At 42.7% G+C, this 139,128-nt stretch overlaps 16 protein-coding genes and 3 pseudogenes across 17 annotated transcripts; 7 read left to right on the top strand and 12 right to left on the bottom strand.

Moving 5' to 3' along the window:
- Positions 1 to 8,082: 8,082 nt before the first annotated feature.
- On the top strand, positions 8,083 to 11,126 carry LOC102707885 (annotated as a pseudogene).
- Positions 11,127 to 19,114: 7,988 nt separating this feature from the next.
- Positions 19,115 to 20,191, top strand: LOC121055004 (protein P54-like). The gene has a single exon (XM_040526328.1). The coding sequence runs from the start codon at positions 19,115 to 19,117 to the stop codon at positions 20,189 to 20,191; it is 1,077 nt and encodes a 358-aa protein (XP_040382262.1).
- Positions 20,192 to 20,649: 458 nt separating this feature from the next.
- Positions 20,650 to 24,413, bottom strand: LOC102707048 (5-formyltetrahydrofolate cyclo-ligase, mitochondrial). The gene is made up of 7 exons (XM_006658671.3): positions 24,089 to 24,413; positions 23,231 to 23,368; positions 22,992 to 23,153; positions 22,826 to 22,867; positions 22,689 to 22,734; positions 21,790 to 21,860; positions 20,650 to 21,060 (listed from the first exon to the last, which is right to left on the bottom strand). The coding sequence occupies exons 1-7, from the start codon at positions 24,357 to 24,359 to the stop codon at positions 20,927 to 20,929; spliced, it is 864 nt and encodes a 287-aa protein (XP_006658734.2). The 5' UTR covers positions 24,360 to 24,413; the 3' UTR covers positions 20,650 to 20,926.
- An 8,607-nt stretch (positions 24,414 to 33,020) lies between these two features.
- LOC102715596 lies at positions 33,021 to 35,415 on the bottom strand (annotated as a pseudogene). Its single transcript, XR_423672.2, has 2 exons — positions 35,395 to 35,415; positions 33,021 to 35,297 (listed from the first exon to the last, which is right to left on the bottom strand). The product of XR_423672.2 is annotated as a subtilisin-like protease SBT1.8 (transcript).
- A 2,039-nt stretch (positions 35,416 to 37,454) lies between these two features.
- LOC102715319 lies at positions 37,455 to 41,081 on the bottom strand (annotated as a pseudogene).
- Positions 41,082 to 43,648: 2,567 nt separating this feature from the next.
- On the bottom strand, positions 43,649 to 50,302 carry LOC102715037 (major facilitator superfamily domain-containing protein 12-like). Its single transcript, XM_006657819.3, has 14 exons — positions 50,109 to 50,302; positions 48,434 to 48,559; positions 47,960 to 48,159; positions 47,237 to 47,306; positions 46,865 to 47,061; positions 46,698 to 46,773; positions 46,541 to 46,615; positions 46,380 to 46,459; positions 46,141 to 46,267; positions 45,423 to 45,482; positions 45,077 to 45,127; positions 44,846 to 45,004; positions 44,393 to 44,525; positions 43,649 to 44,292 (listed from the first exon to the last, which is right to left on the bottom strand). The coding sequence occupies exons 3-14, from the start codon at positions 48,127 to 48,129 to the stop codon at positions 44,123 to 44,125; spliced, it is 1,368 nt and encodes a 455-aa protein (XP_006657882.1). The 5' UTR covers positions 48,130 to 48,159; positions 48,434 to 48,559; positions 50,109 to 50,302; the 3' UTR covers positions 43,649 to 44,122.
- Positions 50,303 to 55,349: 5,047 nt separating this feature from the next.
- LOC102706771 (succinate--CoA ligase [ADP-forming] subunit alpha, mitochondrial) lies at positions 55,350 to 60,872 on the bottom strand. Its single transcript, XM_006658670.3, has 7 exons — positions 60,520 to 60,872; positions 59,113 to 59,322; positions 58,532 to 58,702; positions 58,332 to 58,455; positions 57,492 to 57,553; positions 57,026 to 57,107; positions 55,350 to 55,752 (listed from the first exon to the last, which is right to left on the bottom strand). Exons 1-7 carry the CDS (start codon positions 60,724 to 60,726, stop codon positions 55,613 to 55,615), a joined length of 996 nt encoding a protein of 331 aa, XP_006658733.2. The 5' UTR covers positions 60,727 to 60,872; the 3' UTR covers positions 55,350 to 55,612.
- Positions 60,873 to 62,656: 1,784 nt separating this feature from the next.
- Positions 62,657 to 64,428, bottom strand: LOC102714753 (chlorophyll a-b binding protein 7, chloroplastic). The gene is made up of 5 exons (XM_006657818.3): positions 64,057 to 64,428; positions 63,920 to 63,957; positions 63,508 to 63,811; positions 63,169 to 63,379; positions 62,657 to 62,903 (listed from the first exon to the last, which is right to left on the bottom strand). The coding sequence occupies exons 1-5, from the start codon at positions 64,284 to 64,286 to the stop codon at positions 62,886 to 62,888; spliced, it is 801 nt and encodes a 266-aa protein (XP_006657881.2). The 5' UTR covers positions 64,287 to 64,428; the 3' UTR covers positions 62,657 to 62,885.
- A 2,165-nt stretch (positions 64,429 to 66,593) lies between these two features.
- LOC102714477 (glutamic acid-rich protein-like) lies at positions 66,594 to 68,711 on the bottom strand. The gene is made up of 2 exons (XM_006657817.3): positions 68,637 to 68,711; positions 66,594 to 68,229 (listed from the first exon to the last, which is right to left on the bottom strand). The coding sequence occupies exon 2, from the start codon at positions 68,025 to 68,027 to the stop codon at positions 67,041 to 67,043; it is 987 nt and encodes a 328-aa protein (XP_006657880.1). The 5' UTR covers positions 68,028 to 68,229; positions 68,637 to 68,711; the 3' UTR covers positions 66,594 to 67,040.
- Positions 68,712 to 68,869: 158 nt separating this feature from the next.
- LOC102714202 (glucan endo-1,3-beta-glucosidase 4-like) lies at positions 68,870 to 78,106 on the bottom strand. The gene is made up of 9 exons (XM_015839214.2): positions 77,606 to 78,106; positions 76,627 to 76,761; positions 75,048 to 76,304; positions 73,551 to 73,578; positions 73,339 to 73,470; positions 71,465 to 71,835; positions 71,164 to 71,237; positions 69,139 to 69,286; positions 68,870 to 68,983 (listed from the first exon to the last, which is right to left on the bottom strand). The coding sequence occupies exons 2-9, from the start codon at positions 76,718 to 76,720 to the stop codon at positions 68,886 to 68,888; spliced, it is 2,202 nt and encodes a 733-aa protein (XP_015694700.2). The 5' UTR covers positions 76,721 to 76,761; positions 77,606 to 78,106; the 3' UTR covers positions 68,870 to 68,885.
- Positions 78,107 to 82,797: 4,691 nt separating this feature from the next.
- Positions 82,798 to 89,989, bottom strand: LOC102706213 (probable homogentisate phytyltransferase 2, chloroplastic). Its single transcript, XM_015839213.2, has 11 exons — positions 89,650 to 89,989; positions 87,998 to 88,119; positions 87,766 to 87,912; positions 87,441 to 87,666; positions 86,667 to 86,740; positions 86,400 to 86,492; positions 85,119 to 85,236; positions 84,323 to 84,385; positions 83,967 to 83,999; positions 83,432 to 83,508; positions 82,798 to 83,354 (listed from the first exon to the last, which is right to left on the bottom strand). The coding sequence occupies exons 1-10, from the start codon at positions 89,842 to 89,844 to the stop codon at positions 83,434 to 83,436; spliced, it is 1,146 nt and encodes a 381-aa protein (XP_015694699.2). The 5' UTR covers positions 89,845 to 89,989; the 3' UTR covers positions 82,798 to 83,354; positions 83,432 to 83,433.
- A 961-nt stretch (positions 89,990 to 90,950) lies between these two features.
- On the bottom strand, positions 90,951 to 93,999 carry LOC102705931. Its single transcript, XM_040525702.1, has 2 exons — positions 93,549 to 93,999; positions 90,951 to 92,734 (listed from the first exon to the last, which is right to left on the bottom strand). Exons 1-2 carry the CDS (start codon positions 93,664 to 93,666, stop codon positions 91,197 to 91,199), a joined length of 1,656 nt encoding a protein of 551 aa, XP_040381636.1. The 5' UTR covers positions 93,667 to 93,999; the 3' UTR covers positions 90,951 to 91,196.
- Positions 94,000 to 95,927: 1,928 nt separating this feature from the next.
- Positions 95,928 to 99,787, bottom strand: LOC102713924 (pheophytinase, chloroplastic). Its single transcript, XM_006657815.3, has 9 exons — positions 99,444 to 99,787; positions 99,208 to 99,300; positions 98,375 to 98,583; positions 97,699 to 97,843; positions 97,550 to 97,622; positions 97,148 to 97,294; positions 96,925 to 97,050; positions 96,384 to 96,566; positions 95,928 to 96,289 (listed from the first exon to the last, which is right to left on the bottom strand). Exons 1-8 carry the CDS (start codon positions 99,713 to 99,715, stop codon positions 96,507 to 96,509), a joined length of 1,125 nt encoding a protein of 374 aa, XP_006657878.3. The 5' UTR covers positions 99,716 to 99,787; the 3' UTR covers positions 95,928 to 96,289; positions 96,384 to 96,506.
- A 2,011-nt stretch (positions 99,788 to 101,798) lies between these two features.
- On the top strand, positions 101,799 to 104,189 carry LOC102705648 (L-type lectin-domain containing receptor kinase SIT2-like). Its single transcript, XM_040526061.1, has 2 exons — positions 101,799 to 101,915; positions 101,984 to 104,189. Exon 2 carries the CDS (start codon positions 102,024 to 102,026, stop codon positions 104,049 to 104,051), a length of 2,028 nt encoding a protein of 675 aa, XP_040381995.1. The 5' UTR covers positions 101,799 to 101,915; positions 101,984 to 102,023; the 3' UTR covers positions 104,052 to 104,189.
- Positions 104,190 to 106,583: 2,394 nt separating this feature from the next.
- LOC107304586 (L-type lectin-domain containing receptor kinase SIT2-like) lies at positions 106,584 to 108,942 on the top strand. Its single transcript, XM_015839407.2, has one exon. The coding sequence runs from the start codon at positions 106,717 to 106,719 to the stop codon at positions 108,658 to 108,660; it is 1,944 nt and encodes a 647-aa protein (XP_015694893.2). The 5' UTR covers positions 106,584 to 106,716; the 3' UTR covers positions 108,661 to 108,942.
- Positions 108,943 to 110,424: 1,482 nt separating this feature from the next.
- Positions 110,425 to 112,686, top strand: LOC102705363 (beta-hexosaminidase 2). Its single transcript, XM_040526131.1, has 2 exons — positions 110,425 to 111,273; positions 111,693 to 112,686. Exons 1-2 carry the CDS (start codon positions 110,451 to 110,453, stop codon positions 112,640 to 112,642), a joined length of 1,773 nt encoding a protein of 590 aa, XP_040382065.1. The 5' UTR covers positions 110,425 to 110,450; the 3' UTR covers positions 112,643 to 112,686.
- Positions 112,687 to 116,899: 4,213 nt separating this feature from the next.
- On the top strand, positions 116,900 to 126,034 carry LOC102705091 (importin-5). The gene is made up of 20 exons (XM_006658664.2): positions 116,900 to 118,277; positions 118,653 to 118,856; positions 119,428 to 119,532; positions 119,633 to 119,698; positions 119,831 to 119,995; positions 120,090 to 120,164; positions 120,236 to 120,387; positions 120,857 to 120,992; positions 121,077 to 121,146; positions 121,225 to 121,352; positions 121,440 to 121,496; positions 122,566 to 122,751; positions 122,998 to 123,090; positions 123,657 to 123,742; positions 123,818 to 123,884; positions 123,984 to 124,050; positions 124,140 to 124,276; positions 125,030 to 125,121; positions 125,195 to 125,261; positions 125,552 to 126,034. Exons 1-20 carry the CDS (start codon positions 117,018 to 117,020, stop codon positions 125,714 to 125,716), a joined length of 3,378 nt encoding a protein of 1,125 aa, XP_006658727.2. The 5' UTR covers positions 116,900 to 117,017; the 3' UTR covers positions 125,717 to 126,034.
- Positions 126,035 to 129,103: 3,069 nt separating this feature from the next.
- Positions 129,104 to 130,482, top strand: LOC102713650 (ethylene-responsive transcription factor ERN1). Its single transcript, XM_015839597.2, has one exon. It carries the CDS (start codon positions 129,173 to 129,175, stop codon positions 130,067 to 130,069), a length of 897 nt encoding a protein of 298 aa, XP_015695083.2. The 5' UTR covers positions 129,104 to 129,172; the 3' UTR covers positions 130,070 to 130,482.
- Positions 130,483 to 134,058: 3,576 nt separating this feature from the next.
- LOC102713379 (tubulin alpha-3 chain) lies at positions 134,059 to 137,329 on the bottom strand. The gene is made up of 5 exons (XM_006657814.1): positions 137,113 to 137,329; positions 136,017 to 136,231; positions 135,731 to 135,930; positions 134,659 to 135,167; positions 134,059 to 134,542 (listed from the first exon to the last, which is right to left on the bottom strand). Exons 1-5 carry the CDS (start codon positions 137,223 to 137,225, stop codon positions 134,227 to 134,229), a joined length of 1,353 nt encoding a protein of 450 aa, XP_006657877.1. The 5' UTR covers positions 137,226 to 137,329; the 3' UTR covers positions 134,059 to 134,226.
- Between the last annotated feature and the right edge of the window lie 1,799 nt (positions 137,330 to 139,128).

Genomic DNA, 139,128 nt, shown 5'->3' with positions numbered 1-139,128 from the left:
GTATGCATATGGTCATAAAATTTTTTAAAGTTGAATATGACTATGATAGATAAAATTATGCAATGTCCGAAACATAAATTTTCTTTTAATTACTTGATTTTCAATATCAAACGTCACCATTCATTAGTACATGTATATTTAATATAAGACTTGAATCAAATTAATGTGCAATTAGACTTATTTTAGAAAAAATAATTTAAATAATATGAAATTAAATGATGTATATAAATATTATGACACTATAGCATTAGCATGGATATATTGCTAGTATGGTGGAAATAAATGAATTTTTGGGGACAGGGGTAGAGCTACATTGAAATACAAAGGGGCACAACTCGTTATTTTTATGCTTTGAACCCAGTTTAGGTTGCCATGTGTGATTAAATTTAAATTGAGGGTGCATATATAATGAAAAGAGATTGAATTCTAATTTAAAAAATTGATGAGCCGAGTTGCTAGGATCCTATTGGGCCATTTTGAATTTAGGGGTGACTATTGGGTCATTTTGGGCTACTATGGTGTCAGGGCTGGGCTGTCTTTGGGCCAGATCCGGAGTAGTCAAAGGGTCAAGAATAAGGGAAGCAGGGCCCTCCTTGCCTCTAGGCTCTAGCTGTGTGAACCATTGGTCTCACCGCCGCAAGCTCCCGTCATCTTCTTCTCTCTCTTTCTCCGTTGCTGCCCGCGGACGCAACTCGATGCTTGGCCACGCCACCATGGCACCATTGTTCATGCCTCGTGTCCACTCGTCGTCGGTCGATGCGCATGCTTGCAGCCTGCTTGCCATTGCTGCTCACAGCCGCGAGTTGCCGCTTGCCACCACTCGTGTCTGATATGTTGGGCCGCGCTGCGCTTGCTCGCCGCTGCTGTACTTCTGACCGTGAGCTGCCACTCAGCTGCGGCCTTAGCGCGCAAGCGCCCCCTTCTCGCGTTGTTTCTCATCACTGCTCCCCGCATGCAACCTCGCTTCGCCCCACCATCTTTCATCACGGTGATGGCGCAGCGCGCGCGGCGCACGAAGCCATGGGTGGAGCTTGAGAGGGGAGAGGAAAAAAGGCAGAAAGTCTCAGCTATTTGGTTCAATTTGGATGTTGTGTGTATTGCCAAAGTTGCAGTCGATATATAACGACTACACCCGGTCCCAATCCATCTCTTATCCATCTCTGGTGAGAAATTTTTGTTCTAAAGCATCTGGCAAAATTTCAAAACTGCGTTATTTTTTAATTATCTAGATTATTAGAAGAAAAAAAAGACCATTTTATTTCTCAAACTATTTGATTAGACCACTTAGCCCTTTACACTATTTCTTTTACCATATGAACTATTAAAAATAGGAGTTCTTTTTTCCATCCTTAAGAAGACAACATGAGGTACCACTGTTTTCTACTACTCCTATAAAAGGGAGTAGTGGTTGTGGAGGGTGATGATGAATCTGCCACCTACCCCACCACCAACTCACTCCTATTTTTTAAAATAAAAAAATTGAGACCTATATATCAAACCACTTTTATTAATTCTATTTTAATAAAATGCTAATGATATTTTTTAATAAGATCCCGTTGCAACACATGGGTAATATGCTAGTCTATATAAAATTTGATACCTTCTAGTATCTAAGGTACTAAGAGATATCAAATTTTACTTAGAAAATATCTAAGGTACTAAGAGTGGTACCTCTTGATACCTTCTCAAGTATGGTACAATTGCTCTTAAAATAGCCCACCTCATTACTTCATAATATTTATCTTTATTGTTATTGTTAACAACAAGTTGTATTTTAAGATGATGCCCTTATCTTTTGGCTTTTGGTTATGCTTATAATCCAAACTTTGAATTTATAACCTTAAATTTAGAGTTGTCTTTGAGGTTTTTTTATTGAAATTTATTTTTCAGTTTTAGCTTTTAGATCGATATGAACATGTATATAAAAATTTTATTCGTAAATTGTTTTTTAAGTAATAGATAAAAATATTTTCAAATTTTTTCATAACTATTTGCTTGAACTTTAAAATATTGACTATGACTAATGTGGAGAGAGAAAAACAAAATAGAAGTAGTTTTAGAGACTGAACCATATTATGAATAGTTCGGGAACGTAAAATGAGAAAAAAAAATAGTTTAGGGGATAAGTGCTCCAATTAAATAGTTCAGATGAGTAAAATATGTTTTTTCTCTTATTAGAATGAAAATATAAACATACTTCACATATTTGTCTAAACAGATCAACTATCATGTCCTTCAATAATTCCGGGTGAATTTCGCATGTGCTATTGAAAGCCTATTATCATATTTGATGTTTGTACAGAGGCTCTGAACAATGCTAATCCGAACTAGGGAAATCTAATATATATAAAGCAATAGAAAAAGTAGGCTCCACGTCGTCTTTCATCGGCTAGAAATTAACACGTTAATCGAAGAAAAAGAGAAAAATACACACCGTTAGATTATGGTGGGTCCAGATTATAACGGTTTAGATTGATACTAAAAATTCTGAGATTAATCGATAGAAAATAGAAGAAAAAAGAAAAAATATATTTTCTAAATCGGACATCTACAATAGAGTAACAAAAAGGAGAAAAAAACTGCCAACCGTGCACGGACGGACGATGAGCTCCTCCTCCTCGCCTCACCCCGCCTGCGTGCGTGCCTGCCTGCCGCCTTGGCTTGGCCCCGGCGAATAATAAAAAAAAAAGGGCAGAAAGAGCTATTATCACAATTCACACTATAAATATAATTTAGAAACATCTAAATTTTTGATTAAAAAGAATCAGATTAGAGATACAATATAGAAATTAAAAATAGAGAAAAATAAAGAAGAGTCCATGTGTAAATACAGTTTTAAAAAAATTCAAATCTTAATTAAAAATTTTAAAATAATTGATGTTGAGGGAAGAGTGCATCTATAAATACAATTTGAAAAGAACAAGATTAGAAATACAATTTAGGAATTAAAATAAATAAAAAAGTCCATATGTAAATACAGTTTAGAAAAATTCAAATCTTGATTAAAAATTTTAAAATAATTGATGTTGAGGTAAGAGCCCATCTATAAATATAATTTGAAAAGATCTAAAATTTTAAAAGAATCAGATTAGAAATACATTTTAGGAATTAAAAATAAAGAAAAAAGTCCATGCGTAAATTTAGTTTAGAAAAATTCAAATCTCGATTAAAAATTTTAAAATAATTGATATTGAGGGAAGATCCATCTATAATACAATTTAGAAAGATATAAAATTTAAGCGAACCAGATTAGAACTATAATTTAGGAATTAAAAAGAGTACATGCGTAAATACAGTCTAAAAAATTCAGATCCTGATTAAAAAAATTAAAATAATTGATATTGAGGGGAAAGTCTATATGTAAATACAATTTAAAAATTCCGGTTAAAAAGAATCGGATTAGAAATATAATTTTAGAATTAAAATAAAGAAAAATAAAAGAGTCTATGCTTAAATAAATCCCAAATTAAAAATTTTAAAATAATTGATATTGAGGAAGAGTCCATCTATAAATACAATTTGAAAAGATGTAAAATTTCTAATCAACAACTAAAAAGTAATTAGAGGCACTATATAGCTACAATTTATAATGATGCTAGCCGTGCAATATGTGCGGGCCACCGTACTAGTTTATGTACATCGGATCTGTGGGTGGTACGCACCCCTTTTCTCGCTAAATTCATTTCCCCATCCCGACGCACTCCATATGTCTTTGCTTGATTTTCATCACGTTACTATGGCAATTTTATCATATTTAAAAATGTACATTTAGTTACCAAAATTTACACAAAGAAATTTTGTACTTTAAAATAATAAATACCTAAAGTTATAAAATTTCACGCTACAATCCCGCTCTCTCCCCCTCTCTCTTGCGCGCGCCAACTTGTTCCCGTCTTTGATGCGGAGATGGAAGTATCGAACAAAAAGCGCCGCCGATCTGCTAGGCAAACGGGTCGCGAGCGAGCTCCCGTGGTAAGTGCAGCTTGTTCCTAAAACCCTAGAGCGATTCCCCTAGGTCGAGAAATTAAGAAACCACGAACACAATGCGGCTGATGAGGAAGATGAGCACGGTCGTCATGGAGGATTGCCACTCTTCTGCCACCTGCCGTACATGCTCGTCCGGCGGCGGCGTCGTGTGAGGTCCGCGTCCGCCTCAACTCCTCCTCTGTCGGGAGGGCTAAGGACGTCGACAGAGGCTGCAAGTGGCCGGTGGTCCTCCGGGACGAGCGGCTGAAGATGCCGCCGTCGACATCAAGCGCCGCCGTGAAGAACACCACGGCCAGGGCGACGACGACGCCTGTCGTGCGAGCGAGAGGAGGCGCGCAGGTGGGCCGCCGAACGGGCGGCGCGCTAAAAGGAAGAGACCCATCATGCCCATGGCGGCGCCGGCCCCGCCGCGGCGGGAGATCAAGAATCGCAGTGACGGCGTCGGGCAAAATTCGCAAGAGAGCGCACGGCGCACCGATGCAGACAGCAGATTGTGCGTCTCGCCATCAACGCCGGCGGCGCGACCGGACCCTTTGACGGCACAAGATCCGCTGAGCACCGCCATCGCGACGGCAAGTCCACTTGTGCTTATGCACATGCGGAGGGAGGAGGCCAGACGTACGGGAGCTGGCCAAGATGGTCAGGACCGTCGAGTTCAACGATCCATAATACATCTCACCCATGGACGAGCTCAAGCCCTAATCATGGCGTGCGTCGTTCTGACAATTTTTGTAGCTCTTCTTAAGGTTCGAGATTAGCATGTATAACCATATCTGTTGACATCATTGGCAGTTTTGTTGTGAGACAAATGGCGAGCAAATGCTCTGATGTTAGAAAGAACGTACATATGGTACCGTTCATCAGATGAACTACGACTGTTCGTTTTTTTGAAAGAAGAGTGCCAACTCAGCTGTAATTGAGCTCAGAATGAACTAGGATTTTATGTGTGCCATAGACGCTCTTGCATGCAGACACCCAGATAGAACAACAGTTTTCTCGAAAACCGGTTTTCGAAACCTTGACTACCATTGCCTCCCTCGCAAATTTCGTTTGTCTATCTCCATCCTCCGTGAACTCGTTCTTATGGCATCACCGTCCATCTGTCTAAACACATCGTCACATACCCTAAACTCGAATCATGCCCGACTAGCTCCAAGAAGAAAGAACTCTGATAGAGCATCATCACAGAAGAAAGAACGTTGTTGGAGCAAGAATCATTGAAAAAGAAAATTAAGATCCAATATAGTAACAAAATTACGCAATTGGTACGTAGTAATTGATAATGAACCTTGCCGTGTGATTACGAGTTTATACGCTAATACAGCGCAAAGGCATGATTATTTGCTCTTGGCCTGGTTCTGATAACTTACCAAAAATACAGAGCACGCTTGGTGGTGTCGCAAGCCTGTCCTCGGTTCGAACCGAGCGGACGCGTTTCCATCCAAAGTTGAAGGCAATCCGACGGACGTCGCAGGTTTGGACCTCCGATCGAACGGACCACATGAACCCATTCAAAACGTGGCAGACGCGCGCGAGACCTCCTCTTCCTCCCGCTCTCTCCCGCGCGAACGACAGCAAGACAGCCAGAGTGCCAGACCGCGACTCCGCCTTGAAGGGCCGCCTCTCTTTTTTAGCCAGCCGCTCTGAGATTTGCAATTCTGCATCCATCCTTCGATTCCACTGCAACTTCTTCCTAAAACCCTAGAGCTAACTTCCCCTAGCTAGGGCTTAGCAAGAAGCCATGAAGGATGCGATGAGCGTGCCTGACGTCACGAAGAAGACGAGCGGGGTCGCCCTGGAGGATCTCCCGGCCTCCTCTGCCACCGGCCGTGCTCCGCCGCCGCCGATCGAGGTACGTTCCCGCGTCGGCCTCAACGCCGCCTCTAAGCCCTCCCTCGCGAGGGAAGATGGCAGCAGCAGGGGAGGCAAGCGTCTGCCGATGCTGCCGCCGCTCCCCACCAAGCGCCGCCGCGAAGTCTACGACGACGACGACGCCGCCTGTCGTGCCAGCAAGAAGAAGCAAGTGGCCGAACCGGCGGCGCGCGGGTCCTCCACCTCCACCATGGTCAGACCGACGCCGCAGACGTCGCGCGCCAATGAGGAGGGTGCCCCTGCGCGCTACGCCGCACCGCGCGCGTTCAGGAACCGCAAGGACGGCGAGCGCCGCCGTTCGCGGGGGAGCGCGCCAGCAGCGAGCAACCTGCGCGTCCCGCCGCCGGCGCCGGCGCCGGCGCGGATGGATGCCTTGTCGGCGCAAGACGCGCTGAGCGCGGTCATCGCGAGCGCGCGCCAATTTCAGGACAAGCAGAGGGACATCGCGCGGCGCAGGGAGGAGGCGCGGCGGGAGCTGGCGGAGATGGTCAGGACCGTGGAGTTCAACGATCCCTACATCTCACCCCTGGATGCGCTCAAGCCCTGATCTGATCGATCACGGTCATGTCCTCAGAAGTTTTGAATCCCTTCATAGGGTTTGAGGATTGAGGTGACTAGCTGTTAATCGAGCATGTGTTATTGTCGTATTAATGTCTGAATCATTGGCAACTTTGCTGTGAGCCAATGGTCCGACATAATTCTTTTCATTGAACCTGTTAGTAATCATGAAGAGTAATACAAGATATAACTATAATATCTATTGTGAACTGAACAATAAAGCTGTTATAGTAAACTAGCAAGGTTGGCCCGCGCAAATGCACGGCTAGATTTAAGGCATTTTATGTTTTACTCTTATCTCTTTTAATCTTTAATCTCTAAAATATGTGATTGCATACTTATCTCAATTGTTGTCTATTTAGGTATAATTCTATTGAATATTTATCTATTTGTATTTTTTCTTTAAACATATATTAATTGTGCCATGGTGTGTAGTAAGCTTGGAAACATAGCTACATGTGAGAGCTTGTTAACTACGACCCTTTAAACTCACTCAACTCTATTAGATCCTGCTCGTTAAAATATGGGATCACCATGATCTAACGACATAGACTTTTTTCTTTTTCTCTAATTAACGTGGTAATTTTACCATCCAGGTGTTCTGTGGTAATGATATATATGGTACTAAATTTCTTTAATATGTAAACATGAAATAAGAGGGATCAATGGGCTATAATATACACAAATGCTTTTGTGAGAGGAAGAAAACAAATGGTAAAAGGTGAAATCTGACAACAATAGCACTTTGAAGAGATCAAATCCGGGGACAATAGCACCGGCCTTGAAGGATTTGTTCTTTTACTATTTTGTTTGCTGGCTGGTCTGACTAAAGTCTTATTGTTTTTGCTTGGTATTTATTAGGGAGAGAAATTTGACCTTATTGTGTCCTATTTCTAATATATTATTGGTATTTATTGTGTTCTATTGGGTTGTTCAAATCCCTGTTTTCTTTATTAGTATGTGGAGCAAACTTGTGTGATCAATCCTGATTACCACATTTAAGCTTAGTGAGATTTGAATCAGTTGGGTCAAAACACTTCGTTCTCGAGCCATCCAGCATACAAGCGCACACAAACTGGCCACAAGGTCCAGTGGCTCACATAACACAAACTCTCGACCCCCCCCCCCACACCCATGGACCCCATTCTTCCTTTCTTTTCTCCGCCCTCTCCCTTTTCATACGCCGGCAGGGAGGCAGCGCCTCGCCACAGCCGGTTGGTGAGCTCCCCCTCCGCGCTCTCCCTTGCAGCGGCACAGGATGGGACCCTCCTCTCATCTTCCCAATCTTCTCCCTGGCGTTTGCTCCCATCTCGTCTCCCCCCGGCTTCGCCCGCCGCCTGTGCTGCTGTCCCGCAAGCGGAGCCGCAGACGTCCTGCATCCTCACCGGTGAGCTACCATCCTTCCATCCACATCCTCGTTCTCATTTCTCTCTATCCACGCACTTTTTTCTCTCCCGGAAACCGCGTCATGAAGCCTAGATAGGTTCTCTTCTCGATCCGGCTTGATTTCACAAAGAACTGGATTTTCTGTTCCCAAAATTTGGGACATTTTGACCCGCCCCCTGCAACTGGGTTTCGCCTTCATGAAGTGTTGTTGCAGAGCCTCGAGCTTGCTCTTCTGACTGCAGCCAGTCCAGGCAGCCGATTATCGCAGGAGCCACATAAATGTCTCTTGCTGCTGCTGGTGTTTCTGCACCTTCCCCGGCGCCGTCATGGGCGTACCAGATCCGCATGGCTGCCTCCTAGGGCCAATTCCTCCACGCCGTCTCCCTCTTCCTGCAAATGCGCAGCTCTGTTGCGCCCGATCGTCTGTTCCAGCCTCCCTCCCCGCTGCACTCAAGTCCTGCGCTGCCCTTGGCCTCGGCGCCCTCGCTGCGTCTCTCCACGCACTGGCCATCCGCTCCGACGCCTTTGCTGACCGCTTTAGTGCCAATGCCCTCCTCAACCTCTATGCCAAGCTCCCACATTTTCATCGCCCTTTTGGGATAGATAGTTCATGAAGCCTAGAATCAGCTTCATTTGAGAGCATGCAGAAAGTGTTTGATGAAATGCTCGTGAGAGATGCAATGTCTTGGAACACTTTGATATTGGGATGTGCAGAGAAGAAGATGCACCAAGAAGCTCTGAGCATAGTTAGGGAGATGTGGAAGGATGGAGTTAAGCCTGACTCGTTTACCCTGTCAAGTGGGCTGCCAATCTTTGTGGAGCACGCTGATATCAAGAGAGGCATGGTGGTCCATGGGTTTGTTGTTAAGAATGGGCTCGACAATGATGCTTTTGTTGAAAGTAGCTTGATCTATATGTATGCTAACTGCATTTGATTGGATTACTCTATGAAGGTGTTCAACAGCTTCTCAGATTGTGATGCAATTCTGTGGAATTCGATGCTTGCAAGTTGTGCACAAAATGGGTCAGTTGACGAAGCTCTTGGAATATTCTGTCAGATGCTGCAAGCTGGAGTGAGGCCTGTTCCAGTGACTTTCTCAAGCCTTTTACCTGCATGTGGCAATTTGGCATTGTCACGTCTTGGGAAGCAGTTGCATGCCTATTTGATCCGTGCCAGATTTAATGATAACATTTTTATATCTAGCTCCCTTATTGACATGTATTGCAAGTGTGGGAATGTTAGCATTGCTCGCTGCGTCTAATGGGATACAACCACCTGACGTTGTATCATGGACTGCAATGATCATGGGTTATGCATTGCATGGTCCAGGAACCGAGGATTTTGTGTTGTTTGAGAGAATGGAGTTGGGAAATGTAAATCCGAATCATATCACTTTTGTAGCAGTTTTGACTGCATGTAGTCATGCTGGATTTGTGGACAGGGGTTGGAAGTGTTTTAACAGTATGTCTGACACTATGGAATTGTTCCTTCACTTGAGCATTGTGCAACACTTGCAGACACCCTTGGTCGTGCAGGAGAGTTAGATGAAGCATATAATTTCATCTTTGAAATGAAAATAAAACCAACTTCAAGCGTCTGGTCCACCTTGTTAAGGGCTTGCAGAGTCGACAAAAACACTATTTTAGCTGAGGAAGTGGCTAAGAGGATTTTTGAGCTTGAACCTAGGAGCATGGGATCTCATGTAATTTTGTCAAACATGTATTCAGCTTCTGGGAGATGGAATGAAGTAGCACACCTGCGGAAATCTATAAGAAACAAAGGTATAAAGAAGGAACCAGCTTGTAGTTGGATTGAAGTGAAGAACAAATTGTACGTGTTTTGTAGCTCATGATAAGTCCCATCCTAGGTATGATAACATTGATGCAATGAAAGTTTACTCAGAAGAGATGATTCGTCAGGGATATGTTCTCAATATGGAGATGTTTTACATGACATTGAAGAAGAGCAAAATAGAGATGTGTTATGTGGTCCTAGTGAGAAACTTGCAATAGTATTTGGTATTATCAGCACACCACCTGGAACAACAATACATGTGATGAAGAATCTCCGAGTTTGTGTTGATTGCCATATGACAACAAAATTTATTTCAAAGATAGTTGCAAGGGAGATTGTTGTGCGTGATGTAAACCGATTCCACCATTTCAAGGATGGGAATTGTTCCTACGGAGATTTTTGGTGATTCAGAAATCAGGATGTCTTCAAAAGATTGAGGGCATGTTTGCTAGTGCTTGGACACCCCTCTCCAGGGCACCTTACAGTCGATATCATGGTGGCATTGGGTCTTCTTCAGTCATCATCTTATGCTACATCTACTACTATGTAAATGTCATGTGAGTTACCCGTACGTTTCTGGCAGCCCCATGCTTGCAACTTGTCCGAACACCAAGCAGAGGCTGCCACCACTTTAAACCTCTGCCATATACAAATATTCTCTCTGCAACTTAGAAATCAGGTAAATCTTTATGCACTTATAAGATGCCTGGTCGATGTACTAGCTGACATGCACCGGAATCTTAGTGGCTCTGTGATCCTTATTCCTCTTGACCTCTCCCAGGAATTCCAAACTCCCCTTGCATTCTTTAAGACTGTCTTATGACAGCACGGATGTTGGCTCTGGTGGGGATACCAGCAGGTGATCTGTGCTCGATACGACTGGTGCTCCCGAGGATGGAAGAGACTCACGACTGGCACTGCAGGGGATGGAATAGTCACTGCCCTGTCTACTTCCCTTCTGTCGTCAGTATCTGTTGTGGAGAGATGTGGCTGTGGGTAAAGCTAGATGATGTCGTCGTTGTACACTTGTCTACAACGCTATCTTTTGCACCGTCTAAATTTGGTAATATTTCAATCCGTCGTATCATCTCCTGTGTGATATTCTAATTTTTCAATTAGATTGCAGCTCTTGTGCCACGCACCACGCTTACATCTGTTGTTGTACCTATGGATTCTCTTCAGCCAGTGAACTATAGAAAGATGCAACTGGCTGAGGCAGTGAGGCAGGCACCACATTTAATGACGATGGCTGCGAGGTCTTCAGCAACCCTGAGGCCGAGTTGCTGAGATCATGGATTTCTTTTTACTGGACACAATAGATGGATTCCTTGAATATCCTTGCCAGAATTTTCACCCTTTTCTGTTTTTAGTTTGTCAGCTTAATACATATTTAGCTCTCAGATTAGATGACAAAGATGCTTATGGCCGCTCTATGCAATACCGAGATTTTCATATAGTAAAGTTTCTTTACATCGTCATTTGTTGAGCTTGATGTATTTCAGTGGATTTAATTGATTTTTTTGGAGGTTTTTACCTGGGTGTCGTTAAAAATAATGATGCAGCCTCTGTGTCACTAAAAAGTTCGAGCCTCCCTCTATGCCATCGTTGAATTTTATCGCGCCCTCCACACCATTCCGTCTGTTTTTTGTGCTAACGATGGGTAACTACGTATTAAAATGATTTAGAATGATTTAGTTGCCTTTAGGGTCGAGTGCCGTGGTCTAAACTCTCAACTGGAGCCCGTCGTAGCAGGTGACCGAGCTGTGACTGATTCTTCTCATCATCGAGCTCTACTGCTCGGGTTGGCGTTCTTCGAATTGAATTCGTTTTGACTGATTCGTTCTGCAATTTAGCTGAATAAAATGGCAGAAAAAAAAAAGAACAAGGCGAATTGAACTAGCTGTGTAGTTCTGGGTCGCGTCGGTTCTTTGACTTCTGCCGAAGTGTGTGCTTGCTTTCATTCATTCTTTGTTTCTTTACTCACCAAGCAATAGACAAAACTGCCCTCATTAATTGCACATTGTGAACACAAACTTAACAGGAAACCATGCATATGTGTGTTCATGCAAACCAGAAAGCAATGTTGCATGCTGCCTCCAGATCGCCCAGCGCACGGAGCAGCCCGGCCAGAACTGCCGCTGCTGGCATGCATCCTTGCTGATGGTGCATGCATACACATCGCCCAGCGCCAGCTAACGCCGGTCTCCCTCCGCCCGCAGCGCCTGTTCGCCCGCGTCCTCCGCCGGAATTGCCCGCGTTGGCCGCTGCCGTGGCCGCCGTCCTCAGCGTTGGAGGCGCCGCCATACCCCGCGTCGTACCCGTCGCCGCCGCCGTTGTATCTCGCCATCTCCGGGCTGGAATGGTTAAAATAGCCTCCAAACCCTAAGGGCAACTAAGTTATTTTGATACGCTGTTACTCACCGTTAGAAAAAAACGAACGGAACAGTGTTAAGAGCATGATAAAGTTCGACGATGGTATAGAGAGAGGCTTAAAACTTTTTAGTGATACAGAGGCCGACACCATCTTTTTTTTAATAACATACATGTAAAAAACTCTTTTTTCTGACTTTGTTCATATGAAATTTCTCTTACTGCTTAACTTGATCCTTCAAATACAGAATGTGCAAAAAAAAAATGAAGCCTACATTCCTTCTGTGTTTCTCCCATCTCAAATTCAAAGGAAAAGGTCAAAGATTTTGTTCATGTTTGACGAAAAGATGTCAAGGTGCTATTCTAGTAACCAGAATAACATTTCTCCCTCTTTTCCCAAGTTTAGCAGGTATCATGACTGATAAAATGTATATATAGTACAAATGAAGCCGAATTGACGCTTGAATGTAAAACAGCATTCCATGTTTCGCGGTACCACAAAATAAATTGATGGGATTCCTCTAGCCTCTACCAGGCTGATAGAGAGCTTTTAATCCTTCTGGGCACCCTGCTAGTTGCAACTTCTTTTGTGCTACTTACGATGCATGCATCGTACTACCATATCTCACTTTCTCTTCAAACTTACAACTGATTTAAATCTTTGTTACAAAACTGTCATAAGAAAAATCATAAAACTGTCATAGACAACTGATTTACAATGCTTATTTTTAAAAAAAATTGAAAAGTGTACGGAAAAAGTCTACCAAAGATCCCTAAACTTGAATACGAGTTTGTTTTTCGTCCCTTAACCGCAATACCAGAAATGTCTACCCCTAAACTCATAGAATTCGTCCGAAAAAGTCTCTCAGCAGTATTGACTCTTCTTTTGATCGGTTTTAGTGACATAGCATCCGATGGATTCCACGTATCAGATTTTTTAATTTTTTTCTCTGTCCTTCTCCCCCTTCCTCACCTCTCCAGAGAGCGCCGGCGGGGGCATGGGCGGGGGAGCCCCGTCGGGTTGGTGAAGATCTCGTCGCCACCCCATGGCACCACCTGCACCATCGTCGCTCCCGGTGGAATATGTGAATCAGAACCTGTTTCATCTCGATCATGAACAGGGAATAGAAGGAAAACTATACTCTTTTGCCGTCACCTAGCCATGAACACGCATTATCAGCTAAGACAATATTTTCTGTGCAAGACACCAATTGGGTTCAAACAAACACATGGCAGGAGTGAACTAACGCACAAGTTTACCAGCACAAAACAGAGTTCAGACATTCCCCTCCAAGCTCAATTCACAATCCATTTTCTTTCTAAACTTCAAACTCGTCCAACTACTGATGTTTTTCAGACAGGTGGTTAATCTGAGTACCAAAAAATACAGAGCCATGGAATACTAATAACTTGGCACCCGTTTTACACGTACGGCGACGCTTCTGCCAGTTTTTCTGTGGAAGCGCACGTCTCCTTCCTTCGCTGTATAAAAGCATAGGAGAGTAGCCATCTCTGCGTCCATCCAGGATTCGATTCGCGCGAGCTTCCTAAACCCTAGAGAAACCCAGAGATCTCCCGCCTCCCTCGAGCTGACCGCCCTGAAGCGAGGAGGGCTCCGGCGTTAGCAAGAAGGAGGAGGCGAGCGAGACGGAGGAGCGCGTGTCTTGCACCAGTACAACCAGACCGGAGGCGGCGGCGTCGTGCAAGAAGGAAGAGACGACCCTGCCTGGCCCCACGCGCGCTGCCCTCCGCGATGACGCCCCGGCCGTGCGATCAAGAACCGCAAGACCGGCGAGAGGAGGCAGCAGAAGGACTCCAAGAACGAGAAGCCAGCTCACGCCTTCCGCGAACACCTGCGGCGGTGAACCGGCGCCGTCGTGCAAGGTACGCATCCGCATCAAATCCGCCAGAGTCGCGGCGGGGCCAGGGGAGGACGCCGGCAGGGTGGCCGAGCGGCGGGCGGGTCTGCGAGAAGGAGCCGCTGCCGATGGAGCCGCTCTCCACCAGCACCACCAAGCGCCGCCGCGAAAGCGAGGAGGGATCCGGCGCTAGCAAGGAGCCGGAGGCGGCGGCGTGCAGGAAGGAAGAGACGACCCTGCCCGGCGCCCACGCTGCCGTCCGCGACGACTCCCCGTGCGATCAAGAATTGCTAGACCGGCGACAGGAGGCAGCAGCAGTAAAAGGACTCCAAAAACGTGCAAGAACGCCGAGGAGGGAAGAGGAGGACAGCGAGGGCGCGCGACAATGCACAAGGATGAGCAGCCCATGCGTCCAGCCCTCACCGACGTCGTCGCCATCGCCGTCGCCGTCGCCATCGCCGTCGCCGCCGCAGCCGCCGGCGGCCGCGCGGCTAGATCCCGATGCGGCGGAGAACTCGCTGCGCGCGGCCATCGACAAGGCCCGACCGGTCATGCGGAGGGACGTCACGCTGCAGAGGCAGAGGTAGGCGGCGCGACGGGAGCGGGCAAAGGTGGTCAGGACCGTCGAGTTCAACGATCCAAACATCTCACCCCAGGACGTGTTCAAGCCCTGATCATGGTGTCCGGGGAAGATTTCTGTAGCTTCTTTTAGGGTTCCATCCGTAGTTGTTACTTGTTAGCCATGTGTTTCTGATACCATTGGCAGTTTTTGTTGTGAGCCAATGCTTGTTCATGATTCTTTTCTTGAACTAGAACTGAGCAAATTGCTCTGCTGTCAGTAGAAGATAAATAAATTCAGATGTACACTGCCTATTCTGAACTGCAAGTGATACAATTCCAAGAAACGAATGCCATTTCTTCTTGTTGGGACTGATTTGTCATCAATCAGAAGTAATCGTCGTCACTGAACTGAGTGTTTTGTCAGCTCAGTTACTACACTATCTACGAACAAATTTTGCATGTACTGAATTCGGTACAATTACCATGAACATGTGGGCTAGAGTTGGGTTTCAGACAAGCCAACTGAGCAGTGAGCTCGCAAAAGCCACTCAATCTGAACGGACAACACAATCTTTTAGATAATGGATATCATTCCAGTCTCTGACACGGACGACGCATATTCAGGTCCATTCTCCATAGACCTCCATGGAATGGATATATATTGAACTTATTGTATGTTTGATCAAAGTTATCACTACAATGTGAACGACGAAATTAGCTCATAGTCAGAACACAGATGCATTGTCTGACAATCACTTGATCGAAAAATTCCCAGCTTTGGTGAAGTACCAGTCATGCAAGAGTTGTTTAGCGGAGAAGTGTTCACTGTCAACGGAAAGCAGAAACCAAGCAGCTCTATTACATTCTCGCCAATGCTGCAGGACTGATTGGAATAATGCCAGAGGATGAGACCAGAGAGAGCATCGATAGGAACATCTGTTGAGTTGACAGGGATGATGTCTTCCTCCATAATTTTTTCAGACAGGTGGTTAATCTGAGTACCAAAAATACATAGATACTATAATAAGACCATGGCCACGTTCGCTACTTATCCTAGATTCTTGTGCAAACGTTTCTCAACTCATCGGTGTATTTTTTACGAAAATTTTCTATTAAAAAATTACTTAAAAATCATATTAGACTATTTTATATTTTTATAATTAATAATTAATTAATTATATACTAATCTAATGCTACGTTTTTCGTGTTAGGTAAGTTAACTTATCACAGTCCATGCTAAACGCGACCCATGTTTAGTTCCCAATTTTTTTTACCAAAAATATCATATCGAATCTTTGTACATTTAAATAGATCATTAAATATAGATGAAATAAAAAACTAATTACATAGTTAATGGGAAAATCGTGAGACGAATTTTTTGAGCCTAATTAGTTCATGATTAGACATAAGTGCTACGGTAGCTCACATGTGCTAATAACAGATTAATTAGGCTCAAAAGATTCGTCTCGTGGTTTTCAGTCAAGCAATAAAATTTGTTTTTTATTCGTGTTCGAGAATTTTTTTCAACGTCTGATCAAACTTTCGATATAACACCTAAAAATTTTTATTTCACCAACTAAACATGACCGGCAACCGTTTTACACGTACAGCTCGAACGCGGCGACGCTTCTGCCAGTATTTCTATGGAAAGCGCCGACTGGAAGCGTTCGTCTCCTTCCTCCGCTCTATAAAAGCAGAGGAGAGTAGCCATCTCTGCCTCCATCTAGGATTCGATTCGCGCGAGCTTCCTATACCCTAGAGAAACCCAGAGATCTCCCGCCTCCCTCGAGCTAACCGCCCTGAAGCGAGGAGCAAGAAGCACCTAGGAAGAGACACGAGCATGGTCGCCGCCGGGGAGACGCCTCCCAACCCTTCCGCAACTACCTGCCGCGCCGAGCCGGCGCCGTCGCGCAAGATACAACTCCGCATCAAACCCGCCAGAGTCGCTGCGCCGGAGCCGGGGGAGGACGCCGGCAGGGTAGCCGAGCGGCGGCGGGTCCGCGAGAAGGAGGAGCTGCAGATGGAGCCGCTCTCCACCAGCACCACCGAGCGCCGCCGCGAAGGCGAGGAGGGCAACGGCGCTAGCAAGGATGAGGAGGCGAGCGAGACGGAGGAGAGCGTGTCTTGCATCAGTACAACCACATCACCGGAGGCGGCGGCGTCGTGCAAGAAGGAAGCTACCCTGCCGGGCGCCCACGCTGCCGTCCGCGACGACGCCCCGTGCGATCAAGAACCGCAAGACCGGCGAGAGGAGGCAGCAGGACTCCAAGAACGTGCAAGAACGAGGAGCCCGCTCACGCCTTCCGCGACCACCTGCGGCGGTGAACCGGCGCCGTCGCGCAAGGTACGCAACCGCATCAAACCCGCCAGAGTCGCGGCGGGGCCAGGGGAGGACGCCGGCAGGGTGGCCGAGCGGCGGCGGGTCTGCGGGAAGGAGCCGCTGCCGATGGAGCCGCTCTCGACCAGCACCACCATGCGCCGCGGCGAAGGCGAGGAGGGCTCCGGCGCTAGCAAAGAGCCGGAGGCGGCGGCGTGCAAGAAGGAAGAGACGACCCTTCCCGGCGCCCACGCTGCCGTCTGCGCTGACGCCCCGTGCGATCAAGAATTGCTAGATCGGCAACAGGAGGCAGAAGCAGTAGAAGTACTCCTAAAACTTGCAAGAATGCCGAGGAGGGAAGAGGAGGACGGCGAGGGTGCGCGACAATGCACAAGGATGAGCAGCCCGTGCGTCCAGCCCTCCCCAACGTCGTCGCCGTCCCCGTCCCCGTCCCCGTCCCCGTCGCCGTCGCCGTCCCCGTCGCCGTCGCCGGCGGCGCAGCAAGATCCCGATGCGGCGGAGAACTCGCTGAGCGCGGCCATCGTCACTCTGCAGAGGGAGAGGGAGGCGGCGCGACGGGAGCTGGCAAAGGTGGTCAGGACCATCGAGTTCAACGACCCGTACATCTCACCCCAGGACGTGCTCAAGCCCTGATCATGGTGTCCTGCAGGGAAGGTTTCTGTAGCTTCTTTTAGGGTTCCATCCGTAGTTGTTAGCCATGTGTTTCTGATACCATTGGCAGTTTTTGTTGTGAGCCAATGCTTGTTCATGATTCTTTTGTTGGACTAGAACTGAGCAAATTGCTCTGCTGTCGGTAGAAGATGAATAAATTCAGATGTACCATGTACGTTGCCTATTCTGAACTGCAGGTGATAAAATTTCAGATGTACCATGCAAATTGCTCTGCTGCCGTTTCTTCTTGTTGAAACTGATTTGCCATCGATCAGAAGTTATCGTCGACACTGAACTGAGTGTTTTGTCGGCTCAGTTACTGCACTATCTACGAACAAATTTTGCATGTACTGAATTCGGTACAGTTACCATGAACATGTGGGCTAGAGTTGGGTTTCAGACAAGCCGACTGAGCAATGGGCTCACAAAAGCCACTCATCTGAACGGACAACGCAATTTTTTAGATAACGGATATCATTCCAGTCTCTAAAACGGACGACACATATTCAGGTCCATACTCCATAGACCTCCATGGAATGGATATATATTGAACTTATTGTATGTTTGATCAAAGTTGTCACTACAATGTGAACGACGAAATTAGCTCACATTCAGAATACAAATGCATTGTCTGACAAAATCACTTGATCGAAAAATTCCCAGCTTTGGTGAAGTACTAGTCATGCAAGAGTTGTTTAGAGCGTGGATTCAAGTCTATCGAGGGGACATCCCCTCATCGGCAATTCATAATAAAAATAACAAATTAAACTGTGAATACTATATACATACTTACAATCATATATTTGTTACTTTTTGCCATGGACTGTAGAAGTTATATTTTAACTTGCATGTTTGTGTTGTGATATATCACATATTAATTTATATTCATAATTTTTTTATATTTTTGATAAATATTTAGATAGCATGCAATAAACGAGATATCGTATTTTCATGAGTTGTTCAGTGGAGATGTGTTCACTGTCAACGGAAAGCAGAAACCAAGCAGCTCCATTACATTCTCGCCAATGCTGCAGGACTGATTGGAATAATGCCAGAGGATGAGACCAGAGAGAGCATCGATAGGTACATCTGTTGAGTTGACAGGGATGATGTCCTCCTCCATAATTTTTTCAGACAGGTGGTTGATCTGAGTACCAAAAATACAGAGCAACTACAATAAGATAACGGTTAATTCTTAAATTTTTTTATCAAAAATATTATTTCGAATCTTTATACACCAAAATAAAACATAAAACATAGATAAAATAGAAGACTAATTTTACAGTTAGGAAAAAAATCGTGAGATAAATCTTTTGAGTCTAATTAGTCCATGATTAGTCATAAGTGCTACAATATATGCTAATGATAAATTAATTAGGCTCAAAAGATTTATCTCACGGTTTCCAGATAAGTTATGAAATTCATTTTTTATTCGTGTCTAAATTTTTTTTTCAACATCTAGTTGAACGTCTAATATGACAATAAAAAATTTTCATTTCGCTAATTATACAGCGCTACGCTTCTGCCAGTATTTTTATGGAAAGCGCCGACTGGAAGAGCCCGTCTCCTTCCTTCCTCCGCTGTATAAAAGCAGAGGAGAGTAGCCATCTCTACCTCCATCTAGGATTCGATTCGCGCGAGCTTCATAAACCCTAGAGAAACCCAGAGATCTCCCGCCTCCCTCGAGCTAACCGCCCTGAAGCGAGGAGCAAGAAGCACCTAGGAAGAGACACGAGCATGGTCGCCGCCGGGGAGACGCCTCCCAACCCTTCCGCAACCACCTGCCGCGCCGAGCCGGCGCCGTCGCGCAAGATACGCCTCCGCATCAAACCCATCAGAGTCGCGGCGCTGGAGCCGGGGGAGGACGCCGGCAGGGTAGCCGAGCGGCGGCGGGTCCGCGAGAAGGGGGAGCTCTCCACCAGCACCACCGAGCGCCGCCGCGAAGGTGAGGAGGGCAACGGCGCTAGCAAGGATGAGGAGGCGAGCGAGACGGAGGAGAGCGTGTCTTGCATCAGTACAACCACATCACCGGAGGCGGCGGCGTCGTGCAAGAAGGAAGAGACGACCCTGCCGGGTGCCCACGCTGCCGTCCGCGACGACGCCCCGTGCGATCAAGAACCGCAAGACCGGCGAGAGGAGGCAGCAGAAGGACTCCAAGAACGTGCAAGAACGAGAAGCTCGCTCACGCCATCAGCAACCACCTGCCTCGCTGAGCCGGCGCCATCGCGCAAGATACGCATCCGCATCAAACCCTTCAGAGTCGCGGCGGGTCCGGGGGAGGACGCCGGCAGGGTGGCCGAGCGGCGGCGGGCCTGCGAGAAGGAGCCGCTCTCCGCCAGCACCACCAAGTGCCGCAGCGAAGGCGAGGAGGGCTCCGGCGCTAGCAAGGAGGAGGAGGCGAGCGAGCCGGAGGCGGCGGCGTGCAAGAAGGAAGAGACGACCGTGGGCCGTGCCCACGCCGCCATAAGCGACGACGACGCGACGGCGACGCCCCACACGATCAAGAAGCGCAAGACCAGCGAGCGGAGCGAAGAGAATGACCGCGAGGGCGCGACACAATGCACAAGGATGAGCAGCCCGTGCGTCCAGCCCTCACCGGCGTCGCCGCCGTCGCCGTCGCCGGCGGCGCGGCCAGATCCCGATGCGGCGGAGAACTCGCTGCGCGCGGCCATCGACAAGGCCCGACCGCTCATGCGGAGGGACGTCACGCGGCAGAGGGAGAGGGAGGCGGCGCGACGGGAGCTGGCAAAGGTGGTCAGGACCGTCGAGTTCAACGATCCTTACATCTCACCCCAGGACGTGTTCAAGCCCTGATCATGGTGTCCTGGTAAGATTTCTGTAGCTTCTTTTAGGGCTCCATCCGTAGCTGTTAGCCATGTGTTTCTGATACCATTGACAGTTTTTGTGGTGAGCCAATGCTTGTTCATTATTCTTTTCTTGAACTAGAACTGAGCAAATTGCTCTGCTGTCAGTAGAAGATGAATAAATTCAGATGTACGTTGCCTATTCTGAACTGCAAGTGATACAATCAGATTTAGTGATTTGCCATCAATCAGAAGTTATCGTCGACACTGAACTGAGTGTTTTGTCATCTCAGTTACTACACTATCTACAAACATTTGGTTTCAAAAAAGAAAAACTATCTACAAACAAATTTTGCATGTACTGAATTCAGTACAGTACCATGAACACGCGGGCTAGAGTTCAGGGTTTCAGACAAGCCAACTGAGCAGTGAGCTCGCAAAAGCCACTCAATTTGAACGGACAACACAATCTTTTAGATAACGGATATCATTCCAGCCTCTTAAGGACGACACATTTTCAGGTCATACTCCATGAATATATATTGAACTTATTGTATGTTTGATCAAAGTTGTCATTACAATATGAACGACGAAGTTAGCTCATATTCAGAATACATATGCATTGTCTGACAAAATCACTTGATCGAAAAATTCCCAGCTTTGGTGAAGTATCTATCAGTCATGCAAGAGTTGTTTAGTGGAGAGGTGTTCACTGTCAATGGAAAGCAGAAACCAAGCAGCTTCATTACATTCTCGCCAATGCTGCAGGACTGATTGGAATAATGCCAGAGGATGAGACCAGAGCATCGATAGGAACATCTGTTGAGTTCACAGGGATGATGTCTTCCTCCATAATTTGCACCGAGTATGAAAGTGCGACTTGAAAAACACGAAACCAGACCATTAGTCTATAATTTAGCAAAGATAATAGTAGACACATCTCATCATTAAATATAACTATGAACTGCAACACCCAGAAGTTTGCTCACGATGATGCATACATATTCCACGGCATGTAGAAGCAAATGAAAATGCAAGTACAAGCTTTGGTTCAGTTACAATTTGAATGTAACTTCCAGCTGACTTGTTAATATACCATGTAGTTAAGGATCTAATCACCACAGTTTAGTTTCTGGAAGGACCCGAATCCCTGATACCCTTCATAATAGAATCCGTGACACCAGTTTAGTTTCTGGAAGGACCAGAATCCCTGATACCCCTCATAATAGAATCTGGCAGTTTGTTATGATATGATCATGAAATTTGGTTCAGTATTGTGGGCTAAACAAGACATCTTTGTAGTAGAGAATACAAAATATCATGTTAACACAATGAACTAACAGAACATATTAGGGACATAACAGTGTTGGCCCCTCTGTTCATGGTGCTGGTGCTACCTCAAAATGTTTCGCTCTGATACTGTTTCATTACGTAAAGGGGTCAATATGGGCACAAGGGCAAAGTAGAGCAACCAAACGTGCGATTTGCATAACTATAATAAACTAAAAAAACATAACTTGCTGCAAAGCCATGTGCTAAGAAATAACAAATGAAACGATTCCAAGTAAATAAAAACAATTGGACTTCTGAAAAATATGCACATCATACCTAGAAGAGGCTGATCCCACCCATTCTCTTCAGCAAGCTCTTGATATTTCATCAGAAATGTGTCATAGTACCTTTAATGAACAAGCATAGAGATATATCATTTAGATCAAGGAAATCTTTTGGCTCAACAATACCAAGCAAACTATCATAAATGAACTCCCGGTAACAGAATGGCATTGCAAATATTTGATGCTCATGTGCTCCTTGGCATTATATGCGTATTATAAGTACTTGATGAATTGTGGGCCATTAAGTAGATAATGTCAAACCAAATGAGGTAGAGTTGTGCAGGACTGGATGCTACACAATCTAAAATGAAAGGAAAGGTTGTAGCCGTGTGAACAGCCTGGGGTTTTCAAACTAACAGTAAATAAAACATTGAAAGTAACTTCCTGTATCCAATTGTCAAGTCGACCAAGATTCCATAAGATCTCATGTTTACACAACATGGTTCTAAATCGACAGGACACACTACAACCATTCAAGTACTCAACAACTAGCTCTTAGATCACTTAGACGGTCTGCAAATGTTATGACAGGTAGTTGATTTGCATATCAAGGAGATTCTACATCTATAAAATAATTTTAGCTTCGATGTTTAACTTCCTTTTTGTATTAATTGTTACTGTTGACACAAGGAATCGGAAGTTAGCAACATCACGATGCTATTCAGAGTACTAGATCCTTGCCTGAGAATAAAAGACAGTTCTTTGATATTGTTAGCAACATCAAGATGCTGTTCAGTTTATAGATGACTACATGGATTAAGTTGTTGGTAGCACCCAAATTTAGCAATTGAATCAATTCATAGATATTGGATAAAAATGACACTAATAGTATTTGGCAACTTCAATACAGGCAGCTCATGAACTGACAGATAGAATATTGTTTAGTCGTACCCTCCACCACGCCCTAATCTTCGGCCAGTTCTATCAAAAGCTTGCCCTGCATAAATATTAAATAACAATCATTATTCAAATGTATGTTGAGAGACAAAGAAAAAGTGTAATAAGAGATAAAGGATTAAAGGGCTTACCAGGCAAGAGAAAAAGATCAACAGGGGAAGAGGCTGATAACACTGTAAGGATAAAAAGAGGATCAGTGTAATGCATGTAAATCACGTTAGCTACCTAATGATGCAATGCCTTAATCACACACAGGAAAAGTTTCATTTCATTGTACCATGGGCATAAACTTCATACCTTCTTCACGAGTATTCCCACTAGCATCCAGGGGTGATGGTTCTAGAATATTCATTGAATTTTTTACTAAATCATCCATGGTAGTAATTTTGAGCATCCGCATATTGCGATTCTTATCTTCTACTCGAGGAACATAAAGGTCCTTTGCATGTCCATCATGTTCTTAAACAAAAAAGCAAGTGTTAGCAGCAGGAGAAAGAGAAAACAAAGGGCATATATGTATACAGGACAGGACTCACCAGAATTTGGAGATAATACTTCTGCCAGCATTTTTGACGTATCAACTTCTCGCAATTGTGGACAGCTTATATAAGCACATAACCGTTTACATTCTTTGAACCAAGAAGATTTCAAAATTGCGTTTTGAATAGCCTGGTCTGGAAAAGTAAGAAAAAATAAATCACATCCAAAAACTTCAACAAATCAGCATAAGCAAAACCCACTTTGTTCCAGCAACAGAAGCACAAGTACCAATGACATGTGCATTACCCTTCACAGGGGAGAAAAAAGCTACAGAAAAAAAAACTTTGTTCTAGTTATAGAAGCAGAGATAGTACGGTACTACATCCGTTTCATATTGTAAGACTTTCTAGCCTCGTCTAAATTTATCAATTGATGAATGTATATAATTTATATATATATCTAGATTCATTAACATTCATATGAATCTAGCCAATGGTAGAAAGTCTTAAATTATGAAACGTAGGGAGTAATATTCATTTCTCTTAGTGTCTTTCTGTGATTCTCTCACGATAGGTAGGTACTTGGATTCAATGCTACTAAAGAGACAATCTTAACGACGCCTATCATAAGGTTGGAATATCCCTAAGACGAACCCTTTGGTGCTAACCACCGATGGGAAATCGAAATGTACCACCAAGATAAATTTTGATCGCTTATTTGGACATAATTTCATCACTCTTTTCTATTGCGCCCTAATGAAATATGCCAACAGTAGCACAGTGAAAGCAGCAGTCCAAGTCAGCAAATCGACGAGCAGTTGGTGGCCAAACGGTTCAGCGATTGAGATCAGGGACAGCAACGGAATCAGCCAACATCCACACAGGTTAGCAGGAAGGGGAAAAGGGCGTCGTCACCTTCGCTGGCGCGCTGCTCGGGGGATAGGGCCCTGAGCGCCCTGCGCACCTCGGACCGCAGCGCGCGCTTCCGGTCGGCGACCGCGGCCTGCTCCGCCGCTGTCGACATGGCGGCGGTGGAGGCGGGCGGTGCCGGCGCGGACGCTCGCAGCCGCGAGGGAGTGAGGAGGAGCGCGAGGTGGTGGTGGCGGCGGCGGTAGGTGGGGGCGGGTGCGGCGCGGGGCAGGTGGAGGAGGCGCACCATCAGCGAGGTCGCGCCATTTTTAATCATCCCCCTCGTGAGTGTCAGTGTGCGCCTCCCTGTCCGCTCCGCCGCCGTGTCCTCTCTCTCGCCGCGCGGCCATCTCTTCCGCTGCCCCTTCGGGTGGAGGCGGAGTGGGCCGGGCCGAAGGCGGCCCACCAGCCCACCGGTGCTTAACGACTTTTATTGGATAAATTCAATGATTTGACATTTTTTTCTTTTTTAATTGTTTAAGTTGATATCCGTGAGTACTCCCTTCATCTTATAATATTATAATATTAGGTATAACTATTTTTCTTCTATGTCTCATAATATAATGCAAGTATATATTAATTATTAAATATTTTTTCTCTAAATTGGATTTATTTTTAAAATCTTAATCATCAAAACGTCCAACCATATTATATGCATGCATGCATATACTTAGTTAGTCTCATAGTTAATCTAAATAAGAAAGTGATTAACTCTTTCTTAATCTTTATGTTAGTGGTGGTTATATCTTATATTAGTATTATGAGATAGAGATAGTATGACATATAAGATCATCTGAGTCAATAACACTGGTCTAGAATGTCAAATAATTTAGCCTCAATCTTAAAAGTGTCAATGAAAATGGATAAGAGTGAAATCTTTTAGGGACGGAGTAATTATTATTTCGTGAATACATTCGCCAAGGGTTCTTTTTATGGAAAATTTAGAACGCAAGCGAAGATTGTTGATCTATCCCAGAACTATCAGATGTTCTAATGGTCTTTTTTAATCTGACCGAAGCATCAAGCTAAGGTAACTAGGTAAGACGAAAAGAATCACCTCAATAGTTCAATTTATCCTTTTTACATATTTCCTTTTACGTGAATTCTGGAAAACAGTCATCCAGAGAAATTAGTCCAGCCCAATCCATAACAAGCTAAGGTAAGATAGTTGTCACCTAGACACCACCTCAGATTGACCTGTTCAAGGCAATCAGCCCAGCCGTTTATTGTCAGCCGCTCATCTAAATTTAATCATTCATATATTCATTTAGATGATCATCTAAAACAGTTTTATCCTTCATATCTCTTTCTACTCTAGCAGATTATCATCTTCTATATTTCTTTAAAGAATGGAGAGAGAACATTCAAATATAAGTTTCTCTCTCCTAATATGGATGACATCTAAATAAAGAGGATATGGATAGATGTTCTGTTGGAGCTTATTTTTTATCCATCATCCTCTATTTTCAAGATAAATGATAGGACAGATGAACTGCTGGGATGCTTTTAGCTTATTATAGCTAAGCAGTGACCAGCAGAAACTTCCATCACTTAGCAGTTAAGCACCAAAGTTAAACCAGAAAAAGGAGTTGGACACCCGTAGGAGACTATTATGTCCAAGGCTGTGTAGATGTTATTTTAAGAACACAGCATATAACCTCTCTCAACTTAGTATGAACTCCTGAAACTTTTACTAATACTAGTGCCATACTGCCATCTGTGTTGTGTAGATGTTATTTTAAGTTATATAGGGGGTGTTTAGTTGGGGAAATGAAAAATTTTGGATGTTACATCAGACGTTTGACCGGTATCGGAATAGATTTTCGGACAAGAATAAAAAAACGAATTTTATGGCTCACCTAAAAACCACGACGAATCTTTTTGAGCCTAAGTAACCGTCACTAGCGCATGCAGTTTACAATAGCACTTATGGCTACGTATGGACTAATTAGGCTCAAAATATTCGTCTCACGATTTTCTTCCATAACTGTATAATTAGTTTTTTGTTTTATCCATATTTAATGCTCTGTTTATATATCCAAAGATTCAATGTGATGTTCTACGGGAAATTTTTGAAAACTAAACGGGGCCATAGCTAACATAATCCACATGCTAGTCTTCTAATGTGTTCCTACTGCTGTCAGTAAATGGCCAGCATACTAGTCTTGGTCAATTTTGGCCATGTGGTTCACATTGCTTAACACAACAGAAAAAAAATGAATTTTTGTAGGTCTAATCATGCTGTCATTTGCTGATGCTGATAGCTAGTTCCCTGTGGCCAGCGACTCAACTTTTTTGCTTTTATTAAGTATAAACAAAATGACTTATTATTGATTAAAAGATAATTTATAATTAATACTTTTATATGTGTTTTTTTAGCAATCTAAAAACAAAAGTTGAAAAATAAACCATAATTTTAAAACACCAAATCAACTTCAAATTTAAATTTTAAAATTTAAATAGTGGCTCATAAGCACAAGCATAAGCTAACTGATGGGGGGCATTACCTCCATTATACATTCTAAAATATTCTAAGTGGTCGTTGGATCTAGAGATTTTTTTTTACGGTCCCTTGTCACATCGGATATTTAGACGTTAATTAGGAATATTAACTATAGACAGATAACAAAACTAATTACATAAATAAATGCTATTTCATTAGACAAATTGTTTAAATCTAATTAATCTATAATTAGCAAATGTTTATTATAGAATCGCATTCGCTAATCATGGACTAATTAGGCTCAATAGATTCGTCTCGCGAAATGTTCCAGAGTATGGAGTGAGTTTTGTTAATAGTCTATATTTAATACTTCTAATTAGTTTGTCCCAAACATTCGACATGACATGACTTAAACAAAGTCAAGGGAAACAAATAGGGTCTAAGCCTCCTTAGATTTTTATGGATAATAATAAAGTGGACGTGCATGTAAAATATATACATTGATTAATAAATAAATCTATTGATTAATAAATAAATCTATATAGTATCAAAACATGTTATAATATAAAACGTAGTGAGTTATATTCTCCTAATGTTATGTAAGAGTTTCCGCATAAAGATGCGTGGTATACCTCCGCAAGCAACATACAATCAAAATAATATCCAACCAAATGCATTCTTCTTTTTCTTGTACTGAGTGTGGTACATGCATCATCATGATAGGATTGAACAGATCAGTTTGCTGTTCACGAAGATTTGGCGAATCCACAGCAGGAATTTCTTAAGCCTGTACTAAAAATTCTGGTTGTAATAAAGATCTTGTTCACATCATGACAAGATCTCCATGTGCCACTCTGTCCATTGATCTTTTCTATAGTTTATGATCGAGTCCATTTCAGATGTGCTATTGGCATCTACATCGACAGAATTTATGAAACTAACTGTCTATAGCCAATCTAATAGTCAATTTATATAATAGTTACATACTAACATACCAAATATATATTACCATGTCACACATGTCGTACACATAATACGTCTTGGAGTCCGTGCTGTAGCTGGCTATAAATCTGTAGTTCACTGCTTTTCTCTCTACTCTTTTATCTTATTAAAAATATTTACAGCCGGCTTATGTACACCCTCCGTCCCAAAATAAACCAATTTCTGTATTTTTAATTGAATTTTTGACTCTTCGTCTTATTTGAAATTTTTTTATGATTAATATTTTTATTTTTATTACATGATAAAACATAAATAGTACTTTGCATGTGGCTATTTTTTTTAATTTTTTAATAATTTTTTCAAATAAAACGGATGGTCAAACGCTCTATAAGCAAAAATCAGTATTCTGTTTTTTTGGGACGGAGTAGTACCTGCTACTGTAACTGGTCAAACGGTGGAGGGGATAAGTATTTATGTTTGGATCTACTGCATGACAGTGATATCAGGGCAGCGATTGCTTCCAAGTGTCTCAGAAAAGAAGACAAGTCAAAGTCTGAACCCAGTCTAAGAAGAGGAGCCACAAAAAGATTCTCCGGTAATGCTCAACCCAGTCAAAAGAGTGGAAAACTTGAGGAATTCTTGACAAGAATTCATATGACAATCCATGAACAACTCCAAAAATGATATTTTGAACTGTAATCGGTATATAGATTGTCTGAAATAACGAGACAAAGGTGAAAACTGAAAAGTCTTTTATCACGTTTTCTAGAAGTGTGAAGAAGGATGAAGGGCCGCTTCCACATAATGGTATTTTGGTCCTGTAAACTTCTCTACAAGATTCTGTAGTGAGTGCATGATATTTTACATCATGTACACTATAATGGTATTTTGGTCATGTAAACTTTTGATTCAGGTCAACAAATATGGAATCATCATCTAGTTCTAATTATGTGAAGCTCTGTTATTTTACATCATGTTTACACACATATTGGACAGTAACATAAGTACATAACCCATGTAGTGACGTCTCCACTCAAAAAAAAATTGTGATCTGAATTATGTAAGTGGTTCACAGCATTAAAAAATTCAACCAAATTAAGCTCTATCTCTACGGATAACTTTTTAGACCAAACAACTTGGGGAATTCAAACTTGCATGCTGACATTTGCCTCATGACATCAGATAAAGCCGGCTTCAATCCATCACGTGGTGATCTTTACGGTCACCAATGATAACCCTTTTCTTCTCGATCGAGCAGAAATGATACCAATCAACTTCCTAAATCATGCCCTCTGCATATGCATGCCCAAGTGCCCAATCACCGTTATGTACTGTAATCCTGTTTCACATTATAAAATATTCTCTATCTATATTTATATTATATATATATATATGTATATATATATATATATATTCATTTATTCATGGATTGATATGACCAAATCATCCTATAATATAGAGCAGATGGAGTAATTGTGAAGGAAAAGTTCTTCTAAATCACTAAATGGTTATTTTGAATTAGTCCGGAAATACCATCTTTAATATGGCAAGACCAACTCAAAGAAAACAGCATAAACATTATACTATTGCCTGAAGATTACGCACATGGTTGTATGATTGTGAAATCCAGCCATCCAACAGCTGTATCTTTCATATCCGTCCTCCTAACCAATGTAGCATTACAATACTTTTTTTGACGGAGTTTTTTTTTTGACGGACATTACAATACTTAGTCTTTGGAATTTGGAGTCAAGTCCAGCATTATTAATCGAGAGGCCCAATTGAGGTCCAGCATTAGTAATAGTCGAGAATTTTTCTGGCAAACCCAACAATCGAAAGCTACTAGGGGAGAAAAAAGGTAGGAAAAAGGGGAACCAAAGCAGAGAAAAAAGGGGTTGAAAAGAGATTCGAGTCATTGTGCACAAGGAGCAACAATTATTCTCTTTATCCTTCGTTAATCCTCACGCAGAATAATCGTGTGATTCGTGTCAGAAAGACCCAGGCGTAGGATACTAGAACGGTGCTGCACTAATTTGTATAAACCTTTTTAAAATGGTATTTAAACCATTTGAGAGGACAAGATCGATCAGACCTAGATGATGCCACTCAAAAAAAACAGTAGATTTTTCTGCCATCTTTTACTTCTATTTTACTGGTTGTTCAGTGCCATTGATGTGAGAAATCGAAAAATATGAGATGAAACAAAAAGTAGTTTCGTCTGACAGATAGATAGGTGCAGCGTTGTTGACCATGGACTGCTGAATTGTCACAAACCAGCAGGCTCTTCTTGCTCCATGCAACGAACTGGGCAGAGAGCGATCGGAATTCACAAATAATGTGAGGCAAAAGAACTAAAGAAGCATCAAAACTAGAGGAATCTAAAAGCCAAATTGGTCCATGAGACAGCTCCTGCTATATTGTCGCGGCACGCACATAAACACGAGCAGAATCCAGTGCCCAGAAAATTATTGTGGTCAGAACCTCGTTGTTCTGGTCTTTTTTACTTGGCACTATTTATGTACTATGTGCTGTCAATAGAGTATACTCCATCCATCGTAGATTCGTAGTGTCGCTTAACCTAGAGCCGTTGACCTGTAGTTTTCTCCAGATGGACCCGAATATGTCCACGATTCAGGCCTGTTTACAAAATCATTTTCCAGAAACATCATATCGAGTATTAAATATTGATAAAAATTAAAACTAATTACACTGAGAAAAATCGTGAGACAAATCTTTTAAGCCCAATTAATATATGATTAGTCATAAGTGTTACAATAACAATACGTGCTAATAACGAATTAATTAGACTCAAAAGATTTATCTCGTGGTTTCTAAACGAAATCTATAATTTATTTTATAATTAAACTATGTTTAATAGTATGTAGCCCAATCATTGCACACACCTCGTCATGGCTGGACGTCACTGGGAATCAGGTGTGAATACGCATCGTCCATCATCACATCATCAGTAGAAACGGCTGCGCCTCCTCCTCATCCCCATCCTCTATATAAAGCCATGTGTGTCTGCAGCTTGCAGAGAAGCACAGGAGAGGATACCACATACTGCATCAGTATGACAGTATCTTCAGAGAGCTGGAAGAACAAAAGTGGCAGGATTTTCAGGGTCTGCAGAGAGGAGGTGTTCTTGTTTGTGGAGGGTTTGGGCCCTGTGATCAGGAGAGATGACACCGACATCGCCGGAATCGGTTGGTGGCCTTGCACTTGCACCATGATGAAATTGGGATGATCCCGTTTGATGCAGGTGTCATCTCCCCTGAACACGGGACTCAACTAGCCCTGAATGGCTGAATGCATAGCATACCTCGATGATTCTTCCTTCGGTTTCGTCACACTCTTTTTTGCTGTGTTTTGCTAAGTCGAAGGAACCACAAGGTAATCCCTGATGTGCTAATATGCAAATGGCTACTTGCCTCCTCGATTGGTCCTCTCTCTCTCTCTCTCTCTCTCTCTCTGATTGATTATGTTCGAGGTCTGGGCGTCTGGCAGAGTCCTGCAGAGACATGTAGTCTTGATTGAGTAAGCATGATGCATTTAAGCATTTTCCCTTTGGCCCAATTTACCCAATCCTAGGTGCTACTGCTTCATGTACATGAAGAAAATCACACTATCTATTTGTTTCGAATAATTTCAGAAACATGAATAGTACGATGTTGTGTTGTGCCTATGGTTTTCCGCTGCAGGCTGCAGGGTACGACTGTGTTCTTTGCTTCATATTTTTTCCCTGTTTTTAATCCACACGTTCTTCAAAAACACTAAACAATGTGTTTTTTTAAAAAAAATATAAATTCATCGTCTCACAATTTTAATACATATTTTTAATTTTATATTAGTTAATTTTATTATCTATGCACTTAATAGGCATCACATAAATTAAAAAAAACTCACAGGAAAGCCGAACTAGAATCGTCAAATCGGCAGGCGACAGCAAGACGCACCGGAACCGGATTGGTCGAGCTCCCTGCTCCTCACGCGACTCACGAGTACGAGTGGCCCCCGAATGATTTGACTGAACAGACACAGTGCCACATGTGAAGCTGTGGGCCTTCGGGCCGGGCCTCTCAGGCCCATCAGCACAGAAGGCCGAGGCCCAACACAACCACGGGAGGAAGGCCCATCATGTTGCTGTCAGTTTTTGCTCGGAACAGCAGCTCAGCCCCTGATCATGTCATATTGTAATTTTGAGTCTGGACTTTGTAGTTAGAGCAAATTTACCATCAAACATCTTTGAGAAGATATTTGAGAAGGTACCGTGAGGTATCACTATTTTCTATGTAAAATTTAATATTCTTGATACCTTAGATATTAAGAGGTACTATCTCCGTTTCATAATGTAAGATGTTTAACTTTTTTGGCCGTAATGTTTGGTTATTCGTCTTATTTAAAAATTTAGTACAAATATAACAAATGACAACTCGTGTTTAATGTTCTTTTGATAATAAAGTAATTCACATGCAAAATAAATGTTATTTTCATAATTTTTTAAATAAGACAAATGTTCAAACATCGTAAGAAAAAAAAGTTAAACATCTTATATTATGAAAATGGAAGAAGTATCAAAATTTATATAGAAAAAACGATATCTGCTGATACCTTCTAAAGAATAGTAAAAGTACTCAAGGAAGTTAGGTCTGAATTCGTGCGGTTCTGTCTGGTTCCTTTGACTTAGCTTTTGTTGTTGTTGTTATCAGATAAAATCACCTCAATTCCTGTGTTTAGCCGGTGGTTCGATCATTATTTTGCTGTTTCATGTTATAATTGTGCGCGTAAAGATAAGAATAATTGTATGTGTTGCCTGTTCTGAAGGAACATAAATACAAGTGTACTACAGAAGTGTACCGCACAGTCCGCACTTTATACTTTTAGTGTTGAGGTTCACTTGGCACGTTATGGTTAAGTAAAAGTTCTGTGGAATAATTTTTTCGTAAATTCAAAATCCATATCACGTTTCTGTAAAGAGTTTTTTTATCATCCTTAAAAAAGTAGCTCAAGGTATCATATATTTTAGTGTAAAAAAGAAGATAGTTTCTACCTTGAGGTACCAAAATTTATACTAAAATTTTTGGTACCTGAGATATTTTTCAAGGATGGTAGAACATGTAGTGCCTAGTAATCTACATGTTATTTTTTTTGTTAATGGAAATGGAAGGGGTTGTTACCCTTCTTTCTCAAAAAAAAAAAAAAGTAAACTACATACCAGTTTCCGCCGCTGCTGGATGCAGTGGAAAATTATAAGCATTAAAACTGCCGTCCCCTATGAACTAGATTGTTCCCAACTTCCCACAGGACAATGGACAATTATTTTAAAAGAATAATGATCAGTTTGGAGGTAAAAGAACAATTTTAAGGGAAAAGAGAGAGATGAACAGGATTTAGCTGCCAAAATTTGCGATTTCCATTGACAACTCTCAGAAGTACAGAACAAAATAATGCATTATTCGTGTTCTTCCATGACAGATCAGCCCATCAAGTCACCAACATTGCATCACTCCCAAGTTTGATTCCACTACTGCTCGCAGCATCGCATCCGTTCAGTTAGTTCCACATGAACACCACAGGGCTCCTTACCTGATGCTTCCGATTCTCCCACGAGATGTGTCCGAAATCCCAGCTCTGAGATTTCGCGTGTCCTCTCTTCACGCTCCTGAACTCCACCGTGTAGCTCTTCTTCTCGTTCTTCTCCTTGAACTCCAGTGTCGCCGGCTTCACGGTCACCTTCACGCCGGCCGGCGCCAACACGGACACGCTGTACGTCTCTGGCTTCTCGTACACCTTTGTCACCGTCCGTGTCAGCGTGCGGACGTGGGTGCTGCCGTTGAAGGCGACGACGAACGACGGGTAGTTGAGGTCGGCTGGGCCGCCGGGAAGCGTCGTCGTGCACCCGGCCGTGTCGGGGACGAACACGCGGAGCTGCTCGACGGTGTAGTTGAGGCTGCAGAGGAAGGCGACGTAGTCCTTCACGCCGGCGTCGTAGACGAGTCCCGGGTCCACGGCGAGCTGCGGGCGGACGTGACCTGCTCCTGCCGCCAGCGGCGTCGCGCTCGTGAAGGTGGCGTTGGCGACGGCTTGTTCGACGCCCTGGTCGGTGATGTCGCGGCATCTGTTATCGAGCGTGGCCGCGGTGGCATCATCGCGGAGCGTATCATGGCCGGCGTCCAGTCTCCGTGCCTCTTCTTGATCAGCGCCGCCACGCCGGCGGCGTGCGGGCACGCCATGGATGTCCCCGACATGATGTTGTAGTTGGATCTCCTCGTGTCCCGGTCATACATTGACACGGGGAAGTCGCTCGGCCATGCTGCAAGAATGTTCAGTCCCGGCGCGAGAACGTCGGGCTTGAGGAGCTCCGGGACGACGGAGTTGGGCCCCCGCGACGAGAAGCCCACCGCCGTCGGTGCCCGGTTCTCGCCGGTGACCGTCTCGCAGGCGAAGCCGAACGACGCCACCGGGTTCGCCATCGACTCCATGTAGTCCCTGAGCTTCTCGGCCTTGGAGTAGCTGAGAGTGAGACCCGGGAGGGTGAAGGCTTTGGATACCACTCCGTCGCCGTGCCATTCGTCACCGTCCACGGCGACTAGGCCTGCTCCACCGGCGTCCTGCAGCAGCATGCCCGCATAGACACCGCCGAGTCGCAGGCACACGACAACCTTGCCCATGACGACGTCGGGCGAGATGGTCTCCTCATCGCAGGTGCGGAGCAACACGAGTGGTGTCATGGCGGTGCGCGTGGCCTTCATGGCGTAGAGGGACTGCCCGATGAGGACCTCCCCGCTGCCGAGCGTGAGGTTCGCCGGGAAAAGCCGGTCCACGGCGCCGGCGCCGACGGTGGTCATCCACGGCGCCACGTTGCACACGGTGTATGGCCGTGGGCCTCTGTTGCCGCTGGCGAGGACGACGAACACGCCCTCGCGCTGGGCGCCAAACGTGGCGATCGCGAGGCTGTCGATGTAGAACGGGACCGGGTAGCAGCCGAGGGAGAGGGAGATAATGTCCACGCCATCTCTCACCGCGGCGTCGATCCCCGCGATAATGGCCGCGTCGCTGAAGCCCATGTGGCCGCCGGCGGCCCCGCCGCACTTGTACATGGCGATCCTTGTCTTAGGCGCCACCCCCCTCGCCGTCCCGCGCGCGAACATGAAGAGGCCGGCGCCGTCAACCTCAGAGCCGGCGGCCGTCGACGCCACGTGCGACGGAGAAGTCCTTGGCGCCGACGAGCTTGTTTTTGCACAGGCTGGAGTCGAGCCCAACGCAGCCGCCCTTCCAGCTACGCCGGACGGGGCCGAGGCCACTGTCGTTGAAGCTCGGGCTCTCCGGCCAGATGCCGGAGTCAATGACGCCGATGATGACGCCGTCGCCGAAGTCCGTGTCGCTCCACAGGCCGTACTCCGGGTCGAGGCCGATGAACCCCGGCGACCTCGTGGTCTGCGGGTAGTACATCCTGCCCTCACGCACGGCGGTCACTCCAGGGACGCGGGACATGCGCCGGGCCTCGTCAGCGGCGAGGCGCACCGCGAAGCCGTGCATGACGGTGTCGTAGGTGTACAGGATGCGGCCGGCTGCGGCGAGGGTTCCGTTGGTGGTGGCGCGAGGAGAGTGCGTAGCCACCATGGAGATGTACCAGTGCTCGAGGGTGACAAAGCGGGACGGCTTGAGGAGGTGGTTGGCGTGGACGATGTAGGTGTTCGACAGCTGCTCGGTGCTGTTCTTGGGCTTCGGAATGAAGGCCGAGTGGGTGAGCTGCGCAAGGAGGAGGAGCAATGCCAAGGACTGCAAGGGTTTGAAGGTCGAAGACGCCATCGTTGATGGGTGTGGAAGCTTTTGGTGAAGGAATGCTTGCGTAGTAATGGCTCTTATATGCAGGCCGAACTATGCAGGGCTTAGATATTTGTTCCGGTCTAATAAAAAGTACTACCTCGAGATATCGGTATCTCATGATATTAAATTATTTCTCATCATTGGATCTAGTTGAGTATGATTGATGTCGTTAGATCAAACGATCAAAAACAATTTAATATAATAAGATATCGGTACCTCGAGATACTTTTTATTGGACTTATCGAGTACCAACAGGTCACACACTTATCCAACATAAAGAGAAACAGTAGGACTGTCACACGCTCCAGGGTGGTGTAAGCTGACACAGTGGCACTTGCAAAGAACTAAGATATGGTAAGAGGTCTTATTATTGAAAGATCATTAATTAGTGTATCCAATTGAGAAGCTGAGACAAACTAATACCTCCTTTGGAAGTTAGAACAAAGGGCTGGCCTCTATCAATTCATTTGAAAGTTTGGCATAATGCACTATTCTAGAGGAATTTTAAAGTAAATTAGCTATGAGGTGACTGTGTTTTTTCCTCATGTCATCCAAGCAACAGCCTTTGCTTTTTTTTTTATTGGAAACTTAGCCCAAATAGAAAACTTAGCATCTTAAATAACCAAATCTAAAATTTGCTCGTATGGAAATTTACTCTAAGAATCTTAGATGCTACTCAAGTCACTGCAACCCTAGACTATATTACTCTTTCTAAATCTCATAGGAATTTAATGAACAAGACATTCTAAATCCCATCTGTGTTCGACAATCCCGTGTTCCCGGAAGGGACATGGTGTGTTGAAGAATTTTTCATTTGTGTATCTATGCAAGAAATGATCCCGTACCATTAGTAGTTTTTTTAATAATACTTACAATTATTAGTGAATTTGTTTCCCATGATTTTTTTCCTCTCCACCGTGAGAGGGTTTTTCACATAAAATCTCTCATATCTATTTTGATCTATTATCCTTAACACCTGTCATTTTTATGAAACCAAACGTAAAAGATCTTTTTCGATGTTATGCATTTGGAAAATGAAATTGTACATAAGACCCCTGAAATTGTTTGTTGTGTCTTCGCACAAACTACACGATGAAATGCAATGCAAAGATCCTCTGGCATTCTCCACGAACGGCACTGAAGCCTACAACGAGTGTCACCAGAGATAGACAGAGGCCTTAACATGGAGCTGCAGGTCATTCTTAATTTAGCTGGCTGAATGGGAGGAAGCAACAGTGAACGCTTTGGACTGTGAAACAAAATCAGTTTGAACTAACACACTTCAGCAGGGAACATGCCAATAGGATGCCAGGCCATGCTTGGCAGAATATAAATTGTAAGCAGCTTTTAGAAAAAAAAGTGATAGTTTTGGTTATATCATGGTGACTAAGGCCATAGGAGGCCCAAAAAAAAAAAATCTGCAATTTTCCATTTCAACCTAGGATAGCTAGAAATAAGCATCTTAATAGCAACTTCTGCTCCATTATTCAGACTGAAATGGCCTCCATTATTCAGAATGAGAGTCTCTCAGTTGACACAATTGGTACACCCTCTTATGATCCATCATCATGTTTATGCTCATATACTTGGGGGTGTATGTATGCTGCAGTGCACTAGCAAGTTGCAACAACTCTGAAACACAACAGCTCGTTTACTCGTACAGACAACTACAGAGCGTGCTTACTACTTAGGCCCTGATCATGACATGCATCCTGAGGTCTTAATACGTGGTTCCTCCTGCTTCCCTTGGCTTACCTTCGTTGTTGCTGCCGTATAAAATCACCTTACTGTGTTTAACCATTGGTTTAATCAGCGATTTTGTTTTCATGTTGTAATTGCGTAGATAGATCGAGATGGTAAGTCTTGTATATGAAGGATCAAACTGTAAGAATTGATTCACTTGGCATGCCATGTATAAGTGAAAGTTCTATAGAAGAACTTTTCTGTGGGTTCTTGTTTGTCAAGTGCACCTAAGTCCAAATTCTTAAACGAAGAACAGGTAGTAAAGTAGAGGCAAAGTGCCTGATGGCCTCTCAACTGATCACAAATGTTTCAGACCAGTGAATAGTGATGAGTTAAGAACATTTTAAGAGAGAGAGAGAGAGAGAGAGGTCAACATTATTCCAACGTTTAGGATTTCCATTCATAATTCTCACAACTACACTTAAAAAAAGAGCAAATTCTTCGTCTTCCCTGAAAAATCAACACATCAAGTCATCAACACTGCATCGCTTCCAAGTATGTGTCTACTGCTTGCAGCATTGCATCTGTCAGTTAATTAGTTCCACATGAACACCACAGGGCTCCTTACCTGATGCTTCCGATTCTCCCACGCGATGTGCCCGAAATCCCAGCTCTGAGATTTCGCGTGTCCTCTCTTCACGCTCCTGAACTCCACCGTGTAGCTCTTCTTCTCGTTCTTCTCCTTGAACTCCAGTGTCGCCGGCTTCACGGTCACCTTCACGCCGGCCGGCGCCGACACGGCCACGCGGTACGTCTCCGGCTTCTCGTACACCTTGGTCACCGTCCGTGTCAGTTTGCGGACGTGGCCGTGGGTGCTGCCGTTGAAGGCGACGACGAACGACGGGTAGTTGAGGTTGGCTGGGCCGCCGGGGAGCGTCGTCGTGCACCCGGTCGTGTCGGGGACGAACACGCGGAGCTGCTCGACGGTGTAGTTGAGGCTGCAGAGGAAGTCGACGTAGTCCTTCACGCCGGCGTCGTAGACGAGCCCCGGGTCCGCGGCGAGCTGCGGGCGGACGTGCCCTGCCCCCGCCGCCAGGGGCGTCGCGCTCGTGAAGGTGGCGTTGGCGACGCGTTGTTGAACGCCCTGGTCGGTGATGTCGCGGCCGCTGTTGTCTAATGTGGCCGCGGTGGTCATCATCCCGGAGCGTATCATGGCCGGCGTCCAGTCTCCGTGCCTCTTCTTGATCAGCGCCGCCACGCCGGCGGCGTGCGGGCACGCCATGGATGTCCCCGACATGATGTTGTAGTTGGATCTCCTCGTGTCCGGGTCAAACACTGACACGGGGACGTCGCTCGGCCATGCAGCAAGAATGTTCAGTCCCGGCGCGAGAACGTCGGGCTTGAGGAGCTCGGGAACGACGGAGTTGGGCCCCCGCGACGAGAAGCCCACAGCCGTCGGTGCCCGGTTCTCGCCGGTGACCGTCTCGCAGGCGAAGCCAAACGACGCCACCGGGTTCGCCTCTGACTCCATGTAGTCCATGAGCTTCTCGGACTTGGAATAGCTGAGAGTGAGAGCCGGGAGGGTGAAGGCTTCGGCTACCACTCCGTCCCCGTGCCATTCGTGACCGTCCACAGCGACTAGCCCAGCTCCACCGGCGTCCTGCAGCAGCCTGGCCACATAGACGCCGCCGAATCGCAGGCACACGACGACTTTGCCCATGACGACGTCGGGCAAGAGGCTCTGCTCGTCGCAGGAGGTGAGGAGCACGAGCGGTGTCATGGTGGTGTGCGTGGCCTTCATGGTGTAGAGGGACTGGCCGATGAGCACCTCCCCGCTGCCGAGCGTGAGGTTTGCCGGGAACAGCCGGTCCACGGCGGCGGCGCCGACGGTGGTCACCCACGGGGCCACGTTGCTGACGGAGTATGGCCCTGGGCCGTCGTTGCCGCCGGCGAGGGCGACGAACACGCCCTCGCGCTCGGCGCCGAGCGTGGCGATGGCGAGGCTGTCGTCGTAGAACGGGACCGGGAAGCCGCCGAGGGAGATGGAGATGATGTCCACGCCGTCTTTCACCGCGGAGTCGATTGCCGCGATAATGGCCGCGTCGCTGCAGCCAATGTGGCCGCCGCACTTGTACATGGCGACCCTCGCCTTGGGCGCTACCCCCCTCGCGGTGCCCCGGGCGAACATGAACAGGCCGGCGTCGTGGACCTCGGAGCCGGCGGCCGTCGACGCCACGTGCGTCCCGTGCCCGAACTCATCCCTCGGAGAGGAGGGGCCGCCAACCTCCGCCGCGGAGAAGTCCTTGGCGCCGACGAGCTTGTTGTTGCACAGGGTGGCGTCTAGCCCCACGCACCCGCCCTTCCAGCTACGCCGAACGGGGCCGAGCCCGCTGTCGTTGAAGCTCGGGCTCTCCGGCCAGATGCCGGAGTCAACGAAGCCGATAATGACGCCGTCGCCGAAGTCCGTGTCGCTCCACAGGCCGTACTCCGGGTCGAGGCCGATGAACCCCGGCGACCTCGTTGTCTGCGGGTAGTACATCCTGCCCTCACGCACGGCGGTCACGCCAGGGACGCGGGACATGCACCGGGCCTCGTCGGCGGCGAGGCGCACCGCGAAGCCGTGCATGACGGTGTCGTAGGTGTACAGGATGCGGCCGGCTGCGGAGGCGACGGTGCCGTTGGTGGCGGCGCGAGGAGAGTGCGTCGCCACCATGGAGATGTACCAGTGCTCGAGGGTGGCGAAGCGGGGCGGCTTGAGGAGGTGGTTGGCATGGACGACGTAGGTGTTCGACAGCTGAGGCCTGTGTTCGATGCGGTTCTTGGGCTTCGGAACGAAGGCCGAGTTGGTGAGCTGCGCGAGGAGGAGAAACAATGCCAATGACTGCAAGGGTTTGGAGGTCGACGACGCCATTGTTGATGGAATGATGGGTGTAAGATCGAGCTTGTGGTGAAGGAATGCGTGCGTAGTAATGGCTTTTATAGAGCCGTGGCTCATTCGATCAGGTCTTCTTGCCTAGTGCCAATCTGTTATATATGGAATACCTAGCAAAGAAAATAAAGAAGAAGAAACAGGAATAAAACAATCACGCGCACTGGCATAAGGCCGGCACATACGATTGTGATTATTATCCGACTCTCTTCGTTGTTAAGCAAATAAGATGATAGAGAGGAGAAAGATACGAGACGAGAGGAAAATAGTTATTCGCATGACAACAGTTTAGAGTCGACTATTTGTATTTATTTAAAAAAAATTTTGTTGCATGTGGTAGATTAAAAGGAAAGAAGAGTAATAAACATATATTTTATAGTATTAATGAAGAAATCATACCTGACTCTACTTTTGTACATACAAGTTAGATTTGCTGATGTGGATGAGAAAAGAGTCAATACTAGGCTCTACCTTTGAATATGCCCTCATACAAGGATATGGACTGATCGGCTAACACTAGTGGGTATGGTGTTTAACTGATTGTTAACATACTCGTGTATTACAACAAATCTGTATAACTGGAAATAGGCTGGAAGTTTATTTTAGGCTTTTGTTTTGTCCTCTCCCATTGTGTGCTTAAGGTGAAAAGTGGGACGAAAGTAGGGAAAGCAGTTTTATAAGATGAGATAAAGGCGATAATTCCCCATACATTTGAAAAAGAAAACTAAGATAAAATAGAGGGGGTAAAGCTTCTACATCCCTCCATTACCTTATTTTTTTGTGATTTTTTAAGATAAAATTAAGGGGTCCGCTGGCTACTGTCCAACTGCTGTTATTCTGAAACCAACTTAAACCTTTTTATTTTTAAACACTCATAAATTCTGAAGTTAAGAACTCATCTATTGAAATTGTATATAATAATATGAACATTTGCACAAACTACCGCTAAAATACAATGCAACAATCATGTGACAATCTATGGAAATAGTACACCTCCATGGGGTACAAGAGATATCATGGGGAGGGATTAGAATTCATTTCCCACCTAGAATAAATGTAGCTTGCAACCCTAACCACCCGTATGCTCTTTGTTGTTATATACATACTACTCTGTCTCGAAATATTTAAACATATTATTAGATATGACATACCATAAATCTTGATACAACCATAGCATTAAATTGTATCACACCCAGTACTACGTTTAAATATTTCGAGACCAGAGATAGAGTAAACTATCATGCTTTCATTGTCGTTAGATATATTACTTGACATGGAGCTACAAGTTATTCTTAGCAGAATGAATTGGAGGAGGAAGCAACAACGCATGCTTGGGTTGTGAAACAACATCCAAAAATGATGTACTTCTTCCACGTGCAAATATTTGATATTGGCTAGTTAAAAAAAATAAAGTAGCCAACTTCAAAAAAAAAAGTTAGGAGGGAGCACGTCATAGACATGGCCAAATGGGGTGGGGGCCCAATGTACAGGCCTTGGCATAAATAAGCAATGATGGGTCTGCATAGCCCGGGTATGATTGGAGATCGGTCGGCGCCTTAGGGCAGCTTCCTGTGATTTAAGAAGGTACATAGAAAAGAGAAAAACATACGAGAGACGTGTAATACATTGGGCTAAGGGTGCTAGGCTAGAATTTATTAGCACTTATGTCTTACTTTGGTACTTGGTGCTTAGATTAAAAAATATTTTAGCTAAAACATGTAAGGTTGAAGGATGGAGATATTTGGAAAAGAATGATTTTTTTATCATAATGGGGCCCACCTTAGTGTAACCTATACAAGATACAACATTGGAACATTATTTACTCAACTAGCATGCTATGACATATCTATTCTTATACCTTTCTAAGAAAATAAATATTAGAGATACCATTATTAGTCTATTGGCCAACACACCATGCCACAATTGTTACGTGCTGGCATGAGCGCGTCAGACCGACCCCACTTGTATTTTTCCATTTTCTCATATTTTTCCTATTTTCCTAAATTCTGCATATGTTTTCTATTTTTCTTATTTTTTTTAAAAAAATTATTTCCATATTTTTTCCTAATTTTCACTTTTTTTTCTTTTTTCTGCCTCCATTTTCGGTTTTTGTGGGCCACACGTGCTAATGGACTTCGCCAGCCCACGCGCCTATTTGGGCCCGTGCCAGCACGACATGGCCTGTAGCCTCCTTGGGCTATGGCCTTGGTACATGGGCCGGGCCGGCCCAGACCAAACCGTGTTGTGGGTCGTGACAGCCCTATCGGCCCATTTGTCTAAGACTATTATGTCCGCCCGACGCTAATGAAAATATCGATGGCCATGCTCTGGCCCAACTCTCTCCGCGTGTATGTGCTAGCCTACAGATTTCAACCCTCCATGCTACTACTCTATGTCTTGCACACGTATATCCTGTTGTTGCTCTTGTACTTATCTATATGTAATGTGTGTATGCATGTTGATATCCATATTAAAATATTTTTTTCTTATAAATTACTTATTCAATATATGATCCGATTCAGGGGTGAAGCTAGAGTCATTTGTCGGGTCAGCTGATCGCGATGACCTCCGATGAAATCTACTGCGACAGCTAATATGATACTAAGAATTGAACAAGATTGGTGTATTCTGACCCCGATGACCTCGATAAACTAAATTTCTAGCTTCACCCCTGATCTGATTGTATCGTTGAATTGCTTGTAACTAAATATTTATAAAAAATCCCATATGATTCTTAGTGTTGCATCAAAATGTTGATTTGGACATTTTGGTATTGTCTTATACTCTTTTATTTTTTTAATATGTTTATGTTTCAACGGTTTTAGGATCCATGCTTCATATGTGAAAGCTAATATTTCAATTTGTCATCCAATTTTGTTTCAATATTTTAATATATTGAAACACCTTTTGATATAGCGGTGAAACATTTTTTTCAACTATCGATGAAACATTGAATATTCATGATTCAATTGTATTTCAAAAATTCAATATCCTAACACACTTTTTTAATATAGTGATGAAACATTCTTTATATTAGCGCCGGAACAAAGTCCGTTTTTTTTTTTGCAACAAAAAAAAGGCTCCCGATCCGTAGGTGGATCCAACAAAATCAGTTGGAACTACCACACTTCAGCAGGGAACATGCCAACAAGAAGCCAAGACATGCCTGGCAGATTGTAATATGTAGGGTTTTTAAAAAAAACTGTAATAATTTTGATATTTCACGGTGGCTTGCCCACAAGAGGCAAAACTTCTACCATATTCCATTTCAGCTAGAAATAGGATCAGAACAACAACTTCTGGTCCATTATTCAGAATGAAACGGCTTCCACCATCCGTCCTTTTGTCTTTTATTAAATCTCGGTGTGCTTCATTTGTATTCAGTTCTAGTCCCAGTTACACATCAATTATGTACATTCCCAGAATTCATGTGCAAACTGACTATGCGTTGGGATGGGATACAATTTGTCTTCAGAACTGCGAGCAATAGCACAAGATGGTAGCTCAAAGTTGTTTCAACTGCTATTTACAACAACGAAAAGATTCATTTGAATAGTATCCACACAGCCCAAGACCATGTTGGATTTAGATTATTGAACTATTTCCACGGATTATCAACTTGATTATAGGGATAAATAAAATACTTTAACAAATAAACTTAATAAATAGCTTAAAACAAGTGACCTTGTAAAAGAAAGTTTTTTTTTAGAAACGTACTATATTTTTCAAAACGTGGGGCAAATAATTTGTTTCAATAATCCGATGATAATGTAAAAAGAACATGGAAGTCTTATTACCGTCTTCCAAAACGAGGGCCAGCCCCCAAGTAAAATGTGACGAAAGTAAAAACTAAAAAAGCCAAGTGGCAGTTGAATTACATTTGGAGTAAATAAATATCAAACTAACATACAAGCTATTCTTGAGCAATGGGGCTCGGCTAATATACAATTGTATGATGATTTTGGATTAACTTACACAGGCTTGTTCTTCTATGCTACTTGATACATACTCAACCATTGCTGAGTACAGTGCACTTTCATCTATAACTTATTCAGAATTTCAGACCATAGTCAAAATGAATTGACAATATCCGAGTGTCTTTCCTTCTGTATCGTATAACTGTACTGCTGTGTTAATAGCTCCAGCCTCCTGCAGTTAATTAATTTGGCTATAGGACATATATACAGTTACAATGGAAGTGCTACTGGCAGAGTTATGCGAGAAGAGGTTCAGCTAATGGTCTTCGCCGAGTGTCAGGGAGGTCCATTGTATAAGCTATTATGGCTGAAAGCAGAGAACAGGCAGCTGGGACTAACCCCAGACCGAGTCTTGTAACTGAATAGCCAGATGCCGACTCTAGGCTCTTCCTGGTACTGGTACTTCCTGCCATGCAAAGTTTTAAACTCTCAGCGCACTGTAAAATTACCATCCCAAAGTCATTCATTACGATGTATCAGTCCGAGATATTAGTAACAGTCATTACCTTGATAGGACTCGAGAATATACAGAGCTAGTCCACATGACACTTTGTCAACAAAACTTAGTGAGCCATACACAAAAGCACAACCATTTAGATCTTCTCCTACTAAAACTCCTTCCATGCTGATACTTGTTACCTATTACCAAGATAAACAATGGGGATGATGTGAAACATGAGAAGAGAGTTCCCAGCTATAACACGATTATGCATGGCATGTGAAATTTTGGACAAATTTAATCACAGATTTACAATATAACACTCTACTTAAATCAAGCAGCTTAAATGCTTCGCAATAAGCTAACCAGATACAGATGACTGCCATACAGATTTACAAGGTTAAGAACTACAAAATGAAAAATACTTCTAAGCCAGATATGTATAGGCCAAACTTTTGCCATAGAAATATTTTAGTATAAACCTATAAAATATAAGCAGAAACTGAAGTTAACAACTTACCGTCATAAGAGCATTGCCAACTCCTATTGTGATTGATAGTGCATACATGAAGTTGTGCATTCTGCTTGGTAGAGCAATAATTCCAACACCAGACAATATCCAAAGGATGGCCCCAACTGAAAAGTATTTTTTTAAACGCCAACTTGACCACCTAGTCTCCTAGAAACAATTAAGAATTATGTTAAGTTGAGTAACAAATTAGATAGTTAAAAACTAAGGACATACTCTTACCTGTAATATGACAGATACTATCAAGCTGCAGACATAGATAATAGCAGGCACCTGAAGTAAGAAAAGAAGCTTGAAATAATTTGTGAAAATTCATATTATGAAATGGATGCAAAATTAACTAAACTGGTCAACCACCTTAGGCTATTCACAGATCCAAATTTGGCACATTACTTAGTTGTATTGTATTCATTTTATTTAATTTGGCATCTATTTTCTGTACAATTGCATGCACATAACATGAGTGCAACCATCCCAATGGCATATTCAACATCGGGCCTAATGTAGAGAGATAAATTAAATATTAAAAACATCATTTCCAAAGCAAAGATAAGAAAGAGAACAGTACCAATGCTTTGGATGATTGGGGCATTTCCAAATCATTTATGACGTAGAAAGCAAGAAGTGCCTGACCAAATACAAAAACGATATACATCCTCTAATTAATTAGTTCAATCAACACATAAACAGGAGTACCATATAGTGAAAACCTAGTGTAAAAAGTAATACTCAATATACACAAATACTGCATTCATAATCAAACAAAATTCTCATTATCTAGTAAACATATTAGAAACAAAGTTATGCTAATGCGTCGTGAGAATGTGCTGCTATAGCATGTCCTAAAATTTGTATGTTCATAGAGAATTTTATAGAAAAAGAATCTAGGAAAAAAATTCAAATACATAAAGTGCATATATAATATCAACCACCATACTTTAAGAATGAATTGATCAAGATTTCATCCCAAAACATCTAGAGCTTATGCTGCATAATAACCTATGCGTGAATTTGGAATTACATGGCAAAAAATTTACTATGTTCCGACATGCCATGGAACACAGTTAACAAGGTAAACTACTTTGGAGCACATTAAATTAATCTCTGCGAGATGCCCTTCATCATACAGAAGAACCATATGCATAAAAAACAAACAAGTAATATACAAGGACATAAAATAAGTATCAGGTGTGGCCGTGGGCCCATGACAATAAGTGGAACTAAAAACACATTGATTTAAAAGAAAATTTCAGTCTCATAAGTAAAAGAGGAAATATTATAGATACCTGTGAAACATTGGTCACCAACCTAGTGAGCATGTACACTAGAGCAACTTGATAGTACAATACTTTCTTGAACCAGTGGGTCCATGAAATCCTCGAAACTCTCTTATTCTGGCAATGTTGATTTAACCTAAAAAATAAAAATAATTCAAATACCGCAAAAATGAGGAATACTAGTGAAGAAAAAACCATCAAAACTATATGGCATTTAAACTATTAACTCTATAAGTGTTTTATCTTACCCTGGCTCTTTTGTTCCAATCAAGAACACAACAACAAAACAAGATCCAAGGGCAATGGACACATATGCTATCCACCGATACTGACAAAGGATTCTCAAAATGTAAGATAAATCCAAAAAACCAGGAAAAAAGTAAAATATTATCTTAAAACAACAGAGTACCTGAACTATCACACTCACAGACTGAAGTAGGCTAAATATCAGCAAAGCAATGCCATACAGGCTAAGATTTGCGATCTAGCACAATCAGAAAAAAAGGATCATCAGATTCATTTTTTCAATACCTGAGTTAGGAGTAATTAGATTGAGATGTTCTAACCATTGTGAAGGCATTACGGCAGCTTATTAATGAAACCCGACTTGTTGGGTTTGATGTCATGCAGTTCACCATCGACCTTAGAAAATACGTAGACAATGTAGACAAGTAAAATGCAGGCATCACAGGAAAACAAAATGAAGATAAGTAATGAAAGAAAGAGGCATTACATATGAGAGACCTGAGTAACTGCCCAGCCAACATTGAAAATAGCAGCAAACGTGCTATATCCAACAGTCTCCATTGTAGATGAAATAGTCCCCGTAAGTTTGCAAGGCAAACAGCTACCAAAAACAGATGAGAAGGAAACTGCTACTAAAATGGATCCTCCTGCATGCCAAAGTTTGAAATGTCCAAAACGATCGATCTGGAACAAAAAAGGGGGGGATAGCATTTAAATTTCTAGTTTGGAATCATACACAACACAGGAAAACTAGTTGTGAACATCTAAAGAGAAAATAAATCATTAGAATATTATGTCACAGACTCAAAGCTTTATAACAATGTTATAGTAAACAATCATTTTTTATCTTAGCTCGTACCAATTCTCCAACAAAGATTGTAGTGAAGCCATCTGCCAATTGACCAGAAAGCATGACAACAGCAGCATCACTGAAAAGGTGAATAAATGGTAAAATGTCCAAAAGAATACTGAAGAAGCACATAATCCTTTCAAACTTTCAATGTTTCTCAATAGGAAATTTATATCAGCATCTCTCAGAACATTTCTCGAGATACGAATAAAAGTACAGTATTCTGATGATCTGATCCAAAAAATTGCACACTGCACTCTACAGCATTTATTTGTATATAAATGAACCAACATTTTCCTAACAAGATACAGAGTTACTAACTTGCCATAGCTGCAATAGTCTCTTGGACATCATTGAAGTTGTATTTTGTTCAGTTTTTTAACAGAGCTATACCAACATTTTTTTTTGAACAGAGAGTTATACCAACAATAATGAACAAAAATCAGTGGAAACAAGATGACCAATTGTACCATGTATTACTTAAATTCATTTGCAGGATATCCCAGTGAAATAACTATTGCAACACACTTAGGACATCCTGACCTTACATATGAACTTATGTTTTTTAACAATTCTTCACTGAGCAGAGTGGATTAAGTGCTCAAAAACAACTAAAAAGAGTGCCCTAATGGCTTTGTATAATATGATTTAGCAATATAAGTAAATAATATGATATAAAAGTTAATAGAACAAATGGACAAAAAATAATACTAACCGCCCGAAGGCACATACCTTGGACTAAGCCCAATATCCGTCAAGAAAAATAGCAAATAGGTAAACCAACACGAAGAAGTGATGTCATTTAGCATATGCCCAGAGCCATAGGAAAGTATTGTAACTCTCCCTAATGGTTCATCCAGTTGTTCTTCAATGGATGACTGATTATCCATTATATTAACCATTTTTTATGTTTGCCAGACTAAAGGAAACACCTACAAAAAAAAAGAATATATGTTGATTTCAGTATGTAAGTAGCGATCTCACTCCTAACTCTGAAGAAACAAAACAATAATGTAATGCCATTTTTCCAAAAGGTAGTTTTGAAAAGTGGACATGCCTGCGGTCCTGCACACTATTCTAGAGGCTTGAAAATGAAATTGCTTAGCTTACAACTAGTATAATAAAACAAATCAACAGACAGCCATTTTTTTCAGAAGCATCAACTGAATTTATATAAGCAGATAATTGTGAGCTTTTACATGATACCTCATGACTGGCAGCATAACAGAAGCTTTTGTAATGCTAAGTGCAAGGCATCAAGCTATGTCAGGTAGATTTGAGTTTTGTTCCTTAACGCATATGAGTGGCTTCAACTAAGACCTCAGTGTTGTTCTGCAGAAAACACATGACATGAACCATCTTAAAAGGACAATTGATATGAGTACCGTACTTGCTAAACTTCCCAGAAAAAAAGGTGAAGTTGGATTGTCTGTAAGTTCTAACACAGATGAGAATCATGACACCAATAAAATGCCAAGCTAAAGTGATGTACATGAAAAAAATAAGGATATAGACTGGTGGTTTCTTTTCTTTGTTGCAAAGTAAAAACATCAAGCAATTTTTTTCCTCGAACGCGTAAATTTTGCGTATCAATATATTAGCAAGAAAGAGTTTAAAACACAGACGCCCTAGACCATACAAGTCATGGGCGGGGGATCCGGAACAGAAACACCTGCTGGGCCCAGCGACCAACTAGCTAGAGAGGGAACTAACGGAAAGGACTAGCTCCTACTAGAAATGAGGGGGGGGGGGGGGGGGCAAATAACCATTCTACGCTACACTCCCAAAAGATCCCCAAAGGAAGCAACGTTGGCTGACGACCAGAGCTGGCCTTCCGAGCGAACGAACTCCAGCACATCTTGGACAGAAGACAGCACCGAGTCGAAGACCCTGTGGTTGCGTTCCTTCCATAGCTGCCAGGAGATGAGGAGGACTAGGGAGTCGAAATTGGCCCTCGAAGGCTTGGGCAAGGACGCTCTCGAGGTGGGCCACCAGTCAAGAAGGTAAATGTTGTAAGGGGGAGAGAGGGACGCCCAGCCCGCTGCTGCCAACGCAAGGCGCCAGACCTGCCTGGCGAACACACAGCCAAGGAGAACGTGGTTCGTTGATTCCTGGTCCTGGGCATACAAGGGGCACATAGTGTGGCTCGGAATGCCGTGCTTAAGTAGTAGGTCGGACGTCCAACAATGCCGCTGGAGAGCGAACCAGAGGAAGAGCAATCACAACGGCAATGGATCAGCCTCTTAAGAAGGCTGGGATGGTACAAAATATGATATAAATCCCCAAAGGCATCACCTAACTGTGGGCCTTCATGTACCATACAGCAGTTTGACTAAAAACTCCAGCTTTGGTGCAAAAGCCACGACGCTGTACAAACATCAACAGTCACCCAAATCAACGACATGTCGTTGACCCTCCCAACTTAAATCATCAGCTAGGAGTCTGACAAGTGTCGGAAAGCTAGAGATAAAAATGAAATGGCCTGCAAAAGAAATATTCGCATTTCCACTAACTTTGCGAGACACCAACTGGATCTCTCCCTTTCCTCTCTGCCTTTCTTCCAAACTGATCCTAATCCAAAGGCATGAGCAACTGGCATTCGAACTGTAACCAAACTAAGTTACAATTACAATTTACCAAAATAGAAAACAAAAATCGAATCTCACGGAGCCCCCATGTCCGCCGGAAGCCCAGAACTAGAACTCCCTCCAAACTCTACACCCCAACTGCACAAAGCCTCGCACTTACACCGATCCATCGACCATCATGTCCCCCTGGTCCATGGCGAGCAACCTCTACGCCGCATCCCCTCCACCGACCACACGCCCAAAGTTCCAATCCAACATCCCCGGAACAATTTAACTGCGGCAACAAAGCTCACCTCGCTGTTGCTGCTGGCCTGCGGCGGCGCGGCGAGGACCGGAAACCCACCGGAGCAAAACAGCTCCCTCCGCAGAGCAGGACGGTGGGAAGGGCAAAGGCGGAAGGCGACGTCCGCTCCCCGTCGCGTGGGCTGCGAGCGAGCGAGCGAGCCGTGCCACAGAAGAAGAGGAAGAAAGAGACGCAAACGCAACGCGACGCAACACGGTGGGAGAGGAGAGGAGAGGAGAGGAACCGAGGGAAATGGAGGAGACTGTGAGGTTGTGTTGCTTTCTCCGTACTGCCTCCGTTATTTTTATTTTATTTGACTCCGTTTTATAATTTATAATTTAAGATGTTTGACTTTTTTTTATTGTCTATCTATTTATATTATTTAAAAAAATTATATAAATATTATTTATTTAATTGTGACTTACTTTATTATTAAAAGACATTTAAGCACAACTTATTATTTTTTATATTTGTACTAAATTTTTTAATACAACTTGAAAAGTCAAATATTTTACATTATGAAACGGATACAGCGGTTATCTTTAGGTCAATTTAATTCATTTAAAAATATATATTTATTAATTATTTATTGTTACTGTATTTATTTGCTAACTTTTAGAATAACTTATAATATTGTATATTTGCATTTTTAATTGATAGTTTTTTATATGAGGTGGGATAGAAAAACTATTGACGACTTAGGCTACGCTCGTCGTAGGATAAGTTATCTGACGCGAAAAAACATAAAAACAGATTAATACATAATTAATTAATTATTAATTATAAAAAATTATAATTAATTAATATGATATTTTACAGTAACTTTTGTATAGAAAATTTTCGTAAAAATATACCATTTAGCAGTTTGAAAAGCGTGTGCGTGGAAAGCTCATATAAGTTATATGGGGTGTCTGAACGGGGCCTTAGTTTTTAACGATAACTTGATTTTTTTTCCTCCGTGGGCGATGGGTTTTTTTCGTGATGTATAAGAAAATGGCATAAAACTCTGCTGCTTTTAATAGTTGAGATAAACTAAACTTTAAATTTTAAAACTTAAATTGAAGCTAATTTTATGGTTTTTTTTCTTCATATTCTTTCAGTGTTAGGTTAGTAAGAACCGTGTGTAAAAATTGTACCATCTTTTTTTTAATTATCAATAGACCGTTTCGTTTATAAACGTAAGAGAGAGAATAGTTAGAGTTTGTTTAGATGGGGCTAAACCTTTTAGCCCCATGTCACATCGGATGTTTAGACACTAATTTGAAGTATTAAACATAAACTAATAAAAAAATTAATTTCATAAATGAGTGCTAATCCGTTAGACGAATTTTTTAAGCCTAATTAATCCATAATTAGAGCATATTTACTGTAGCATTACATAGGCTAATCATGAATTAATTAGGCTCATTAGATTCTTCTCACAAATTAGTCTAAGATTATGCATGTGTTTTATTTATAGACTATATTTACTATTTATAATAAACGTCTAAATATTCGATGGGACAAAAGAACTTAAAAATAAATCTCTTTGTCCCAACACCACCTTAGTACTATTTGATTTCGTCGTGGAGAAAGGTCGACGCGGATATCCTATTTTCCGCCTTTGGTTATTGGTGGGGTTGGGTGGCGTGGCGCGTCAGCTCGTTCAGTTCCTCCGTCCTCTCCGTGGCCGCTGCCACCACCAACACGCGGAACGGCAACGGCGCCTGTCTTTTGCCTTGTAGCCGGAAGAGGTGGCCGCGAGCGTGGGCGTGAGGTGCGCTCGTCAAATCAAAAAATGGTCTATCTAAACGGCTACGGATGGTGGTTCGTATAAATAATTGATGCGGTGGTGAACGGCGATCATGTTCTCTCTTCCTTTTTTTTTTCTTCTTCTTATGAAATAAAGGGTAATTTTAGTATAGCAAATACTCTATTTGACGTCGCTAACTAGTTAACATGGTCTAATTATTTGTCTCATTAAAAACTTATATAATTATTATTTTATTTTATTAAATCTGTTATTTATTGTATTTTAATTATAACTTATGTTATGTATATTTACATGATATTTTTATAAACGAATGATCAAAATTATTATTTATTAAAATAGGGATGGAGTATGAATATAGTGTTTGTGCTTGTTTTTCGTAGGGCTTGCTTTTCAACCACTTCGCTTGTTTATTGGTGTCGTCGGTTTGTCACTGTCCATAAAAACATGACTTTAGTGGTTTGTACAATTACACAACGAACAGTTAGCATCCGTTTCCTGTTGCTGAAGTATTTCGCTTGTTTGAGAAGAAAAAACGCTTGTGTTCGGTGGAATTCACCTACGTTTCCTATGAGGATCACCATGACTAATCCAAAGCTTTTCCAAGGATGCAGCCTTAGTACCAAAAGGTGGCATCGTGTCAAAAGAAATTTATTCAGTGGCTCCTTCACATAAAGGTACTTAGCTTTTTTGGAGGAAGCACTAAACTCTCACACTTTATGCCTTCTCGATCAGACCTTGGGGAGTGACTTTTTCCTAATTTCTATATCTAATTAAATAAATTTATTTAAAATTGTATTCAAAAGATCCTTAAGCAACAATGAATAGGGCTGGATAATGAGCCAGCTCGGCTCGGCTCGGTCTAGCTCGTTAAGATAATAAGCTGGCTCGGCTCGGCTCGTTATCGTAACGAGCTAAAAACCCAGCTCGGCTCGGCTCGGCTCGGCTCGTTATCGTAACGAGCTAAAAACCCAGCTCGCCTCGGCTCGTTATAAAGCTCGAGCTGGCTCGTTAGGCTCGTGAGCCATGTATAAAAAGTTAACCTAAACAATTTTTCAATAGGTTATACAAGCAAATTTTCATTTCAAACATGCAAATCATATGAAATTGTATTTAAATATTAAAGTTTAAACCAACAAATCACATGATGAACTACTGAACACATGCATTCTAGGGTGAAATCAATGAACGCCGGTGAATCTTGTGTCTTTGGTCTAGATCGTTAGGCTCGCGAGCAGTTCACAAGCCAGCTCGAGCTGGCTCGTTATTTCTAACGAGCTAAAATGCTAGCTCGGCTCGTTAGAAAAATAAAACGAGCCGAGTCGAGCCGAGCCGAGTTTGTCACGTTAAACGAGCTAACGAGCCACGAGTTTTCTGTCCATCCCTAACAATTAACGAATGAGTGAATCCGGATTCCGGAATGCTGCATATACACGGGAAATTCGTTAATTAAGGAAGTAGTGTAGGATTTTTTTTTTGCCAGTTAAGTGGTGTAGGATTAAAGATAGCTTACAAAATACCTGTGAGCTGTAAAATACAGTGGGCACGTTCACAACCTGCACGTGGCAGTTTGGCTAATTAGCCCACACAAAACAAGAAAATTTATTAGCATATGATTAGTTGAGTGATAGCTATTGCAAACTTGAAAATGTATTAATTTAGTATTTTAAGAAACCTCAATATAATATAAAAAAATATCGTTTGGCACTTCGAAAAACATGTGTATGAAAAAGTAGAAAAAAATATTAGCCCTAGCCATCAACGGTGAACGTGTCCAATATCATTTGCTACAACTATCATTTCTTCTTTTCACGTCAAGTAGAGTGTTGGTGACAGATTTGTTTATTTTGTTATCGCTTGTTTTTTATTAAAGGTATTTAAAATGTGACTTATTTTTATAGTGTAAATATTAAAATAAGACTAACACTCAAGCGTCATGTCCAAGACTCCAAGGTCGATGACTATTAGCGATATATATATATGCTAAAGCGAGTTATTTGTACTCCTAAATTATAGAAACAGAATCATGAGATTGGCACGGGGGCTAAACACGGATTACTCGGATGTGCTACAGTAGACAAATAAGGAAAAAGAGTGCATGCCTAAAGTCAAACAATCCTATCAAAAGTCAAAAGAGAGAGAGGAGGAGAATGTGGATGGAGATTGCTAGAATAACGACGGACAAATAAACGATGAACATAGTAGATTAATTATAGAAGACATGAAATTTAACGTGAAAAAACCATTTCTAAGGTAGGAGAGAAAAAACCACGGGCGCCAGCCAGCAAAATATATAACGTTGCACGGTGGCTTACAAGAGATATATATAAGGTGAAACCCTAAAATCTATAGAGTCCGTTGATGGACGGTCTCTCATACTAGGGATTTAGATCATAACTTAATAGAGATTTTGTCATTGCACAACATGTTCATTTGTTCGTGGGATTAATATCATCACTGATATATATCGTCTAACTTAGGCTCACGTGTCAATGACACATAATGCATCTACATTATTGTATCAAATGAGATCCTTTACTCACGTGTTAGTGACACATAATGAACTACATTACTGTATCAAATGAAATCCATGCAGCACTGCACATATAGTAGTACTACATGCTAACATGTGGGTCCACGACTATAAGACTTACATGTCAGCCTGTAGTTATGCATGTGATGTTACTCTTATTACATAGATCCCATTCCCCATTTGTGGTCGGTAGGGAGAGGTAGCGGTGAAGTGTGCGCTACGAGCATGCTCGGTCGATGGTGCGTTAAAATGGTCTATCTAAAGATGGGTTGAGTGGTCGATAGTCCGCGAGAAAATGTGTGGATAATCGCGGGAGAAAGGTAGCGTACGTGGCCCTGTAGGCTAGCTTTAATTTGCTATGCCAACGAGTGCTTGTTTCAGTTGGGCACTACTATCTGTTGTCACTGTCTACAAAGAAAATGATTTTTCACACGTACACAGCGACTTGCATTTCTTATTAATATGGTGATCAAATATAAGTTAGATCGAGAGGACAAATTTGGCTGTGTTCGGTGTGGTGACTCGTACTCGGTTTTTTAAAGTTTTGAACTTTGTAGATGGTGTGTTTGGTTGAATTACTGAAGCGGATTTTGAAATGTTTTCTCTCATTGCGTGATGGAATGAGTCGAAGATAAAAACATATTGTTCACGTGAGTACCAATGTGCAAACTCCTACTTCGTGTTATTTGCTCATTGAAAACAAGAGCGATGACTTTGCTCCTGGAAAAACAATAACGCAATTACTCCTGCGTTGGACTGCAATCTGATTATGGAGGGAGACGGTTGAACCAAAATAGATCATAGATAGGGCTAATGGTATAACACAAAATGCCACTTTTCTTTGCAAGAGTGTGTTAAATGAGTCATGGAAAACCCTCTGTCAGCTTCTTTACTGAAGTAATTGAGGTACAATAGTGAAGTAGAAACGTACAGCTAAAAGTGCAGCAAAAATTGAGGTTTTCACAATATAAACTGAAACATCTTAGGTTCTCCACACCGTTTCCAAACAAAGCATCATGTTGATAAGTCGAGAATTTGTCTTATTGAAAAGAGACAAGTGAGCCTCAGGTAGGCCATCTTCACATCAAAGGTAAGGAAGAGGAAAGGGTGGGGTAAAAGGAAGATGATGAGTTCCGCGGCCAGCAATGCGGCTCTAAAAAGGAATTGCTCGCTGTTGCCCACGAGCACCAAAAGGTTTTCCAATATTTTTCTACTGTACCATTTGTTCTCCCTAATCTAACATTCCGCGCTGCTTGAAAATTTCAAACATAGTTGAACCAATCTTCGCTGGTGACTCAACAACAGTAACCCCAGCTTCTCTAAGAGCCTTGATTTTGTCCTGTGCCGTACCCTTGCCCCCTGATACAATTGCTGCCATAAGAGAAGAATGAAAGTAGATTAGTACACGCTACAGCTGAACTTGATTTAAAACAATCAAACAAATGTATATCAATAAACATTAATTATGGAAAAAAACTGTGATTCACAAAAGGAAGTTAAATGTGGCTGACCACTCCATGATACTAGTTTGTGATAGTACAGATGGAAAAGGTGCCAACAGAATCCAAGGCAACTAAAAATCAATTCCAAAACCACTAATTTCCAACTTCAACCAATTACTGTACAGATATACTGGTAGGCAGAATGAAGTATACATTTCTCATATAATAGTGATCGTGAGCCAATAGCCCAATATGACATTCAACCCAGTGAATCTTTCGTAGGAAAACTACCTAATATAAGTAAAAATATATTTTGCATGAAATATGTTACCCATGTTTTTTCTATAAAGAATATTCACCTTAATTTGATTTTATACGTAGCTATCCAAGTAATTTGCAAAAATGTACAATGGGAGTAGGTGGAGTGGTAGATTCACTGCCACCACCACTAACCTTTTTTTAGTATAGATTTGTTCAATATTAGTATGTCTTTACTCATCACTTCATCAGTATTACACCCTCCACCCCATAATATAAAAAATTGCCCCTTCTAGTTTGTCCCAAAATACAAGGGGTTTTGGTGTCGTTGTCCGATAAAACAACTTTAATTCAAATTTCTTCCCATCTTACCCCTCAACTACCCTCTCACCCTCAACGACATCTCATTTAATAGGGGCATCCTAGTCTTTTCTCTTCAATCTCAACCTCTCCTAAGAGCATCCCCAACAACTCATCTAAATTTGGTCATCCATATCTTTATTTGGATGATCATCTAAAACAGTTTCCTACTTTATATCACTTTGTACTCCAGCAGATCATCCATATATGACATCCTCTATATCTCTTTGGAGGATGGAGAGAGAACATTTCAATATAGAGTTTCTCTCTCCTGATATAGATGACATCTAAAAATAAAGGATGTGATAGATGTTCTGTTGGAGCTCTATTTTTACCTTCATCCTCTATTTTTAGGATAGAGGATGAGATAGAAGAGTTGTTGGGATGCTCTAAGAGAGCAAAATCCCTTGTGTTATGGGATGGGGGTAGTACCTAATAATCATGAAAACTAGTCTGGCAACTCCCAAAAGCATTTGTTTCAACTTAAGATTGTATAATTGATTGAATGGAGAAACAATATGCACAAGCCAGAAAAGCATGAGTTGCAATAGGAAAATCAAACAAAAAACTCATTAAGTGGATACCTCCAGCATGACCCATGCGACGACCAGGGGGAGCGGTGAGTCCAGCTATGAATGCAACAACAGGCTTTTGAGTTTTGCTCTCCTGAAATAATTGCATGCTAACTTCCGTAAGTTGATATGTTGTTGCATATCTTAAAAATATATTAAAAATGGAAATTTTAGGAATCATCCAACTAAACACAGTAACACACACGACGGTAGTAGCACTGACATCATTTGTCACGTTAATACTTGTACATGTACAGTCGCAAGTCATTTCATGTCATAACAATAAGTTGAAAACTGAATTTACTGCATTTACCACAAGACCATGGAAAGAGCAAGGAGGGCTAGAGTTTTTATTGAAAGTTGAAACTGAACTGTTGTGCATAATGTTTAAAAGCACCAAAGGTTACTAGGACATGTAGCAAATAAAAGGTAATCCAAATTAGTATTGATAACCAGCACTGATTCATAACAAACTAACCTGGATGAAGGCTGCAGCATCCTCCTCAGCAGTACCTCCAATTTCTCCAATGAGAACAATACCTAAAGGAACAGGGAAACGGTTATCCGTAATATTAAGTCACTCACCTACTAGTGATGAGCCTAGATGATGATATGGCCTGATTGGTAACTCTAGTAGACCCATTGTTAGAACTATGTACCTTCACTAATTAATATGTGGGATTAATGATAAAGAATACTCCATGTGTCCTCAATTAGATTGCTTACAACCAATTTTGCTAAGACCAAGGAGTGGACGATTCAGCAAAACAGTTCCTATTATAACCCTATTTAACTGGCATGCGGCCAATCATGCCCATGAGTAGCTGGAGCATGCATGGTTACCAGTCCGATTGCATGTAGCGGTAAACATGGGAGAAAGTAACGAATTTTGAAGGTGTGCCTTCTTTTGTGGGACAAAACGAAAAAACATGTGTGCACTCTAATTTGGGACAGAGGGAGTATTACAAAGTCAAGATAAAGAAAAATGTAGAAATCAGGGAGCTCCATTCTCTCTATACGATCAATTATGCTAATCCTGATAAATTGAACTAAGTCAGAGCAAACAATCTGTGAAAAGTCATTGATGGTATAAAAAGGGAACCTGAGGGTAGATAAGCTATGATGAAAATCAAGATTTCTTGTTTGTCCAATAAATTAATGTCAAATATAAATGCAAGCAGAATATTGAACTTAAAACTAAACATTGAACGTCAAGATCTAACTGAGATGCTAGGGGTAGAGCAGAACATGGTAAACTAAGGAAAATTTGGCTAACATTGTGCAACCTCACTGCAAGTCAGAGACAGAGAAGGCATACCTTCTGTCTGAGGATCGTCAACAAACTTTTCAAGGCAATCAACAAAATTAGTGCCATTGAAGGGATCACCACCAATGCCAACACATGTTGACTGCCCCAAGCCTACGGCTGTTGTTTGAAATACCTATTAGTGAAGAAAGAAATATGCTTTAGGCAAACATTTCCCTGATTGATAGCCATCCAACAATTGATGAACATACCGCTTCATATGTCAAGGTACCAGATCGAGATACTATCCCAACGCGACCTGGCTTGTGGATGTAACCTGGCATGATTCCAATTTTACATTCACCAGGCTTAATGATACCAGGGCAGTTTGGTCCAATCAAACGAGTTTTTGATTGCTTGTTCAGAGCAGCCTTCACTTTCACCTGAAAGTTACAAAGAAACCTTAAATTGATCGCCTCAATAATTTCCCTTAACAAAGGAAATGGTAAGCAAAAATAGAACTGAGATTAAACAACCAAGATATAGGAAAGAGTAACGCATGACCAACTATGATGCAGCATGGCTGATAACAGTTTTTTTATAAAAAAAAAAAAAGATTGCCAGCTCAAAGGAATATTGAAATGACTGCAATTGAACTAATCTGTGGTCATGTTGAAATTAGTGACAGCTAAATCTCTCATTTATGTGTATAACCACTTGAATAAAATGAAAACAATCACAATGATATTTCTAATGGCCTCACTAATTTTTTTCTAGCTTTTGTGTACAATTATGATGAAGAGAAACCATTTGGGAATTATCATGCACAGAAAGTCAGTGTATTATGAATTACCATGTCATGCTGGGGTATCCCTTCAGTAATGCAGACAACAAGGTCAAGCTCAGCCTCCATCGCTTCCATTATTGCAGCAGCAGCAAATGGTGGTGGAACATATATAACAGATGCATTTGCCTTTGTCTCAGCCTTAGCTTCTGCCACGGAGTTGAACACTGGAAGGCCTAGGTGCTCAGTTCCACCTTTCTTAGGGGTAACCCCACCTACCTGTTTCAGACGTACTTCAATTAAATAGGGTACAAAGGGTACACGACAAGCTAATCAATGAAATTACTTTTGTTTTCAGAAGTCAAAGACTCAAAACTATAGCAGTTTACTAAAAGCATTGCAGAAACAAGTAAAAATAATGATAGGATACATGTCACTTCTTTGTTCAAAGAATTTGTGAAGCAGGAAACTCTTTCGAATTTGCATTATAGAATTTTCAGTGTTAACCTTGTGAGCTGTTAAGAACATATGAAATTATGACATACAACCTGCCAAGCACCACACCAGGTCCATGGAGGCTGTCAGAACGCTCTAGATGGCACAGGATTTTTATGTAATGAGGTCATATGCCGTACATTTCTTTGGCTCAGAATGCTACCTAGTACACACCAAACAAACAACAAGCAAAACATGCATCGATGTATCCATCTGAATTCTTGAAGAATGATAAGATCTGAAAATATTAAATTGTTAATACAAATAATCTACTTTGACCGAATTTTCCAGGACAGCTTATTCAACGTGTGCAGAAAGTACTGCCCAATGTACGTACTAACCAGACCACACCAAGCAAAAACACACCTCGTGGTATCCATATGACATATTCAATGTTCCAAGGGCATATTAAAATGTCTCAAAGGGTTCATGATGGAATCGGTTTCTCATGCCAATACAGTATTTTAGATCAACCAGTGCCAAGATTTCAGAGTGAAGAACGCCACTAGAGCAATCATGCATGATCGCTAGATTTCAGAGTGAAGAACATCACTAGAGGAACCAAATTACTAGACTAAATGAACAACAACATCACTGCTGAAGCATCATCGTCATTCTGATTCATTATTCAGACATGCCAACGAATCATTGCTTTTTAGCCATTTCACATTGACTCGGGCGCCCAACACATATGAGGGAATCTATGGTAGCACATTTCAACTCTAAGTGACCACAGCTGGTGCATGAGGATGACGCAAACACCTCTTCTCTTCCCGACATGAATCCAGCCACAAACATAGCAGTAAACGAAACCCTAAAAAAACTGAGAAATGGGGATCGGTTACCACGCATCTACGAGATCGCACACCACCGTACACCGGCTCTCCTTCAAACCCTAAAATCACGCGCTACAACGAACGAAATGCGGGGGATCTAAAAGAGCACCAGGGCGACCGGTGCCGCGGGGTGAGGGTGGCGTACCATGTTGGTGCCGTACTCGATGGCCTGCTCGGTGTGGAAGGTCCCGTTCTTGCCGGTGATGCCCTGGCAGATCACGCGGGTGCTCTTGTCGACGAACACCGCCGGCGACGGCGCGGCTGCGGCCGCCGCCGCGAAGCCCCGCGCGTGGAGGAGGCGGGAGGCGGCGGATCCCAGCAGCTGGGACGCGCGGCGGGCGGAGGCGGCCATGGTGGGTGGGCGGGCGGGCGGCGGCGCGTGCTCTCTCTCTCCTTTTTTTTTTTTCTCTTCCTTCCTCCCCGATTCGATTTCTTTGGGGTTTTTGGGTGAGTGCTCTTCCTCGGTTTTTGCTTACTTTTCTGGGGTCTCGCGATCCATTCTTGGAAGGGAAGTTGGCTGGTCAAACTTTCCATCTAGACCCCTGAATTTGTCATTATTATCTTGATAGTGAAAAAATAGTGGTTGTGTGTATTGTTGGTGATTTGTTCTTGCAATTTTTTCTCGTTGGAAAATACAGTGTGTATACGAGAGCCATGGAAGTCAATTGTAGAGACCATGCAAGGATGTTTCCTCCCTCCTAAAGACAAAATAATAATGATAATTTGCATTTCTCCCTCCTATTTTCATTTACTTCTCATCATTGTTCCTACACAATGCAAACATATGTAAGTTATGAACCTATGATATTCCAAAGTCTCAATAAAACTAACATATTGTCCATGTGTTGTAAAGAAATTTGTATTAAACAAAATTATCATTAGCCTATTTGCTAATATTAGATAATATAAATAAATTATTTAATTTAAATTATCCTTGGAATGTGTGAACTTAATCTTGCAATGATTCTAAAATTAATATATGCACTTGTTGTTGCAATGTTTTTGAATTAGTGTATAAAATTAGCCTTGGAAGTTCTAAAATTGACGGTCAAATTTGGACACTAGCACTTGTAGTATGTGCTAACATATGATTAATTATGCAAAACTACAATAGTCATTGTTAGCTGGTACTTTGCTGCTATTTTGTTAGAGATTGTTTAGATAATTAAATTACAAATGCTATATAGATTTTAAAAAAAATCAAATGTTTGGTTTATATGACTTCGAGTCATATCATTAACACGGGGATAGTATAGTAATCTATTAGCGACTATATATATTTGTTTGCGGGGAGACTATATATATTTGTTTGTTACATGGAAACCTTTAAGTTATATAATTTGTATTCATAAAAAGTATTTATTCAGTGAGGGTGATTGACATATGAACCCTCTGCTTTAACTCTGTTCTTTTTCCTTTTTAAAAAGGGAATTGATGTTGAGTGGTGGCAAATTCATCACTTATCACTACTTCTTTTCCAGTATATTTGAAAAGTATATTTTCAAATATATTTGACAAGAAAATAGTTAGCTCAAACAAATGTATATTTAACAAGGAAATAGTTAGCTTAAAGCATAAATTTTATTTGTAGTATACTAACAAAAAAAAAAGCTTTAGAACTAATTATACATACAAACACAAAGCAACAATGATATGAATAACATGCAACAAAGAATAACATATAAACATTTCATATCAATACATACTTCTATATACATTTTCACTGTATTGTCAATGTGCTCCGATGACCTAACAAACAAACTGAGCTATGTCAATGGTCTTTATAAGCCATTTGATCAAATTACATGCAACTTGACATGTGATTAAAACATTTCCCTTTTTTCCCTTCAATGGCATCATGGTGGAATTGTGGATACTCCCTCATTTAAAATTTAGAAGTAGGTTTTTCTATTATAGAAATTTTGAAATTCAGCACGACGGCAGCCTTGCCCACAGCGCTAGAGCCTAGAGGCTAGAGCGCAATTGTCTGAATAATCATATCGAACTGGTTGCGAGAGAAACCAGGGTGTTTGTTTCTCACGCTCTTAAATCCTACTAGTACTAATTAAGAATTCCTCCGGATTCAATCTTTTCGAAACCTATCCGAATTTGATCAGAATCCGTCGTGTAAAGAGCTCCTATGATCGGGTCACATTTCAGTTTCTGTTAAGCAGCAACAACCAGCCGAAACACTGTGACTGAATTCTGAACCCGTGCATGATCACATCAACTTTAACATGATACGTTCTAGTGTACTACTGTCTAATAGACTAATACTCTGGTTCAGTGATGAAGAGTACGTCACTTCTAAAAGAGTATCAACTTTTTTTTTTACATCGGTTACAGCATAGTACAAGTACAGAATCAACAGCATACATTGCTCCATCCACAGTTACACCATTCACAGCCTACTCCAATCCCCCCACAAAAAAAAAGTTCAAGTCGCATCGACGAACAATCTTTCTCCATCCCCATGTCAGCCATTGCTAACACTCTCAACACCTGGACTCCTCATTTTGGGGTGAAGGCCTGAAATGCACGCACAAATATCACCAAATTAGTAACTGATGTGATTCTTGATCAAATAGATATTCATTGCATGATCGTTTGACTTTTTTGTAGCATATTTGTAAATAAAAAATAATTTATAAATAAAACTTTCATATACGTATTCTTAGCGATAAAACGGTAAAAATTAACTTTAAATTTAAGTTTAAAAATTTAAATTTTGATTTATAACATAAACAGAAAAAAAAAAGACAAGAGTGCTACGTTGTGGGAGGTGTGTATGGACCTGGAAGATGGTGGCGTGGCCAGGATCGGCGAGGTGGGCGAAGAGGTTGTCGATGGGGCCGGTGCCGGTGTACTCGGCCTGGAACCAAGCTCCCATGACGGCGAGCATGGCGAGGCGGCCGTTCTTGATCTCCTTGGTGCGGAGCTCCTTGATCTTCTCCGGCGAGCCGGTACCCCAGCCAAGCGGGTCGAACCACAGGCCACCAGGGTACCTGGATTACGTTTCCAGCATCACGAACACGTAGTTTAGACATTTTACGCCTTTCAGACAAGCTAGCTCGTGATCAGCTCCACTGGTGAGCATGGCCATGGAGGAACGATGGAGCTTGTGTGTGCGTACCCGACGTCGGTGCCGGTGAGCTTGTTGTTGGGGAAGATGGGATCGGTGTTGACGCAGCCGGGCTTGATGATGTCAGCCCACCGGCGGCCCTCGGCCCAGCCGATGAGGATAAGCTCGATGATGAAGAGGGTGGTGGTGTCGGTGAAGTACTGCTGCTCGCCGGCGGTGTACCACGACGGCGTGTTGAGGATGCCGATCTTGGTAAGGAACTCCGGGATGAAGATGCCCGCCGCGCCCAGCATCGCCCACCGGCAGTGCACCAGCTCTGCCTGCACGTTCCACCGCAAGCTCTCCGGGTCCGATCCTACACCACCACCACAGCGCGTCAGTACCTCGAGAAGCCATGCAGCACGACGGGGAGACTCCGCCGGCAGCGAGGAAGAAGAAGAAGAAGACGCGAACGAGCGCTCACCAAGACCCAAGGGATCGAAGCCGAAGTCGCCGGGGAGGCTGCGCCAAGATCAATGGACATCAAGTTACACACCGTCAGAGGAGTTCATCATGACACAAAGTTTGAGCGCGCGCGTGCGTGTGTGTGGTAGTACCGACCTGCCGTCGAGCCACGGCGGCGGGGTGCTGCCGGGGAACCAGATGGGCCTGTCGGGCGCCGCGGCGCGCACGGCGAACGACGCCGACCGCGCGGACGACGGCTCGGCCTGCCTCAGCAGCAGCCTGCCACCGCCGCTCCTGCCCGCGCCGGCGAGGAACGAGGAGGCCCGGGCGGCGCCGGGGAGGGCCGCCACGGCGGTGGAGGAGGAGGAGGCGGAGACGAGCGCCATGGTTGGCCGCGCGCGCGTGTGGTGTGGTGGTGATCGAGCTGAGCTGAGCCTGAGGAGGAGGAGGGAGACGGGTTTAAGGGATCTGCACGCGCGGGAAGCGCAGCTGGATGGGCGGCTTATCCAGGAGGAGATAGCGGGCGCGGCCGCGGCGCGCCACGCGGCGCCGGGAATCCAATCCCTTGGCTCCAGCCGCGCTGACGTGGCGGGCCGGTGGGGCCCGACAAAAATCAGGGCGAGCCGCCCTATTGGTGGAGTGGTGGACGGCGGGACGGGACTCGCTCGCCGGATGAATGATCACTTGCATGGCATGTCCGCATGTGAGCTTATGTTTGCTCCTCGTAACAAAAACTGAGATATTAATAGGAACTTATTAATTTTATTATAAGGGTCTTTTGAATTTAGATTGATCCATATTTCAATATATATGTTTGCATATATGTCTAAATTTTTCAGCACATATATGAATTTTAAGCAAAGTCAAAAAGTATTATAACGTGGAATGAAGAGAATAATATAAATTTAGAGGTATATAGAAATGATGGTTAACATTAGTTAAATAAAGGTCGCCTTCTTTTACTTTGATTATTCTCAGTTTTTTTCTCGACGTACGTGCATATTTTTCGAACTCCTAGACAATTTATTATTTATAAAAAAATATATAAAAAAGTTTATTATCTTATCGTTCTAATATAGATTTTTAATTATCGATTATACTATTAAATAGTCATTAAAAATCATATAATCTTTCATCTTATTTTATAAAAAAAACACCACCAAAGCATACAAATTCTTCGAAAAGAAGAGTGTGCAGATTCGTAGGTACAAATAGCTACCACGTTTTAGAGCGGAGTGGTGCTATACAATTACAATGGTTAAGGGATGAATGGGTAAGAGTTGGCGATATTCACTACCATTTTCTCTAAAAAATATGAGACATTTGTATTTCTTAATTAAATGATCTTCGATGTATGAAAGGACATATAGTCTAGTGGTTGCAGTGACATGTTCAATTTTAATAGGATATCATATAATGTGTGTACCAGTTATAAAAATATTTTTCAATAAAAATCTATTTATACCACCTTTATACTCTCAAACTAAGCATTTAAAGTTTATTGATGATCAAAGCTTTTTAAGTTTACTCGCAAAAAGCCAGACGTCGTGTGTTTTTGACCGAAATATATGTGTCTAGTCTATGTGAGAGTCGAATGTGTCTTGCTGTCTTGCATACATCTCCAAATTTATGTTCTTGAGGACTTCTATAAAACTTGTATTAAGTATGATTATAACATCTACCAACCAATCCACATTTTCAGAATTACACATAGTTTTTGCTCCAATGTTTCCTTTCAGAGGCACTTTTTCCTTGTGACAGGATGTCTTTTCTACTCATAAATAAATAAATTGATGTCAATGGAAGTATACATATCATGTTTCCTACATTTTAAGTTCTACAGAGACTATTTTGTCCAAATTCTTTTTTCTAAGGCCACTTTATCCCTTGACAGGGTTGCTCTATGTCAGTTGATATACACAACATTAAAAGCTCACCCATAACAGCAAGTTCAATAGTATAACCAACTGTTAGCTCTAATTGTTCTATAGCAAATTAATAGTTAATTCATATAATAGTCATATACTACATAATTAATATTTGGTCCTACCTGTCATACACGCATATGTCTTGGAGTTCATAGTGCAGCTGGCTATAAATCTGTAGCTCACTCCTCCATCTCTTATCTATTTAAAATATACTTATAATTGGTTTATAGCTTGCTATTATACCTGCTCTAAAAGAAAATGTGAAGCCAGTTGCTTTGAAAAGAACACCTGCCCTAGCAAACCCGGTGTAACCGCAAAAGTCGACAGCATCAAAAACCACGACAGATCATCAAAAGAGCAGAAATATGTGATCAAGTACATATACTTGTTGGCATGTTGCATCCTCAATCAAGAGCACCTCTCGAACTTCACAAACTCACGTATATATTTTTTTCGCTAAGAGCAGGTACAATAACAGGCTATAAGCTAGCTATAAATATGTTTTAAAGAGATAAGAGAGAAGAGATGTGGACTACTAATTTGTAGTCAGCTGTAGCACAGGCTCCAAGACAACAGTATATATGATTTGTGAGACCATGTATTGATGTTTTGTAGATAACTATTATATAAATTAGCTATTAGATTGATTACAAATAAATTGAAATCAATAGTTGACTATACTATTGAACTTGCTCTAACGTGCACTCTCAACATTCATCATGCATACACCAAAATGAATGAAAAGGGGGACGTGACTCTCAAAAAGATAGAAAGGGAGCTTGCACCAACGCCATCTCTGACCTGAGAGAGTGTCGGTAGAACTGAGCGGTTCCCTCGTGCTCATACTTCGTGTGACATAAACTTTGCAGAGGATGCATTCAGAGCGCGTGAACTAGCTAATCTAGACTCTGATGTTTCATCTGGTACATCATTTAGTAATATAATTAATTACATTGTTGAGCAAATGCCAGAAAGCATCTCAGATAAACATAGCACATGGATGATAGCCTACTAAAGTTGATCAAGATTATTGTTTTTAGGTATAGATGGTTGGCCTTGCTCTAGAGTTTCTTGGCAGATTCTGCACATCTTGAACTATCCCCCCAAAAAACATGTATTTGCACAAATAACAGTGCATTATTATGAGATGTACTGATTCTACCAGGGAACTCTGGGCCAGATAATGCATCATGCATGTACTCACTTTGTGATTTAGAAAGGCTTGTTCTTCTTGGAGCCATGCTTGGCCTTGACCATCTGGTTCAGGGCCTTCACGCACCGGCGGATCACTCCCATCGACCTCTTGCCCCCGTCAGGCCGCTTTATCACCATGGCCAGCGTCGCGCCGCCGGCAGCCGGAGGTGGTGCAGGGAGCTTACGATCAGCAATGGCTTTCTCGCCGTTCCCGAGCTTGCCGGTGGCCTTGGCTTCTCCGACGAGGAGCTGCTTCTCTTGTATCAGATCCTGGAGGGAGAACCGGGGCACGTCGTCGGCACACGGCGGCGGCGGCGTGATCAGCTTCGTCTTTGCAGTTTTGCATTGCCCCGGGGCCTTCTGCTCCGTGTCTTCGCATTGTTGCTGTGCCTCGAGTGACTTGTGCTCTTCATCATCATCTTCTTCTTCGCGCTGTTCAGCTGTTTTCTGCTCCTCATGTTGGTATTTCCCTGGAGCATTCTCCTCGTCTTTGTGTTTATTTGGCACCTTCTCCTCCTCATCTTGGTATTCCTGCCATGTCTTCTGATCCTCATCAAGATATTGCTTTGGTGTTTTCCTCTCTCTGTCTTGATCCTGGAATGTTTTCTTCTCCAGCTCTTCATCTAGACAATCAGGAAGTTTCTTCTCCGGTTCTTCGTCAAGATAATGGTGAAGTTCCTTCTCCTCCTCTTCATCTAGATAATGGCGAAGTTTCACCTCCTGCTCATCATGGTATCGACCCGGTGTCTCCTGTTCATCACCTTGGCTTTGCAGTGGCGCCTCTAGGATGTTCAGCTCCTGAGCTTCATATAGACATGGTGGCTGAAGCTCTGTATCTTGGCACTGGAACAATGTCTTCAGCTTGGCATCTTGACGCAGCTGCTGTGCCAGGGGCGGCACATGCTGATCCTGATAGCAAGCGATGAGACTTGTTGATCTTCGTGTTCGCCTAGACATGCCAAGATCGAAGCGGCGAGATTTGCTCACATCACACTCGGTGGCCATTGCCAGTGGCTTGAGAGGAGAAAGATCACCAGAAAGAGCAACTTGCTTCTTCTCAGGGGTGGAGTTGTTATAGGCTCCCTGATGTGATTAGTAGATGCACAGTCCGTACTGGGAACAGGTCAGCTGGTAAAATGTCCATTTCAGAGGTAAAGTCTGGTTTGGTCGTTTGGAAGATCAGTTCCTGTCCTAGTAGCTTTAATCCCTACATGAAGTGAAACTGAAGTTAGTATTATTAGACAAATGATCAAAAAATTCTGCCACAAGCCCACAAACATCTAGAATATTTGCTATACAGTGAGTTTTTTACTACATCAAAATTTATATTTGCAAGAGGACAACAATATGTTATATGGATATCGCGGTATAAGGAATACTAGTTAGTAGGGACAGCGTTTTGAAATTAAGAAAATTAATGTGTATTTGAAGTTATTCCCAACTACCTGGACTGAGAGACAGCAATATTTGGTTTCGAGCAAAAGATTTGACTGACACGTCTTCACATACTTTGACTGGAGATGTTAACCTAAATTATTCCTTTGAACGGATCAAACCGACACCTCTAATAGGAGGTAATGCCCAGGACCAATAAATTGCATTTCAGAAACTTACTCATAAGTTGGGCGAACTGATTCTGAAGAAAGATTGGGGGCAGCTTTGATAAGTACAATATCATTGAAGCATATTCTGTCACCTAAAAGCTAACATCATAATAATTCTCTTATATAAAATGCACAGGGTACATCTTATGTCACGGCTCAGCCTAAACAAAGTATTGATCCTTTCCCAACATTGTACATAGCAGGGTACACCAAACATATTCATTTAGTTAGTGATCTTGCTTAGCTGCAGATAGAACTCCTATCTTGCAAACCTCATTGTCCACTCCGCAGCTATTTCGTCATGCTTAGATCTATCGGTCAAGTATAAACGTCCAATGCTTGGCACAAGTGGGCAGTCTGCACAGAAAAAACAATCATAATGTGATGTTTTCAGGTTGAAATGAAGCAACAATTATGTTATATTACAATTAGTTGGAACAGGACTGCATATTTAGTCGTGGAAGATAGTGAAGACACAGAGAGTTCTGATAATACTGTAATTCGGAACATACATGGATCCGGGTTTGTGATGATGGCTTTAATGGCAAGTAGCACCTTCGAAATAGTTAAAGCAGGACTCCAGCCTTCCCTTAAAATGTCCATACTCAAGTTACCATTGGAATCAACATTGCAGTGGTAAATTCTTGTCTTGAAAATTACCTTGCATAGTGATGTAACAGTTATAACCACGAATTGAGGTCGCATAATACTAAAATACAGGAAAAAATTGCAGCAGGAATCTCAATTGTCCCATACTTGTTTATAATTGTGTACATACTGTATTGAAATTGTAGCTCCTTAAGTATTGAAAAACCAACATGTTCAACTGGAAGAGTAAAGTAATTTAATTGAAGCGTGAAATATCAAGCCACAATTGCCAACGTATTGTGTATTTTCTGTGTTATGATTCTGCTATCAATTCTCTATATAAACTTGAGAAAACAAACTATATGAAGTCACATTAGAAGCTTTGATATGATTATCATGTAGGACTGCATTTGTGTTTGCATGATTCCATGTGCTGGTCAAGGTAAAAGGTAGGCCACTCCAGGCTTGGCAGTCCATTAGGTCAGAGCAGTGCTAGCATTGCTCTAGGCTCCAGAACTGGTATGTAGAGAGAATTTCAGATGCTCCATGAAATACTGAAGAGTGGAGATTGAGGTTAGCTGTTCAGATCCCTCATATCTACCTACTACCAAGGCATTATAAGTTGATGGTAATAGCTGGACAGAGACAGTAGCAGTCCTAATAACCACCAAACCATGCTGCAGGTGATCATGTAGATGTAGGGTTGTATGCTCTGGCAGCAGGTGTATAGTGATTAGTCAATGACACCACTGAATGGACTGAAAATCTGCATTTAAAAGGCTTTTCCTTCTTTTACCAGACTCTCTTATATTCTAAGCCAAGATCCACAAAATGAAAATAATGTGTCGACATAGATGAAGGGAGTTCCCAAGACATAGTAGTAAGGCTTCCCATAGACAAAACTTATGTCTGTAAACCTTTTACACAGCAGGATCAATCAAAACAGGATACATCTAGGAAAACAACATTTTAGCAACTCAGCACAGTTATTTTCTTGAACACTAAGCGTAAAACATACTTCAGGTAAGATTTCTTCAAAAATAATCAAGACCATATTGAAAAGAGGTAAAATGGCTTACCATAAAATGAACGCAAGTTGCTTTAATTAACAATACAATAGACTAGCTTTAACATAATCCTATTTGTTATATAGGTTCTTCTAACCATCACACTATTTGCTGCACTTGCTCTTGAACACAGGCAATCCTGTTCCCCCGAACTGTTAATTGAGTATTGAGATATTCCGTTTTAGGATGAACCTAAGTTTGACAATAGTAGACTTCTGAAACAAAATGCCCTACACATTTACTAAACATACCAATGTTCATAACTTTTGTAGTACTCTGTTTACATACCAAAGCAGAACTAGCTATATAAGAATATTAACCGACCAATTACCTATCCTATTTGATCTTCTATTACAGTTCTTCAAGATTTTAGTCATCCCGATATCTCTTAAAAACATTTGTTTCAATGCAAGTCTTTCCTACCTTAATCCCACTACCACGTGGTGAATCCATAGTGGTATATAAATGTCACATTCGTTCTAGATAAGTTTTCCAATAACAGGAATACGAAGCATTAGGTAGAAAAAGTTACTCCCTCCATTTCTTTATATGACGCCATTGACTTTTAAATACATATTTGACCATTTGTCTTATTCAATCCAAATATGCAAAATTACAAGACATAATTAAAGTTACTATAATAATAAATCATATTATAGCAAAATAATTAATAATTATATAATTTTTTGAATAAGACAAATGGTTAAATCGTAGGCCTAAAAGTTAATGACGTCGTATAAAAAAAATGTAGGGAGTACGACTTAAGCTTTTAGGAAATTGGGGAAACTTTGTCCATCATAAGACGTAGATAGTCCGAAACATCATAGCCCCATCTAATCAAAAGCAAGAAAGAAGAGGACATGAAAAATTCTTACTTCTTACCGTGGGAGGTTTAAATGGATACTCAATTGGGAATATAATATCAAGGAAAAATATCCCTCCTTCATACGGGGACCCTGGAAGACAAATACTGCGTGAGAAGTGAGGTGATCATAAGACCAGCTTAAACCAGCTTACTCTACACCTACACACAGAAAATTAATCGGCACAGTAAAAGAGGCGAAATTCGCAGGGAGCCGCAGTGAAAATTCACACGAGCTTTTGCTTTATCGGGCGCCTGCAGCAGCTTGCAGAGGTAGTAAGCTTAAGGGGGGGGGGGGGGGGGGGGGGGGGGGGGCGATACCCTGGGGTCCGATGATGGTGGAGAGCCAGTGGTAGAGGTTGTCGCCCTTAGGCCCGGCGGAGCAGTCGGCGGCGCTGAGATCCATCAGCTCCTTCTGAATCCGCTTCCCCGACGACGACACCGACGTCCCGCCGCTGGAGCCCCATGGGCGCACGCCGCTCCATCCTCTACCTCCACCCCCACCTCCACCGCCGGAGCTTCCGCCTCCACCGGCGCCGGAGGGGAAAGGGGAGCGGGAGTTGGGGAAGGAGGTGGATGAGGAGGACATGGTCCTCGAGGGATCGGTGGCGACGACGACGACGGAGCGTGCCGGAGGAGAGGAGGGAGGAAAGAAGGATGAGTACGTGGGCCGGCTCTTTGCGTTGGTGACGCTTTAATTAAGCCCAGTCTTTACCGGGCCAGTCTTGCCAGAAGTAATGGGCCAAAAGGTGATCATAAGTATGAGGCCCTGTTCGGCTGTGGCCGCAAATAAAATGATTAATTAAAATTAGATACTTCTAAAAAATAATTATCAGGTATAAAAAGTTAAAAAATAAATTCATATGATTTTTAAAACAACTTTTTGATATATTATTTTTAAAAAACACATCGTTTAGTATTATGTGAAGCGGACGCGTGAAAAAGAAGAGAATCTGGGTTATTCGGAGGGGAGAAGAACTTGGCCTAACTAGAACACATGGGAATAATAAAAAAGATACATTGATAAACTATGTGTTTTTTCCTATATGTTTTAACATCTTATTCTTATTTTTTTTCTCGTATTTTGCACACATGCTTCCCGAACTATTAAAATGTGTACTTTTTGCTAAAAAATAAGTTACATATAGAAATTCGCCATCCTATATTTTTAAAGTAGATTTTTAACTTGGTGACAGTTAATTTCATCGTTATACCATTAAATAGCTATTAAAAGTCAGATAATCTTTCATCATTAAAGAACCTAGACATACTCCTGCTGTCCCAAATATAAGCACTTCTGATTTTCTTTTTATGTATTAAAGAGAAATTTAAAATAAGATAGAGGGTGGCTACAATTGGCTAACACGAGCATATAAGCGAAAATAATTAGATGAGATGATTATGATCGGTTAAGGAAAGAGAACGAGGATAAGTTACTTCAATTATGATAGTTTTTAAATGTTCGAAGCTGCTATATTTTTTGAACTATGTGTATACTAACATTGTATTATATTGTTTTTTATTGTGAAAGACGTACACACCACACCACAAACTAAGCACATTGCACCAGTTAAGAGCTAATATTAGTTGTTGGTTAGTTGTTTGGCACTATGCGCCAAGCTTAACTGTTTATTTTTCTTTCCTTAATCAAACAGGCAGAGTTCCTACCATTAATCTTTTCGATAAAGATATAAGGATTCAAACCATAGCCTAACCACAATAGACAGGAGCAACTACGGCCCCATTGGTTGCCTTTTTAATTAAAAAAACCACACTGCATATTTGCGAAAAAAAAGTATGAATAAAAATTCTATACACGTGTTTTTAGTGACCTAAAAGTAAAAAAAACTTTGATAAAAAACTAAAATAAACCCCAAGTTTTTGGTTAAAAATTTAAATTTTGGCTTAGCATTAGAAAAACAAAAAAGTGTAGATTGCCAGCAGCATAAGGTTAAACAGATCAGTATTGAAGCTATACGCGGGACTCGATCATACAAATATGTCAGAAAAGAAGAGTAATACAATAGTACTCCCAGCCTGGCACTCAAAATTGATGTATCTTGCTCATTTCTAGGACAACAAATTTTGGAACATGCATCCCATCTACCACCTCAATACAGCTACACTACCTACTGACAAGATCCACAATAAATTTCGGGCATCTCATCCAAAATGCACCATTGTTTACATGGTTTTACAGGAAAACTAAAATGAGCACCAATGTGCCAATTAAGTGAATCAACAAGCAGGACTGAATCTGCGTAGCAAAATTGTCTTGGCTTACAGGCCCAGAAGCTGCACCACCACTGCTGCCGTTGGAGCCAGTGCTGCAAGAAGAACAAAAGCATTATCAGGACAAAGCAATAAAAAATGTAGAACCATTAAACATCGAAGAGAAAGGACTCACCTTCCTGCAAAAATGCATGAACCATGGCCTGCATATTTTGATCAAAAGAAATTGTATTAGGCTCATGAAACAGGGACAAGAGGCAAGCACTCGGTTCAAACTAACAGTAAATATTCTTGATCTCTTTAAACACACTAAAAAAAGGCAGTGCCTTGTATAATAAAATGGGAGAAACTACAGGATGCTGACCATACATTTAACTATTCGTAAACACGTCTCTTTTATTAGCATTAGATATCTAGTCTAAGAATTCCTACATAATCAGATGTCCAAAATTAAACATGTTCAATGATAATCATGTGTTTGCAGCTCCAAGGTGATGTTCAGTTGCATCCAAGTTATATAAAAGAAAGGGCACCATTACGGTACCTTTTACTAGTAGTGGTAGTAGGTAAACCAAGTCACGAGGAATGGGAAAATCAGTTATTTTGCATTTATGTGTTCCTTTAAATTTTACTTGGATCATAACAATCTGTAATAGATGCCATGCTGCACACCAGGAAGACACCATAGAAATCGTACAGTAATGTGGATTCTGTTCTAACATGCGAGAGGATAGGCACCTATAAGTTTCGTGTATCTTAAGAAAGTCTCCATGTAATCAGTAAAATAATGAGCTAACAATCTGGCCAACCTGACATCATAAGGAGAAATTGGTTGTATACCATACTCCATATAAATATGAAATATGTATGCTGACATTTAAAGTCATTGTAGGATTTAGAATTATAAGGGGACAATTGCTCATTTAACCCTTGTTGAAGGCTACCTGCCGAAATAACCCTCCTTTTTCAGGTTTGCTCTTTTGACCCTGCTATTCATAAATCAAGCTGCTGTCTGACCCTCGTCTGTCTACGCCGTTAAGGTTTTAGTTTAGTAAAATAAAAATAAAAATATAATTATGAAATGACGAAACTACCCCTTAGTAAGTCTCTCAACCTAACCCTCTCTCCATCCCTCTCCACCGAGCAAGGGCAAAACGGTCAATTTATCCCCTAGATCACACTATTAACTACACTTCACGGAACAGAGTCAATCAGTAGCTTCATTTTTGAAAAGCAGGGTCAAAAGAACAAAATTAAAAACGGGAGGGTCATTTCGGTAGTTAACCTTCAAACAAAGGTCAAATGAGAAATTCCCCCAATTATGGGATTATAAAACATAAGTACAGCACTGTTTTCTGCAGCAGAAAACACAGATCTAAGTAGCTATAGTGATTAGTAGTAAGGTGAAAACTCACATCTAGTTGTTTACTTGTTTTAATATAAAAGAAGCTTCCCCCCTCCAGTACTAAGAGCAGAAAGTGAAAGATGTAAACCAATATGCCGATTATGTGAAATGATCTTTTAGTGTTGAGATCAATGATAAATAACAACCACGTGCCAAGCACTAACCACACTCACAGAAAACTAAACCAGGTAACTAACGATTGCACAAAAGCGTTACTACCTAATAATTGTAGAGAAATGGATAGTCAAAGAGAAGAAATCAGCTTACTTGGATCAGTAGATGTTACAATTGCAGTGCTATTGAAATTGCATGTTCCGCCACTTGCTTGTGTTCTATGGTAATAATCATTGAAAGCATAAGAAGCAACAGCTACAATGTCATCTGATTTATAGCACGGTTTCCCAGGTTGAATTGCACTGCAGTTTGCAGAGCCAGGACCACATGCCCAATCCAAACTTTGCTTCAGTGCACTATGAGGAGCACTTGAATTCGCTACACAGAACGTCCCACGCAAAGCTGGTGAATCTATATTAGCTGTGGCCATGTCTTCAAATGTGATGCTGTACACAGTAGTTGCATTTGGAAACATGATACCCCAATTTTTCTCTGAGACAGGTCCTGACCGAAGATCCTCATTGAACAGCTCAAATATGTATGTGCTGACTTGGTTATTGGGCTGACTAGGAGTACCAGAATTATTTAATACATGGCGTATGAGGTTTGTATTGTAGGCCAAAGCATTGTCCACATTAGCAGCCTTCTCATTTTGCCCACCATTCCATGGCCACCCAGAAGCTGTAACCATAACAGGTATCCCACTGAAATTCATTGCTTGCATTGAGCTGTAAGTAGCATCAACCATAGCATCAAACATATTGCTATAGAACAAATTTGTGTTGGGATCTGAAATTTGACTATCAGGGTTGAGTGATCGAAACAGGGCATATTCTAAGGGGAATACGCCTTGCCCTTTGACATAGTCATAATAAGGTTGGGCGTTCAGCATGAAGGAAGATCCTGTATTGTTCAGAAATTGAAGATACTGAGACATTATCGAGCTCCATGTTGAATTGAATGTGGCAGTAGATGGAGGAAATGGTTTTGAGATCATGTCTGTTGAATGAGGACTTGAAATTTTCACCTGGGTATTGAGATTTGCAGCTAAAAGTGCTGATTGAAGGAATTGCAATGCAGGTATAAGAACAAGAGCTGCATTTGGTACTGTAGTAAGAACCTCATTTCCCACAGCAATATATGTAATGTTAGTCGCTGGAATGTAGGCAGCGACATTTTTGTTAATCCAATCAGCAGCTGTAGAACGAGATTGCCCCACACGAAGTAGTTGATCATTTGGAACCCCGACCATCACTTCTATTCCAGTATTTGCAAGAGCAGTTAGCATCTGATGGTCTGAATCAAGCAGACGAACATGTTGAATCTTCTTTTCTTTCAGGATAGACACTATGTCTGATGCTGATGGTGGCTTCGAAATATCAGTACCAACATTGATGCCAACAAATGATCCTGTGAAGATCAATAGCATTATTCCATGAATACATATGGTACTATTATTAAGCATCCATTTTGCAGTCAAAGAACACTAAATTTTCAGAGATACTGTTATTAAGCATCCATTTTGCCGTCAAAAAACTGTAAATTTTCAGAGATAATGTTATTAAGCATCCATTTTGCAGTCAAAAAACAGTAAATATTCAGAGTCCTGGTTAAACTAATCTTCCCCACACCTTGGGAAATCACAGCACAGATCACATAAATATGACAAAGTACCAGCCAAGTTAAAAGCACCTGAGTATAAAGCCATACTCATATTACAATGAGCTATTACCTGAAACATTTCGAACCATGAGTGTTAACAGAATCACCACAGTTTTTAGACTCATTGGCCACATACTACCGTGCTCTAGCATCCAGCTTCTCATGATCCAAGGACACTCACTTTATCAGAAGCTCTTAACTGAAGCTGAAACATCAACATTACAGAGTCATAGACTACACTTTAATATTGAGCTGAGAAAGACATTAATGATGATATATACAAAAACTTCGCATTTGCAGAATACAGCTAAATGTGACATTAAAGTATCAATCTTCATAAATCTTGTTAGATCATCGTATCATAAAGAAACAACTTGGGACACAATGAAGTTCGAAGTACTCCATTCAGATTGTATCCATCCAAGAAATAGGAACCAGAATCTCATCGAAGAACCAAGCAACTCAAGGAATCTGAGGGAAATCTATGTGCTAACCCGAGGTGCCGAGCATTGTCTCAAGAAATACCTAGGTGGTGCACGGGTATGCAGAAAGAAGAGAAATTCAAGCAACAAAATCCAAAGGGGCTAAGCATGAAAGCACATCAACAGCAAACTGAATTACTGATTCAAGCAAGCCATTAAAACAAACAGTTACCTCTCAAAACATCAGGACAGATTCCCAATACTATCGCCGCTAATCATGTTGAATTCATAAAAACTGCATCCCCCTAGAGTTAAAAACTCAAACCGCAATCATGGAATATAAGACTGCAGGAAACGTGCAGGAGCAAGGCAAGAACAGGGAGATGGAGACGCCTAAAAATTTGTTTTCGAGTCATCAAGAAGCAAGCTTTGAAGAACACCTCACCCTCTCCTCGGTTAAAAATCCCATCCCTTTCCAAGAAAAAAACCTCAGTCGGTAAAAGGTCACGAGCGCAGAAGATCACAAGGCTCCAAAAACAAAGCAACAAACGGGGATATCGCAATCGTATCACCAGTACAAGAAAAATAATGAACAAAGCAACCAGAAAACAGAAGAAAATAAGCTACCTGATCTTGTCCCCCAGAGAAGAGACCTTTCTTCCACTTCCTCTTCCCCTTCCCCTTTCCAGATACACACAGCCAATAACGAAGCACGAACTGGATGATTGGAGGCTGGAGATGGACCGCTGGAGCAGTGCACTACAGGCGCATGGAGGCAGTGAGAAATGGGAAGCCCTCTCTCCAACTCACTCACTCACCCACTCACTCACTCACACAGACACGCAGCACACAGAGAATCCGAGGAGGTCGAGGAGTGTGTGCGCATCAGTCTATTGGGGGGAGTCTCGGTTCTTGGTTTGGATTCCTTCTAGGAGTAGCTTCTGTCTCTCGGAGGCTTCACGGTTCACGCTTTGCAATTAAGAGCTCCTAAACCTCGCCAGGGAGTGGTGATGATTACCGATCAAAGTGTGTAGGAGATGGGATTAAAGAAAAGCTGTGGGGGATTGACCGAGAGCGAGCTCGCAGATGAGATCCAATTAAGTTTCTTGGGGACACGGAGGATTAAAGAAAGAGGTGGGAAAGGTGGAGGAGGAATAAAAAGCGGAGCTTTTTCTAGGCTGGCTCGGAGCTGGGGAGCGGGGTGGCCGGTGCACGGTCATTTGTGCGTTGCGTGGGTGATTATTAAGTAAAACAGTTTATTTATAAATAAAAATAATTTATATAATACTAATTTTAGCGATATAAAATTAATTTAAATTTAAAAAAAAAGTGAATGGGTGGGATGACTACCGGCGAGTGTGCTGGAGCGTGCAGCGTTGTGTGTGCAGGCTCCAGAGGAGCAGAGAAGGCCAGCACAGCATTTTCTGTGGGCACACTTCGGCTCACAAATCTCGTTTTACGGCGCATTCATTCCCTTCAAACAATGATTTCAACAGCAAATTTGGTGTGTCCATTCCACAGGACCACCAATCTTCAGCTCAAAAAAGCGAAAGCTCATCTTTTGAAACAAAACAAGGTGAATTCTTGGTTCTTGAAGATAAAAAAAGGGACCCGAAATCCATAGAAAACGAACAGACACCGCTGCTACCACCGTCCCGGCCGCCGCCGCCGCTCCCTACGCTGGTCGGCCGCCCAGTCTATCGCCACGCCGGGCAAGGCATAATGTAGGAGAAGAAGATATACAAAGGTCATAGGATTCACATCACTGCATCAGTTAATATGAACATCATTATGAAATTAATACTTTCCTTTACTTGGCACTTCCCCGAGCACTGCCACTAGTAATACTATAGTAGTAACTGAAAACCGATTCGTTGGTGTACATGTACGAGCAGTATTAAACTGGCCAGATCTTTCCAAACTCTTGTCGTCTACTCCTAATGCATGTGGAGGATGGTACTGAAGTACAAGTAGATACACAACCAAATGTAAATTCCAACGCTGAGAGGCTGTTTGTTTGGTGGCCGAAGTTTGCTGCGTTGTGGTTTAGAGCAAGTTCAATAGTATAGCCAAGTATAGTTCTAATTAATCCTAGTTACTTTAATAGTCAATTCATATAATAGTTATAGTATATGGTCTCACATATTATATACATATTCTGTCTTGGAGTCCATGTGCAGTTAGTTACAAATTTGTAGCACATATCTTTTCTTTCTCTCATCTTATCTCTTTAAAATATGATTATAGCTGGCTTATAACCTGCTATTGCACCTGCTCTTAGGCATGGTACAGTTTTGTTGGATGATGTTTGGTTGAGAACTAAACCATCGCATATTAGCCCACATGTGTACCCTAATTTTCTAGTCAAAGTTTGACCAACAAATTAATGGTTACACTTTATGTGTCTTTGCCATGTTTATAAGGGCATTCACAGTGCAGACTCGGGAGTAGTTTCTATCTGTATTTATTGCTATGTCACGTAACCAATTTGTTGATGTGGTATGTTATTTATTGAGGAGAGAGACAGAAATGAAGAAACTGGTTATAGATCAAGACTTTGTGTCTTCACATAAAATAAGACTGAGAGAGAGACGAGTGGATCATGTGATAACAAGATACAAAAGATGCATTGTGAAAGATAGTTTCTTGACACGATGTCCTAGAGTATAGAAACCACGATAGTTTCTAGCATTGGGAACGCCTTAATAGATTGAGTTGTGGTAAAATATGCTTGAATATAAACATCCCCGGTAAAGCCACGTTCGGTAGGGGGCGTAAGATAACTTATGTGTGACACGGAAAACGTAATAATAAATTAGTACATGATTAATTAATTATTAAAAATATAAAATAGATTAATATTCTTTTTAAAACAACTTTTCTATAGAAAATTCCTACAAAAATTACACCATTTAGCAGTTCGGGAAGCGTATGCGTGGAAACGAGAGAGAGTTAGTCGTACACATGGAAACGAGAGAGACTTAGTTAACTAACTAGAGTGCCAAACGCGCATAAGTTGCAATAATTGTTCATGCGTAGATCTACTAGTCTGAAGCTGCCAGGAATTTGATCCAATCTCAAATCTAATTTTGAAAAATTCTACATTCTCTACTCTCTAGCGCGAGTGACGGTCGTTTTCAGAGTTCACGCTTACGTGTATATGAATTCAAACATTTCTGCCCATGTTTTGCTTTTTTGCCTTTCACCCACTTTTAAGTCGAGAAAAGCGCCGGCGGGACAGCAAGGCATGCAGAAACAAAAGAGTCTTTGCAGTACCAATCGCGCAGAGCTACCGTTGTAAGGCAGCTTTGTTATGATTAATTAACGCTTCAAAATTTATCAGTTTGCAACCCCTTTTGCTCCATCATGGTCTCACTGGATGCCAAGGACGAGAGATTCTGACCTGTAAAACCAACCGGAGGAAATGTTTATACGTGAACTTGAGATTTCTAGACCTATATGGTGCTATACTACCGTTACACAGTGAGTCGGTGACCCTATTAGCAATCTAAAAGTTAAGACTGAGAAATAGAAAATTATTAAAATTAATTACAAATTTAACGATAAATACGCAAATTCTAGCTTATAATCATAATGAGAAGTAAAAAAGATAAGGTGCAAACACTCGACTCAACCCTTCGTGCCAGCGATCCACTCGTTATTTTCTCGCCTACGCGCTCAGATCTACCGGATACCCGCGACGGGGACAGGGCAAGGTTAGGTTAGGTGCAGTGGGTGTGGCGGCGAACGGCAATCGGCCTGGTTTGCTCGGTGCGGCCGGGGCCGGTGACGGCGCCGGGGAACAGGGGCACGGTGAAGACGGGAACCTACCTCCAGCCGAAGCCATCATATAGCAGTGTAGCACCCGAAGCGACAGCAGACAGCGCCGCGTACCGTCGGCAAGTTCAAGAGCGTTATTTTTTTTTTCTTTTTTTTTTTGGGGGTCGAATGGCGATTCTGCAGCCTGGTTGGCGCAGTGTATGGGCCTTTTGTAAGGAAATCGCATCAGCCCAGCAGGTAGCAAAGCTACAATCCAGGCCCATCATGCCGAGTTCAGTTCCGGGTCCAGTGCGGCGGGGGCGGGGATGTGTCGTGCGGTCGTGCCATCATGCAAGTGACATGGACAACCAAATATTTTTATAAAAGGTTTATGTATAGAAGTTTATCTTATTTTTCTAAGATTTTTTTTAAAATTTATATAAGTTAATCATATCATTTACACAGTTAAATAGCTATTAAAATTCATAAATCTTGCATCTTTCATACAAAGATCTAAAAAAAATACATGTCAAGCTAATGCGCGCGATGATGACATCGTGCGCGTGACGATGCCCATCCCAATCACCCCTGAAGCACTTGGCCCAGACTAGGGTTGGCAACGGGGGCAGCGATGGCTGGAACACCCTTAGCCTCAGGCTCGAATTGAAACTCGGGAGAAATCCGGTCCCTACCTCTATCCCCACCCTCGAACGGGACCTCAAAATACCTGAAATGAGGAGTGTGCACTGATCGAGAAAAAAGAAATTGTTACGGTCTCTCGCAGATTGAAGTCGGGCGGAGGCCAACAGCATCGGGCTGAGGCCAGAAGACGCAGGCCGTCAGAGTCGGGCAAAGACAGACCACCAACAACATTGGGCGGTGCGCTGAGGCTGGCGTCGTTGGTAGACCTGCCACCGGTTATTTACCCACCCCATACCCTGAATATACATGTCATTTGGGTAAGTTATGGGTAAAAAATAATTATCCATTGAAATTTTGGGTATAAGGAGGGTATTACTTATTTTACCTATTTTATTATTGGTACTCATTTAGTATGTATAAACTCAGACCTAAATTTTTTAAACTAGTGTGTACCGTATAAAAAATTATCAAATTTGATTGAAATTTGGTGAGATTATTTATTATGTCTAAGAGCAACTTTGTACAAATTTTAATCAATTTCTAAATATAGCACCCACATATGTCTCTTCCTTATCTTTATTGATGGGTTATCCATACCCTTTGGGTAATACCCATTTAATTTATATATGAGTAATTTTCTTAAAAATATATACATGTTTGGATATAGATTGCCTAATACCTCTCCACAGTGACAGGTCTAGTTGTCGGGCTTCGCTGCCAGGCTGCCTCGGGTGAACCGACGAAGAGCAAAGTGGAGGAGGCTGCCTCGGGTGAACCGACGAAGAGCAAAGTGGAGGAGAGGGGGTCGGCATGACGATGCCATCCCAATCAAAATGGACCAAGGCCACCCGGCATGAAAAAACATAGTAATAGATTAGTACATGATTAATTAATTATTAATTATTAAAAAATATAAAATAGATTAATATGATTTTTTAAAACAACTTTCATATAGAAAACTTTTATAAAAAATATATAGTTTAGCAGTTCGAAAAACCTACGTCCGAAAAACGATGAGGCTAAATTAACTTATACCATCTGTCGAACGGCCCAACACATATACAAGGCACATCCAAAGACACTCACCGTCTACATGGTCAACTATGATGATTGTAGCTTTCTCTCGTCAACAAAATATTTTCTTTTCTTTCGCATCCTGCGATATACGGTTACATCATCTAACATGACTACGACCACGACTATTACATGCATGATTGTCTACCTCGACAGGCATCTACAACAAATCATCACTCAAAGTTAGCATATCTAAAACAATATTATTCAAAATACAAAATACATAAAAGTTAAACCAACCATCGGTACTAAGAAATCAATGACTCAAATATCATAGGCATTTTATAAGATGAAAAATTCAAGTAAATGTATAGAGTTATGTGCCACAAGTCATAATAATGTGATTTTCTATAATTTTAACCATAAAAATTTACTCTCTTTCTTATTGTACCAGAAGATATGATTCCATGTTGTCAAGGTGAGTTGTCTCAAGTCATGACCTACCAATCTACCATCAACCTCTCTGGTAGTAGAAAGCAAGGTCACCTTTAGCCCCCAACAGCATAATCCGTTTGTGACAATAGCTTCAATCCAACAAATCTAAGCTCAATCCCTCAAAACTCAGACAGGTCTAGTACATCTCAAAGAAAAGAAGAAAAGACAGGACCTAATAACCTGTTAACTTGCTCTATAAGATAACAGTGTTTATTCAACGGCACGGCATATTCCACTGATGACGACCACTATATAATTCTATGAGGATTCTAGTAGCATCTCTTTAATCACTTTACTTTCATATATATGCACAACAACGCTTATCCTTTACAGCCGGAGGGAGAGCGGGAGATAGCAGAGTCTTCCAATTCTAACTTCGTTCCCTTGGATGACATGTTCGTTTCCCTGTTCATATGAGCTTTTTTTTTGCCGCACTCAACATGGAGAGCTTGTCATATTGCTTGGTCTGACAATTTTATGCAAGAAGATGAATACAATGCAAAAACTTTACAAAACACGGTGCAATGCTAGTATAAATTTTACCTCTATATTAACGGGAAGAAGATATATTCAGCATAGAAGAGATTCCAAATGAACCGGTAGTACTGTGAAATAGCGTCCTGCAAGATAGAGAGAATGGTAAATATCTATGTCAGAGCAAGGTGACACAAGTGCAATTAGAACGCAAAATCGTATTTATACCCTAATATACGTCCTATCAGATATTTACATTAGTTTTCCAAGTGATCATACAATAAGAAGTGGGTTAGCAAAATTTAAAATCTCATCCAAAAACTATGACAGTTAATTCACATGTGCAACATGGCAAGTGGCAAATTGAGAACTCTTTTACTTATGTTGAAAGGTCAGATTTCATCCAAAGAACAAAAAAAATATATTCCAACTGTAAGGTCATGTTAAAGAAAATAGAATAACAAGTACTTGATCAAGTAAAATAACCAGTCAAGGTCGCACATATAAAATCCTTTTACTAGCATTTGCAACTATTAGGTTTCCCTTTTTTCCTAACGAAAGAGGTTCTTTTTTAATAGCTCGGAATAGAAGTTGAAAGTTTCACCTTAGTATATTTTGCTTGCTCCAGAACCCATGTCTGAAATAATGGAACAGAAGAAAGAAGTTAGAAATGAATGTGTAGCAGACATAAAAAAGCAAAACAGGATGCCAGCTGTAAATGTGAATGACGGTGCTGGTTATTAAGTTATTATCCAAAACATAATAGTTTCTATTGAAATTTATGTGAAGCTTTGCTTAGCGATTGTTTTGATGACACTTTAACCCTGCAACAATATGATCTTCCATGTGTATATTTCTATAATTCAATTAAAAAACAATAGTATGTAAATCATCACAACCCATGAAGTAAGTTAACAATGGAGTAAATTAATCATAAAACTTTGACAGCCTAACACATACCTGGAAAATCAAACCAGCGGCTAGGGCAGCATGCACAGGTACCATTACAGTGCGCCTGAAAGCCTGCAAATCGGAACATCATCATTCATACAAAAAGGACCAGCTAATGTGTCTTAGTATTCACTATGCATCAAAATGCCTTGGCGCAAGAGATATCGTTAGGTTAAAAGAATTTACATGCTGCTGTGGTTCAGAAATATAAAATGTTTCAGTTTGGCAATTCTTTATATTGAATAGTTGCAGGATATCATATTTGCAAATCGTTGAAAATACAATTGCTTGAAACATCATCAAAACAAACAAATAATATACAAACCTGCTGTGAAATAGTAAAACAAAATCTGAATTCTGAAGTCATAATGCTTGTATGGAAGTGAAACCCTTAATCTTGCAAAATTTTGGTCAAGATTGGCATGGAAATCAGAAACAAGTAGGAAGGAATCTTGTCAAATTTTGGTACATGCAAAATGTGATCGCTACCGAAATTGGCATAGAACCAAACAGCACTAAATGCTACTATCACCTATCCTAGGTGGAATCACACTAAGGACAAACACCAGTAACAGTACTGTACTGTTATGTTTCTATCATATAACATCAATTTAATTGTCCTTCATGTATATTTCTACCACCTAAACATCATCAGCAGTTGAAATAAGAGAAATAAATTATCAAACAAAATACGCTATAATGATTTCCAGTTAAACGCACAGCATGCATTTTCATGTATAACGGAGTGTTGCTTCTGCATAGCTGGAAGGACAAACAGGCTCCAAGGTTAGAGTAGTAAAGTAACCTGAGGCATGAGAAAAGCTACTGCAATGGCGGCAATATAATTTGCTATCAATAAACCAGAGCCAAGGAAGGCAATGTTTCTGACACCGAGCTTAGTCGCCAAAGTTGATATTTGATATCTACAGGAGAAGAAAAGGTAGAGTGTTTAGTAGTTCACTCATTGATATTTATTAAACGATTATATAGTGTAGCAGAACTGCTTCAAGTTGCTTCTACTCAATCTTAACCAAAGCTCAGTCAAAAACTGAAAGCTTAAATATAGAATACACTCATGCATATAACCTGACAATGTCAGCACCTTTTCTCATCTTTGGGAAATATTTTTATGTCCAATGTTTAATTGATTGCTTCAGATAAGTTCTCCCAAATATGGGCTATCCAGCTTCTCTTGACTCTGGCTAATTGGCATAGCTTGGAGAAGTAAAAGTATGCAATGCAGGTAGATTAGCTGTCCAGTTTTCTTCTCTTTTTTATAACCAGGTGATGTGGTGAAGTTCCTGTCTTTTATTTCAGTTATAGATCAATGCTTATTATCTTGCCAGAGTTAGCAACGTTCTCTCTAGTCTTGTAAGCTAGTTACCACAGCAGTACTCTGATACTGTTTTGTTTTCTACAGATGCCAGTCTTCTAGCCTTGGTCAAGAAACTAGGTGCTGGAATCAATTACTGGCATCTTTCTGGGACCTTTAGTCTAAAGATTGCAATTATCCAAATAGCAATGAATGGCTTGTCACTCTGTGCCTTCATCACCACTGTGCATGCAATATTCCCATGATGTTCAGTTCAGCTTCAAAACACATAAATTAACTCTGATGTTCATGAAAAGATAGCTGGAATTTTACTAGTGACGGTATGCAAAAACTATTTTTCACATGATTACCAGTGGCTATGTTGCCTACAGGTAGCCAGATTTCAAATACTACTAGTAAGCACTTAGCAACTGGCAATTCGTGGGAATCCCAGTAAGAATCTGGTATTAGAAAATCAACCAGTTTTTTACTCCATTTATAGATTATTTAATTTAGATTGAACCTCTGATTCCCATGGTAACCAGCAGGAATCCACTTGTAGATTCAAGTTTCCATGAGGACATGATTTAACATATCATCCATTTTTCACTGATACAAACTGGTACTGACCTAAGGTACCTGACTTCTCCCAAGCACATTTTTCTGTTACTGTCAGACTTACGCACCAAAACAAACGAAAAAATCAACATAATCTTTGATAAGGAAAAAAAAAACTTCCGTAAGTACAGAGCCAGGTGCCAACTAGAAACTCACTTGCGGTCCCCTTCCACATCCGGGAGATCTTTGGTTATAGCAATGACCAAAGCAAATAAAGTCACGAAACATGTAATGAAAGCAACAGGCAAGCTGCAGAAAGAAAGATATCATAAGGCATTAGAGATCATGGTCATCTCTGGATGCCTGTCAGGCAATGTGATTTCACAGAGTCTACCATTTGGATCAATACAAGATATCTACTATCTTAATATAAAGCTAATCAGTATCAATTAAGCTTAAAGAAATTCCCAGTGACTGTTTTACCTCCATTGGAATGTAAGACCTAGTGCTGCTCTAGTAGCGTAGTACACACCAAAGTTGAGAAGAAAACCACGGACCTAATAAATAAATTGAAAGGAATTGTCAAAGAAGGAAGCTATAATGAATGAAATATTCAAAAATAATATGAGTGTAGTAATCAAAATCACAAAACATAAACCCAGAGATTTCTCAGTTTCTGAATTGCACAGCTTATTTGCCAATTATCAGGAAACTGCATAATCATTGTTTATGTGCCTAAAAAAATCATTGTTTATGAGGTATTAAAAGATCTATTCTAGAAAATTAGGATAGCAAGATTGAATGATTGTGCTGCTCGTCACAGTATCACACTGTTTTGCCAGCCATGCATAGCTGGCAAATAAGTTCGAGGCCGGTATAATTTCATGTTCTCTTTATGCTACAGGCTATCTCTTCATCTTCTTATCATCTACTAGTTATGCAGAACTGCAGACATCTCACAAATTTTGTCACTTCCATAAGCTTTGAATCAGATGGGTTCAAATTAGGTATAGGAATGTACCTCACAGATTAGCCATTTCAACTTTGAAGAAGATAGGCTATGTGCTCACATAGACTGAATAAAACGATTTAGGTGTTTCTTTTAAATACGTAATTTAGCCAGTAATAATTTGAGAGCAGATTATGTTAAGAATGATTCTAAAGCATTAAAAATCAGACAAATTCAACACAGTTAATTTTTTTATAGATATACCGATGGTTACTGAAGTGAACAAAGAGAAGGTAGGAGCAAAGTACCGTTGCAATGATAAGAAAAGCAGCAACAGGATATCTCTTCAGTCTGAATGGAGGAACAGAGTATATGGTGCCAAGAAATAGACCAAGGCAATATAGAGAGGTAATGAAAGGTCCAAAGTTAGTCACAACAATTGAAAATCCCGCAGCTGCGAATAATATAACCAATAGCCATGCTGACTGAACTGAGAGATCACCGGCAGCAATGGGTAAATATGGCTTGTTTACCCTGTACAGTAGCATAAAATAAGAAATGGCAGAATACAGTTAGATAAATAGCTTAACATCACAACAATTTTCTTATATGAAGGTATAAAGAGTTACATACTTGTCAATTCTAATGTCGTAGATCTGATTAATCCCAACTATGTAGCCATTGCCACAGATTAATGCCACAAGCCCATAAAACGCTTTGAATACCAACCACCAATTTATCAGATGGGAATTCTCTATCAAAGCTCTAGCAACCAATGCTCTGTATTAACAAGGCAATATTAGCACCAAAAATAGAAAAAAATTATTTGATCATTACCGCTATAAATGCAAAACTAGAACCACACATGGATCCCAAAGCAGTTCCTCGAATAGTATGTGGTCTCAAAAATCTCCAGCAAGAGTCCTTGAGATCTGACAATGTCTTCGATAATGGGGCTGGTCCAGCCGCACCAGCTTGAGAGCACACCTGAACCAGGACGAGGTCAACATTGCAGTAATGAACATAACAAGGCACATACTTTATTTCAATAAACATAGTGATGATGAAAATAAGTAACAACAACGAGTGCATTCACTCATGGTTCTCGTGAATCATTTAAACAGGTCATCACATACATTATACTTGTTGTCAGGCCAAACAGCTGATAGATCATGCCCAATGTATCTAAACCTTTTTACAACCCCGCATCTGGAAACTCTAATTTTCACAGCACTGTTAAAGTACTGACATCACTGTCAAATTTGAAGTGATCAGTAGGTACAACTGTACCAATTACCATGAACATTGGCTCAATTGGTAGGAAAAATCAATTGGCTAAACAAAAGAAATGTCTCAACTCCCTAGTTATCTTAGTGGTTTGGGAGATTTGGAAACATTGCAATGACTGTGTTTTCAGTAATACCAGTCCAAGTGTAGCATCGGTCTTGCAGGTAGTAGGGTTCGAGGGTAACCTCTGGTGGAGCATCTTCCCTTCAAAGATGCTTAGTGGTTTGACAAACCTAGGCAGCTAGTCTGGCAGGCTGGTTTGTAGTTAGGATGAGTGTCTTGCGGTAGGAGAGTTTTATGTCTCCTTCCTTGTATCCTTTTCCCTTTATTTTCTTCCCCTTAACGAAATGAAACACAATTCTCTTGCATTTTCGAGAAAAGAAAAAAAAGAAATATCTTGATCATTTAAACAACATGTTCAAGATTGTTTCTTTATGCCCATAAACGCTGCTTCATGTTGGAATCGGAGCCAGTAGGCACCATATTAACCTCTATCACTAGAGTCTAGATGAAATCCCAACACGTCTATTCATGCCTACAAACTGTGCAGGTTGACTTAAATAATTGAATCCATGTTTGCACTATCTAACTGCCTTAAATCTACAAGCTTATTCACAGTTAAATCTATCATCTGTGTTTATTGCTGCCAGCCAGACCAACTACTTCAGCAAATATGGCACCTATCGCCACAAGCTTTCAGAAAATTTCAAGCAAGAGACAACATATGCTGTACAATGTTGGTTCTAGAACCAGTCAAACCGTATTAGCTTCAAATAATCATCCAAGATGCTGCACAGGATTATTTTTTAATATACTACATTCATAAAAGAAACATGGCATTGTATACTCCAGCTGAAATGAAGTAAGATAAGTGGCATCGCATACTCCGGCCAAAACGTAGTAAGATAAACTGATGAAATGTAGTATATATGTAGCCCTGAACAACTGAGTCTATGCTTGCTTCCGGTATCACAGTTTCCAGCTAGTTAGCCTAGAGAACATAGCAAATAAACTTGCTGCGGCACACTGACAGAGCAGCAACTTAGAGCTGCTCCTGTTTAGTACTCCACATATGTTTTTCTAGATATATAATCAGCGCAATCGCATGAACAATAATTACTCGTGATACAGCCGTGGGGTAACCTCGCATTGAGTAACTAACTAACTAACTAACTAACTAACTAGTATAACCTGAAGTTATCAAGTAGGACTTGGAAGTGGCAGGTTTACCCGGACGGCGTCGCGCCGACGGCGAGGTGCGGCGTCGCGGGGGGAACGGGGGAAGCGCGCAGAAGCGGAGGAGAGGAGTGGGGAAGCGGGCGGGCCGACGATGCGCCTACTGCCGCTGGCGGCGGCGGCGGCGGCAGGGAAGCGAGCGGCGGCGGCGGCGGTGCGGCAGGGGAGAGGGGAGGCGAGGGACGCCATGGGGGGAGTGGGGGGAGACCAAGAGTGGGGGAGTTTTGACTCTCAGCCACCCATCGCCATTGATGACGTGGCAGGAAGGCTGCTCATGGAAGACGGACGGCGAGCGTTGGATGATGAGAGCCGTACTTTTGTTATCCTATGGCTACGGAGAGGAAGCTCTCTTCTTTGCGTTAAAATAAGAAGATTCCAGGATAGGAATAAATACTATAAGCTTTTATCAGGTTATGGTCGTACTTACATTCGTATAACATGTATTAATAAATTTAAATACATATATAAAACATACATATGGTTTATAAATAAATTTACATATAGATAAAAAGTGAATGTCAAGAAAAAACTTTTATTATAGCATGTATTAGGAGTCATCAACTAAAATTTTACAACAAACAAAGATCAGCAAGTTAAAATTTCGTTTGAACTGCAAACGGGCCTCTAGCTTAGTTGTTAGGTGGCTCCTTACCGCTACTCATAGCATCCCCAACAGCTCATCTAAATTTAACCATCCATATCTTCATTTGGATGATTATTTAAAACATTGTTATTCTAAATCATCTATTTATGGCATCCTCTGTATCTATTTAGAGGATTGGAGAGAATATCTAAATATAGAGTTTCTCAATCCTAATATAGATGACATCTAAAAATATATGATGAGATAGATGTTCTGCTGAAGCTCAACTTTTACTCTTCATCCTCTATTTTTAGAATGGATGAGCTGTTAGGGATACTCAGGTTGTAGGTTAGACTACCCTGGGAGCGAATTTCCCGCTAGGATTTAAAAAATCCCCTCGTTAAAAGATTTTTTGTAAAAAAATAATTTATAAATAATATATATATAAACGACCTAAAAGAAAATAAACTTTTATATAGGAATGATGGGTTTAAAAATCCCCTCGTTAAACAATATATTTGTAAACGAAAAATAATTTATGAATAAAATTTTTATATATGTATACTCAACGATCTGAAAAATATGGATCTGCAGAACGACGGCTCGTAGGCGTGGACCACGTGGAACACAGGCGGAAGCCCAGTGGGAGGCCCAACCACTGTGGCGCATCGCGCATCAAAAACGGTTTCGTTTATAGGTGTGATTGCAAACTGACATATTTATAAATAATAAATAATTAGTGAAAAGTGCGTGAGAATTTTCACCTTTCAAGTGCCCACACAAGTTACACTAAAGATAAAATAGTATTTTACAATATAAATACAACATCATAAAGGAATTAAGTTTCAAATTCAATATACACATTACTAAAAAAAGGAAAAAAAATTGCAGACCTACTTGGGTGTAATGTACTCGTGAAATCACTTCACTCGCCACTTTGTTTAAAATTTGAGAAAAATCACTTCTCGTCCCTCTCGTCGTCTCTCCAGCTGCCCTTCATCCTCGGCCCCGTCGGCCCCTCGCCGACGAGGACGCTCTCGACGAGCTTGCGCAGCTTCTCCCTCGTCGACCGCGGCAGCAGCTTGGCCACGCGGTTGATCTCGCGGCCGATGTCGTACTCCTCCCTCGGGCCCCACTCCCTGTCGAACAGGAGCCACGCCGGCTCGGCCACGGCGCCGGCGCCGAGGTACTCCGCCGACACCACCTCGTACCGCCCGGCGCCGCCGGTGTCCACCCTGCTCCCCCTGGCGCAGTCGTTGCGTATCCCGACGCCCAGCTGGGAGTTCCCCTGCAGCACCAGCCCCGGCTTCTCGTACAGCGCGTGCCCGTGCAGCGACGCGTACGCCGACGGCCGGTTGTTCCCGTCGAGGTACTCCAGCTGCGACGCCTCCACCCACTTGCCCGCGCTGTGCTCCGAGAAGTAGACGCGGAGCAGCTCGCCGGAGAAGTTGCTCACTCGCAGGGTCACGTGCTCCCAGTCGCCGACGTGCTCGCCGATCTCTCCCAGCGGGATGGTGAGGGGTCCCACCTTCGCCCGCGCCGGCCCGTTGAACGGGTAGAAGAACCACACGGCGAGGTCGGTCGCCGTCGCGCCAAGCATCGGCTTCGCCTGCACGTACACCTTCGCGCCGGCGAGGTCGCCCTTCTTGACCCGCTCCCTCTGGCCGTTGTCCACCGGCAGGTCGAGCCAGTACCCGCCGTCGTTCCCGCCGCCCTGGGGGAGGTTCGACCCGTCGGCGGCCACCGGCGTCGGCGTCTGGCCGCCCTTCTGGTACAGCAGCGCGCCGTTCTGGAAGAACCACGTAACCGACGACGGCAGGTAGGGGTCGTCGGGGTGGAGGAACAGCTGCGGCGCGTAGGCGGCGAGAAGGGCGTTCACCTGGGCGAGGTCAGGCATGCACGACGTGTACGCCGCGCTGTTGTTCTTGAGGCACGCCAACGCCGACGCGCTCGCCGCCGTCGCGAACGTGCCAGTGTGCACGCCGCGGGCGTCGACGCCGCGCACCGCGGGCCTCAGGGCGGTGGCGGCGAACCCATCGCCGCTCCATATCTCCTTGGGCTCCGCCTCGCACGCGTCGGTGAAGTCGGCGCGGACGCACCTGACCTCGTCGAGCGGCGGCTTCTCCGGCGTGGCCGTCACCGCCGCGCCGATCGCCCTGTAACCATCAGGAGGCGCCGGGAGCCAGAAGTGGCCGGCGCCGTCGGGGCTGGACCAGACGAGCGTGTAGTCCAGCGGCGGAGCAAGAAGCGCCCCGGTGCCGCCGCCGGAGGCGTCCCGGGCGACGAGGACGTGGCCGAAGAGCGGCCGGTTGTTGGGCTGCGCGTAGTGGCCGAGCGTGCAGAAGCCGGCGGGGACCGCCGCCGGCTTGAAGAAGGTGGCGCCGAGGCCGTCCTCGCCGCCCTTCGCCGTGGACCAAACCTTGTCAAATGTGGCGACTTGGCGCACCTCTAAGCCTCCAAGGTTTATTCTACCTTTTGCAAATCCTCCGTCTGAAACTGAAAAAATTCAGAAACGCCAGTCAGCCAACGATGTTCGAGTTGGCAAATTCACAATTCACAAAACTCAGCCAATCAAAATGGGAGATCATAAGGAAGAACAGGACAGTTATGCCTAAGTGTTTATAGAGCTGAAAAAAAAATTAGCAGGTCATAACGACAGCAATGGTGTTCAGAATAAGGATGAGCGTTTGACTTTCAGAGTAACCTTGGCTAGCTTGATAATAGCACAAGATTATTCTTTGGAAATCATGGTTATCAATACATGATCAGAAAAGGACGGACCAATTCTAGCATCAAACCAGAGCCACAGATGAGTAGAGGAGGATCTTGTAACGCATGAATATAGCAAAGTATGTTCCAAGTCGTCATTACAGGTAATCTACCACTGCAGCTTTACCTAAAGCTGCCTCAATTGCATTTAAGCATATAACTTCTACATTTGTCATGCACGTATGTTTTTTTTTTTCTGGATATGTTTCGATCAGGCTGGATTTGTGCTCTAGAGGGCACAAATTGGGTCTATGTACAAAAACAAGCCGAATGCATGATCAAGACATTAGACAAGATCGGACAAAAATTCAGAATTTGCTCGAAGGCAGATGTGCGTGAGAAAGTGCAGTGACAGAGTAGAGAAAGGCAAACCTTTAACAAACGCAACCAATGCTGTAATGATCAAATCAAAAACTAGTTTTGCAAGAAACAGAATCAATTCAAGAGGCACACAAAACCATCAATTCGTGTATCATATGAAACAGAAAGAGAGAGAGAAAAACGCAAAGGCATGCACGAAGTAACATGCAATACGTCGTACCTGACGACGACGACGGCCACGCCGGCAGCGGAGCCGGAAGAGAGAACGGCGTCTCCACGGGCAGCGCCGCCGTGCTGGCCATGGGCAAACAAGGCAAGCACCACTTGCTCCTTCGCATTAGCACGCACACAGCGACGACGACGACGACGAGCCGGGAGAATTCAGTCTGCTCCTTTCTCTCCTTCACTTGCACAGCTAGAGGAAGAAGAGAAAAAAGATGGAGATTTTAACGGGTGAGACCTCTGTCCAGGAGACCCTTGTCCCTTTCGACGAGACAGCGACTTGGCAAAGACGGCTCCGATCGACTCCTCTCCTCCACAGGCTTGGATTGGCTTGCTTTTCGTCTACTTCTGGCCTGTGGTTACTTGCAAGAAAGCAATGTGCTTGCAAGCTCTGTCAGCTCACTCACAGCTCCATGCCCTGCCTGATGATGGCGGCGATGACTTCGCTTCTAGTGATCCCTACCTGCATATCTTGGCCGGCTTGGCTTTAAGAAGTGTGGCTTGGCTTGACGGCTCTTCCATCCTCATGACACAAGCCTAATTAAAACTGCATCACATACACACACTAATTAATGTTTGCAGCATCCATCCATGTCAGCATGATCAGTTCCATGAGAAACACACGAAGATGTTGCTTGGTGTTTGCTTGCCTGTTTCAACTAGTGTGGATGCATGCGTGTTAGCAGCTGGATGGAGGTAGTTGTACACTTGTGCTGCTGCTCTCGAACTGTCTGTATGTATGCATCATTGGAGCAGGAGAGGAAAAAACGTGCTGCGAACTGAAGGTTTAGCAGCAGCTAGCAAATGCAACCACCACTACGCGCCATGAGCTGCGGTTGTTGCAGACTCGAAGAGCTATTTGGTTGGGTCAGATAGACACACATGACAAATCAGACATCTTTTTTTTCTAAGCTCATGCCTGTGTATCATATGGCTTGGTCAGATAAGGACTTGGTAGTAGACTAGTATTTTCACACAAATGGCACGAGGGGAGCTGACCTGCGTGCTCGGAGTTGAAAGATTCCGGTGGTGATGTGGTGAAGGGAGAGTAGCTTGCTGGGACAAGAAACTCTGTCGAGCAAGTGGATTGCAGTTCTCTGAGTTGAACAGTGGAAGTATTCAGATTCATGGAGCAAGAACAGCAACGTGCTACACACTGCAAATGCTAGCTCGTAGAATTGAAAGGCAAGATATGAATTAAATTGCAAGGACATGCAATGGGAATATCCGTTTCTTCGACATGCGCATATATTTAACCACATCAAACTGTCATTTTCAGGATTTATAACTAACTGTTGCTTCAAGACTGAAGAAGAAGTGGCCGCCATGGCTTTTTTTTTTTAATTCTCATGTACAATTATGAATTGTTTTCTAATCGTTGAGATGGACGGATGTATGTTCCATGAAAAATGTTAGGAGCACAGAACTTTAGACTGATCTGGAAGTCACATGCTGTAGACCGAACACACGGTTTTTGTATTCCCAGCAAAAATATGTAAAAAGAATGTATCTAAATATATTCCCAGCATAAGTCCATGTATATTCTCATTTCCCATGTGCCGCAGCGCCCTTGCGCTGACAGCAACTCTGTCCTTAGTTTGCTAAACAAACCCTCACGAAGTGGTAGGTGTAAGTAAACATGGAAAACAAGGACGGATGCATAGGATGATACTGAGAGCGCAAGCTGTCATGTATGGGGAGATAGGCAAACCAAAACAGTGGGAAGCAAGCCAATGGTTGCGTTCATTTGCACTGCTAAAGTGCAGATTATTACTCGTCTTTTGTGCGCACGCATTTTAAAATATTATTTGGTGGTTTTTTTACAAAAAATTCTATATAAAACTTTATTATCTCACATTTTTAGAGTTTTCAACTTTATACTAATTAATTTATCGTTTATACAATTAAGTAGCTATAAACAATCAGATATCTTTCATCTTTCTTCGCCAAAAGAACCAGATAAGATGAAAGACATCACTCCACTAAGTTGTGCTACAGTGAATTTTAGTTCAGCTCCTTTTTTACGTCGCATATTGGGATCAAGTTATCCCTTTCTTTGGGACATTGAATGTGGATATTTCACGGATTATGACAGGCATACCGCAGATAGAAATTGAACATGCATACTGCGGGTACATATTGAACAAGTGCAAACTACATTCAATTTTATTTGGTTTTCATTACTGACATATTTTGGACAAACCCAACCAAGAGGAGGCAGCTCGTAAACGAAAAATTAGCTAGCTCAGCAGGGATGGCCACTCCACTCGGCTAGCATGCAAAGTTGAATTGTGGAGCATAAAGATGTAAACTTTCTCAAATGGGATACTCTGCAGTATTGCAGGTGGATGTATAAACTGTGTGGCCACATATTAGTGAGCAGTGCTGTAGAGGATTTGGACTCAAAGTTTCCGTGAACGGAAACGGACCGAAGATTTTAGTGTGGCCAAAAGCAAATTAATTTACCGAGGAAAATGTTAACACTAGTGGCATATACATACATATCGTACAGATTACAAGAATGATCAGAGAGAGGAAATAGTGGAAATTTCACATTTTTGAATTTTCCTTTACTTTCATTATAGCTTAACAGAATAAAACATCCATGCTGCTGGTACTGAGTACTAACCCCTCTGCGTTGAGAAGACAGATGCCCTGTTCACTCCAATAAGAGTTCTTCATCATGTCTTGAAACGCAATCAATCGAGTGCGTTTACAACCAATATTCACATGCAAGTGCTGCAAAGCACATTAACAAAATTGAACATTACATTTCCAGTCAGTTACTGAGTTATACAAAAACTTTTGACTGTATTGCCAAAGAAACACTTACCATGGCCTACAAAGAATGGACCATGTGATATCCTGAGATAAAATAACTATTCCCATATTCCAGCAAACCAAAGATTTTAGTCGGTCAAGAGCTTTAATAAAAAGAGATAGCCCCAGCCATATGCTAACTATGGCGCATAACAAATGATTCAACAAGTGGATTTACAAGGTCAGGTGCCTCATCCTGCGAGGAAAATTATAAAGAAATCATTTACTATCCCCGTCTCAAAAAAAAAATCATTTTTAGCTACTCTTGTTTATCCGATAAAGTCTTCATTTTTGAACAATTATTGCATTGGATTTGGTAAAGTAAGGGACAAATGCATTGTGATTTGAAAAGGTATGGGACAAATGCATTATGGCTTGAAAAGGTGAAGGGCATTCTAGTCTTTATAGCTTTGTATATGTATATGTGAGATAGAACAAAAATAAAGTCCTTTTGGGACGGAGAGAGTAGCTGCCAATTTATCAAATATAATGTAGCTAAAGCAATGCAGATTGCAATGAAATAATTAGTCAACTGATTTCAGCTGTTAAAGGACCTGTGGGCAGTGTCCAACATTTGGCAAGACAACAAACTCTTCAACAGTTTCATACGATGCATAAGCTCTTCCAAGCTCCACAGGCTCCCATGGGTCCTTCTCGCCCCAAGCTACCAAAACTGGACACTGCAAAATTAAAAACAAATTCATGTAGAGTTGATATAATCAAAATAAGCTCTAAAAAAGAGTGAATAATCACTCACAGAACTACAGGAAACCTAACCTTCACTCTGGGAAGTAATTCTTCAGGTAGAGGACCTCCTGAGTAGCAGATGAACTCAAGGAATACATCCACAGCACCAGGGTCAAGCCCTGGCTGCAGAATAAACTGAACTAGTTCGTCCGTCACTGCAGATGTGTCATGGTAGCACTGAAATGAATTCCATCAGAATTAGGAAAAAAACATTGTGGAAAAAAGGTTACAATTATGGTACAAATTAAATAAAGGAAAAAGGTTTTGTATGTTGAAGATGATACAACAAAGAATCTACATGCTTCATTTGAAAGGAAAATCCATATTTTCTTTTCACAGCATTCGATCATTGGTGTAAGGTAGTTATGTGGCTCTTACTTAATTTTGGGATCTTAATCCTGAATATTGTGTTACATAGATTACCGTATATACCTGACAGAGAATGTTTTTCACAGATTCTGGTGTAGCAACAGCATTGAAGAACAGTTTCCCGATGACAGTATTCCTAAAAGCCAACCAAGCCATCATAATAAGCAAGTAGAGCACTTGGGTCCCACAACGAACTATGAAATCTGAGTTACCGTAGCAGACTTTGGAAGGATTTGATGAAAGGCTTTCCAAACCATGGCTGCTTGCTGATATGAAGCATCCTCAGTGAAATATTCAATAAAAAGATGCCCTTGCACTTCTGAGGTTCCATGACAGCTGCCTGAAGACCAACAAGCCCTGAAAGACAACAATTAATAAACACATTACAAGTGATAATTAAATTCTTTTTCTTTGCATACAGCTACTCGTCAATGACATATATCTCGTGAACCTCCCCTCAAAATTTAGAGGTACATGTAAGAAAAATCATCTCATGTTGGACACTAGTTAGTAGGCTATCAAACTTTAGTATAATGAAAATTAATTTTCATTGCAATGCATGAGCACATTGCTAGTAAAATAAAATAATGATATCACCATAATTTTGAACAACATCATGCACTTATGCGCTACAGTAATAACATATAAGAACAGCATTAGTACATTACTAAACAAGCGTGGACATCACTTACGCTCCTGTTTCCCTATTCTCAAATGTGTTTTCTGTAATGACCAAGGGAGGAATTTAAAAAAAAAATGTGCTTTTTGGAAGATCTCAATCTTATGGATTACATCAAGCAACATGACTTCTGCTAAATCCAGTAGTTACACATATAGCATACTCTGATCCATTGCGGTTCAAGTATGTAAGCATGGAGCAAAGCATACCTCCAATTGAATTGCATATGAAGAAAGCTTCACTCTTAACAACTTCAGCACAAAACGTATTCAGCTGTTCTCCCCATGTCTCAAAAGTATAAAAGCTTTCACCAAGCTCACGTGGATTAGGCTTATCAGAATATCCATAACCAATTAGATCAATCGCATACACTCGGAATGTCATGGCAAGAGCAGCAATGTTTTTCCGCCAATGGTCACTGACAGAAAAAAAAAAGAAAAAAAAGAGGGGAATTGTACATGATTGCTAAGAGAAGTGATGGGACTGTAATGCTTTAAAAACAAAGTCCCATCAAAGTATCAAACTATTAGAGAAACGATGCAGGCATGCAGCTTGAAATTTCATCACAAAATCAACATTTAAAGACCAACAAAAACTATGGATTACTTGCAATCAGTAAGACAGTAACAACAAATTCTCAAAATATTAAGTCTAGCATTTCTTCCCTAAAACTTTACATCTTACAAGTCTAAAACTTTACATCTTACAAGTCTCCAAAGAACAATAGCAGGTTGCAGTGTCAACTGCCATGGTTTAAACGCGTTTGGCACTTTGGCTTATTGGAAGAATAAGCTGTATGGCTTATTAGCAACCGAAAATTAATTTGTGGTTAAAACTTTTATGTCCGTGTGCTCGACTTTTCTTAAAACGCAAATGTTGTAAAATAAGCTACGAAGAACCGTAAAATCAACTCCAAAATTAAAGTTTTAGAATTCAAATTTCGCTTATAAGACTAAGCATAAGCGAAAAGATTTTCATCTGGCTTGATCATTGAAAATAAATCAACTATTGCTTGCAGATAAGAAATAGAATGTCCATGCACCTGTTTGCTCCGAAGCCATGAATTAGAACCAATGCAGGGCCAGAAGTTCCGGCGTATTGATAACGAATGTTGTAACCCTTCCAATTCCACATGCTACGCAGCAAAAGAGAAACGAAATCATAGTTTAGAAATAAATAAGCAGGGCAACTGCAACTATGTAAGCTAAAAATGTCATCAGCAAAACAACTCAGTGTAACTACCGCAGGATGAACCGTAGAATGGAGACGTGTGCCTACCTGGTGCGTACCTGGGGCTGAGGCTCCAACGGAGCGTCCGGGGCCGGCGCCGCGGGTTGCCTCTCCTCCACCGGGTCGGCCATGGAGGAGGCCTCCACGCGCAGAAGCCTCGCTCGCGCCCGCGCCCCGGGCCGCCTCCAGGGCCGCGCGGACGAAGCGGCGCCGGAGGAGGAGGAGGAGGCGGCGGGAGCCCGAGCCGTGCCGCGGCGGCGCGCGGAGAGGGAGGTGGACACGGGAGGAGGTGCCGCTGCCGCGGCGCCGCTCGTCGCCATCCGCAACTGCAAGTACGCGAGCGAGCGAGCGACGGCCGTGGAGTGTGGTGGAGAGTGGAGTCACGAGACGGCGAGGCGAGGCGAGGCGGATCGGTGGGAGGAAGCGGCGGTGGTGGTGACATGTCTGCTCGGCGTTTCGCCGCGTGGACGGCTGCGAGCGTCGCGTGCGTGCGTGGGCGCGGTGCGGACGAGGACGAGGCGGCTTCGATGGGCCGAGACGCCGGTGGACGGGTGGGCCGAGAGGTGGCTGTTGGGCCGACGCGGTACATCGGTGGAGGTGAGGCGGCCACCTTGTTTGGGCCGGGCTCCGCTCCCCGTGTGTCTCTAATCCGGTACGTAGTGCCTGTTTGGGGAGGTTTAGATTCTGAGAAGCAGCTGTTTGGTAGTCAGCTTCTGAGAATTTAAAAAAGCTCCTAAATCCAGCTTTTGAATTCTTAGTTTATTTTCTAGAATCTGTAACTACAGATTCTCAGAAGCTGTGGACCGTCTGAGGCAGCTTCTAGGAGAAGCTACAGCTGGGAGACGCTCCCCCAAACAGGTCCGTAGTATAGACCGGAGCAGACTGCACACCCCGATACTGGGGAGCTTCTCCCAGATTTTGAAAAAAACTGCTTTTGACAAAAGCTGCCTCAAACGGTCCATAACTTCTGAGAATTTATAGTTATAAATTCTGCAAAATGAACTAAGAATCCCGAAGCTAAGTTTAAGAGTTTTTCTAGATTCTCAGAAACCAGATACTAAGCACTTCTCAGAACCTAAAGTTCTCCAAACTATTGTTATCTCAGTTGGACATCTATTATTAGGAGTCAGCATCTCACCGATACTTGCTATTGGGCTTTGTAATCTTTTGTACTATTTTGTTAGGACGTGAATGTAAGCAGTCGTACACTATTGCTGTGTCAGGCTGTTAAAGGTGAAGTCCGACGTTTCACTTTTTCTTTATAAAAAACCAAACGACATATTAAAAAATATGAATAGAACTTTTATGTGTGTCACAGAAAAAAGTAAAGGCTAAAATAAACTACGATAAAAAACCTAAAATTAACTTTAAGGTTAAAATTTTAAATTTTAACTTATGATCATAATAAAAGACAAAAAAAATGAGGGTGTTTTACACTTTTCATTGTAAAAATGAGTAGTGGTGGTGGTCCTATCCTCATTGTAGTTTTATAGTTTGTCTCTCAAATTCCTTGATATTAAAAGCTAGTTAAATATAGATTAATATCTACATATAAATTCAAATTAAGGTGACCATTTCAAAAATTTGATAACATATCATAAAATATATAGCAAAGCACGAGTATTTGACTAGTATATATAAAACCTCTGTACCACTACATGTCTACATCTATCTATATATACAAGTACTGATTCTGCACCCCAAGGGGCGTTCTAGGTAAAAAAAAAATGTTGCTTCGGATTAAGATATATTATATTAATTGTAATAAATATAATGATTTAATCAGTTCTATATCTGGTAAATAATTTAGGTTGCGCTCTTTTGAGGCCACCTATTAATCAATCGCTCGAAAAACCGAACCCATCAATCGATTCTGCAAGACGTTGACGTTGGATTGAAATCGAATTGTAACAAAGGGAACCAAACAAATTAGCATGTGGACAACCAGCACAAATCTTCAAGCAAATCTAATGGATAAGAAATTCAATTGATAAATTAAAATTTTTTAAGCGATCGACAAATAGCAAACATACACTCCTTTTGCTAGATGAAAAATGTAAATGAGAGATTTTTAGATTTTTGTGATTCTTGTTTAGTGGTAGAAATGATAGAACTAAAACTCTACTTTACAAATATGGGATAATTAACTTCTATATATAATTATTTTTATAAAAAATACATCGTTCACTAGTTGGAAAATATGGATGAAAAACCGAGAAAAAAATATTGTGTAAAAGAACGCGATCTTAAAAACAGAACTCTTTGAAGTCTAATTGGTTGTTGGCTAATGGCTACTGACTACTGTGGTGTTCAACATTGAAAATGGGTTCTGGGCTTCTGACTGTGGCGGTCCGCGGTCCTGGCTGTTCCGTTCTTTGGCATCAGGCCATCAGCGCATCTGCCCATGCACCTCAGGTTAGCTCAGCTGGAGAGCGTCCGATTTTCCTCTCCGGTTCGGACGCCAGGACAGAAGAATTATCCGATAGCATATGGCGTGTTCACTGTTCAGTCAATCAGCAGGTTCCCAGAATTTTCCTCTCTGCAATCGATTTGATGTTCAAATATTTCAATCAGATATATATATATAGGTAAAGCACACAAGCTGGCTGCGAAGGTGGTGCAGAAGCCATGATTCTTGAGCCTTTCCGATTGATCACTCTTCTCCTGCTCCTCGCGGCTGCCGGCCGCCGCGCCGCCGCCGCCGCCGGCGGCAGCGACGGCCTGCAGTTCGCGTACGATGGCTTCTCGGGCGCCAACCTCACCGTCGACGGCTCGGCCGCCGTCACGGCGAGCGGCCTCCTCGTGCTGACCAACGGCTCCATCCAGATGAAAGGCCACGCCTTCCACCCGTCGCCGCTCCCGCTCCGCGCCGCGCGGTCCTTCTCGACGACGTTCGTGTTCGCCATCTTCGGGCAGTACGCCGACCTGAGCAGCCACGGCCTCGCCTTCTTCGTCTCCGCGTCGAGGGACGCCTTCGCTGCCGCGCTGCCGGGCCAGTTCCTGGGCCTCTTCAACGGCACCAGCGCTGTCGGCAACCGGAGCGCCGGCGGCGTCTTCGCCGTGGAGTTCGACACGCTCTTCAACGCGGAGTTCCACGACCCGAACAGCAACCACGTCGGCGTCGACGTCAACAGCCTGACGTCGGTCAAGGCCGCCGACGCCGGCTACCACGACGACGGCACCGGGCAGTTCCGGAACCTGAGCCTGATCAGCCGGAAGGCCATGCAGGTGTGGGTGGACTACGACGGCGGGAGCACGGAGGTCACCGTGGCCATGGCTCCCCTGGGCACGGCCAGGCCCAAGAAGCCGCTGCTGCAGGCCAGCGTCGACCTCTCCGGCGTGGCGCCGGGCGCGGCGTACGTCGGGTTCGCGTCGGCGACCGGCATCCTCTTCTCGCGCCACTTCGTGCTCGGCTGGAGCTTCGCGCTGGACGTGCCAGCCCCGCCGCCGAACATCTCGTCGCTGCCGCCGCTGCCGCCGGCCTGGCCCAAGCCACGGCCAAGGACGCTGGAGATCGTGCTGCCCATAGCGTCCGCGACGCTGGTCTTCGCGGTGGCCGTCGCGGCGTACGCCATGGCGAGACGGCGGGCCAAGTACGCCGAGCTGCGAGAGGAGTGGGAGGCCGCGTTCGGGCCACACCGATTCTCCTACAAGGATTTGTTTCATGCGACCAAGGGATTCGACGAAGACAACCTGCTTGGGACAGGAGGGTTCGGAAGCGTGTACCGCGGCGTGCTCCGCAAGTCCGCCATGGACGTCGCAGTGAAGAGGGTGTCACACAAGTCGAGGCAGGGGATGAAGGAGTTCGTCGCGGAGGTTGCGAGCATCGGACGGCTCCGACACCGCAACCTCGTGCAACTGCTCGGCTACTGCCGACGCAAAGGCGAACTTCTCCTGGTGTACGACTACATGCCAAATGGTAGCCTCGACAAATACCTCTACGACGACGGAGGTAGGCGCCCGCTGAGCTGGCCTCAAAGACTCCACGTCGTCAGAGGAGTGGCATCCGGACTGCTGTATCTCCACGAGGACTGGGAGCACGTCGTCATCCACAGAGACGTCAAGGCGAGCAACGTGCTCCTCGACGGCGAGATGAACGGCCGGCTAGGCGACTTCGGCCTCGCGAGGCTGTACGACCACGGGGCCGTCGCGCAGACGACACACGTGGTCGGCACCATGGGATACCTAGCCCCCGAGCTCGGGCACACCGGCAGGGCGACCCCATCCACCGACGTGTTCGCCTTCGGCGCGTTCCTCCTCGAGGTCGCCTGCGGGAGGAGGCCGATCGAGCAGGACGACGAGCACGGCGGCGGCCGCGTCGTGCTCGTGGACTGGGTCACCGAGCAGTGGAGCAAGGGGTCGCTCATGAACGCGGCGGATGCCCGGATTCCGGGCGGGTTCGATCCCGACGAGATCTCCCTGGCTCTGAAGCTTGGGCTGCTCTGCTCGCATCCGTTGCCCAGCACGAGGCCGACGATGCGGCAGGTCACGCAGTACCTCGACGGCGACGTGGCCCTGCCGGACCTGTCGCCGGCGTACCTTAGCTTCGCCTCGCTGGAGCGGATGTACAACAGCAGGGAGTTCAACCATAACGCCATTTCGTACGTCTCATCAGCGAGCGCGGGTGCCATTTCTGATATCTCAGGCGGAAGGTGATAGCGGTGGGTACTTGCAGAGTTGCAGTTAGGGAGTGTAACCATGTAACCAAAGACTTAGGTGATTTTGCCGTGCTTGATGTACCAAATGGTACCTTATTCTATACTGTAAAATTTATTAACAGAGAATAACAGTGTTATATTACCTCAAAAAGAAGATAATATGTGTTATATTAGGAAGAGGAATTTTACCTCCTCAACAACCATATCTTTTTTCCTTGTAACTATTTTGTTCTCGTTTACTCTGAAATAGAAATTCTTGTGTCTTGATCTTTACTGAATTCTGATACCCTATAACAAAGCAAGTTAAACAGTAATATAACAAATAAGGGCACGTACAAAGGTGCCTTTTAACTGACTCTCTTAATTGCCACGTAAGCAAATTTGGTGAATGGAGAAAGGAGAGAGAAAAGCTGTTGTCATGCATGGCAACGGTTTAGAGTCGACTCTTAGCATTTAATAAAGGAAACTTTCTTGTATGGGAATGTATAAAAAACAAACTAGCTTAATAAAAAATATTTTATTGCATTAATAAAGAGACCACACCTGACTCTACCTTCGTATGTATCATTTTAAAATAGACTCTTGTTGTTGACGTGGCTTGAGATAGAGCCCACAGTGGATTCTATTGTTGAATATGCCCTAATAACAATTTTTTAGTACTTGAGTAGATATCGAGAGGTACCAATACACCAAGAGATGCCAAATTTAGTGTACTAAGGACCGTAACTACTTTCCCGTTACAGATTCTGAGATGTTTTGGATTTTATTAGATACTAATAAATCTAGTAAAAGTCAAAACATATATGTTGGCTAATATATAAATCTTGTAAAAGTAAAAACATCTTATAATCTAAAACAGAAACAGAGATAATATTATATATTGCACGCTACTAAATGTCTATAAGGAATCTTACACTCCGCACTGGGCGTTAACATCATTAATCACAAGGAACTTTCATGCATCTACAATATTTCCCGTTGTAATAAAGCATTGGGGGATAGTAAGTTAGAGAAGTCTCGTCCTATAGTTTCTATTTATCCAGCTATCCTTTTCCATGATATAGTTTAAAATCATCTCCCTCAATTCAAGTGTCCAAATAAATTTATCAAACCATGGACCGCGATAACAATGGCCAGAATCTTCTCCTTTGGTTGCCATAATCATTCGAAAATCGCAGCCAGGAATTGACGGCTAGAGTGGTTGCTCCTCGTTTTCTCGTTCTTCTTCGTTGAAACTAGTAGCGTAAGAACAAAGGCTCCAGCACCAAAACGGCAGCTAGCAGCTGAGCAGTCCACAACCACCAAGTCCGTTGATTCTTCAGAAAAGTAAAGGGAAAACGGAGAGTCCTTTGGAAGAGGTAAAACAATCTCTGAATAATCTCCTACTCTCTGACCACAATATTTCTTTTGCACTTTTGCTATTGATCAAACGTGATTTTCTGTTCTTCTGTCAAACACGCGCACAATGTATAGAGGCTAGAGGAGAAGACATGTATGGAGTTTTTTACCTGTGTACATGTCTTCAGATTATCATTCAACAATAATGACCAGATTTGATTAATGGAATTAAAATTTGCAAACATTTGATCACGGGACGAACCTAACTTTTATGGGTCCACCTAGTGATCAAATGTTTAAAAATTTAAATTTCATCCATCAACTCCAGTCACTATTGTTGAATGATAATTTGAAGATGTGCACGTAAGTTAAAAAGGTCATACATGCTCTCCCCCATGGATTACACACGTGTTTAACAGAAAAAACAAAAAATCAAATGTGTGATCAATAGTAAAAGTGGACTTTTATATACGTGTTCGCTGGGATCTAAATACCAAAATTAGAGAATAAACTATAATAAAAAACATTAAAATTAACTCATTAAAAAATTAAATTTTGACTTATAAGTATACACAGAAACCAAAATAGGAAGAAAAGCCAGCAACCTAGTAAAACAGTCACCGTCAAATGTAGGAAAAATTAACCCGATCGAAGAGAAACACCAGGACGGGGAGCGAGTGGTCTTACCTCTTACCCAGCAGGCCACGGCGCCTACCAAGGCATGGCCATGAAAATTGCAGTCGCCCTGCAGTGATGCTTACAACTGGATAGGATTATCAACGCACGCGGACTGCAGCCATCGCTAGCAAGATCCCTCCGCAAAAACGATAGTTAGATGCACGGGACAAATGTGACACTGTTTTTTTTTGACAACTTGAAATTGACAAATTCAGTAATCCATCCGCGAAAGTTTACTGGGTTTTCATGGTCGCCGGCCGGCTAACTAGCTGCCCGGTTGCTGCTGCCAAACACGTCCTTGTCTCGGCAAGTCTGCATCTTTCAGCTCTCCAGTCTCCGGCCGGCCTTTTTTTTTTTTGGCAGGCCCGGCCGGCTTGACTCTGTGCAGCGCTAGCTCGCACTCACTCACCACCCAAAATCAGTTGATCACAAACCGAACAGTCTTTTTGTTACCCAATGCTACAATTTTAAGGCGTTAGGGTGAAGTTTTGTCAGAAGAAAAGGAGAATATGTTTGCGAAATTTACCGCACGGTTCGTTCTGTTCCTCGTGGTGAGCTCGGGGAACGTGGTGGTGCGCTCGGCCACCGCGGCTGGCGACGGCGATGGCCAGTTCGCGTACCAGGGGTTCGCGGCGGCGAACCTTACCATGGACGGCCTCGCCGCCGTCACGTCGAGCGGGCTCCTCGCGCTCACCAACGCCACGTACCAGGCGAAAGCGCACGCCTTTCACCCGGCGCCTCTCCGCTTCCTCGGCGAGTCATCCGCGGGGGCGGTGGTGGCGCGGTCCTTCTCCACGTGCTTCGTGTTCGCCATCGTGTCCGGGTACGACGGCCTGAGCGACCACGGGCTCGCGTTCGTGGCCGCGCCGACGGCGAACCTCTCGGCGGCGAACGCCGGGCAGTACCTGGGCCTCCTCAACGCGACGAACGGCACGGCGAGCGGCGCCATCTTGGCCGTCGAGCTGGACACCATCATGAACCCCGAGTTCCGCGACATCAGCAGCAACCACGTCGGCCTCGACGTCAACAGCCTCGTGTCGCTGCAGGCGCGGCCGGCCGGCTACTACGGCGACGACGACGACGGCGCCTTCCGGGACCTCAGGCTGAACAGCCGCAAGCCGATGCAGGTGTGGGTGGACTACGACGGCCAGGCCAAGCAGCTCAACGTGACGCTCTCTCCCATGCAAGTGCCCAAGCCCAAGAAGCCTCTGCTCTCCCAAGCCATCGACCTCTCCACCGCCATGGCCGACGAGATGTACGTCGGCTTCTCGTCGGCGACGGGCGTCGTGTTCACGCACCACTACGTGCTCGGCTGGAGCTTCAGCTTCGACGGGCCAGCTCCTCCCCTTGACCTCTCCAAGCTTCCCCGGCTGCCGCGCTTCGGCCCGAAGCCCCGGTCCAAGGCCCTGGACATCGTGCTTCCGCTGGCCACCGCATTGCTCGTCGCAGCAGCTCTAGCCGCCGTCTTCTTCCTCGTGCGGCGGCGACGCCGCTTCGCCGAGGTGCGCGAAGACTGGGAGGACGAGTTCGGCCCACACCGTTTCGCGTACAGGGATCTGTTCCACGCGACCGACGGGTTCAAGGAACGAAATTTGCTCGGTGTTGGAGGCTTTGGGAGAGTTTACAGAGGGGTGCTACCAGATTCCAACTTGGAGATCGCGGTGAAGAGGGTTTCACATGATTCGAGACAAGGCATAAAGGAGTTCGTCGCGGAGGTGGTTAGCATTGGTCGCCTTCGACATCGGAATCTCGTGCAGTTATTAGGTTATTGCCGTCGCAAGGACGAACTCCTGCTGGTCTATGACTATATGGTGAATGGTAGTCTCGACAAGTACTTGCATGAGAGAAATGGTACAACCTTATATTGGGCCGAGAGGTTCTCGATCATCAAAGGCGTCGCGTCAGGCTTGCTGTACCTGCACGAAGATTGGGAGCAGGTGGTCATCCACCGAGACATAAAGGCGAGCAACGTGCTCCTGGACGGCACGATGAACGGCCGGCTAGGTGACTTCGGCTTGGCAAAGCTGTACGACCATGGCACCGACCCGCAAACAACCCACGTGGTTGGCACCATGGGTTACCTAGCGCCGGAGCTCGTCCGGACGGGGAAGGCGACACCCTTGACGGACGTGTTTGCCTTCGGCGTGTTCCTGCTGGAGGTCGCCTGCGGGCGGAGGCCAATCGATCATCACACCGATGAGCACAAGAAACGGGCGGCGGTGGTGCTGGTCGATTGGGTGCTCGAGCACCACCGCAGCGGCTCGATCATCGGCGCGGTGGATCCGCGGCTGGCGGCGGCGGGGGAGTTCGATGCGGAGGAGGCGGCCCTCGTTCTGAGGCTAGGATTGATGTGCTCGCACCCACTCCCCGGTGCGAGGCCGGACATGCGGAAGGCGGTGCAGTACCTCGAGCGTGGCGGCGGCCGGCCGACTCCTGACCTGTCGCCGAGCTACGTGAGCTATAGGGTGATGGCGACGATGCAGAGCGAAGGGTTCGATTCGTATGTCGTGTCGGAGGCCGGCCGATCGGTGACGAGCATTGGCACTGTGTCTGGTGCCTCGTCTATGACCATTTTGTCACAGGGGAGATGAGTTTTGGCCTGTAATTAATTTGATTGGGAGCTGCTTATAACAAGCTTTGTTGTTTCGCCTTTGCAAACGTTCGCACAAGAGACGACACGGAAGAAGATACAGTCAACAAGACGGAGGATCAGAACGATACAGAAGGAGACACATTCACTAAGATGTAGGACCGTCCAACAGAGATGCAATTGATGATGGTGTAACAAAGAATAGAAGATGGTGAAACACAAAATTTCAAATCCAACTACAAACGTTCACTTTGCACCCATTACAACTAAGAGCGAATGTTAGAGATATAGATGCATACGGTTAGAGATAACAGAGTCCAATAGAAACTCTAGAGATAAATATATAATCCTAAAGAGAAACGATATAATATTTATCTTGTACTTTAAGTTTCTATCTCCTATATACTCTATAAATACATCTACGGGGTTGGTTTCCTATAAAATACTACCTCCGTCTCATAATAACTTCATTTTTTGGTTTTTCCATGTCAAACGTTTGACCATTCGTCTTATTTAAAAAAATTATAAAAAACTAAAAAAAATTAGTCACGCATCAAGTACTATTCATATTTGATCATTTAGTAACAATAAAAATATTAATCCCAAAAAATTTCAAATAATACGAACAGTCAAAATATTGTATCAAAAAACTAAAAAATAGAGTTATTATGAGACGGAGGCAGTAGATCATATGATTTCTCTCCCATCCAATATTTCCACAACATCCAATGATTTTAATCTATTTTCAAACCAAGTACGCACCGACTCCATACTGCATCCGCCGTCCAAGAATCTGCTCCACGAATGACAAATTCTTCATGCGAAAGTGTTTTTTAGCACTCAATGGACATCTACTTGTTTCTTGCATCTTACCTAATTATTGTTAAAAATATAATAACAATAACAATAATAATAATAATAATAATTAATATGAGATATATCACTTCACAAACATGGGTTCAGATTTGACTTATACAAGTTATAACAAAAATAACAAATATGATTGTGAATGTGCATACACTAGTTTTAGTTTTTTTATAACTTGTAGATGTTGAATTTAAATTTACATATTTGTTAGTTGATATATCTTATATTAATTCATCTCATCAATTTTTTGACTATTTAGGTGACCTAAAGCAAACCGATGGATCTTCAACTAGGCCGCATTTGCTGTCCCCTCTAAGTTAACTTATCTTCTTCGTTTTCCATGCGTACACTTCTCGAACTGCTAAACGGTGTATTTTTTAAAAAAAATTATATAGGAAAGTTATTTTAAAAAATCATATTAATCTATTTTATATTTTTAATAATTAATTATACCCATGCCGAACGGCCTATGTGGTAAAAAAACAGTCCGGCTCTCCGCTGTTTGTTCTACTGGTTCAGTTATCCTCAACGCTGCGAATGTACAACTGGGACTGCATTCTCAGGACGATATGAACGCGTCAAACTAACTCAACAATTAATCTCGAATTGATTTATAAGATACCACAAAGCTCCAAGCCAAACGGCATCATGAATTACAAGGCCAGCATCGTATATTCGTATGAAACGCATGCGATCCAAACCCCAAGATTTAAGAAACAGAAATGTTGGGCAGAATGCGGTTTTAAGATACGGACGAATGCTAGGGGACAAGTAGCCACGAAAGAACCATTTGGCAATACCTTTCGCTCCATGGCAATGCACATCAACAACGCAAACCACACACACTTATTTATACCAAACCACGGATTTATCCACCAATCAGAGGGTGCAACGAAGATTAGCAGCTCAAGCCAAGGCGCCAAAATGGCGACCAGGAGCGTGGCCTCGCTTCCGTCGCTGCTTCTCCTGTTCGTGGTGCTGAGCTCGCCGGCGCGAGCGCGAGGCGACGCCGCGTTCCCCGTCAATGTCTGGCCGAAGCCGACGTACATGTCGTGGGCGGAGCCCCACATGGCCGTGCGCGTGTCGAGCTCGTTCCACGTCGTCGGCGCCCCGTCGGGGAACGCCTATCTCCTCTCGGCCGCGCGGCGTTACGCGGCGTTACTCGCCGCCGAGCGGTACCGCCCGCTCGTGACGCCGGCGGTGAACGTCACCGCGGCGCCGGGGGGGAGGGCCGAGCTGCGGTGCCTGACGCTCGCCGTCTCCGACCCGCACGCGCCGCTGCAGCACGGCGTGGACGAGTCGTACGCGCTGGAGATCCTCCCTACCGGCGGCGCGGCCACGGTGACCGCCGCCACGGCGTGGGGCGCCATGCGCGGGCTCGAGACGTTCTCGCAGCTGGCGTGGTGGGCCGGGCGGGAGCGGGCGCTGCTCGTCGCCGCCGGCGTGCGCGTCGAGGACCGGCCGCTGTACCCGCACCGGGGGCTGATGCTCGACACCGGGAGGACGTACTTCCCCGTCGCCGACATCCTCCGGACGATCGACGCCATGGCGGCCAACAAGATGAACGTCTTCCACTGGCACATCACGGACTCCCAGTCGTTCCCGATCGAGCTGCCCTCGGAGCCGGCGCTCGCCGAGAAGGGCTCCTACGGCGAGGGCATGCGCTACACCGTCGACGACGTCAAGCTCATCGTCGACTTCGCCATGAGCCGCGGCGTCCGCGTCGTTCCAGAGATCGACTCACCAGGTAACTAACACTAAAGCATTTCCAAAAGAATGTTAATGCTTTACTCTCCTAAATCTTACATTAGGTCCATCCAAAAATAATAAAAATTACAACTCTTTTTTCAAAAGAAACTCAAGGCTAAATAATTTATATTAGGAACACATATTTCTGATTTAAATTTAGGGTACGAGAGAGCTAATTTTAGACGTACGTAGATACTAGGAATAAACTTAGAAACTTGTTCGAAACTTGGAAACATGTTTTTAGCTTAATTTCAAAAAAAAAAGTTTTAAGGATCATTTTAGACGCTTTTTAGATGCTCTAGTAATTAACCATCTAATTACAGGTTATAGGCCCAGTGCTATTACGGCCCAATAAATCTTCACTTTAATATAGATAATTATTAAGTGAAGCCCAATTAATTTCACTAATCAATCCAGGACACACGGCGTCGTGGGCCGGAGCTTACCCGGAGGCGGTGTCCTGCGCCGGCAAGTTCTGGCTGCCCGACGCGTCGGACTGGCCCAGCCGGCTCGCGGCGGAGCCGGGCGCCGGCCAGCTCAACCCACTGGAGCCCAAGACGTACCAGGTGGTGGCCAACGTCATCAACGACGTCACCTCCCTCTTCCCGGACGGCTTCTACCACGGCGGCGCCGACGAGGTCACGCCGGGCTGCTGGAAGGCGGACCCCTCCATCCAGGCCTACCTCGCCGCCGGCGGCACCCTGAGCCAGCTCCTCGAGCGGCTCGTCGGCGCGGCGCACCCGCTGATCGTGTCCAGGAACCGCACGGCGGTGTACTGGGAGGACGTGCTGCTGGACCAGGCGGTGAACGTGACCCCGTCGGCGATCCCGCCGGAGACGACGATCCTGCAGACGTGGAACAACGGCGCCAACAACACCAGGCTGATCGTGCGCGCCGGGTACCGCGCCATCGTCTCGTCGGCGTCGTTCTACTACCTCGACTGCGGCCACGGCGACTTCGTCGGCAACAACTCCGTCTACGACGACCCGAGGAGCGACTACGACACCAACGGCGGCTCGTGGTGCGGGCCCTACAAGACGTGGCAGCGCGTGTACGACTACGACATCGCGTACGGGCTCACCGCCGATGAGGCCAGGCTGGTGATCGGCGGCGAGGTGGCGATGTGGACGGAGCAGGTGGACGCGGCCGTGCTCGACGGCAGGGTGTGGCCGAGGGCGTCGGCGATGGCGGAGGCGCTGTGGTCGGGCAACCGCGACGGCGGCGCCACCGGCCGGAAGCGCTACGCCGAGGCGACCGACCGGCTCACCGACTGGCGGCACCGCATGGTGGGGCGAGGGGTCCGCGCGGAGCCCATCCAGCCGCTTTGGTGCAGGACCCGCCCGGGAATGTGCAACGCAGTCCGGTGAACCACCCGGCAACAACCCCTAAAACTGTCACAGCAACTAATCATATTCCCTTATAATTAATTTTTATGTTTATGTTTGATTATTTATCTTATTTAAAAATATATAATTATTAATAATATGTTATAAATTGATTTATTATTATAGGAACTTTAAGTATGATTTATAATTTTATATATTTAGAAAAAATTAAATAAGATGAACAGTTAAACATAAATCTAAAAGTCAATGGTATTATATAAAAAATAGAGGGCTCATACATATTTTTTATAAATAAAAATTATATTTATATCATACACGTACGTGTTGGAGTTGGACAGAAAAGTGTGAGCTCTGAATTCTTTCTGTTGTTGGTTTATTTATTTGTCATTGTGCGAGAGGGGAGAATATTTCTGCTGCTGCTACCAATTCATTTGTTTTTTTTTTTGCTTTTTAATTAATGTGAAGTGGACGGCATGTTATGTAATGTGGATGAGTTGTACCGCTACCTTGAAAGCCGGCTTTATCATGGGACCGGGTTCCAAATTTCCAAAGCATTGATTGTGCTGTTTGATTTGATTAAAGTACACTACTTCGAGTGTTGATGTACCAATCCTGAAAGAGTTGTTTGTGCTTGGAAGGATCTGTTGCATCTATGGCTCTGCGCCAAAGCAATCTCTTTTTGCCTGTGGGAAATTGTGCGCTATCACTTGAGTCCTGTTTGCTGATTTGTGAGTGAGTGAAGTGATATCTCGAGCGAAAAAATGGAGCTTTCTTGGGGTTAGTAGATGAGACGATGAGAATGAGATGCTTTTCACATACTGCAAACGACACACCCAGAAATAACGAGGACAAGGGGAATACTGCAGAGCTAACCATATTTGTCCACTTGTTTCTTGCTCATGGCTGCATTGCCAATCAGGTTATCTTGTCTTGACAGTGATTAGATATTCGATATATCTAGTGAAGGATTGTTTGTTTTTGGATCCTGCAGTCCAGACCATGGACACCAGAAACATCATGTGTAGTTAAATACTCCATCCGTTTTATAATATAAGATATTTGACTTATCACTATTTTGCTTCTAACAATTTATTATCAAAAGATTTTTAAGCACGACTTATCATTTTTTATATTTATACGAAATTTTTGAATAAAATGAATGATCAAACGTTACAACTAAAAAGTCAAACATCTTAAATTATGAAACGCCAGTGGTTTGTAACCTGCCTCGCGAGAACTATCAGTGTTTATTCTTGAGTTGGATTAAGTATATATGAACAGCTATTTATTAAGAGTTCTGATGTCTGGTCACCAACTTCTAGATGGAACAATGGAACAGAATACAACATAGAATTCTTGAAGGTTTCATCGGCTAGCATGGCCTGGATTTTATTTAGTCCCAAACAATGATGTCAAGTTTTTGGGTTTGGGCAAACTATATGTGTTGCCCCCTGTTTGGATTGGTGCCCTGCAAAAGCTTATTCCAAAAGGACCGACAAGTGAGAATAAAAAACCGAAATGGTGTGATTCAGATGAAAAATAAAAATTTAGGGGAACGATCATGATCCGACTAGTAATTTCATTTATCTAAAAGGCAACATTTTCAAAATCAAACCCAGGAATTTCACGGCCAGAAAGAAAACAAATGGACAAGAGCAATAGGAGCTCAATAGTTGAGAGCCAATAGGCACAAGCCTGCAAATCGTACCGAGGTGTGTCGATGGCGATGTATACTTATGTTGGGCTTGTTCGTAAGATGGCGTTCAAAGCATGTAAAACAAGAACAGTCATTAGCATACGATTAATTAAATACTATTAGCTATTGTAAACTTAAAAAATAGATTAATATGTTTTTTAAATAATTTTTATATATTCTTTTAGTAAAAAAATATACCATTGAGTAATTCGAGAAGTATGCGCTTAAGAAAATTAGAAGTTAACCGTGCATGGGAACGAGCCCGTTGAACAATTCAACAACAATGATTGAAGCGAGCTAGGGAAGCTGCCAATCTGTTCGTCTAGCTTACGAGACCGGAAACAGTACTCCATTTTTATATTGCAAGACGTTTCGAGGAGTATATCATGAATTTTCTGTATCATGTATATCGTTTATATATATATACATATTTATGAACATATATATATATATATGAATTTAGATAATGCTATAAAATATTATATTATAAAATAAAAATAGTAAAATACATGGATTATGAGATGTCTGTATAGCCTCCCACATGGAACTACTCTCTCGTACTTAAATACCTTACAGATAAAAAACGATAGGGAATTGTCACTGTGAGAGTTTGGACATATCCGGAACACAACATTTTTAGAAAAATATCCCATCCGCACCGAAGCATAACCATTTATTTGTTTTGAATTTGGTACCGCATAATAAGTATTTTTGTTATTCCCTCCATCTTTTTTATTTGATATTATTGACTTTTAAATATATGTTTGAATATCCTTCTTACTTAATATTTTTTACAAATATACAAGATTACAAGTAATGCTAAATGTAACTTTGATGATAAAGCAAATCATAAAAAATAACAAATAAATATTAACTTTTAGTAAGACAAATGGTCAAATATAGATCCAAAAGTCAATAACGTAAAATTAAAAAGTTGGGTAAAAATATTCATCCCATCAATCACTCACCGTTCAAAATTCTTACTATTTTATCCCCATTGAATCTAACACATCATCTATTTCTCATTTATTAAGAGACATCCTAGTTTTTTTTTATCAACCTTACTACGTGCTGGACAATCCAAAAATAGTTATATTTTAAAATAGAGTAAGTAGTTCATTTCCTTCAAAAGTCGTTAGTTTTTCCTTGAAAACGGAAGAGGGTACTATTCCCATGTTACAAAATGTAACCACTTTTTTGGATTTAAATCTTGGAGACATTATATTCTCTTCTTTCTGATCTTAATCTCTGAAACAACCTATAGTTGTTGCATTTTGGAATGGATGTAACAGTATTTTACATTCTCACTTTGTCCCCAGACAGACCTAATTTTTAGTGTCAAAAACAGTCCTACTTTTTTTTAGCATAACTCACATATACTAAACTAGAATGCTCTTCGTCTTTTCAAATCCCAATGCATTTGTCTCTTACCTTTTCAAATCCTAATCCTAATATATTTAGCCCCCCCCCCCCTTTTTTTTATCAAACTCACATGTAAAAACTGCTTAAAAACAAAGTTTTATCCTTTTATGCAACAAATATGAGGAGCTACAAACAATTATTTCTAGAACAGAGGTAATAATGGGGTGTTTGTTCCCCAACTTTTTTTAAGTACCTGTCACATTAAATGTTTGGACACTAACTAGAAGTATTAAATATAGACTATTAATAAAACACACCTCATACTCTGAGTTATTTCACGAGACGAATCTACTGAGGCTATTTAGTCCATGATCAGTGAATATGATGCTACAGTAAACATTTGCTAATAGTGGATTAACTAGGCTTAAAAATTTATCTAATGAAAAAATATTTATTTATGCAATTAGTTTTATTATCAGTCTATATTTAATACTTATAATTAACGTCCAAACATTCGATATGATAAGAGACAAAAAAAAATCTCTCGATCCAAACAGCCCTAATATACAGCAACACGATGACACTGCCTAAAGGATTTATACTCGCTGGAAACAGAGGTATGGTTAAAATCTAAATAAAATCTAAGAAAGAAAAGTACATGGTTAAATAACGCAGCCATAGGACTCCCCTGCTCCCTGTCCGCCACCCTGCAGCTTAATCATGACGTGGGCGAGATGTCGCCCGGCCGCCTGCCTGTACCCATCAATGCCCAATCATACCCCCACCACCACCCCGCCCCCCCCCCCCCCCTCCCCACCCCACACATCCATCACGCATCCAACCTGTAAAACCCAAAACCCTAATCTATAGGAAGCATCGGTGAAGAAGTTTGCGTTTTTAGCAGCGAATCCAACGCTGCTGCACGCCCGAGCCACGGAGAATAACCGAAAAGGTTGCGAGACAAAGGAATCCCGCGAAACCGGTGCGACGCGCGACGTCGCGGGTACAGCCCCGTCCCTTCCCGACCAGGCCAAATCCAAATACCCAAACCGAACCGAAACGAACCAAACCCACCCGAGCCCCATCCGAGCCGCGTCTCATATCTCAAACCCTACCCAAACCGCTCCGTCTATTACGAGCGCGGAAGTAGTATTATTAAACCCAACCGCTCCATCCCTCGGAGTCTCTCTCCGCGCCCGGGTTGTGTCTCTCTCCGCCCCCCCTCTCTCTCGTTCGTTCCTTCCTCCCCACTAGCCGCCGCCGCCGCCACGCGCGGGCGAAAACCCTAGCCGCCTCAAGGGGAGAGAGAGAGAGAGGGAGAGGGGGCAATCCGATCCGATGGCGTCCGGGGATGACCAGGCCGCCGCCGCCGCCGCGCTGCTGGGAGGGGACCCGGCCGCGTTCGACGCGCTGCTCTCGACGCTCATGTCGTCGTCCAACGCCGACCGCGCCGCCGCCGAGGCCGCGTTCCACCGCCTCCGCTCGTCCCACCCGGAGCCGCTCGCGCTCCGCCTCGCGTCGTCGCTGTCGTCGCCCGCCACCCCCGCCGACCTCCGCGCCATGGCCGCCGTCCTCCTCCGCAAGCTGCTGTCCCCGACGCCCTCCTCCGACGCGTCCAGCGGCGCGGCCGCGGCGCCGCTCTGGCCCCACCTCTCCCCGGCGGGGCAGACCGCGCTCAAGTCGCATCTCCTCTCGGCGCTCCAGTCCGACCCGCCGAAGCCCATCGCGAAGAAGGTCTGCGACGCCGTGTCCGAACTCGCCGCGCTTCTCCTGCCGGAGAACGCGTGGGCCGAGCTGCTCCCTTTCCTATTCCGCGCAGCATCGGGTCCCGAGGCTCCCAACCTGCAGGAGTCCGCCCTTCTCATCTTCGCTCGTCTGGCAGATTACATCGCTGAATCTCTCCTCGATCATCTGATGACTATCCACAACCTGCTCTCCACTGCCCTGGCGCACCCAACATCTCCTGATGTGCGCATCGCTGCATTGAGTGCTGCGGTTAACCTCGTCCAGTGCTTGCCCACCAACGCCGACCGTGATAAGATGCAGGATTTGCTTCCTGCGATGATGAGAGCGCTCACAGATTGCCTAAACTCTGGTCAGGAGGCCTCTGCACAGGAGGCGCTGGAGCTTCTTGTTGAACTGGCTGGTGCAGAGCCAAGGTTCCTGCGGCGGCAGATTGGGGATGTTGTAGGAGCAATGCTGCAGATATCTGAGGCCGCGCAGCTGGAGGACGGGACTAGGCACCTCGCTGTAGAGTTCGTGATTACTCTTGCTGAGGCGAGGGAGCGTGCACCAGGAATGATGCGGCGCCTCCCGCAATTTGTTGGCAGGCTGTTTGCAGTGCTCATGCAGATGTTGCTTGATGTAGAGGATGAACCAGCTTGGCACACTGCTGAGACAGAGGATGAAGATGCGGGTGAAGGAAACAATTATGGAGTAGCACAGGAGTGCCTTGACCGTCTAGCGATTGCCATTGGTGGGAATGCAATTGTGCCAATCGCATCTGAGCTGCTCCCACAGTACCTTTCTGCTCCTGAGTGGCAGAAGCACCATGCCGCGCTCATCACACTTGCACAGATCGCAGAAGGATGTGCGAAGGTTAGCTTAATACCTTTATGTTTATCATGATTACCATGGAAGAGAAGCATCATGCTGTAGTTATCACACTTGAAAAACTGAAGGCATGTGCATTTTTAGTGTTGCTACATTGGGTAAAAGAAAATACACATTAGCTTATTTGTTGAGCTAGGAAATTCAAAATTTGTGTGGCCTGAGAACTAATCACTTACCTTCTTCGTTTGCTTCTCATGTTCAAGTGGTTAGAAAAACCGAATTTTAGGTATACAAGAGCCTTTGGCTAGTATTAAGGCATACAAAAATGCTAGTATTAAGACAAAAAATGTTATCTATTGTTTCATTCATTTTGAAGAAGCACCCAAAATGGATATGTTCTCAGCTGTTTGTTGCTTGCAGGTGATGCTTAAAAATCTGGAGCAGGTAGTCTCTATGATACTGAATGGATTCCAACACCCCCATCCTCGTGTACGGTGGGCTGCAATCAATGCCATTGGTCAGCTATCTACTGATTTGGGTCCAGATCTGCAAGTTCATTATCATCAGCAGGTGCTGCCTGCATTGGCAAATGCCATGGATGATTTTCAGAATCCACGGGTACAGGTGAGTGTTCAAATAGCAGCATTGGACTTGATCTATCACACCTTTTAGAGACATGTTCCTTGATTTTATAACATTCTTTTGTGGCCTACAATGCTACAATGCTCATAACGACTAGCAAATTGTATAACATCTGCTTGCTAGACTTTGTCAAGAAAATGTTGCAGGTAGATTGGGGGAATTACATAAAGGACATACACCCTTGATGCTCAGACATCTAAAATGTTCTTCAATTAATTAAACTGTTTCATCTATTCATGTGCTAGTTGGGATCTTTCACTTTCATTGGTAGCATGGGAATAGATGAACGTTAACCAAACCTAGCCTTGTCATTCATATATTGTTGCTATCCTTGTTAAATAAGGTATTTTAGCATACATGAATAAATTAATTCAAATGATTTTTGAATAAACTTTTGTTCATAATACAACTTTTCAAGTTTATGTTTTTAAATGTCTTTTCAAGGTTTTAAAAGTTTTTGGGTGCCTGTTATGAACCCGGCGTTCACCTATTTTTATTATAGTTTATTAGGAAATGATAATTTCATGTCTGGTTGTGTTACTATTCTTGACAGGCACATGCTGCATCAGCTATATTGAATTTCAGTGAGAATTGCACGCCTGAAATTTTGACACCATACCTAGATGGGATTGTTAACAAATTACTTGTTCTTCTTCAGGTATACACTTCTCTCATCGGTTAAATCTATTGCAGTGCCTTTTAGTATATATTTATTTGAGCTGGTAGAACATATGTTAATTTCTTATGGTTATATTTAGAATGGCAAGCAAATGGTGCAAGAGGGAGCATTGACAGCTTTAGCATCAGTAGCTGATTCATCACAGGTAATTGTTCACCTATAAGTTTGCTTAATTTCTTATTGTGTATAAGGGGAACAGGACATTGTCTTGTTGGTAGTTCTTTACAGCTAGTAAGCTTATAGCATTGTTTAAAATTTTGGTGTATCTGTCTTCCAGGAGCACTTCAAGAAATACTATGACGCAGTGATGCCATACCTGAAAGCTATTTTGATGAATGCAACTGATAAGTCCAATAGGATGCTTCGTGCCAAATCCATGGAGTGTATAAGTCTGGTTGGTATGGCTGTGGGCAAGGATAAGTTCAGGGATGACGCAAAGCAGGTAATTACCTTCCTCCTTTCTATTGTAATTTTTGTGAAAGTGCACTTCTATTCTGTACATGCTCACTTGTTCTCGTCTACCCATTTATTGCTAGGTCATGGAAGTACTTATGAGTTTGCAAGGAACTCCAATGGAAACCGATGATCCGATAACAAGCTACATGCTGCAGGTACATACAAAACCTACTAAATTGATCATAATAAAATCTTTTTTTTGTAACACTCATCCTCCATTTGACAGGCCTGGGCCAGGCTGTGCAAATGTCTTGGACAAGATTTTCTTCCTTACATGAGTGTTGTTATGCCACCACTGCTTCAGTCTGCTCAGCTGAAGCCTGATGTCACAATAACTTCAGCTGAATCAGATGATGATATAGAATCAGATGATGATAGGTTTGTCAATTTTTTCAAACACTACATTTTATCCACTGATTAAATGTGAATTCCCTTAATTTTGAACCTGTGGTGGATGCCTTCTATTTAATTTTATCTATGATTTATTCCTCTTTGTCTCTTCGTTCATAGGATTATAGTTTTAGGGGTGCACCTCTTCGTTCATAGAAGATTATAGTTTTTTCTCGGTTTATAGAGGATTATAGTTTTAGGGGCGCACCTCTTCGTTCATAGAAGATTATAGTTTTTTGTTGAACTCATTTGTTGGATTGTATCTCCACTATCCACCTTACTTTATTTCTCTGTGATGTGGAAATTCAACTTCCAATAGCTACCTTATGATTGTTTTCCTATTGCTTTTTTTTTTCAATTTAATTTGTTTATGAATATATTTTCAGTGAGGTGTGGTGGTTGTTTTTGGCTGCTCATTGGTTGTGCAGTTGTGCCCTAATCCTTTTCACTCATACAGCATTGAAACAATCACGCTTGGCGATAAAAGAATAGGTATCCGAACAAGCGTACTAGAAGAGAAAGCAACAGCTTGCAACATGCTATGCTGTTATGCTGATGAACTCAAGGAGGGGTTCTTCCCATGGATTGATCAGGTTTGATATGATATTATCATGCTAGTCTTATTTTCTCATTTGCATCTCACTGTTATATGTTACTGGTTGTTAAATTTCATGTAGGTTGCTCCTACATTAGTCCCCCTTCTTAAATTTTACTTTCATGAGGAAGTGAGGAGAGCTGCTGTTGCAGGTATTTGATGTTCTGCTATGTTTTTTCATTCTTTTGCCCTATGGATTTGCTTTTAGTATACTTCCAACAACAATGCAGCTATGCCTGAACTGCTACGTTCAGCAAAACTGGCTGTTGAGAAGGGGCAGGCTCCAGGACGTGATGAATCTTATGTTAAACAATTGTCTGACTACATAATTCCAGCTCTTGTTGAAGCATTGCACAAGGTCTGCCAAAAATCCTCCCTATATGTGCTGGTGGTTTGCTATTTTTTTTAATGCTAACAGGTTTTCTTTCAAACTACTACTATACAGGAGCCAGAAACAGAGATGTGTTCATCCATGCTTGATTCATTAAATGAGTGCATGCAGGTATCTTTCTCTTCCTTTTATTATCGTATTGTCTACTTAATAATTTGAAAATATCAAACTTAGTTTGAGGTTTTGTTTGTAATGCATTTGAAGCATTATAGGGCAGTGCACTGGTGTATACTGTTAACTGGTGATGTGTGCTGTTTGCCACGGGTGCATCTTACAGAAAACATTCATTTGTAGAAATATATGCATCGTTCCTTTTCTTGTTGAGTCGCTAGTTATCTATTGGATGAAGCCGAAATGTCTTCGGTTGGATGAAACATATATGACCAGTTTGTTCATCATGAATTTTGTTTGGTTGGGATATTGTTCAGACCTAATTTACTGTCAATAGATAGGTGGTTTGAAAGGTTAGCTTCTGTTAAGGAACAATGGAATGGTTACTGTACCTCCATATTATGACAGAAGAAACTAAGGGTGTTTGGAGGTGATGGAAGAAGAAGATGATCACACAAAACGAGGAGGCTCATTAGTGAATGAGTAATTGAGTATTAGCAATTGCAAACTTGAAAATGGATTAACACGATTTTAAAGCAAATTAATGTGATTTTAAAGCAACTTTTATATAGAAATTTTTCCAAAAATGCACCTTTTAGCAATTCGGGAAGCACGTTCCATGAAACAAACAGGGTTTTCACCCTACCATGCACTACCGAACGCAGCCTGAAACCACTTTAATTTTCACCAACTAAAATCTCTTCACAAATTTCATGGTACACTTATTTCTATTATTGTTGTGAAGTTTTATGGGAGTCATTACCATATGGGAGTCATTACCATACAGAAAGATCCCTATTTTTATCATTTGATTAAGTTGTCAGTGGATTTTTGCCAAGGCCAGAATGATTTGGGTTGGCACTGGCACCTTTTGCACATTGATTGTGTTTTTCATGGACACAAAAAGATTGCTTAATTGATCAATCAGCTCTGCATAGCTGAGTGATATCTGCTGATGATCTATAATTAATTCAACTCTCTATGAAATATAATGCCATGATATACTTGACTATTCCTCCATTTGTAAAGACTAGCCTTTTTATCACTCACTATCCTTTTAATTGAGCAGCTCTCTGGTAGACTCCTTGATGAAAACCAAGTAAGAGCTGTTTCGGATGAGATCAAGAATGTTATCATAGCCAGTGCTACCAGGAAAAGAGAGAGGTCAGAGAGAACAAAGGCAGAAGATTTTGATGCGGATGAAGGAGAACTTCTCAAAGAAGAGAATGAGCAGGAGGAGGAAGTGTTTGATCAGGTTCGTGTATCTTGGGATGACACCCCTTGGAGTTTCCCCTCCCACAGAGAGTAAAAGACTAGCTTTGACATTCAACTTTTAAAACTTTAGTTAGATGAATATTCATATTGGACATATGGAAACTGTATGTGTTAGTAGCTTTTCTGATTATGTGATGTTGTCAGAGCTATGTTTTTTTTTATTGGATGGAATACTAATATTCTGAAAGTTGATTCTGTTAACACTACTTTATAAAATAATTTTCAGGTTGGAGAGTGTCTTGGTACTTTGATTAAGACCTTTAAAGCTGCTTTTTTGCCTTTCTTTGATGAACTCTCTGTGTACATCACACCTATGTTGGTAAGTAACGAAATCTTGACTTCAATTATGTATTTCGATTCGATTTACTTTTAGCCTTGTACAAATTATTTAATTCTCTCTAGTTCCTTTAGCACACTACATTACAGAATGCACTCTGTCAAATGGCTGTATTTTGTATATTTTGTGCATGTTAACATGATATTTCTTTTTGTAATCGAGTCTTTTCTTTTATTTTGTAAGTTCCTCTTTGTTTTGTTGGTTTACCATTTTATCAGAACACTTCATGTTGACAGATTTTCCATATTCCTGACTTCATTATTCTGATATATGGTTATGGGTATGGTGAATAAATTATATGCTGATATATTTACATATTCTTGTCTGTTTACCATCATTATTTTATTCTGAAATCTCAAAATGGATACGTCAAGCAACAAAAACTACATATAAAATCCTACAATACATTTTGCTTCTCAGATGTTAAAAAACTAATGGTTACTATCACTTGCTTGTTTACCAGTCTTGTTTCATTGAGTTCTGCTAATTAATTCTTGTTTTATTATTAAATGCTCATTCACTTTTTTTGTGTCACCTTTAATTTGCAGGGAAAGGATAAGACTGCTGAAGAGAGAAGGATAGCTATCTGTATATTTGATGATATTGCAGAGCAATGTCGTGAATCTGCTCTTAAGTAAGTCCCTCAAAGCTATTTGGTTAGATGGTAGGCTTGTATTTGTAACTGAATTATGTCTTTTCCTCTGAACAGGTATTATGATACATACCTACCTTTTCTGCTGGAGGCATCCAATGATGAGAACTCAGATGTCCGACAGGTATTTATTTATGTTTTAATTCCCCTCAATCCATATCCTATCATAATATTTGGCCAAACAGGACACTGATGTGCTGAACTGCCAACTTATTCTTTGTAGGCTGCTGTCTATGGTGTGGGTGTATGTGCTGAGTTTGGTGGTCATGTTTTTCGCCCTTTAGTTGGAGGTAGTCCCTTGCTCATTCATACATCACTTTGTAGTACTTCTCCATGCATTGTCAAAACCATGCCACTAATTTGGTGCTTTCATAACCAGAGGCGTTGTCAAAGCTGAACAACATTATCATGCATCCTGAAGCAAAGCATGCAGATAATATTATGGCATATGACAATGCTGTTTCAGCGCTTGGTAAAATATGCCAGTTCCATCGTGATAGTATTGATGCAGCTCAGGTATATTCTTAAATCTCACAATTGCATGACTGAACTTGTCTTGATGAAAGACTATCAATAAATATCTTGGGTCTGTGGAGCAGGCATTGCACATTAGGTGATTACTGATTAGATCCTAAATTTTGTATATGCTTTTCAATAGAAGTCCAAATCTTGTTGATTTCACGCCTTGACTTATCTAAACTGTTATTTGGTCACATGTTCATGGAGTGGAATCAAGCCTTTGGATATAGGAAGAAGTTTTGTGTCTTTTAACAGAATTTACGAGCTTTCCGTTTAATATTTATTAGCAAACACATGTTCAAACTTTTGTTTACATGCATACTACTAATTATTAAGTTGAATTTGGATCTGATTTGGCACAATTATACAACTTGGCATCCTTAAGACTGCTAAACAAATCCTTCAGGAATGCTCTGTTGTAAATATGCTTTGGGTAAACCGTTGAAGAACTAGCCACACTTGTGTCAGAATATTCTTCGAAATTAAACTGGTCTGTTCCTGCTAGTATTGTGTGTCCTAATGGACTGATTGTTTCCTAGTTATCGTTTGATTTTCTACACGAACAGGTGAGAAACCTGCTGAAGGGTATGGAGTTCAACCTGAAACTGAGCCAGTTAATAACAAGCATATAAACAAGTAGTTGTGCATGTCCCTAGATTGAGCCTGAGCCTTGTGTGCTGCTTCCATTAGACCATGTTACTACCATATACATTTGGTATGGTTCTCACCCAATGTATTCATTCTTATCAGATCATTCCTGCATGGCTTGGTTGCTTGCCTATAAAAGATGACAAGATTGAAGCAAAAGTTGTGCACGATCAGCTTTCCTCAATGGTGGAGAGGTATCTGATCACTTCCGATGTGTCAACAATCATGTTTCCGTTTGCAGTTTATAATTGCCTTTTCTGTTTGCAGATCGGACACAGATATTCTTGGTCCTCAAAGCCAATATCTTCCAAAAATTGTTTCAATTTTTGCAGAGGTAATTTCTGATCTATTTCCAATGTTTGTGTGGGATCCTTTTGCCAAAGGGAAACAAGGACATCAACATAGATTCTGGTTTAGTTTGGTTTTCTCTGTGATGAATCTAAGACCTGCTACTATTAACTTAGCAATCACAGGCTTTATTGCTATAGCAGTAGCAGTAGTTCTAGATATACCTGATCTGAAGGTCAAAACTATTATTAATTATTCTGCACATTCTTTTTATTTCCTTGATTAAGATGTTCTAACAAACTGTAAATGATTATTGTCTTTGGATTTCTACTGCAGGTTTTATGTAATGGAACAGAACTTGCTACAGATGAAACCACCAAGCGGATGGTCAATCTTTTGAGGCATTTCCAGCAGACCCTTCCGCCAGATTTTCTTGCCAAAACATTTTCCAGCTTGCAACCACAGCAGCAGCTTCTGCTTCAGTCCATTTTGTCGACATAGGTTTCTTTTATTGCTGCAAGTTTAAATCTTGCTCCTTTTTTGATATATTTCATCATTGTTACTGTCAACCAATTCTTTGTGTTTAATCATTTGTGGGTGAGTTCATTTGTGAATGCGCATTGCTGGCTTCAAGGAATTGGAAGGTTGCCATTTCATATGGTTTTGGTGTAGAGTGTGTATATTATCTTGTATTCAGATATGGTTTTGGGACGTGCTGCATCAGAGGTTGTAACTGAAATGGTGATATTTGTTGTCAGATTGAGCTGAACAGATGCTGCGCCAGTTTTGGTAATGAAGTTAAAAGTCATATTTTTGTGGGATGTTTTGCCTCCAGTTCCGTAATTTGTACACGATGCCCCGGCCAATCATTGATTCATAAATAATTAGATTCCTATTTGAGCTGAGCATTTACTCTATCTACATGATGCTCTGGCCAATCATTGCTTCATAAATAATTACTGTCCTATTTGAGCTGGGCATTTTTCTTCGCTGGTGTTTCTAGACACAATAATTGCAGGAGTGCCAAATATTTCGGTACAGCACCGTGCACAAATTTCTGCTCCCTTTTGTTGATCTGCATGGTTGCATTTTTTTTTTCACTTTGTCTTCATACGAGCGGTATCTAGGAATCTGCGGTACAGGTCGTGCGAAAGATTCGCAACATCTGGAAAGCTGTGTTTCATCATTAACCAAACATGAATTTCCCAACATCTGGAAAGATGCTGCAGGTAATCCTTTCAAGCTAACTTGAGGTACTTCTGAGACGCTTTGTTTGCGTATTGTCGCAACTTCAAAACGGTCCTTGTTTTGAGTTTCTTTTTCCTTTGCTAATAATAAAAAAAACAATAGTGCAAGTTGCATATGCCGGCGTCAACAGGATGGAATCGACCAAACAAAAATACTCAAAAGGTTCCTTTCAAATAATCTTTCCTGTATCAAGGCTTGACATCCTAAGTTGAATTTGAATTAGTCATGAGAGGATTAGCTCCTAAAACACTACTGGAATATCTCCATCATTTCCAAGCTCATGGCGGCTCACAGTACCAGACAAATCTTGAAGACTGGAATGAGCTTAAACAAGAGCCGAGAAGATGCCCACTCTTGACCTCACCTGCTGCCCAAAAAGCGTTCTTTTGTCTCTTGCTTTGGGAAATAGTCCATCAGGTTCGACAAGAAATTGCACATTGACAGCGACAAAGATGGCATCTGGTACGCGAAAAAAAAAAGTTCATTGGAAGAACCTCTTGGAGTCATCCCGAGTGTACAAAACAAACAAAACATTATGAGTGCTCTAGCAGTGTAGCCAGTTGCTCATTTGAACAAGCAAGCACAACACTGAAAAATGCGGCAAGGCAGGTGATGACAATTTGACAAAACTCGCCTTTTTGATAGCTGATGACGCTGGCATGGCCTTAAAAATTGAGGGGACTAGCATGCCGCTCCATGACGATTACCTTTTCTCAGCTGATGAATGAAATGCCTAGCGGCAACGACCAAACGCTTAGTGCAAGTTTATTAATCCTATGTGCAGTGTCTTTCCGTTCTTGGGTTCAAAAGAAAAGACTCTGCCCCGTTTAAGCAGCAGTGGTGTCGCTTTTGCTGTCAAGATGAGAGAGAGCTTCTGCCATCACGGTTGCTTTATTAACTTTTAGCTTTTACCAGCTACAAAAACTGACAGGTCTCAGCTGACTAAAGATGCGTTTGTTTTATACGTGTATTCCTTCGAGTATAAATTTGAATATTTAGGTTTCAATTAGTATTCCTCTGAACTCTCGAAGTACATAGGTGCTTTATCCGTTTTAAAATATAACTTGCCTTTAGGTCTATATATGGTCTTAGATACTTTTGATCAATAATATTTATAAAAATATGCTATTTTAATAAAACGAGTTGCACATTATTATAGTAACATTATTCTTACGTGATCTATCTTTTTGTTTTTTCTGTTATCAATGTTTAAAATGTCCGACTTATAGCACTATTATATAGGTAAATTATTTAATACTGATTTTTACTGAAGAGGATAAGCAATGTTAGCTCTGGACTGAGGGTACTGTCATCCATGTGGAATCCCTAGCTGATGGAGCGGTCGAAAGTTACCAGTTCCATTATCTTAAAATTCACAGATTTGGAATGATGACTTGATATGTCGAAGTACTAATGCTTCGTCGTTCGTACTGAACTGGGAGTACTAATATTGGATGGGCCATGCCCATGCCCTTAACAGATTACAGATAAACTCTAAAAAACAATTTGGGACGGCTTAAACTTAATCTTTATACCAGTAGATAAGATGCTCTCAAAACTGAAAGGTATCCAACATTGAACCAGCAGAGAACGACTGCCTCATCCAGTGAAGAAGAAAGACTTAGCTGATGGCGAAATTGTCAAATGATGTGACAATACAAAAACTCAAGTTGTGCGGGGTTGATGAGTTGATGGTTAACCGTTTGTATTTTCATTGTTTGTCATCATGCTCTGATATTCTGCCAAATGGCACACTGTCATGCAGTGAAGACTTGGTCTCGAATTAGTGGTTTTAGTTGGAGCGAACAGATGCCCACAAATCATGGAAGAACTAGTCTAAACAGTGCCCCAAAAGGTTTCAGTTAAGCTAATGCATTGAGGTTTAGACCTTGTAAAAAGACATTAAGAAATGCAGGCTCTTTGACTTTTGTTTGCAAGTTAAGGTGGGTGCATGTTCGTTCTAATTCCTATTTTTTTAATCATAACTCATTGCCCGCATGCATATAAAGTTTATGAGCAGTGGAAAGAAGAATTAGGAAAATTGACTAAAAGAAAGAATGAATAAAATTCATATATTCAAATAATTGACTAAACTCGATAAAAAATATCTTCAGATATATTGGATAAGTTCATCCAATCGCTGAACAGATCCATGAATCATGCTATGGTCTTCAGAATCAGAATCACAGAAAATACAAAAGGTCAAATTTAGTGGTGATGCACTACAAGCTTATAAGCATCCCAAATTGTTTGATTCCACATCGACATGAACCAGAGAATTACAGAAACAGGGAAGCCACTACCTTTGCCAGTTCCTCACCGACAATACATGAAACGAAAAAAATTGACAAGACAAAAACATCCCAACAAAAGTTGCATTATGTTACTGTGTACAAACATACACTTCATTTTCCATGAACACACTCACACACATTAACATACACAAATGACATGATCATACAATTCATAATAATTCATTGGTAGACCATGATTTGACCAACCCTGGTAGACTTAAACCAAGTCTGAAAGTAACCCCAGAGGAGCAATGCCAATGGCTAGCACTTGCAATATTTCTCACAGATCCTCTATAAATTCTCCCCTGTGCCAAATGCCAAGCATCAAGCCATCAAGCAGTTGGCAGACAGACACCTGTCTCTCCTACCTCTCTGAAACCCAAGAATTCAAGAAGTGGAGCTCAAGCTCACACAAATGGAGCTCAACTTCCAGCTGCAACCTCAGGTGTTCCAGCTGCAAGAGTACTGCTACTACTACGGCCAAGAAGCGGCGGCGCCGGCGAAGCCGACGAAGCCGAGGGGGAGGAAGAAGGGCAGCACTAGCCACAGCAAGTTCGTCGGCGTCCGGCAGCGGCCGTCGGGCCGGTGGGTGGCGGAGATCAAGGACACGACGCAGAAGATCCGCATGTGGCTCGGCACCTTCGAGACCGCCGAGGCCGCCGCGCGCGCCTACGACGAGGCGGCCCGACTCCTCCGCGGCGCCGAGGCGCGCACCAACTTCGCGCCGCGCATCTCGCCGGACTGCCCGCTCGCCGTCCGCATCCGGGGCCTCCTCCACCACAAGAAGCTCAAGAAGGCAAGGTCCGCCGCGACCACTGCCAGCTCCGGCGCCGCCTCCAAGAAGAGGTCCACGACGGCGGCCACCCCGACCACCACAACCACAAGCAATAGCAATAGCAACAGTGCAGGTAGTGCTTGTGGTGGCTCAAGCAGCAGCAGCACGGACAGCTGCGACGGCGCGGCGAAGCAAGGCGGCGGAGCACCGGACGTCAGCGAGGTGTACCGGCGGGACTTCGGCCACACGGGCGCCGAGGAGCTCGACTCGTGGATGTTCGACGCGGCGTTCGGCCAGTTCCCGGCTCTGGACAGCTTCGCCGCGGTGGACGCCGTCACGCCGCCACCGGCGGCGTCGCCGGAGGACTCGAACGCCGGCACGCCACCGGCCGAGATGGCGGAGTTCGAGCGCATAAAGGTCGAGCGGCGGATCTCCGCGTCCCTGTACGCCATGAACGGCCTGCAGGAGTACTTCGACAAGGTGTTCGACGCGTCCGCCTGCGACCCGCTCTGGGATCTCTCGCCACTGTGCCATTAGCGTCTGTGTGCGCGCGACTCACCGCCGGCGGCCGCCGTCGTTGTTCTTGCTCTTTTGCCTCCTGGATCGGCTGTACCCCGTGCATGCCCGTGTAAGCTCAATTGGTTTTTTTTTGCTGCATCCAGGCAGTGCAGTGAAAAGAGGAAGATGATTCTACTCGTTTAAATTGCTTCTGAATTTTCATGTGAAATTTTCTCTAGTTTTGCATTGCATTTCATTTCAGGATAGAGTAAAATGCTTTATTTTCATGTCGTTTGCTGTGTGTAGAACAGATGTAGAATAGCTTAAGTGTTCAACTATTGTGATGGGAATCTGATGAGTAAAAAACGGCAAGCTCTAATCTTTTTCCATGGACGTGAATGTTATGTGCAATATGCTGATAATACTGTTGCATCGCTAAAACAGAAATTGTACAGGTCTACTATGCAACGACAATTGAGAGAACTTGAAATATTTTACCGCCTGCACAAAATTTGAGCCGTGATTCGACAGGTTCTAGTTTGAAATCCGACCAAATCTTTTGGTTGTTCTTGAAATTCTATAACCAAAATTTCTTCAGTTACAATTTCCAACTGGGGTACTGATAAAATCATAAAATTGTCAGCTCAGTCCAAAAGCTGAATTTAACCTGAATTATCATCGGTCTTAATTTTCTGTCTGCAACTTGCAGCTCCATACGGCCGGCGCTTACGACGCCGGCAAATACAAACACCTGCATCGGGACAAGAATTTTCTAGTGCAATGGGCAGCAAGAAGCCACAGAACTCCGGGACGAGCTTAGTAAATTCAGTACAAAAAAAGGCAACATCAGCAGACTAGCAGGTGAAAAGAGGTCAGCTCATCTGACGAAAATAAATAAGTGCCCAGCTGCTTGTAAACTTGTGAGTAAATGACTCGAATCTGCTGTTACTTGTTACAGCAGTTATTTGAATCAATTCCATTGGAATTTTGGGGGTTTGAGATACTCCCTTTGTCCATAAAAATAATTCAATTCTAATATTCAGATCGACATATTGGTAGATAGGAGGAATGACATGGCTGGGGAGTATGAGGATGGCTGGGGTAAGACTCAGAGAAATTTAAATTGGAGATGATTGGTAAGATAAATACTAGTGGTGCTCTAGAATTGCATTTTATGTGTGACAAATTTTATAATCTAGAGTCGCATCCTTTGTTGGACAGAAGAGTATCTGCAAGGGTCAAGGGTGCTTGTTTTGCTTGTGATTTAAATTCTTTGACAAGGTGCGAACTCAAAAGGCTCGACAATTATCGTCACATTTTAAAACCATGACAGAATAATGTCTCATCTTTTAGATTTTTCTTCTGCTTATAAGTTAAAATTTTAATTTTCAACATTAAATTTGGAGTGATTTGGGGGGTTTTCCATTGTAGTTTATTTTTCTGCTTTTGCTTTCAGATCGCTAGAAACATGTATGTAAAGTTTATAGTCATATATTATTTTTTGTTTGCAAATATTTCGTTTAGCTTTTTCAAAGCAAAATGCCAAAACATGACCCAATACTATTACGACAACGAACGGCGGTGTTTCAGTACAGAAAACTCCACGCTGAACCGTTGTGAAACCAACCCGATCCAGCCCCAGCCTCCTTCCTCGGATAAACACAAGGTCCAGGACAACGGATCAGCTGCTGTGCCGTAACGTAACCACCACAGCTTTCAGCCTTTGAGCTCGATCCACCGTATCAGCTTCAGCTAATCCTGAGCCTTTGATATTCAAGTATACTTGCGTACGCGCGGGAAATAGCCGGCGGATGCTCTGCGGCCCGACATGTTTTTTCAGGGCCGAGACGACCCGCGGATTGGATGCTTTCGCGGCTAGGCCGGCCCAAACAACACAGCCGCTCCCTCTGTTTCACAGCCTGTAGCTGGTTGCTCGTATGCGCTTAGCCTGGTCCGTCTCTCCCATCCGGGTTAAGAATGACCTGACTAAGACACTAAGTTCATGCGTATGCAGATGTTTGGTTGCTCACACTAGATTAGCTTGGCTATTATAGAATCATATTTGGTTGTTTGCACGAGAAATATGGTTTTAAAATGATTTTGATTGGTTGGTTGCGTGTATGGAATATGCGGATACCCCTTTTCTTATGGTGAGATTATCACTTAGAACTTATGGATGAAAATTTCTACTGTATAGATAATTCAAACATTTTTCCATGTCAATATTTCTACTATTAAATTAATTATAATTGCACTTATAAAGTAATTCAGCAATTGAGCTAATGCGTGATAAATTAGTAGTGGCTAAGGCTAACCAGTCGGAGAGATGTATAAAAAGACCAATAACTCACTATATCCAAAAAAAAAAATGTTACTGCCATACATTATCGTATCTCGTCCATTAGTACGACGGCGAATCACATCAGGTCACCGGATGGACAGACAACCATGGTGGGCGGAACAGGCTCCTCTGACTTAAACTTAAGTCAGAGTGGCTGATATGTGAGCCCACCGCTGTCAGCAACCCATGTCTCTCTGACTTAAATCGAGCTCCTTCTAGGTAGGGGCGAAGGCCTAGGAGAGCTTAAGTCATAGGCCCGGGTCTAGGATCCTCTTAAAAATAGGGACGTGGATTCGGTAATATAGCACCGTGATATTCTCGGTCACATTCTGTCACTAACATGCGGACACCACGTGGATCTAGACATATGTAGGGCTCATATGTCAGTGACAGAATATCACCGAGAATATCATGGAACAATGTCACTGCATCCAGATCCTAAAAATAGTTAAGGTTATATTAGGTTAGGACTTTTAAAAAAATTTTGGTTCCACTCCTAATTGTGGATGCGTTGTGGTCCGACCGCTGAATTCTTGGTAGTCGAGGGCGATGAACGAATTGCACATTTGCCGCAATAGTTCACCTTAGAGCTAGCCTCGACTATCAACTCAACTCCACAATGGCTAACAACATAACTATACAGTTGTAAACGGTATGAATAAAACTTTGATATACATATTCTTAACTACTACCTTCATTCAAATTTTGGCATTGACTGTATAGCCAAACTCCTTTGTATAAAAAACAAATGCTATAATATAAATTACATTAAAATTAAAAATCTCAAAATAAAGTTAAAACTAGGTTTTAAAATTTTAATTTTTATTTGTGCTTCTAAGCTGTTAACAAAACGATGAGGATGATAGTAATAGACAGTGGTTAAGTTATATACTCCCCGTTATATATTATAAGATTTTTTTATGTTTGTCTAGGTTCATTCATGTATCAATGTTTATGTTTTATATGTGTTTAGATTCATTAACACATATAAAATCTAGATAAAAACATGAAATCTTATAATATAAAATGAAGGCAATAGTTTGGACTTTGGAACTAGAGTACCATGTAACTTCAGAAACCGGGACCGATCCTGTTTCAAGTATCTCTAGGTTTGGGAACCGGATTTGTTGGCTACCAGATCTAAACAAAGTCCCATCCCAGCCAGCAGATATCCACTGGCGGTGGCCAGCCGCCAGATAGCTTGGTTCCCATATTCTGTACGGATCAACCAATATCAAAACATGCACTACCTCCGTTTTATAATACAAGATTTCTTAGCGTATCCTAAATTTATATAGATATTTTAGCGTATCCTAAATTTATATAGGTATTAATGAATCTAGACATATATATATATATATATAGGCACGTGGACAGTTTTGGACACCGGATTCGTTGGACAAGCAAGGGAATATCACCAGCAAACTCTTGCCGTACAGTATTTGCCTTCTAGCTGTAAACCAGTCCATGAACCGATGAACGTCTCGTGCCTCCATCCTTCTACCAGCATCAGACTATATTCAAGTTGCAGTTACCAGAGTGTTGTTTCAGCATTTCATGTTTCATATACGTGTACCGCACAGAGATTATAAAGTAACCATAGCTCCATTGGACAATGCGAGGACACACATATTTGCAATTCAATTCAGAATGGCATATGTACCAAGCTTGAGGGCGCGAGAAACAATGCACAGCAAAATGGGAAGATATGAACAATCATGGCCAACAGGGGGCTAACAACAGTTTTAACACAGGACAAAAGGTAAACACACATGACAGGAATATGCAATGCAATGGGACCGGAGTATACTGAACAAGCCAATCATTAACCGGAGAACTACTTATTAACCAGCTACTAATAGTCTTCTGCGTCATCGCCCTCGTCGTCTGCGCCCTCGGCGCCGACTTCCTCGTAGTCCTTCTCAAGAGCAGCCAAGTCCTCACGGGCTTCTGAGAATTCACCTTCTTCCATTCCCTCACCGACGTACCAGTGCACAAAGGCGCGCTTAGCATACATCAAGTCGAACTTGTGGTCGATGCGCGAGAAAACCTCAGCAACAGCAGTGTTGTTGCTGATCATGCACACAGCACGCTGAACCTTCGCCAGGTCACCTCCGGGGACAACAGAGGGTGGCTGGTAGTTGATGCCACACTTGAACCCAGTAGGACACCTTTGCAGAGGAGCAGCATTAATCAGTTGGTTAGCCAATCAGGTGTTGATAAACAAGTGGATAGGTTGCCTGTGATTAAAATAAGTGCAACCAAATTAGTGATAAGGACAGCTTACCAGTCAACAAACTGGACAGTTCTCTTGGTCTTGATGGTTGCAACAGCGGCATTGACATCCTTGGGAACAACATCACCACGGTACATCAAGCAGCAAGCCATGTACTTCCCGTGCCTTGGGTCACACTTGGCCATCATGCTTGATGGCTCAAAGACAGCATTGGTGATTTCAGGCACAGAAAGCTGCTCATGGTAAGCCTTCTCGGCCGAGATAACAGGGGCATAAGATGAAAGCATGAAATGGATGCGAGGGTATGGGACAAGGTTGGTCTGGAACTCGGTGACATCGACATTGATAGCACCATCAAACCTCAGGGAAGTGGTGAGTGAGGATATGATCTGTGAGATGAGCCTGTTCAAGTTTGTGTAGGTTGGCCTCTCGATGTCAAGGGATCTCCGGCATATGTCATAGATAGCCTCATTGTCTAGGAGAACTGCCACGTCAGTGTGCTCAAGCAAGGAGTGGGTGGAGAGGACACTGTTGTATGGCTCTACAACAGCTGTTGAGACCTGCAAACCAGAGTGGCATAAGATGAAAAGATAATGATATGATGAACTTTAAATAATTGAACAACAACTCTACCCACAATGTCCCCACAACAGCTAAGACACAGCAAACCCACTCATCACATGAACAAGCTGAAAGGCCCACATCACATGGAAAGGTAGTACAGTACACTATAGGATAATATTGGCTCATATGCAATGCATGATATTGTAAACTTCATCAAGAGGACTAATAGTCCATAAAAGTCCACTAAAGAGTCTACATAAGATAAGAATATCGCATAGTCATAAAATAGATCCCCACCAGCCAGGCCAGAGGTTTGTTTAGTACACATACTAATAAGAGAATGGTAGGCAGATCCAATAATCAATATAGGCCATGCACAACCCACAAGATCAAGAAAAAAATAGTGTAACACAGATGATATCTAATCTGGCGTATAAATAAATCAATTCTACACCAGTCTGAGGATTTCAAGTTTCCAGTCAGAACTATGCATAAAGTACTTCATATTTCTTTTTTCTCTAAAGAGAGTATAACCAACATGGATCAGATGAAGTTATACCTGGGGGGAAGGGTAAATGGTGAAACCAAGCTTGGACTTCTTTCCATAATCAACAGAGAGACGCTCCAACAGCAGAGAACCAAGTCCTGATCCAGTTCCACCACCAACAGCATTGAACACCAAGAATCCCTGCAGCCCAGTGCAATTGTCTGCCAACTTGCGCACACGGTCCAGGCATAGATCTACGATCTCCTTTCCAACTGCATTTCACAGACAATGAGAATCAGACATCCACGGTTGCAATAGATAATACTTCTACGACAGTCGTGAAACTCCACCGAATTACCAGTGTAATGGCCACGGGCAAAGTTGTTAGCAGCATCCTCCTTTCCAGAGATGAGCTGCTCCGGGTGGAAGAGCTGACGGTAGGAGCCGGTGCGAACCTCATCGATGACAGTGGGCTCCAGGTCGACAAAGATGGCCCTGGGCACATGCTTGCCAGCACCTGTCTCACTGAAGAAAGTGTTGAACGCATCGTGTGCGACGCCAACCGATGTATCACTGCACCCAGAGCAAACAACACAATGTTCAGAACTGGATTGATAATTCCTATCATTAGCCTAACGCAGCAGCAACTAAATTAGTCTGCCTACTGAAGCGGGCTGCAGCAAGCAGGAGAATCCAATTATCAGACAAAGTAGCATTAGCAGATTTGTTTATGGCTCAATAATCTACCCAGTTCTTACACCAATTCACCAGCAAGACAGATCCCGCTCGACAGGGGAGGATGCCGCTTTTAATATTGATCCAGATTTAACTCAGCAATCTAGGACGATCTGTGCGCTCAGTCTGACACTCGGAGCTTTTCTATGACATTATTTAATACAAACATCACCCGAGGGTGAATTCTTCAGATCTAGAACTGCACATGCATGCCCCCATATACAATCTGCCCAAAAAACCGAACACATTTCTTTGTATGTAAATGCACCAGCAAGCAGGCGAAATGGTAAGAAAAAAAACTACGGCCGGAAAATTTCCTTCGTCCGACGTACGGTGCTCGTCCTGTCTTTGCAATCTCTCACCAACCGGCAAGGAAATGCACCAACCAACAACAAGGCTCCGCCAAGACCACGTCGCAGAGTCCAAACGAGAAGTACAAACGGAAGGCTGCAAACCTACAGTTCTACAACACATCGTTCGCTCCGCCGAAGCAACCAAAACAGCACAAGATACCAAAAAAAATAGTGAAAGCAAATTCAAATTCGAGATCTCGACGCGATTCAAACCGCGTGTAGCGGATCGGGAGCCGGAAAACGCGCGCGCGGGCGTGGGCGCGGCCGTGACTCTCGAGAGATCAAGAAACAGAGAATGCGTCTGCTCGTGGATCAAGGCCGCGCCGGAATGGGAAAGGGAAAGGGGAAGGGAAGGGAAGGGATCACCTGGGCATGGTGCCATCGGGCTCGATGCCGTGCTCGAGGCAGTAGAGCTCCCAGCACGCGTTGCCGACCTGGATCCCGGCCTGGCCGATGTGGATGCTGATGATCTCTCTCATCTTCTCCTCCCTTCCTCTTCCTCCTCCTTCCTCCTCTCCTCTCCTCGCGGTTCGTTTCCTTGTCTAGAGAGCGGCCTCCGTCTCTCCTCTCTCTCTCTCTTCTTTCCAAAATGTGAGAGATCGGGAGATAAAAAGGGCGCAGGAGAGAGAAAGAGAGGGAGCGGGGGAGTGGTGGACCGGGACCAGGGTACGTGGGCTGGAGGGGGTGGTTTCTGGACGCAGCGGTGAGAGGGTGGCCTTTTTTACGTGAGCCGCCGCTCGCTGGACTCGGCTCACCGTGGGCCGGCGCGAAGGAACGGACATGGATGGTCGACCGAGGCGAGGCTCTGCCACATGAACTTCACGTTGGGAGTAACTGCGAATGGGAGACCCTCCCAACTGTAAGGCCCTTTTATTCGAAGAAATTTATACGAATTTTAGAGAATTTTATTTCTATAGAAATTTTTTTTATAAAGTCTTTTGAATCAAAGAAATGAAACCTATAAAATTTATTGAAATTCCTATGAAATGCCTCTTCCCATGCAAGTTTTGGAGGAAATTTAACAAGAGATAGAACCTTATGAAAAAAATCATTTGAGTCTTTATCTCTCCTTAAATTCCTGTATTTTTCTGTGATCCAATCAAACGGTCATTCCTGTGTTTTTTCTGTATTTTGCAATCTTCTGTTTTACAATTACACTCCTGTCAGAATCCTATGTTTTTTCTATTCCTCTGTTTTTTATTCCTTTGATTCAAAAGGGCCCTAAATGGGAACCGTTTTTGTCTGCTTAGTTTTGCAAGGACTAGGGAAGTTTAAACATGTTTGAAAAATATAAACCACACGTAGATTAGCTGAACTCTTCCACCAAACACAAATATAACATCTGTTGCGAAATATAATTTCTAGATTATTGAGTAGAATTTAGAAATTGAGATTGAGACGAAAAAAAATTATATGCCTATCAATTATCAATAAAGTACGGGTTGTTGGGGTTTAAAACAAGAAAAGGTGTCATTTGGTTTTATTTAAAGAAATGGTTGGGAATTTTCAATATTTATGAATTAAATTTTAGTGGTGACTTAATATAAAATTGATAGAAATTATAAACAATAAACTTTAGAAATAGAAATGATAAAAAAATATCAATTTTATATTATTTTAAAAAAACGGTGTCAATATAGTCAGAAATTTTCATACCACAAGAGTGGTCGGAGGTAATCTAAGAAGAAGTTTGAATGGAAGGTGATAGTACTTTTGAACGAAATTTAAATTCTCGAAATTTTTATAAACGATGGGATAGAAAACAATGGGGAGTCCCATTATCCCATATAATCAATTGACCAAGCTAGCTCTAAAGGGTGGGAACCCCGGAGAGTGTAGGGGAATAAATTTCATCTTTATATTGGCCTATTTGTCTAACAAAACACTATTTAAATTTGTATATCAAATAGGGGATAAAGGAATCTAACATGTTTCCTAACGTCCCTGTCCCTCACCTTTCAGTTTTTTTTTTTGAAAATATTTTTAATGAAAAATCACAAAGGTGAGTCCTTGCCAGAATAGCACACTGTCGAACTAGTGAGTTCAACATGCCCTATCACGTAGGATAGCACAGATGCTAAACCTATCGGACAGGGGGGTTTGATAGACCCTTGTCGCTCTCCTTGTTCGACAGACATGCCAAACTCTTCCCGATAGACAGAGTGCTATTGTCGCAATTACATGCAACAGAAACTTATTTTTGCAATTTTCATTAAAGTAATATTATTTTAAAATAAATATTTTTCAAACTCAATGAAATTGTCCACCGCTATCTCAAACTCCAATAAATTTGCTCCTCACCCTCTCAAACTCCAAATAAAATTGTTTACTACTTTTTCAAACTCCAATAAATTTGTTCCTTACCATTACCCTCTTAAGCTC

Source organism: Oryza brachyantha, chromosome 7 (assembly GCF_000231095.2).
Source record: "Oryza brachyantha chromosome 7, ObraRS2, whole genome shotgun sequence".
Lineage (NCBI taxonomy): Eukaryota > Viridiplantae > Streptophyta > Magnoliopsida > Poales > Poaceae > Oryza > Oryza brachyantha.
This window is presented reverse-complemented; position numbering and strand designations above follow the sequence as displayed.

What these genes read in the sequence shown, in the direction of transcription:
- LOC121055004 (XM_040526328.1), top strand. Translation starts at nt 19,115, where the DNA reads ATGGTCGCCGCCGGGGAGACGCCTCCCAACCCTTCCGCAACCACCTGC.
- LOC102707048 (XM_006658671.3), bottom strand. Translation starts at nt 24,359, where the DNA reads ATGATTAAAAATGGCGCGACCTCGCTGATGGTGCGCCTCCTCCACCTG. An exon ending in AGATTAGGGCGTGGTGGAGG is followed by an intron (nt 21,861 to 22,688) that starts GTACGACTAAAC and finishes TGTTCATTAAAG; the next exon opens with GTACTATGACACATTTCTGA. An exon ending in GTGGGATCAGCCTCTTCTAG is followed by an intron (nt 21,061 to 21,789) that starts GTATGATGTGCA and finishes GTGTTTTTCAAG; the next exon opens with TCGCACTTTCATACTCGGTG.
- LOC102715037 (XM_006657819.3), bottom strand. Translation starts at nt 48,129, where the DNA reads ATGGTTAATATAATGGATAATCAGTCATCCATTGAAGAACAACTGGAT. An exon ending in CAATCTTTGTTGGAGAATTG is followed by an intron (nt 47,062 to 47,236) that starts GTACGAGCTAAG and finishes TTTTTGTTCCAG; the next exon opens with ATCGATCGTTTTGGACATTT. An exon ending in GTTACTCAGGTCTCTCATAT is followed by an intron (nt 46,774 to 46,864) that starts GTAATGCCTCTT and finishes GTATTTTCTAAG; the next exon opens with GTCGATGGTGAACTGCATGA.
- LOC102706771 (XM_006658670.3), bottom strand. Translation starts at nt 60,726, where the DNA reads ATGGCCGCCTCCGCCCGCCGCGCGTCCCAGCTGCTGGGATCCGCCGCC. An exon ending in TCGAGTACGGCACCAACATG is followed by an intron (nt 59,323 to 60,519) that starts GTACGCCACCCT and finishes CGTCTGAAACAG; the next exon opens with GTAGGTGGGGTTACCCCTAA. An exon ending in TGACGATCCTCAGACAGAAG is followed by an intron (nt 57,554 to 58,331) that starts GTATGCCTTCTC and finishes CTGTTCCTTTAG; the next exon opens with GTATTGTTCTCATTGGAGAA.
- LOC102714753 (XM_006657818.3), bottom strand. Translation starts at nt 64,286, where the DNA reads ATGGCGCTCGTCTCCGCCTCCTCCTCCTCCACCGCCGTGGCGGCCCTC. An exon ending in CTTCGATCCCTTGGGTCTTG is followed by an intron (nt 63,812 to 63,919) that starts GTGAGCGCTCGT and finishes GTGGTGGTGTAG; the next exon opens with GATCGGACCCGGAGAGCTTG. An exon ending in CTCACCGGCACCGACGTCGG is followed by an intron (nt 63,380 to 63,507) that starts GTACGCACACAC and finishes AACGTAATCCAG; the next exon opens with GTACCCTGGTGGCCTGTGGT.
- LOC102714477 (XM_006657817.3), bottom strand. Translation starts at nt 68,027, where the DNA reads ATGGCCACCGAGTGTGATGTGAGCAAATCTCGCCGCTTCGATCTTGGC.
- LOC102714202 (XM_015839214.2), bottom strand. Translation starts at nt 76,720, where the DNA reads ATGAGAAGCTGGATGCTAGAGCACGGTAGTATGTGGCCAATGAGTCTA. An exon ending in CTCATTTTAGTTTTCCTGTA is followed by an intron (nt 71,836 to 73,338) that starts AAACCATGTAAA and finishes GCTTAATTAAAG; the next exon opens with CGTCACCAACGCAAAGAGCC. An exon ending in CACCATCATCGGACCCCAGG is followed by an intron (nt 71,238 to 71,464) that starts GTATCGCCCCCC and finishes TTTGTCTTCCAG; the next exon opens with GGTCCCCGTATGAAGGAGGG.
- LOC102706213 (XM_015839213.2), bottom strand. Translation starts at nt 89,844, where the DNA reads ATGGCGTCCCTCGCCTCCCCTCTCCCCTGCCGCACCGCCGCCGCCGCC. An exon ending in GGAACTGCTTTGGGATCCAT is followed by an intron (nt 87,913 to 87,997) that starts GTGTGGTTCTAG and finishes TTGTTAATACAG; the next exon opens with AGCATTGGTTGCTAGAGCTT. An exon ending in CCGCTGGTTTGATTTTCCAG is followed by an intron (nt 84,000 to 84,322) that starts GTATGTGTTAGG and finishes CCATTATTTCAG; the next exon opens with ACATGGGTTCTGGAGCAAGC.
- LOC102705931 (XM_040525702.1), bottom strand. Translation starts at nt 93,666, where the DNA reads ATGCGAAGGAGCAAGTGGTGCTTGCCTTGTTTGCCCATGGCCAGCACG. An exon ending in GTGGCCGTCGTCGTCGTCAG is followed by an intron (nt 92,735 to 93,548) that starts GTACGACGTATT and finishes GAATTTTTTCAG; the next exon opens with TTTCAGACGGAGGATTTGCA.
- LOC102713924 (XM_006657815.3), bottom strand. Translation starts at nt 99,715, where the DNA reads ATGGCGACGAGCGGCGCCGCGGCAGCGGCACCTCCTCCCGTGTCCACC. An exon ending in CATGGCTTCGGAGCAAACAG is followed by an intron (nt 98,584 to 99,207) that starts GTGCATGGACAT and finishes TTTTTCTGTCAG; the next exon opens with TGACCATTGGCGGAAAAACA. An exon ending in ATGTTGGACACTGCCCACAG is followed by an intron (nt 96,567 to 96,924) that starts GTCCTTTAACAG and finishes TTTTCCTCGCAG; the next exon opens with GATGAGGCACCTGACCTTGT.
- LOC102705648 (XM_040526061.1), top strand. Translation starts at nt 102,024, where the DNA reads ATGATTCTTGAGCCTTTCCGATTGATCACTCTTCTCCTGCTCCTCGCG.
- LOC107304586 (XM_015839407.2), top strand. Translation starts at nt 106,717, where the DNA reads ATGGACGGCCTCGCCGCCGTCACGTCGAGCGGGCTCCTCGCGCTCACC.
- LOC102705363 (XM_040526131.1), top strand. Translation starts at nt 110,451, where the DNA reads ATGGCGACCAGGAGCGTGGCCTCGCTTCCGTCGCTGCTTCTCCTGTTC. An exon ending in TCCAGAGATCGACTCACCAG is followed by an intron (nt 111,274 to 111,692) that starts GTAACTAACACT and finishes TAATCAATCCAG; the next exon opens with GACACACGGCGTCGTGGGCC.
- LOC102705091 (XM_006658664.2), top strand. Translation starts at nt 117,018, where the DNA reads ATGGCGTCCGGGGATGACCAGGCCGCCGCCGCCGCCGCGCTGCTGGGA. An exon ending in TGTCGTGAATCTGCTCTTAA is followed by an intron (nt 123,743 to 123,817) that starts GTAAGTCCCTCA and finishes TCCTCTGAACAG; the next exon opens with GTATTATGATACATACCTAC. An exon ending in AGAACTCAGATGTCCGACAG is followed by an intron (nt 123,885 to 123,983) that starts GTATTTATTTAT and finishes TATTCTTTGTAG; the next exon opens with GCTGCTGTCTATGGTGTGGG.
- LOC102713650 (XM_015839597.2), top strand. Translation starts at nt 129,173, where the DNA reads ATGGAGCTCAACTTCCAGCTGCAACCTCAGGTGTTCCAGCTGCAAGAG.
- LOC102713379 (XM_006657814.1), bottom strand. Translation starts at nt 137,225, where the DNA reads ATGAGAGAGATCATCAGCATCCACATCGGCCAGGCCGGGATCCAGGTC. An exon ending in CCCGATGGCACCATGCCCAG is followed by an intron (nt 136,232 to 137,112) that starts GTGATCCCTTCC and finishes CTCTGGGTGCAG; the next exon opens with TGATACATCGGTTGGCGTCG. An exon ending in TGCCCGTGGCCATTACACTG is followed by an intron (nt 135,931 to 136,016) that starts GTAATTCGGTGG and finishes TGTGAAATGCAG; the next exon opens with TTGGAAAGGAGATCGTAGAT.